This window comes from Cydia pomonella, chromosome 4 (genome assembly GCF_033807575.1).
Source record: "Cydia pomonella isolate Wapato2018A chromosome 4, ilCydPomo1, whole genome shotgun sequence".
Classification (NCBI taxonomy): domain Eukaryota; kingdom Metazoa; phylum Arthropoda; class Insecta; order Lepidoptera; family Tortricidae; genus Cydia; species Cydia pomonella.
This window is the reverse complement of record NC_084706.1, coordinates 2,318,512-2,420,851: the sequence shown is the minus strand read 5'-3', so window position 1 is coordinate 2,420,851 and position 102,340 is coordinate 2,318,512. Positions and strand designations below refer to the sequence as shown.

General features: G+C 38.4%; 4 protein-coding genes across 4 annotated transcripts; 2 read left to right on the top strand and 2 right to left on the bottom strand.

Moving 5' to 3' along the window:
* The first annotated feature begins 6,388 nt into the window (after window positions 1–6,388).
* Window positions 6,389–20,916, top strand: LOC133516842 (apoptosis inhibitor 5). The gene is made up of 8 exons (XM_061849836.1): window positions 6,389–6,659; window positions 6,737–6,898; window positions 7,530–7,874; window positions 7,968–8,165; window positions 9,237–9,431; window positions 10,372–10,635; window positions 10,753–10,917; window positions 19,563–20,916. The coding sequence occupies exons 1-8, from the start codon at window positions 6,585–6,587 to the stop codon at window positions 19,824–19,826; spliced, it is 1,668 nt and encodes a 555-aa protein (XP_061705820.1). The 5' UTR covers window positions 6,389–6,584; the 3' UTR covers window positions 19,827–20,916.
* On the bottom strand, window positions 20,911–26,331 carry LOC133516843 (mediator of RNA polymerase II transcription subunit 7). Its single transcript, XM_061849837.1, has 3 exons — window positions 25,969–26,331; window positions 24,117–24,385; window positions 20,911–23,503 (listed from the first exon to the last, which is right to left on the bottom strand). Exons 1-3 carry the CDS (start codon window positions 26,155–26,157, stop codon window positions 23,299–23,301), a joined length of 663 nt encoding a protein of 220 aa, XP_061705821.1. The 5' UTR covers window positions 26,158–26,331; the 3' UTR covers window positions 20,911–23,298.
* A 1,724-nt stretch (window positions 26,332–28,055) lies between these two features.
* LOC133516841 (tyrosine-protein kinase Btk) lies at window positions 28,056–96,044 on the top strand. Its single transcript, XM_061849835.1, has 17 exons — window positions 28,056–28,255; window positions 29,491–29,646; window positions 53,005–53,133; window positions 59,558–59,651; window positions 62,565–62,747; window positions 71,349–71,419; window positions 72,274–72,348; window positions 72,663–72,727; window positions 77,846–77,911; window positions 80,815–80,943; window positions 82,232–82,425; window positions 83,729–83,900; window positions 84,181–84,346; window positions 86,648–86,743; window positions 88,943–89,084; window positions 90,484–90,617; window positions 95,616–96,044. The coding sequence occupies exons 2-17, from the start codon at window positions 29,497–29,499 to the stop codon at window positions 95,715–95,717; spliced, it is 1,968 nt and encodes a 655-aa protein (XP_061705819.1). The 5' UTR covers window positions 28,056–28,255; window positions 29,491–29,496; the 3' UTR covers window positions 95,718–96,044.
* LOC133516839 (uncharacterized) lies at window positions 92,646–94,267 on the bottom strand. Its single transcript, XM_061849833.1, has one exon. It carries the CDS (start codon window positions 93,884–93,886, stop codon window positions 93,059–93,061), a length of 828 nt encoding a protein of 275 aa, XP_061705817.1. The 5' UTR covers window positions 93,887–94,267; the 3' UTR covers window positions 92,646–93,058.
* Window positions 96,045–102,340: the final 6,296 nt, after the last annotated feature.

Here is a 102,340-nt window from a genome sequence, read left to right as displayed (position 1 = left end):
CGTAGGTACTTACTTACCTACATTGAAAGAAGTATTTTAATACATTTGCGAAAAAATCACAATATAATTTTTAAGAAAAAAAAACCGACTTCAATGAGGGAGATTGGGTGACAGAAAGATAGATAGATAGATAGATAGAATACGCTTTATTGGCACACCTCAGTAAAAACATTCAAGAAAAATAAACAATTGATTAAAAATGATTGTTGATTTTGGATTTCATACAATGAAATTAAAAAGACAGCTACCTAAGCCTAATTATAATTATGTAGAAAAGGAGGTAAAATGTTTTTTTTTTGTCACTGCACCCACCTTGACACATTTCAAATTTGCCTTGGTTGACTGGTAAGATACCCGAATATATTTAAAATAAATTATTTCACACCATGCATGAAATAAAGCACCAGATAAATTATTAGGAAATAATAGATAGCAGTTATTTTTAAACACAAGTTCTATATAATAAATAGGATAGAAATATAAAAAAGCGGCCAAGTGCGAGTCCGACTTGCCGATAAAGGGTTCCGTACCATTTATGACGTATTAAAAAAAAACTACTTGCTAGATCTCGTTCAAACCATTTTTCGGTGAAAGTTTGCATGGTAATGTATATCATATATTTTTTTTAGTTTTATCGTTCTCTTATTTTAGAAGTTACAGGGGTGGGACACAGTTTGCCTGGAAGTGTCTCTCGCGCAAACTGTTCAGTTTAGAAAAAATGATATTAGAAACCTCACACGTATGGGTTTGATGAAAAAAAAATTTGACTTTCAGACCTAAGTATGGGGAACTCCCAAAATTTATTGTGTATTTTTTTCTATTTTTGTTTAAAAATCTTAATGCGGTTCACAGAATACATCTACTTACCAAGTTTCAACAGTATAAGTAGTTCTAATAGTTTCGGAACAAAGTGGCTGTGTCATAAACGGACAGACAGATGGACATGACAAATCCATAAAGGTTCCGTTTTTTGCCATTTGACTACGGAACCCTAAAACGTAAGTGAGTTAATTGACCGTGACGTCATTGTGAAATGTTTCATATGAATTTGTTCATATGCTTGATTTTTTTTTTTATTACAGATTTAATATTTAATCTAATATTTATATTAACTTGATTTATGCTTGATTTGTTGATGAAAATACTAAGATCACTATATACCTACACGCCTTTAACATTTGAGGAGTTACCTCGATTCCTCATGAACCCCATCATCAAAACGCGAACTATGCGTCGTAAAAAATAATAAAATAAGAAAACATAAACATAAGAATATACAAACCCCCCTCCTATGAAAAGTCCCCTAGGTCTGTTCCCTGCGGAAGAGTGCCCATAAGGCTGGCCACGTTCCCTCGTTGAATGGCGATGCCTATTCTTTGGCCTAGGAATGAGCCAGCCCTAGGGTCACCCGTGGTCTCAAGCAGTTTTTTATTTTAAATTCTTGTAAATGATATGGGCGTCGTTGCTCCACGGCCCCAAGGTCTCTACTGCAAACGCCGCAAATATGTGGTTGTTGGAGAGACCAGCATATTTGCGGCGTTTGAGAGCTTCAGCCGCTTCCGCCGCCCCGCCAGCCCTAAGTGACGTGGCGGCTAGAATGGCTAGATGGGACGGTGCTAGGGTGTCCACACATGTGGCATCCCAGATGAGCGGCAGTCCCATCAATTCAATTCAATTCAATGCATTTATTTGTAGAAAAGCAGGTAGTGTTACAAACAGGTGTTACATAGAGATAATTAAGTGCTCCACTTTTGGCCATATTATGAGGCATACAAATATTTAACGTGAGTGGCGGTGTAGCTCATCTGCCTGGGAATGAGGGTTATTCCATCGGGACTCTTGCCATCATCGCGTGCCAGGCCGGGTGGTTCCAACGCGGCCGGCACGCCCATGCTGGCAAAGTCCCGACGGATGACGTCGTTAAGGCTGCATTGGCGGGACAGACGGCCGGCACTTCTTCGGCAGGAGAGGCCGTGGGAGCCCAGACTGTCAACTTCTGTTCGTCTGTTCCGCAGGGACAGCAGTGGGGGACAACTATTTCGGCACCTAGGCGGAGGCCGACAGCCAGACTGAAAGAATTATTGTCAAGTAAAGTAGCGCAATTTTGGGAGGGGAAAGCGTGGAGCCAGAAGCCGGATTCGTGTTGAGAAGAGGCAAGAAGGCGGGCTTTTTCTGTGCTGGATTGTGCTGAATTTAGAAGCTAGTTTTGCACTTGGTGGCAGAGCCGTTCGTCCCAAAATCGCTGTTTGCATTTTCTGCTTCCGACAGGTACCTACACTACCTCGTAGTCACGCAGAGACGGAGTGAGTATTTTACCTACGAGGGATAGGGTACCATGCACGGAAGACAGAAAAGCGGGCAGTGCGACACTAGATATTTGCCTTATACCTAGGCCACCTAACCGTATAGGCAATGTGGCGTGTATAAATTGGCTATAGTTAATATTAATATTGATATTTTTTTGTATTTCCAAGCGTATAAATAATGTCATCGACCTTTTGACATAATAGGGTTGTTTCCAATTTTTCGAAACGCTTGGATCACGTTCTATATTAATTAAAAGTTGCCCTAAAATTATTAATTATTATAAAAGAATTTATTGGGATACAATTCGACCCTGAGATTTGTAGATGGAAACAACCCTAGTGTGGATATTTGAAAAGAGGACTGCATCGCATTGCGTATGTAAATTTAGGAACGAAGAGACAAAACCGAATGATAAAAAAAAACCATGTGTGAATTAATTTGGAGTAGGCGGTCCGAAAGTTCAGAAAAACGATGAATTATTGAAATTAATTACCTTCCTTATACTATTTTAGTGCTATATTCAAATAACGGTTCTGATATCTTTTAAGTCATTCATAAATAATTATGATGTCAATATTATTAACCAATTAAAACAAGCATGTGCACAATAAAAAAAGCATTAAATTGAATATGGGAAAAATTGTAGTTACTTTGAATATTAATTGGTATCCCCAACTTGATGTCATATTTTCGTATATTTTCAAATACGTCAATGGCGCCGCTCAGCATTGATTCGTTTAATATTTAATAAAAAATGGTTAAAAAATGTTGTGTGACATTTGGTCACACAACATTTGCCTTGAGGTTGTAGGAGTCACATTTATTAAATTTTACGATAAAAATGCAAGACAATATTTTCAAACTTATTACGGTGATTAAATGTTGGCACGTTATGAATCGGTCTTACAAAATTCTTATTACGTACCTACTTAATCTAAAAGTAAAATTATCTAAATAGGTCTTTATTTCGTCATGTTTAGTTTGGTCGTTTGGTGGTTTGGTTTGTATGAGAACTATTATACACCGTGTCTTTTTTTGACTTCCGTTAATTTCAAAGGTAATAAATAATTATATATAATAAATTAATTGTATATAATAAATAATTGACAAAATTTTAATCCGTTGTCCTTAATAATTTTAGACTCTGTTTGATTACTGAACGATTGATTACAGAAACGTTGCTTCAAACTAATTATTTACATATATGTAATCGATTGTATATATACTCTGTATCTTTAGGTATCTAAATAAAAGTAAACAAAATCTACCCTCAAATGGCTCCTTAAGGCAGTTATTGGAGGTAGATGAAAACATTACATGATCAAATAATGTAGGTTAAAGTCAGGTCGTTTAGTGACAGATCCAAGCGGTTTTGTATTTGACTGGTTAACCATTAAATGTTATAACTACCCGAAGATGTACAAATTGTTTGTTAACTTTTTTTTTAATACCTAATGATACAGAGTATATGTTAAGGCCGCCATACACGGACTGCTTTGAGCAGTCAGTGCCAACAGCTTCAAGCGGTCGCTGTTGGGTGATCTGCAGTTCCAATACAAAATCGTCATTCGCAATACACGAACCGCTCAAGCAGTTGCAACACTTGCAACTGCTTCGGGCGGTTGGCTGCGCGGTGAAATATCATTATGCGGTCAAGCTGCAAAAGCAGTCCGTGTATGTTGATCACTGGGTTACCGCTCGAGCAGTCCGAGTATGGCGGCTCTTAGACACACAATTCCGTCCGTAGGACAAGGCGGCAAATTTGAAAAATTTAGTGTCAATCACGAATCAACGATGACGCTTACGCTTATAGATAGCTGAATTGTGCAAAAGGGAAGCCATCGAATAGGAACATCCCATGAGTGCGTAAGAGGCAGACTACAAACGAAAAAACCACCATTTTTAAGTTCGACAGTGGCCACCAACAGCCGACATATATTCATTTTTAAACACATGTCTGGCATCGTAACAACTAAATTTTAAAATTAGAAAATTTAAATCAATCGGGAAGAAAACTATTACAAACGTATATCAGTCAAAATAGTGTCGTGCTTATTTTGGCAATTATGATATTGATAGCTATTTTGTTAAATTAGGAATAAATTGTGTATAATGTGGGTTTACACGGTTAAATATAAATTTCTACTTCGTTGTGTGCTAATATTTTATCATTTTAGTCAATAATCAAGATTACCTTTTTTGTCTAATAACCTAAATTGTTGCGCTACACTATGGCTTGAAAAAATATTTTTGTGACTTTTATCGATAATCATCAGTGATCGGATTTTCCGGTGCAACACCGTGGGATACCAAGTAGAAAACGTAATATGGATATGACCAAAATTCCCGGATTTCGTTTGAAAAAAATTATATCGATATGATAGGTATACTTAGATAGGCAGCTCAAATTACGAATATACTCGTAAACTAAATCTTCTTTACTTAAATTTAATGTAAACCTGTACAGTATTTTTAGTAGATATCCATATTATTTGGTATTATTATCACATATAACGTGGTTTATCAATACTTCAATATTAGGTTGTATACATATAACATATATCATTCGATATCTTAATGTTACTGGCCACTTATGGTACAAAGCAAGAAAACAAATAAATATTAGTGAATTGTCTAACTGACTGGATGACTGAAATTACGGAAAGTGGAGATAAGGAACGAAATCTCCATGTAGGTACCAAAAAGTGTCATCAAAAAACTAGATAGAAATAGGTGGCGCTACAATACCTAGAGTACTTGAACAAAAAAATCAAATCATAGACAGCGCAATTCACTCCGTCAATAACGCCTGGGTTCTTAGCTACTATAGCGCTACTCTGGAGAGATTTGGAACTATTATTTATAGCTGACAGCTGGACACTTTTGCAACAGTTCTACCATAAGAGATGCCACTCCTCTTAATTCCACACTCCATAGACTGAAATATGTTTAATTATGACAGAGTTTTACAACCTATCTTTTGTAATTGTTGAAAGTACATATATCGAAATTGCATAATAATAAACGCCCTGGCGGCATCCTAGGTTAGGTATTTTATAATGTGTTTGTATGCATTTTTTTATGGTTTGGTTTTTTAATATTATATGCATATTATAAAAAACCTATACCTAAGAGTTAAGATGAATAAAGAAAATACTAACGCTTATTATATGCACAATGCACATACACTTATTTTCCGCAAATATTTATTTTACGCGACAAAATGTTACTAAAATTTACGGAATGTAATGTAGCCAGTAACATTCTGGTTGTGGAATCCCGGGGTATATCCGGGGTATATTAGTATAATGTTTGAGGTCATTCATCCCATGTTGCACCGGGAAATCCGATCACTGATAATCATACAATAATTATACTAGCATAGGGACAAGACAGATAGTTTCTTGCAACCTTAAGAAAAGATCTTGGCCAAATTATACGTTCCAACTTATCGTAATATACCACATGCGTATGACTTATGCTCATCCTAATTAGAACGAGATGCAAGGCTCTAGTTTGACTTCTCATGTGGACACACTTTTTTTGGCCAGTGTACTCTATCCAGCTTATTATATAGGTCCGTGTGTGGATGTAATCGGCCCATGCCTTATCTGTGGTCCTTTCTGTCAGTGTTGCCAGTCGTACAATAATTATCTTACATGTACGATAATTTGGGCCCCGGTACGATGTGTGTATGTTCCAAAGAGCATTATCGTACGCAAAAGTACGATAATTTCAGCCATTGGACGACGTCTCCTAAAAAGTCTAGTATTTGAAGCCAAATATGACACTTTCCCTCAAAAAAAGGCTAAAATGAGCTCCGTGGTGTATGTGACAAATGTCGTAATTTCCTGTAAATCGTTTGGATCTATTTCAAAAATACACCAATGTAATTCAAAAATACACCAATGTAAAACTGATTTTTGCGCAATTTACACGAAAATTGTGCTTTCTCTGATAATATATTGGAAAAAAATATTTTGCAGTTAATTTTTTGGGGTACTGCCTTTTTGATTAGGCGTACGATTTTTTTTTTTTGCGGTACGATAATTTTATTTTGAGACTCAAATACGATAATTCTCTTTCTTCTGCTCAGTTAGTTGCTCACCTGGCAACACTGCTTTCTGTAATGGCGAATAGAGCAAGAGCATCTTCCGGATCGCGTGTTTAATTTTGAGTTACTATTTAGCTAATTCATGTTAATTAATTAATTGCCCCCAGAGTAGTTATCTCTGCCTAGGACATTTTCAATATCGTGTATTAGCTGAAGTCAAGCCATGTCGTCCGACAACATAGAAAAACTGTATCAAAATTACGGTATATTGGCCGACGCCAAAGAAGACATCTCCAAAGTAAGCCTGGTATTATTTAATAACACAAAAAGTGATATTTGAATTCTATAACTAATAAATTTTTTATATTGTTTCAGCATGAAAAAGAGTACACCGAAATTTTAGCCGCTGTGAAAGGTTCAGATAAGGAGAAAAGATTAGCGTCCCAATTCATTGCGAAATTCTTTAACAGCTTTCCTAACCTCGCAGAGCAAGCGATAGAAGCTCAATTTGACCTCTGTGAAGACGACGATGTGGCTGTGAGTAATCGCTATTAATGTAACTTAAGATTTCAAGTTGAAAATTTATTTTTTATCAACTATTTTAATGCGCGAGCTCCCAGGCTGCAAACGGTTGTTCGCAATAAATTACTTTTAGCTTTAATTAAATACTTTGGTTCAAAAAATGTTTCAATCATGTTTTGACGACCTGTCTGGCCTAGTGGGTAGTGACCCTGGACCTTGCCTGTGAAGCCTATGGTCTCAGGTTCAAATCCTGACCGTCTATGTGGTGGTGAAGCACAGTGTTGGGCAAACTTTCTTTAAGGGGGGCCAGAAAATTTAAAAAAATCCGAGGAGGGCTGGGACTGCAGAATAAATGTATTTTGAAACTGTTATGTTGCGAGCCATATATTAATTATTTCAAAGGACCGGCGGCGGGGGCCGGACGTTTTCAATATACTTATCATTGTCCAAGTAGCCTCAACACGAGCCTTATTGAGCTTACTGTGGGACTTAGTTAATTAATATTAATGTCTTATAATTTTTATTTTCATATTATTTTTAATAAACAAAGGCAATATTATTATGATTTATTAACTTTACGACTTAATATAATGTGAGACTGTACTCGTATCAAACTCATTAACATAATGCTATTAAACATTCACAGATACGTAAACAAGCCATTAAAGATTTGCCGACTCTTTGCAAAGACAATAAAGATCACACTCAAAGAATTGCCGATATCTTGGCACAACTTCTTCAGTCCGATGATGCTACGGAGATCAATATTGTCCATAATTCTTTGGTAACAATTGTGAAGAGTGACCCTAAAGGTGCCTTAGTAGGTCTCTTTTCCCAAATACACCAGAATACTGAAGCGGAGGTGGTGAATGAGATTGTCCGAGAGAGATGCATCAAATTTTTGGCCACAAAGGTCAAACAGCTTGGAAGGGAAATTATAAACAAAGAAGTTGAAGAAATTATTATTACAGAATGCAAGAAAATACTTGAGGTATGTTCGTTTCTCACTTGTACTTTTTAAATGTAAATTGGCTCTTTGAATAGATAATGTATGATTTTTTTCATTTTCTAAATCTCATTTCAGGATGTGGTGGCAGAAGAGTTTGAACACATCATGGATCTCTTGACATGGTCAAGGCTTGGTAAAACCCCAGCGGGCAAGAAGGAGCTGGTGCAAATTGTGGCAGCATTAGCTTTTTCCCCTGATGATTGGCACCCTGAAGATACAGAACATGTTGAAAGAATCATACAATGTACTCAACATGCATTGCCACTGTTTTCAGTAAGTTTTATTACATTTTCATACAAAACCTGGGGTATGTTGATAAGCTTTAGAATAGTTTAAATTTAAATCTGGTCTAATAATCTGGTAATCTGGTTGGTCTGTTGTTACCTACTAATTTATATATTTTCTCATTTTCTGTATCTTTTTTTTTATGTAGTGTGCTATAAAGAATTTTATTATTATTATGTCTGTCTCTTACATATTCTCGGGACCATGGGGTCCCGGACATTTGGCATGCGTGGGGCCGAAGCCAACACGTAGATGCCCCTTGTAATAAGACAATAGGAAATACTGCAATGTTCTGCCGCCAGAGTGCAGCACTAGCAACCTCCTAAATCATAGAGTAACTTAAACATTCTGTGCCTTTAACTGTTTTTTGACAAGTTTTCGATAATTAAATATGATATTGATTCATCAAGGCGGTTTGTTTACAAAGGACCTACGGAAACGCGAAAATTGAAATTAAGTTATCTGCTTCTTGATCACTTGAATAAGCAAGAGTGATAGAGAGGTTTGATAACTCTGACACCCGGATGGCCGGTGAAGGCAAGCCAGAGGTGAGAGTCCTGCGGCCCCTGCTCAGTGTTCACTCCAGCCGGCCAATCAAGGCAAGCCGGAGAGAGGGGCCTGACCGACTCTCGGGGGTATGGGACCCAAGGGACGTCACTTCCCATTCAGCTCGCCACAAGCTGCCCTGAGTGCTTATTATTATTATTATTAAATTTAGTAACATTGGTCTCCTGATCATTATTGAATATGATGACTGATGAGACAACCGATTTCTCAAAATTATTTTTAAAAGGAAAGGATCGGAAACCGGTATTTTTTGTATGGGAACGAAAACGGTATTTTTTCGTTCTTTGTTAATTATTTCATTTCTAATTAGGCAATCTAATAATACGAAGTAGTTATCAAAAAACACAACCGAGTCCTATATTTGTAGTATAAAATAAACCGAAATATATGTTTATTTCAAAGTTTTTCCAAAAAACCGGTTCCAATCCCTGGCTTTAAGTAATGAGCACCTAAAGTCCTACAATGTAATCCACTTTAAAATCATGTCTACAGCCTCAAGTGGATTCCACACAGTTTGTGAACTTCTTCTGTGATTATGTGCTACCGAAGTGGAAAGAAATAGCTTCACCGGAAGGAGGGTCTGACTACAAGCTGGAGCTATTGAAGATATTTGCTGAAATTACTGAACATTGTGGAGAACTGGAGAAGCCACAGGAGAAGATTGACACAGTTTATGACTTGCTTATTGTAAGTAACACTTATACAGCTTTTCCCAATAATATAAAGCTTAACCTATTCATGGCCATGAACCGCCGAGCGTAGTCAATGCGCCAGGCCCCCATACAAACCGTTTTTAGCTAAAACATATGACTCAGCTTATGGGTCTCGGGCCTGGCGCGCACGGTAAATAAATCGCCGCTTATTAAGCCGGCCAGTTAAATAACATTTTGCAACATTTTTACTAACCACCTTTTTTTTCTGCGTGTATCAAACAAATAATACAAATTATTGCAGTTTATAGGAATAAACATTTTTACTTTTTACAAGCTTTTAGAGTCAGACCAAGCTAAGTTGGCAGCGATTTTGATAGCCCAGCCTGTGCAAGTGTTAAGTAAACATCATAATTTCATAGAAGTTCTCTTGAACAAACTTCTTCTCTTCACCTGCTTCACTCGAATGAAGGTTGTTCAGGGTCCAGTTCATAGTACAGTTGGTCAGGTTCGGAGAGTTTTGGTGATCCATATATACTCACTTTGTTCGTTTCTTAAACCCACACTGTTTAAATGCCTTTCATTATGTCGCAGTGACATAAACTACTATTTTATCCTAATATACCTTATAAAAATGGTTGTAAGCTTATATGATACTTACGCTGGTAAGCTTATATGATACTTACGCTGTTACCTCAAATTACGTTTGTTTAAATCAGAATTTATTCAGGACTCACATGCGAGACACCAGCCCTGTGGAACTGTTTGAGCATGACCCATAAGTTGAGTTGCTGGCCCTGAATGGGTTAACTATAGTTAAGACTGGGTTATAACCCAACTATGGATTGTTATTTTATAAAAGCATCTCCTAAAGCTAAAGTTAACCTGTCTTTGCCATTAATTAATTACCATTTTAACATTTTTTTTTTTTACTTTAGCCAATTAACTGAAGTAATGTATTTTCTTTATATTCACAGAACTATTTACCTGAAGCTCCAGTTGAAGAAGAAAATACAGATAAATCAGAAAGTTCCGCAGCTAAACCTGAAGACAGCAAGTCTACCCCGTCACTCCAGTTCTCTCATGTGGAGTGCGCCTTGTTTGCCCTCCACTCTCTTTGCCGGAAAGCGCCAGAGGCACTCGGCGCTGATGCAGCAAGGCTAAAGGCGTTTCGCTTGCGTCTACAATATACAGCACGCCTAACTCAAGGATACATCAAAAAATTGAAGGAAGTTACTAAGGTATTAATACAAAACTCTTTAGTTAGACAGGTGATTTTTGCAATACATTTAGTGTTCGAAAAATGGCATTATTCTTTTAGTTTTTGTTATATTTGTAATTTATTTGTTGTTTTAAAGGAGAAGAAGGGGGATGACGCTAATTCTGAAGAAAACAAGCTCAAGGTTGTAGCGTTGAAGACTACGTCCAACATTAATACATTGATCCGCGACATATTCAGGTCCCCGCCAAGTTTCAAGAGCAGAGTACAACTTTCATTTTTGTCTAAAAATACTGAAAAACAGGTAAATGTAAGATAGATTGTTATCGTTTAACATGATCGCTATTTTGATCAACATATACACCGTGTTTTTTTTTCGTTTATTTCAAGGATGCATTTTTCTAATTAACTCCATTTCGGGGATAACAATAATTTATTTTTATCTTGTAAGGCCCTTACGAGCGTATACACTTGCCTGGGCTTGTTTACTGTTTTGATTATTAGCCGGGTCCACACAGAGCGAGTAGACATAGAGCACGTATGTGCGAGGCAATGTCCTCACGCACAAGACGGCCAATGTAGTCGTGCCTCGGCCGAGCGCGCCGCCTCGACTGAGGCACGTGTAAACTGCCCGTTTTGTGCGCGAGGAAATTGCCTCGCGCGTATGGTCGCTCTGTGTGGACCCGGCTATTGTTTAGTACGAGTGTATATACATTTGCTAAACTCTCGGACTATGGAAGGTAGACACAAGGAACAGAAACTCCTTAGGCAGAATTGTTGCAAAAGTGTCCAGCTGTCAGCTATAAATAATAGTTCCAGAGTAGCGCTAGAGTAGCTAAGAACCTAGGCGTTATTGACGGAGTGAAGTGCGCTGTCTATGATTAGATTTTTTTCTCAAGTATTCTAGGTATTGTAGCGCCACCTATTTATGGTTTTTTGTCGGACACTTTTTGGTATATGGAGATTTTCTTCCTTGCCTCTACCTTCTATATCTCGGACGATTGATGTTCGAAATTACGGAAGGTGGAGATAAGGAACGAAATCTCCATGTACCAAAAAGTATCATCAAAATTTTTAAATCGGTGGCGCTACAATACCTAGAGTACTTGAACAAAAAAATCAAATCATAGACAGCGCAATTCACTCCGTCAATAACGCCTAGGTTCTTAGCTACTCTAGCGCTACTCTGGAGAGATTTGGAACTATTAGTTATAGCTGACAGCTAGACACTTTTACAACAGTTCTACCATAAGAGATGCCATTCCTCTTAATTCCACACTCCATAGTTCGAAATGCCATTGATATGTCATAGTTTTCAATTGTTTGATTAATCAATTTTTATAATTGACAACATTTCATTTTTATAACACCTGAAAATATACATATGATTTCGAAGAATTTTGCTTCCTGAATACTGCAATATATTTATATAAATGTATTATCGCTTATTACAAGAAATACAAAAGATTAAAAATAAAGTTGTAATTTTACCACTTCTACGGTACAATAGGTGAAATGCCATAGCCATTCACCACAAGAACAAAATTACTGTCATAATATTGGATTTGACATTGTCAATTAAATACGACGTATTGATTGAAATTCAAAACAAAGATAAATTTATTTCCATAATTAAGTTACTATCCACTAATCGTTTTTAAAATGGACAAACCCGTGTATAGAAGCTCGGTCTCGGCATTCTCGGCCAAAAATCGAGGCAACGAGTTATCATTGGTGAATTTGAATTTTCCGCGCACGAGCGCTGGGATCTAAGTCACCCGTTGGTTGCATCGCCCGGTTACGATGTAATATATATATATATATATATATTTACAGTACATATGAGGCTACTTTATAGCACTAGTGCGAGAAGTAGCATATTACGTTACTGTGTCGAACATTTAAAGGGCCATATGTACTGTAAAACGTTGTACGATACATGTGCGAATAGGTAATTCGCAACTCGTGTCGATTTAAAACACTCCCTTCGGTCGTGTTTTAATTTATCGCCACTCGTTTCGAATTTCCTATTTTTCGCACTTGTATCCTAATGTACTAATATATAATTATATGTATATATATTGTGTAATGTAATACAGTCAACAACCCTATTGGACTTACACCCTATTCTCCCTGTTTGCTTATCCGTTGCTGTATGTACAATTTTTTTTTTGCTACAATGACTTTTTTTATATATACGCCACATACCGACAGACAGGGACATGACTAAACTATAAGGGTTGCATTTTTGCCATTTTGGCTACGGAACCCTAAAAATACTATTTAATAGCGCTACGAATTGATTACCTATGATAACTTTTTGCTGATAAATCGTCGAATTTCGATTATAAAAACATTTTAGTGAATAATTCGTCTTTTTTTTGTATTTTATAAATTTTCGGTCTCGGCCGAGAATCCCATTGAATCTCTGTGTCGGCCGAGACAAAAAAAGCGTTCTCGGTCGGACCTTGCAAATATTGTCTCGTCCGTCCTACTGCAAAAATAATTCGTGGAAGACATCGGAAATAGTATTTTATGCAACAGTTGTATAAGAAGGGTCAAAAAAGGCGAGTGGCGTGAGTTACAATGTGAGCCGGAGCCGAAGGCGTACATTGTAAAGGAATACGCCACGAGCATTTTTTGACCCACGTATACAACGTTGCATAAAATACTTTTCCTACGAGTCAACAAAAATAAATCTTAATTTAGGTAAGCAAAGCAAAAGTACATAGCTAAGATACGCGAGCATACCTTGTTACGCGCCCGGCCCGCCGCGGCCCTTTTTTTTTTTTTTTTTTTTCTTTTTTTTTTCTAGGGGGGAAAATGCATTCCGCATACCACCCGGGTGCGGGGGGCGACCCGAGTGGTTATGTGGGACTCCCGTCCAGGCTAATGAGGCCGACGGTATACCCACTAAAAACCCCCATATGTCACCTCGCCGCCTTATTGGTGGGGTTACGGGAACGCTTGCGCACTCATCCGCGACCCCACCGGCGGCAGCCGCCCGCGAGCGGCTCCCTCGCAAATGCCCGAAGGCCCTTCACGCGAGGCGCGCCAGATGGTTCGACGCGCCTTCCTCCTCGGCCTCCGTCCTGCAGTGTAGCGGACCCCCCCGAGCCCGCCACAAGGAGGCCACGGGCGCCAGAAAACTCTCAGCGCCCGGCGGCAGATGAGGTCCATGGTTCTGCCGCAAACCACAAACTCGGCTGCAGAGGACAGGGAGAACGGCACACCGTAATACCGACACTCCTCTTCCTCTGCAGTCCCACCAACGCCGCTACTGCGGAACGGCCCCGACAAGATCGCAGGGGATAGGGGCATCACGCCTCTTCCCCTGCGATCCCACCTCGGCCGTCGAGGATAGGGAGAACGGCTCACCGCAATACCGAGACTCCTCTTCCTCGACGGTCCACCTCCAGCGCGTCACAAGCGGGCTCACCAAGCCCACTTGGAGCGTCCTCCTCGGGCCAGCCCGCACCTCAAACAGGCCGGCCCTGGTTGCCTCTTCGCTTCACCGTGGGTGACCAAGCCACGGCTACTAAGCCCCTCCACCACGACAAGGTGGGCAATCCGCGGGGGGGGCCCGCCGCGGCCCGGCCGGTCGGCGACAACTTCTCTTAACTTATGAGGCCCTGGTACTTGCTCTTTGCTAAATTAAATTTTTGGACAGTTTTTTTTCTCGATTTTGGCCACAGTAGCCTATGGAGACTAACAAGCAACGCTATGCGGTCTTCGTAGTCTATGGGTGTTGCTGTATTACGGGTGTCACATGCGTGTTTCTGACTTATTAAGCAATTGATTCTACTATGCAACCAAATGAACGTTTTGTAAGTTGGCAGCAATGCACTTAAGTTTCAAACTGCATTAGGTTTGGTTTTGTTAGGTTGGTAGCCATTAATCGCAGTAACGTTATAGCTTATAAAAGCACAAGAGCTTTTATGAGGAATAGACAATATAGACTTTTCTTGAAATCTTTTATGTATGTTCTTATATTCGTGTTAATGAATGCATAAATGACAGATAACAGTAGAGGAGTAGGAAAAACATTTAATTACATTACTTATATTCGTTATTGTTTATCCGGTCTGTCGTATTCATAAGAAAGCTTGGTATCGTATTCGTGTATTAGTATCTGTTATTATATCCAAAATCGTCGTAGAAATCTGATATTTTACCAAAATTGTTTTAAAACAATAACAACAGTTTAAAACATTGACAATGACAATATCTTGTCAATGAGTTTTTTTTTTTCGATGGAGAAAGGACTAGTTTCTAGCGTAGAACTGGAGTTACGTCATTTTAGAAGAAGTACACATAAAATAATTAATAATAAATTAAATACAAGTCCTAGTGAAAAACAATAACTATCACTGTATTCCTCGTTTCAGTTAAAATGTAGAGAAGCAATAACATTACAGGGTCAGAAAAATGAAATGTTGTCAATTTATTTTTTTCTGATTAACAATGCAATTTAATTGCCTTAAACGTATTTACTAGGGCTCGCGGTCGGATCCGTGTTTCGTTTACACGTTCCGAATACCCGTTTCCGAATAATACGTAAACGGTTTTCTGGCCCGTTCCACACGTGTAATTAAGAAACGTGTAATTAAGAGCCGTTTCCACGGATAAACGGGTATTCGAAGAAACGGATCTTATTTACCCGTGGCTCCGGAAACGTCCTTGACGAGTAGCAAAGGAACGGACCGGCGTACGTAAGAGCTACAAATTATTAGACAAAAGGTTCATGACGTTTATGCCATATTTAACCTTATTCCGTGGTTCATAGAGTCGAAATTCAATAAACGGTTTATTTGCAAAACCGTTTTCTGAGCAGAGGGCCTACCGCGAACCACGTTCGACGTGTTGCCGCCCCGTCACACTTACGTAAAATTTTATAAGTGCGACAGAGAGGCAACACGACGAACGTGGTTCGCGGTAGGTCCTCTGTTAGTTTTTGCTTGCAATGTTTTAAGTTGCAATAAGTACGAGTAGAAAATTAGAAATACTGTATAGTGCTACCATAGTAGTATTTTATATAAAAGTTCAAATACTAACACTTTATTGTTTATTATATAACTTGATAGCAATAAATATAAACTGCTAGTAATAAAAAATAAAATCAATAAAGACTGTACACAATAAAATCTGCCAATTGCTTGATCTGGTATTCTTTTTACCAACTGAACATTTTAAACAGTTATATTTTTAATAATCTGGTAAAAATTCAATCAATTGTCAATCATATTACAATGTATGTATGAGTTTTCTTGAATATACATTCGGTCAATATGAAATATATATTTTTATTTTTTAACTGACGTGAGCCTGACATCTTTGTCTTATTATAGTAAACCATGTAAAAATTATTAAATAATCATTTGTATAATGATCTGCCAATAATAAATGTACTTATAAATTGTATTGTAATTAATTTTGAATTTACGAAAAGTTTTACATCTTATTATCATATAAAATGAACTTTATAAGTTTAAGTGTACAAATAAATATCAGATGGTCATTTTAGCTTAATGCAATAAATGTCAAAATCAGAGTTACCATAATGCGCAATGGTAGAGTCAATATAAATATTACTAAAAATCATAGACAACCTAACTATGGTTGTATTTTTATTACTTATGTAATTCTTGTAGTCTTTAGTAGTTTGTGTCACAAGGGAGTAAAAAGACATATTTACGGCGTGGGTGTAAATTAAATCCTAAACGAAACGAAGAATTTTACAGTAAAACTCCAAGCCTAGCGAGGGACTCTAATCAAAGTGAGGGATTGAAATGTTAACAATCAAACTGGAAAAAAAAATTCTAACATAAGACTCATACTGTTTTTCACATCGCCAATAGTCCGAGGCTGAAATGGTGCCTTTCATCTGAGTTAATTTTCACTCTCAACTCTAATTGTCATTTGGAATACAAGGAAAGTAAGATACATGTGTTTAAAAATATATAACTAAGTACATATAAACTTTTATAGTCTTTCTTGATGGTACTTACATTTAACAATTTAGGTAAATGTATCGTTATTTATAGAATAAGAAGTTAAATATCAGAATGGAAATTGTACATCAAATCCGTTTAAAATTAAAGTTTAATTGCTTATCGTAAAAAAAAACTACGAAAGACAGACGCTAGTGCAGAAACGTACATTTTCTGCACACTTCTTAGAAAAACAACGACTCACTTTCTAAGCATGAGAAATGAAAAAGCCTTTTTAGGAATAGGTAATGTTATTATTTTTTTAATAGGATCGGTCGAGTTCAGTAGGTAGATTAGATATAACAGAAGTCAAACAAAGGCTCAAAATTGACAATATTTACTAAAATTATTTACTTAATTCCATCGAATATCGTTTAAAACAATTTTTTTTTTTTTTTTTTTTATTTATTTAGGATCACCAACAGACAATACATCAGAGAAAAAATAATCTGTAGCTTACATAACATTAAGGGTAGATGTTTGTCCAATTATAGGTAACCACAGCTTATTCCAGTATCTTAGGATGAACAATATAAGTACAGTAAGACATTTAGACTTAAGCTATTAATAAATTAATAAATAAAATTTAACTAAAATTAAAATTAAAATTTAACAAACTTCAAAAGAATACTTAGCAGGAAATTATGTTAATTGAATTAATTAATCTGCATTTTGCGACAAAAAGTGACAAATTAACATATCATTAAAAACGAAAATACGAAGGAGATGAAAATACAATACAATAAAGGTTGCAGTCTAACCTAGCATGCACATTACCGTCTCTCGGAGTCCTGGGAGCTGAAATGCTTCAGCACTTTTCTTTTAAAATCTATAAAGCTGTCACCAAGTATATCTGCCTCCAAGGAGTTCGGGAGATGGTTGTAAGTTTGATAAAACCTAGATAGCGGCGAGTTGCGCCCCAAGTTAGATTTTCTTAGCCTATCTTTGAACAGCTTGTACACACCAGGGCGCGGCAATCTCGAAGGGACGGCAAAGTTAACCTTAGCAAGCAGTTCTGGGCAATCCACTCCTTTATGGTTTATTAATTTGTAAAAAAACGTAAGATCAAGCATTTTTCTCCTACTATTTAGCGTTGAAACATGAAAGAACTTAAGACGCTGTTGATACGACCGTAGTTTGTGTCCATTACGCGACACAAACCCTAAGTGTGTCAAAAAGCGTCTTTGTATTTTTTCTATACGGCTCTTATGGACTTCGTAGATAGGTGACCATATCTGTGAGCAGTACTCTAGAATGCTTCTCACCAGGGCAAAATAAAGTATTTTCCAAGTACGAACGTGCTTAAAATGTTTGGAGTTCCTTATCAGAAATCCTAACATTCGAGTTGATTTCATTATGATGCTATCATATTGAGCGTTGAATGTTAGTTTGCTATCCATAATAACACCCAAAAATGTATAAGTAAATAAACAAATGATATCAATAGATTTCGTTAAATGTAGTGTATAATCAATTAACCAATAACAAACAATAACATAAATAGTTGTATTTCAAAAATAGGTAATCTTGGGGAACGTATGTAAAAAATATAATATTTTAGAACACAAAGTTTGGAAGTTTAATAAAAAAAAAATAATCATTAGTACGACTACGAGTAGACTACTTATTTAAATGTTTACACAACAAAATTGAAATCAAAATGATATTCGTAAAAATTAAAAAATGCAATATCTTAAAACAATTATTAAAAAACAATCAAATGCTAGTATTAAGATTAATTTGAAAACAAATTACAATCAAATATATATACTTAAGTAATAACATCTTGTAGCTCTCACTCTCGTCATAGAAAAATGCCTTTTAGTGTGGTGCGGCTACAAAACAATGGGATACATTTACTTTAATTTTTGCCGCTGCATCTGTTACAATTTTAATATATGCAGATATGTTTACCTTATTACAAGGACATAAAGCTCATAATTGGTTGTGATAGTTCTGATAACTGTTTGGGAACCTATTTGTTTTGGCGATATCGTACAATAGGGTCTTCGAAAAACAATACGTTCTAAGAATCTAGTGAATGGAACGCCACCGGGCGGCAAACTGTGAAAGTGTCCCAAGTGAATATGAATGATTGCCAATTTTGAGATCTATCTTAATATATTAAACAATATAATCGAAAGGTAAGAAAGGTAGCATGAGTATTTAAGGTTATCGCGTGAAATTCTTCGTTTCGAATGCCGCTTGTGTGTGTATTTTTTTTGCATCATTGGCAGATTTGTTGTTTTCGCATAGCAGTAAATGGATAAAAATAACCACAAAGTAATTAATAATTATTTTCTTAACTGTTATTTTTAACTAATATAGGTAGTATTTGTCTGAATACATATTCTTCACGAAACTATTACACCAGTATATATAAAATGTGTTTTTCTTTCATTGAAATATAATATGTAATGATATTAGGTTAAAAACAATAATACTAAAAAAATAAGATTCTAAACTAGGGACGAATAGGTTTAAAATTAAAAATAATAGACAATATAGAATAGGGACACCTACTTCGATTTATATATTGTATAGTTGGCTAAATATGTAATATCCACCCAGTTAGAAACAATTAAAAAAAATTGTACGCCTAACAAGTTCATCTGAAGTCAACATTCAATAGTAGACCTTGTAAGCATTGGCTCAAACTGTTTCGGATCCGTTCGGGCCGGTCTTAAGTACACGTTTAAACGGAGATACGTATCTGAGAAACGTTTCTTGGGAACGGTTCTTGGAGACGGATCCGGATCCCGGCGGTTCCGTTTAAACCGTGATCTTAGCACCGCCGGGCTTAAGAACACGGGTATCCGTTTCGGCGTGTAACACGGATACCGGGAGCCCTAGTATTTACCCACATCCCGGAGTTAACAAAATTCAATAAAAACACGGTGTATTTAATTTTTTTTGAAGTAATATATGCCGATAAATGTATAATTTCTACTCGTTGCAGGAGAAACAGTCGGAAACCCCGGCAGACAAACCAGACAAACATTCACCACCCAAAAGACATAGACCCATTACGTTTGACAACGGTGAAGAAAAATCTTCACCGGAAAAGCGGGCGCGCAGCGGCGACCGCAACCAAAAGATGTACACGCCGCCCTCCGGCAAGTACAGCGCGCGCCTGCAGCGCGGCGCCGGCGCCGGCGCGCGCCCCCCGCCGCGCGGCCGCCGCGACCTGCGCGCGCCCTACCGCCGCCGCAGCCAGTACTGACGCCCGGGCTGCCCGCGCTGACCAAACATTTACGTTTAACATGCAACCCCCCCCTACCAAAATGAAGAGACAAATTCAAACTATTCATAATTAAATTTGAAAACGTAGGCATCTGCGACGTACGTTCCTGACGATTTTGGCATATAATGATTAAAATTGCCGCGTATGTTATTCGAAAAAAAACTAAGGATTTCTTGTGGCGCGTTTTCAGTTCACGCATCTGTTCGTTTAAGATGGTCTTCCTTTCTTTGTAGTTGGCAGACTTCTCTGCAGTGGCCGGGTGGCGATGCCGAGTTGGAGACGCGGCGACCGAGAGCTGTTCGTTGTTACAGGTGCATCGAGGTGTCCGGCAGGTCTTGTCTTTCATTTTGTAATGTTGTTTCAGTTCTGCTCGTACATTTTGGAGAGCGGTCAACAATCAGGATGGTATGTAATTAAAGTTCTTTAACTTTCATAATGATTATTAGATCTTCCCGATATTTATCTTAGAAAGCTCCCGTGGAGAGTATTAGAGTCATGGTGGCAACTGTATCTATGTAAGTATTATTTAAATATGCACACTTACATATATAAGCTCTGCTGGTGGTATTCAGCATTCGCACAGAATCGTAAGTACGTAACATAGTTTCATTCATATTTTGAATATCAGTTGGAATTTTACTGAATTTATTGTGTAGTTCAAAATTAAAATCAGTATATAAAATAATCGACGCTTATATTACCTCTAAAGATACCTACATAGGCTATAAAGGTTCTACAGTAAAATTGTATGTAGGTCCATACAAATAATGATGATGAATCACCTATAGAGGTATAGGCGTTTATCAGTACGCTTGTCTAGAAAGTGCCAGCGCTGTACAGCATTTAATATGACGATAAGACTTAAAGAAGTATGGACTGCTCATTATAAATTAACGAAGAAAAGTGTAGTCAAATTCCAACTCAAACCTAGTCTAAACTGTTTTCCTTAGTTTTAGAACTCTATAATGATTAAGCGACGGTGCCCGCTGCATTTTTGGGAGAACTTCTTTTGGGAAAAAGAAGTATGGCTCTTTAGGTGATTTAATTCAAAATAAAAATATACTTTTAATTTACATGTTTTATTTATCAAATTGTTTAAATCCTGTCCTATCTCGTAGAAGTATTTTTATATAGGTTAGAAACTGTAAGTACGGTCAAGGAATTTTATTTCAGTACCATTTCGTACAGAAAATATGAGTCCACACAACTTACTCAAAAATACGTCCTAACTCGCCGACATAGGAGCTATGGGACATATTTTTGAGCAACTTGTTTGCACCATGTTATTACTCTTGGCAAATACCTTGCCACAGTGACAACAGTACGAGGTCCCTAGCGATTTTCATATTGATTGTCACCGTCACAAGGTACGATATAGCACAAATTATTTTGACTACTTTTAGTAAGCTACTTATGGAAACTATTCACACAGGCATAAACTTAATGAGGGGTTGTTTTATCACACAATTCTTCTGAGAAGGCTAGGTTTCAATTACTATATCAGTTAATAGTCCCAATACATTATCAAATAAGTAAATAAATTTTTCATCACACTTGCTCGAAAAAGATCTTATTTCATGCAGGTGTACTGAAGGACAAAGGCCTATTTTGATCCCGCGGGATCCTATTTGATATTTGATTTGATCCTATTTTATAATTTTATATTTTTGTTTATGGTTAAAATTAACAGCCGTTTAAATATTTTTACATAATTTTCAATCGTGGCTGAATGCCGAATAGGTCTGTGCCCTCGATGCTAACCTGTTAAATGAAATTACAAAATGGCGGACGAATGTTTGATATGTCACCGTATTTAAGAATATTTTGTTTAATTTTTTTTTCTTCGCAAGTGTGATGAAAAACATTGTGTGTAACTCCGGGGGTAAGAATATTGCAAACTCGGGTCTTTAATTCCCACCGTCTTATCCAAAATTTCACTTACCCCCCTCGTTGCACAATGTACTATTAACGCCATTGGAAACCATGAAGTCTTTCCAGATTGACGGATAGTTTTTATGAAGAATAAAATAAAAATTGGAAGTATACTAGGTACTCTTTTTAGAACATTAAATTTCAAAACCATCTGCCAATCTCACTTTTAAAGATACCCAAGAAAGAATAAAAAGAGAAATACACTTTCAACTTCTTAAATCTCATATCATAACAATAGATACTCAAGTATAATGGTTTGCTGTGTGATGTGTGGACCTGATGCGGGCCCACACACAGCAATGCATAACAATAATAGACTTGCAATAAAAAAACGGCCTCGAGCATGTCGGGCCATGCTGCGTAGGGCTCCGTAGCTACTGTCAGAATAGGCTAAACGGAGGCTATTAGTAAGTATCATAATATACATTACACGCATAAGGGAGCACCTTCGCAGAGCTTTGTATGTCGTTTTACTAAGAAGAGAAGACTTTCTCTTCAAAACGGCTGGACCGATCATGTTCGCTATAGTTTTCTTTGAAAATATTTATTTAAGCTTTTGTGTAACGAATTTTTCATATATTTTTTACTTTCGAAGCCCTTATTTCCGAAAATTTCATTTTATCAAAAAATGGTTGCTGGAGACCCTTATTCGTTTTGAAAGACCTATCCAACGAATGCCCAACAGCGTTAGGTTTAAGCAAAAAAAAACACCAAAAACCATTTTGATGGAAAAGAGATTCTGTCGCCATGCATGATTTATGTATGTATCCATGCCTAATTGCAGCTTTCTAGCACCAGGGATCATTACCGGTAAAATATCTGACTACCGGTTTTAAATTAGGTATAACCGGTTATAGTTGTATTTCGCTATTAATATCACTAAAGCTTTGATTACCGGTATAATCAATAACGGTATTCATGTCTATTAACGATTTTGCCATTAGACAATACCTGTATTTGACATGTTACCCTTAAAAACTATTACCGGTAATACATGTCAATACACTCCTATGTTTCTTCGAATATGTTGTGCTTTGCCGTATGTATGACATACGTCGCAAATTAATTTTCTTATCCAGTACCTAATAATAGTAGACACTTTAGCCAGCTATGCAGAATGTTATCGCGTGACGTTACAATATTACACCTATTTGTTGTGATTTAGTAGTAGTGTATGATTGACATCTTACCTTTCAATTACAATGAATAGCGGTATTGAATAAAGGTATTTAATATTGTAAATAGTCTATATATAGCGGTAAAAACAAAAGCGAAATGAAAACAATATCTCTAATAGGAATTCGGGTTTTTCTTTTTATAGCGGTAATTGTTTCACAATTTTTTACGGGTATTAAATAAAACCGGTTGTACAATCCCTGTCTAGCACTAACGATCACGGAGCAAAGCCGCAGACATACGCACAGACGGACATGGAAGCGTTCTTAGTGGACTACGGAAAGCCCAAAAAATGACTTAACCTATCAGTTGTTATATTTAATCTATTCTAAAGTAACTTATACTATCTCATATTATCCACAACATTACACATAAGGCGATCAAGTTCATAACAGGGATCAGCATTTGCTCCATCAGCAGAGCTAACAGTCATTTGATCCAGAATTTCTACAGGCACTTTAAAATTGGATTCTACTTCATTCTGATTTGGCAAGCCTTGAAGAGCATTCTGTAAAATATCCTGAACCTTGTCTAAATGTTTCTGGAATCTGAAAAATAAGAATAACCATATTAAACTATATTACCATACCGAAGATTTTAAAAGTTAGGGTTCCGTAGCCAAATGGCAAAAAACGGAACCCTCATGGATTCGTCATGTCTGTCTGCCTGTCCGTCCATAAGTCACAGCCACTTTTTTTCGAAACTATTAGAACTATACTGTTATTACTTGGTAAGTAGATGTATTCTGTGAACCGCATTAAGATTTATACACAAAAATAAAAAAGATTTATTTTAGAAGTTACAGGGGAGGGGGGGGGGACACATTTTACCACTTTGGAAGTGTCTCGCGCAAACTATTCAGTTTAGAAAAAAATGATATTAGAAACCTCAATATAATTTTTGAAGACCTATCCATAGATACCCCACACGTATGGGTTTGATGAAAAAAAAATCACCTCAGAAAATTTCAACTATACTCTGATTTGCAAGGATTGCACTTTGGCTGACAAAGACTAACTTTTTTTCCTACAAAGTACTTATTATTAAAATTTCTATGAATTATTTTCGGTACCTATGCATCTCTTAAATTTGAATGTGTGAAATGTTAGGAAGACTTTTTCTAAAGAATACAGTCAGCTTTAATAATGAATTGTAATATACCTCAGTGTAGTTTCCACTCTTTGTCGTTTTTGCAGTTCCATCATAACTCTCAAAGTTTCACGAGCCTGGTGAGGTCTGAACTCATTGAGCAGGTGATGAATGTGTATGAATAACAGACTCAAGTCTTCAACCTTTTCTGCTCTCTTCGGTGAATCAGGACAATGGACCAGCAGATCTAATAAGTCCAAGAAATTCACTAACAACGAGTGGTTCAATTTTTTCAGCTCTCTTCTCCTATCAAAATGCATTGGATACAATCTTCTGAAGCCCTGAAAAGAATTAATTTAGTTTTTAATTTACTCACCAAGCTGTTATACAAGAACTAATCAAAATGGGATGATGACAAATGTAGTTGAAACTATTAAGAAGAAATGTTGGAATTATTGCTTTTTACATCAACTTCCATGATATCATGAGATCATCTTCTGATCTCACCCATTTCATGGGCGTAGGCAGGTACAGCTGGGTTCAGCTGCCCCAAATGACCCAAACCATTTCAAAAAAATATTTATTTACACCATTTTGTCTTAAATTGAGACACTTGTGTGTTTGAAAAAAGCTACTTTTGTACGTGTACTCACTCATCAACAACCCGCAAATTACTGTTGTAATGTAAAAAGTCACGGGTTCTTGCGGGTCCAACCAAGATGACATTCATTCATCAACAATCATAAACTTTTTTTTCTAGAAAAATTTCATTTTTCATACAAGCCCATATCACTGATGGTATGTTTTGTTGCAACAAGCAACTCCAAACTCAATTAGATTGTGTTGTTTTATCCCACAGTTCCTATGGCCACCTGTGTCCATCATCAGATCTGCTTGATGGAACCAAGAACCAAATATTGCATTGTCACCCAACTTATCAAATCTTCAACAACCAACTAATCAACTACTCAACTAATCAACTTATCTTATCGTATGTGAAATTTAAGCTCAATTAGGCAGGGCCACACAGAGCGAGCGAGCAAGCACGTACATGCGAGGCAATTTCCTCATGCACAAACCGGCCAGAGTAGACGTGCCTCGGCCGGTTTGTGCGTGAGGAAATAGCCTCGCGCGTATGCTCACTCTGTGTGGACCTGGCTATTGAATAATAGGAAGTGGGTTTTATTTAGCTTGCAATATTTGACCCGAACAATCATATTAAAAACAATGCTACGAAAAGTCTAATTAACTATTTCATCTTGCTCCATGTAGGCAATTGGGGGGTCAGGAGGGTTGGTTGCGCAGGACGGGGTAAGTTTCTTGTCATCAATTTATTTGTAAAAACTATGTCACTTGTCGATGTAACTGGACTTAAAGGTCGGATTTTGTGAGAAATTCCGTTGTTAAAAACGGTCAGCCACCTTTTACCAGTTACAGTTAGCAGTGGTAGAAGGTGGGAAAAAAGCGGTACTAGTTAGCATCAACTTGTTATGAGTGATTACTACTGGGAAATTTTTTCCCACCTACCACTGCTAACTGTAACAGTGGTAAACGGTGGGAATTTTTTTTCCAGTAGCTACCACTGGTAAAAGGTGGGAAAAAAAAAATCCCAGTAGTTACCATTGGTATCAATTTGGTGGTAACTAGTGGGAATAACCCATACTAAAACGAAACAAGTGCCTTTAAGTTGTTAAATGCGAAGCCGTACTAACCCGACTCCGCTGTATTTTATATAGAACCAAACCAAGAATATTTAAACACAGAATCCTAGTACCAGAACCTGCCCTTTTAAAAAGGAAAGCCACAATATGATTATCTACATCTCTACTGGTACAACAATAATTGAGTGAAAGAGTATGGATACTATAAAAGTGTGGCAAAAATTATATGGCTCTGAGAAACCAAATTGATTTTGTAAACTCACCTGACTCTCCAAGGATCTTATAATTGTATCATCGGCATTGAAGGGGTGTCCAAACATTGAGTACGAGTCATGAATAGGCCTCGGTGGTAGAGGAGCCCTATTTCGTCTCACATTGTCATCAGTGTAAAAATTAATGTATTGCATAGGGGGTAGTGGCAAAGAGCTCACTTGAGCTGTTTCTGACGACATTTTGAATTTATTTAATAAAATTAAAAGAAAGTTTTTACTTGAGACAATAAACTAAAATATAACACAATTTCTTGTGAATAAACTAAAACAAAAAACTATAAACGCAACAATCAACGCCTACAATTTATACTTTCTTCTGCATTTGACGCTTCTGAGTTCTGACAGTGACATTTGACATTATATTAAATGTAATATAACTTGCGTCGGTGGTTTGACAGTTACAGTTAAAGGGCTCTATAGATATGACAATTTATTATCTGCTGCGTACACACCAGAGAGCACACTGCGAACCACGTTCAATATGTTGCCTCCCTGTCACACGTACGAATGTACATGTGCGACCGAGAGGCAACACGTCGAACGTGGTTCGCTGTAGGCCCTTAGGGCAGTGAACGGAAATAAAACAAGGAACCCGCGTCTGAGAACATAACCGTTCAAATTCTCGAGACAATTAGCACACATACACAATAGAGTTGTTTCCAATTTTTTGAAATGCTTGTATTACGTTCTATATTAACTAAAAGTTGCCCTAAAATTAAACTTTTGTACTAAAAACGGCTTTTAATATGTTAAATTAACAAAATGTATTTTGACAGATGCTTTCGCGCTCAAAACGCTCTTTGAAAATTGTGTGACGTCACAGTTTACGGGTTGACACATAACTACATACACACGTAGAACTCGTAGAAGATACGAAATGTCAACTGACATTTGTCATTTGTTGTTTATAGCCTAACTGTCAACAGTGTCAATCCGAGAGTTGTGAAGTCATCAGAGGGTTTACCGCGAACCACGTTCGACGCGTTGCCTCCCTGTCACACTTACGTACGAATTTACAAGTGCGACAGAGAGGTAACACGTTGAACGTGGTTCGCGGTAGGCCCTCTGAATCTTCAATGACGTTTTGAGTTTGGTCACGTGACGTGTGCCAAAAGATATTTTAAATTCAATATTTACAAAAATATGGTCATTACAGGTCCCCTTAAAGTAGTTTGACATGTTCTTATAATCCAAAAGAATTTATTGGGATACAATTCTGCCCTAAGATTTGTAGATGGAAACAACCCTATTACACCTACATTTAAATAAGACGATACGTTTACAGAGCCTGTATTCAAAACTGGTAAACGAAATAATAATCATCCCTATTACGGTCAACCAATTTGATTCCTAGGCCACTATAGAACCATGTCATAATGACTTCTACGACTGCTTATTGAGTGATGGATGTCATCTATAGAGTAGTTAAAGCGACAAGGTTCTATAGTGGCCTAGGATTCAAATTGGTTGACTGTACGTGTACACAGCTAAGTGTAGATGAACTGCATATAATGCCAATAACTACCAATTAGCGACATCAATCCGCCGCTGAGAATTCGCGATTCATATTTTGATTAGATATGACCTAGACGAATAGGTTTATGTCATAATAGTTTGAAGAACCAGACAAATAATTCGATAATCCACGTATAATAATTTTGTGCAGATTAAAACATAACTGGATAAAATGTTGCTATGAAATGACAGACTAACCAAACATTAGTAATATAATATATCTAAACTAACTTATTAAAACGATGTTGGCAAGCGGCGGGACGGCATGATTCCGGTTCCTTGGAAGCTGGGACGGCCTTTAGTTTGGGACGCCATATGTGTCGATACCCTTGCGCCGTCCCACCTTCCAGGGACCTCGATCAAGGCCGGACCGGCCGCCGAAGCAGCCGAGCGTCTCAAACGGCGCAAATATGCACCCATTGATTCTGGTTGCATGTTTGAGGCTTAGTGTGTACACGGTATTCGCTAAACCTTCCACATAGAACGAACAAAGACAACTATCGTGACGTCTGTAGAGCCCATATGTTTTTATGAGTTGACAAGCCAGGCTTTATCTATGGTCATATACTGTTCTTGTTGTTCATGTCTTTCTCGTTCATGCAAAATCAAAAAGCAAAGCAAAGTTCCTAAGCAAAGCAAGTCAGGAAAGCTAAATATTATTTCTGGTGTATGACGAGGATTTAAGGAATTTCTAAAGAAAGGGCTGCTGTCTACTAAATCATTCCTTAATCATTTTCTTGGTTATGGACTTCCACTAATTTTGGTATGTTTTGATCCATTATTTGCTGGAGTAATATCGGATTTCTATCTTTCAGTATTTAAAACTAGCCGGTTTCAGTGTCTTGTATTATTCTTATTTGGAAAGGATGACATCGTTAAAGAACTAGTTATGCGTAATATATCGGAGTCTTACTCGGAGTTAGAAGTTTTAGCCTTATAATACAATTTAAGTTTTGTTATCTTTTTTGTTGATCGAACAGTTCAAAGTAATGTCGCTCTATGCTTCAACTATTCTTGTATCATATAAAGTACTGAACGTAATTCATAATTGATTTCGTACTAATAAAATTTGACGACTGGTTTGGCCTAGTGTGTAGTGACCCTGCCTATGAAGCCGATGGTCCTGGATTCGAATCCCGGTAAGGGCATTTGTTTGTGTGTCGCGTACAGATATTTGTTCCTAAGTCATGGATGTTTTATATGTATTTGTATATTATATATATCATTGTCTGAGTACCCACAACACAAGCCTTCTTGGCTTACCGAGTCAATTTGTGTAAGAATGTCCCTATAATACTTATTTCATTATTTATTTATAAAATATTCTCACTTAAAATTGAACTGAATTAAGTAGAACAAAATATGCAAACTAATTTTTATTGGGTATTGTTGCATTGTTGGCTTACACTAGTAAATATAGATTACGTAAATAGTATAGTATTTAAAAATACTGTATTTATTTCAAATTTATTAAATTTAATAAATAAATAATAAATAAAAAAGCCTTTTATTTCTGGGTGAAAATATTACAAAATACTTAACCTAGTATCTTAAACCTAATATGATTTTTGTGAGATAACACTCCATAACCCTTAAGAGATAAAGGCCTCTTCCAGAACCCTCCACTTCTTTCTGTCTTGGGCCTCCCGCATCCAGCTGGCCCCTGCCAGTTTCATTATGTCATCTGACCAGCGTATCAGTGGCCGTCCACTAGTCCTCTTACCAATGGGCCCTTTCCAGGCTGTTGCTTCAGAGGTCCATCTTCTGTCTTGTAATCTAGCTACATGGCTAGCCCATCTCCATTTTTGTTTCTGGGCCTGGCTTAGTGCGTCTATAATTTTTGTCATGTTGCTAATTTTGGAGTGCCTAATCTTCTGTACTTTTCTTAGTTTTAGCATACTCCTTTCCATTGCCTTGATGACTACGATATATTATAAGCACCTAAAAGTTGTTGATATCTATAATTTTGATGAAGATCGTTTATATTTGTTATTACAGAAAACAATGGAAAAGAATGATGAAGATGAGGTTATCTGCGAGACATTTATGGTGAAGAGATCTCAAAACAAGAAGTATTTCACTCCCGTTAACTATAAGGAGAGATGGTTGGTGCTCACTCGTCGAGCTCTTGTGTACTATGACAATGCCAATGAGGTTAGTGTGTGCCAGGATCACCATTATTTTAGACTTTATTGCCTATGATAGGGGTCAGCAACCACAGCTTGCATGCACTTTGAACATGCAATTGTGACTCTCTAAGGCACCCAAAAAATTACACTTATAGGACTTATTATTCTTTATTCATTGCATATCTTATTAATATTATGATTATTATTAGAGCTTCAATATTCCACAGAGAATTTTATCGTTTGATATGTATATTTTTAAATTGGAACAAACTACCAGAAGATGTGGTCTCAGCACTGAATGTCAATCAGTTTAAGAACAGACTAGACAAATACTTAACCAGCGCAAAGAATACATATTAAGTGAAGATCACTCAGATACAGGCAACTATCAGTTGTTTCAACTGCCTGCCTGATTAATAAATAATAATAATTTTAATATTCTGCTGTAGACCCCTGGATAAAAGCCTCCTTCCGCTGTCTCCATCTGTTTTTGTCTTTTGCTGCGCTTTGCCATTCCTCAGTAGCAACAATTTCGTCCTGCCATCTGGCTAGTGGATGTCCTCTCTTTCTAGAGCGCCCCCTGGGCTTTTTTTTGTCCATAAAGCAGTAGCATCAACTTCTGCGAGTACATGCACAACAATTGGCGATGCTGGCTCTTTGTCTGCAACCTCCGATGCATACTGCTTTATGTTTATACACTAAAAGCCGACACTTACCACACAATAAATCATTTATACAAATTAACATATTACTACATTTGCTATATAAATCAGCCTCTTGCTCTGTTTCTATGCATTTTTGTTTCCCACGGATATTTTTTAATGTTTTTTTACAAGACTTGCATTTAATGTTTTCCATTTTCCACTACAAAATGCGAAAAACAAATGCAGATAATATTATCCCATCAAAAACAATACTTGTCAAAAAAACAAAGTCTCGCAACTCAGTTGTTCTGCGGTAAAAAGTTGTGAGATCCATGTAATACCAAGTCGGTTATTAATTTATTCAGTCTCTACTTAAGCGACTTTCTGTCTTAATACGTCCAGTCTCTAAGACCACGATCGTGGTTCATAACAATTGAAAATCAATTGTGTCTGGAATCTCCGTACTCGAAGCATTAAGTTGTTACGTAATAATTAACAGCATCTTATAGTGACGCATATCAATATTAAAATTCTTTAATGTTATATATAAATATATTGAGACTTTGCCATCGCCTGAAAACACGTGTAAATTCAATCGCCTGAAAACACATGTAAATTCAATTATTTAGTGCGATGGCAAAGTCTCAATATATTTATATATAACATTAAAGAATTTTAATATTGATATGCGTCACTATAAGATGCTGTTAATTATTACGTAACAACTTAATGCTTCGAGTACGGAGATTCCAGACACAATTGATTTTCAATTGTTATGGACCACGATCGTGGTCTTAGAGACTGGACGTATTAAGACAGAAAGTCGCTTAAGTAGAGACTGAATAAATTAATAACCGACTTGGTATTACATGGATCTCACAACTTTTTACCGCAGAACAACTGAGTTGCGAGACTTGGTTTTTTTGACAAGTATTGTTTTTGATGGGATCTCATTTCTTTTTGTATTTTGTAGACAGTTCTACTTTTTTCCTTTTCGGTACCTTCTACTTATTGTATATATGTATATCTACCAGCAACGAAATAAATAAAACATCGTTACGAATAAAGCCAATATTGAAAAATTTAATAACTGAAGACTTGGCTGTATGGGCTTAATTTTCTTTGCGGTCTTTTCTAGATTTTTTAGTTTTTCCTTGATTCATACACCAAACACTACTTATATTCCAAATTTGAAGCTTCTAGGTCTGCTAGAAGTGCCTTAGAATTTTGATGATCGGTGAGTCAGTGAGTGACAAAATTAAGAAATTTGACCCGTTATAATTCTTAAAATACTGGTTCAATTGAATGAAATTTGAAATATACCGTGTCTTTACAATGCCTGCATGGTTACTGAAAATTCAGTCTTTTAGTTTTATCCACAACGAAGTTACAGGGGGTCGAAAATGGTCTGAATTGCTTCGAGAAAAGGATGGTACGGCCGTGATGCTTTTTTGCTCGACTTGGTGGGGGCACGTGTCAGATGTTATCAAAGCTGACACGTCATCGTTGATGCACTCCAAATAGGTTTATTAGAAGAGTTTGTATACCTACACACTAATCTTCAAACTGCACTGGTACTTCTATCTGTACATATAATGCCAGTGACTACTTATTGGAGAATCGTTTTTTTTGACATGAAGCACGAACATTTGTGCAAATATTTTTATATGTGTATGTAGTGGGAATTAGTGGCTACTCATGCATATTTTTTTTGGAGGTGTACCTCCGCGAAAAGTAAAAAAAAAATTGGAAGGAAAAAAATATTTTTATTTTTTGCAATGAAGTTTAAGGACAGGATGCTGGTAAAAAATATGCATTTTGTAGTTTTTTTTATTGTTATCATATATAATTTTGTTTGGTTCATGTAACTTGAATCGTTTATAAAATATGACACTTTCAATGATACCCTAATTATTTTACGTTATCCTGAATAACTCGCAAACAAAAGAGAATCGAGGTCTGATGTTAAGCATGGAGGTTCCTTAGGACCTAACAGTACACTACCAGAAATATCGACAAAATCCGTCGTTGGGGGCACTTCTTGTTCGCTTAGCCTGCTAGACCCTTTCCGTATCGGGCAATTATGTGTAATGTGGTGTATAGTCTGCACTTGGGCCCCGCAGTCGCATGCTGGTGAGTCTCGCCAACCACACTTAAACAAGTAGTCCGCACAGCATCTATGTTCGGTGCGGAGTCTGTTTAATTGGCACCATTACTTCCTAGATGCTGAAAAGCCATACGGCTTTTTGGTAGGGTCGTAGGTATTTAGGCTGGGCTTTGGCAGGTTGGATTTCCACTCATCTTTCCAAGCGTCTTTTATATTGAATCCGCCTTGCGTCAGGTTTTGAGCGGTTTGATAGGGCGAGTGTCGAGACTTCAGACGATGCTGTGGTGGTTTAAGGAATTCCTGGTGGATTGGCGAATACACCTTATGTATCCTAAATACGAAACAATTGTGTTGAGAACAGTCTTGGCGGACAGAGAAAGACGAATGACGTCAACCAACTTAAAAAAGTGGCTGTGACAGAATCGGACAGACAGACGGACATGACGAATCTATAAGGGTTCCGTTTTTTGCCATTTGGCCACGGAACCCTAAAAATGAGATCCTAATTGTTCCTGTTTAATGTTTTTAATATTTATGTTTCTCCAATATTTCAAAGATGGTCCCAGAAAGCTCTGTTTGGTGAAGTGTTGCTGCTGACATAGACCATAAACTCTTATGTGCTCATCTATGTGCTGGGTGATTAAACTTAACGGTTTTATGAAATCAGTTATTTGTTCCGTTAAAAAATATGTATATGAGCCCTGCTAACTTTTAACTTTAAGAAGTATAATCACATTGTAAATTTAATAACATAATACATTTTTCTTTATATGCTGCTCAGGAGATTTGTTAACATACTATAAGGTAAGTGTACAATACAATACAATACAAATACTCTTTATTGCACACCTCGCTAAAAAGTGATCTCTTCCAGACAACCTTTAGGTAGCGAAATTAAATAAATTTTTATCATGTCAGTAGGTGTTCCAGATGCAATAAAAGAAGTCTAGCACAGAATAAACACAAAACAAAACAATTTATCATATACAAATATGAATAAAAAAGATATATAAATACATATACATACTTATATTGTATGGTATATTGTTATAAATTACGTCGGTGGCAAACAAGCATACGGCCCGCCTGATGGTAAGCAGTCTCCGTAGCCTATGGATGCCTGCAACTCCGGAGGATGTACATGCGCGTAGCCGACCCTAACACTCCGCACCCTCATTGAGCTCTGGCAACCTTACTCACCGGCAGGAACACAACACTATGAGTAGGGTCTAGTGTTATTTGGCTGCGGTTTTCTTTAAGGTGGAGGTACTTCCTCAGTTGAGCTCTGCTTTACATCTGGAATGACACCCGCTGTGCTGTGCCCTAAATAGAGCGAGATGACATTCACAGTGGCTAATGTGTAATGAATAATGATTCATATGGAATTTGGAAAATTTTGTTTGAAAATCAACAAAACCATCAGTTTAAATGAGACAGAGAGAGATCAACTTAGGTTAGGGCAATAGAAAAGCCACAAATGAAATAAATTGTTCGTCATACATTTAGTATGAAACAAAATAAAGATCTCTGTGGGTGAGGGGCCTATATTTAGCAGTAGCAGGTGACATCTGTTGGCTGATATGAGGACGTTGATGATAAGCGGATCTTGGGTTAGTTAGAGCTATATGTTAGGACGCGTCCGGTTTGGGTGTTTAAACTGGTTTACACTTATGTGTAACTATGGACTTGAGAGGTAGAGAGAGGTAATGACGTGAATACAGAGGTGAAATCTTTTGAAAAATTAAGAGGATAATGGACGACCGCATCACCATACAAACGTAGTCCCCATTTCTTTCCTGGATTTGACTTTATGGGAAGTATTTCTACACAATTTATTGTATATTGACCATTTTTTTTACGCCCCAACGCAAAAGAGGGGTGTTATAAGGTATGTTTGGTGCCAAGCCAATGTCTGTCTGTGGCATCGTTAGCGCTGCAACGGATGGGCCGATTTCGATGCCGTGTTTACGTGAAAGCAAGTTTTCTTGCGGTGTTTCTTAGCTATGTTTCTAAAAAAATCGATCCAGCAGTTTGAAGAGTATCAGGTCTTTGTTATAAAAAGTAGGAGCGAGAAACAAATTCCATACATATTTTTAGAAGCTCATAATCTTATAATAATTAAAAAATCGAAAAAGAAACTAACGAAGGGAAGGAAAAAAAATCTTTAAAGAAACCTATCGTGTGTGGTATCGTTGGTACTCAAATTTGTAATAATGTATGCACAAAATCTAAACATGAAACACCCACGCTGACGCTCAGTGAAATTGAGAGAATAACACGAACTTACGGGGCCGTAAACTTAAATCGGTCAACAGTTCAGCCTGCTGATGATTCAAATTTTATATTTTTCCCAGGGCATTTTGCTCACGCCTATAATCGCAAAGCATCAATGTAACATTAGTCTGAGCTCTCACTAAGACGTTATCCATTTCGGGCCCAAGTTTCACTGGGTATGAACTCATAGTCAAGACGAAATGTTTTTATAATAGGCGGGCATAATACGTACTTACGCCTTCCCCAAAGGCGGTACGCTTGGCTGACTCCTGTCTGCATATTATTAACCTCAGGACAGGTAAATGTTAATCACGGACTGGTCCAACATAACATAATGAAACAAATATGGGGTGCTTTTATATACGCTTGCTTAGGTTTTTATATTTATCGTCATGATGATTGTAAGTAATCGCTTCTAAAGTATTGCAGACTATTATGTTTTTAGCCCTAGAGAAAATCCTAAAGTCAAGAGCTGAAACTCTTTCTTGGTCCAAGCGAACCAGCGTGCATAAACTCTAGATGGCAGCACAGGAGGCGCCAGATTTTTGGCGCGAGGTGTAAATGTTTATGCTTCCAATCTAGCCCACAAGATGGCAGAACTATGCATAAGAAAACGTACGAGAACGGTAGATGGCAGCACTTGCTTTGGCTTGAAGTGTCAATGTACAGTAAGTTGCAAAGAAAATTTACCCCCACTGCATACAAATTTGTAATCCTTGGGGTCGGTACCTTTTCGCCAAGCCAAAACAAGTGCTGCCATCTACCGTTCTCTTACATACATGTTTATGATTCCGATTCAGGCCACACGATGGCAGACCATCCAACGCGCACAGTGATGCCATAAGGGTAATTACTGTAATGAGCGGTACAGGAGGCAAGGAAGTGAGCGACCCAATCTTTATCTTTTTTACTGTTTAATTGTATACAAAATCGAAAGGCCTAAAATATACATTCAGCCAAAAAAATCCTCCAGAAGTTTATAAAAACTTGTCAGTGTCAAAGGGCCTACCGCGGACAACAGTCGGTTTTTCGTTATCTGTCTCTCTGTCTCTTGCATTTCCAAATGCGATTTTCTTTTTTCGCGGTAGAGCCTCTGGGGGCCAAGCCAAGACGTCAATAATTGGTAGAAAACGCCAATCGAAACTTAATGTAAATAGTCATGTGGCTGTCACGCCAAAGTCGTCGTGCGATAAATCGGCCGTATTACAATATAATACATTACACGGCCGTATTACAATGTAATACATATAATATAATAATTACAATACAATGCAAAAATCATGTGACTTTTCATAGCATCTATCATCCCGATACATTTTTTTCTTTTTGTTGACGATTGTGACGATTCAAATGTTATAGGTACATGTATGGCGCTTTTGGTAATTTTTGAAGTCGGTTTTATTTTTTGTTAAAAAGTTTTATTAAATGAATAGATAGCCGCTTTCCTTTTAAAATGCGCTTCACAATTAGTCTCTAATATAGTAATTCAGTTGCCAAATGAATAATTGGTACTTGCTTTAAAATAAACAAATGCTGTAACGGCATTAAAATACTGCTCATATTGAAATGTTTTAAGACTCCGCTTTTGTCGCCAAACTATTAATGTTAGTACTATTTATTTATTTGTATAATAATGTGAATAATGTCTTATAATATTTATTTTATTAGAGTTGTTGTACTTGTTGCGCACTTACCGTTAATTGCGGTAAGTTCGCGGTGAAATTATTAAGAATATAGGAATAGTACAAAATCTGTAATCGTATATTATCCTTACGGTATCGTGAGTAGAGGCGGCCGATGTAGGGTTAGCTGGAGGGTGGGTCGGCTGGCGCATGCGCGAGCTGGGTGTGTCGCCGTGCGCCCGGCAGTTCCGCACCGGCCACCGTGGCTACCCCGCTACCGTCCCACGCAGCTAAAACTGGTAATTACAATTACATTATCTACGCGAACATTGTCACAACACTAGGTTTAGACATTTAGACCCCTGCTTCACTGAGACGGGATCAACCAGCAGTATCGTCGGTATCCGCCAACGCCACGCCAATTTTGCCGTCTTTTAGTGGTCATTTGCCTTATTTCATTGATGCGACGATAATAAAAGTAAGTATTATTATTCTTCACAACTCATTCACTGGTAGTCATTGTATTTTTAGATGTGAATTAAGGCGGCAATGTTTATATAGACACCGCGCTTTACCTTATAAGGCGTAGAGAAATATCTCTCGTATTGATAATTGTATTTCCGATTTATTTTTCCGAAATTCTTAGTAAAGATCGGTTTCTCCATGACTGAAGTTGTTAGCCAAATGTAAAAGTGATCCACTTCAACTCTGTTTTTAAATATTAAATTGCCAATTTAAGGGAAGGGACCGTTTGTATTTTCCGAGTATGAATAGAAAATAAATACCGACTAAATCCCACACGCAGACCACGCATCTCTGTAGCATTTGCATAATGGTTCCGTAATAAAACTTGTACGATACGAGAAAGCAACATTCAAGAAACCGAACAAGCAATTCCTCGGTACTTATGCGCAACTTTATAGTTCTGGAAATCGGACGCAATTATTTCCAAATAACTCTGCTTAATCAAAAACTCCTTATATTTTTTATAAACCTTAAAAGTAATTTGACCATTAGACGAGACAACAACATACAGACACACTGACGCAAAGAAACTAAGGTAACGCAAAGCAAACAAGGTTTACATTGTATCAACCCTAGACATAAACTGAAGTGTTTATAATAACTCTACATAATGTCATTCTTTGGATACTTCCCGATGGCTTTTACGCAGTACTCACAGGCCGCGAAGTGTACACTACAATCACCCACATAGAGGGAACGGGAACTACCCTCACGGTTTAAGAGGAAAGGGGACGACCGGTTCCCCACACAATCGTAGTCCCCATTTTCCTTTCTGCATATTGACCTGATCCAAATTTTTTATTTATTAGATGTTTATTATTAATAAACATCTATTTTTTTTTGTTAGCCACTATAGTGTCCCACTGCTGGGCAAATGCCTCCCCCCGTTTTCTCCACTCGACCCTGTCGTCGGCATTTTCCCACCATTTTGGGTAGAATGCGTCCAAGTCGTGCCGCCATCTCCTTTTCGGTCTGCCTGCACCCTGTCCTGCACCTAATTTTATAAAAATATTTTAACTGGCTATGAGATAAGGCATAAGGGGCTAGTTTGTTTTTTTTTTTAGATTTTTTGATAATTATAAGATGAGCGTAAAACACATTAATTTTAAAAGCTCTTAACAGTCCTAACTCAATAATTGAAAAATCGAAAAAAAGAAATCAAATGGAAGGGTATAGCTATGGTCAATATACATTAAACTGTGTAAAAATATGTTCTAAAATATCAATATCCAGTGAGGAAACTGGGGATTACGTTTGTACGGAGAAGCGGTGGTCCACTATCGTTTTAATGTATGTGTAGTCACGGCACTGCACTCGCGCGTAAGCCGCCCCTCGTTATGCGAGCAATTTTAATGTAGGGCCCTCTGCGACTCGCGCGCTAATTGTTTCAAAAAGACTCGCTCTCTGTGGCGTTTTTCTGTTGCGGGTCTTTTGTGGATGAACCGAGGTTTCTAGTTTTTTGTTAGGTAGATATATGTTATGTCGAAAAAGCTCTTTGTAGTCTGTTTAGAGTGTGAATACAGTTTTGGAACCAAACATATTAATATTTATGGGCATTTTCAGAAAAAAACTGTACGCTGTACTTTTTGAAACCTAACAAATATTGGGCTATTTCTACTCAGAATCACGAGCACTATCGATTTAAGCAATAAAAAAAATCGGCCAAGTGCGAGTCGGACTCGCCCATGAAGGGTTCCGTACCATTTATGACGTATTAAAAAAAAAACTACTTACTAGATCTCGTTCAAACCAATTTTCGGTGGAAGTTTGCATGGTAATGTATGTCATATATTTTTTTTAGATTTTTCATTCTGTTATTTTAGAAGTTACGGGGGGGGGGGGGGCACACATTTTACCACTTTGGAAGTGTCTCTCGCACAAACTATTCAGTTTAGAAAAAAAAATATATTAGAAACCTCAATATCATTTTTAAAGACCTATCCCCACACGTATGGGTTTGATGAAAAAAGATTTTTTGAGTTTCAGTTCTAAGTATGAGGAACCCCCAAAATGTATTGTTTTTTTTTTTCTATTTTTGTGTAAAAATCTTAATGCGGTTCATAGAATACATCTACTTACCAAGTTTGGCTGTGACATAATGCATTTGTGTGTTGTTTTTCGGCGTAGTCAATATAGAGGAAGTGCATAGTGGACGCTTGTTGTTTATAACATTTTGGTACTTAAGAATAAAAAAAGTGTGAGTGTCGTAGATTAAATACAAATACAAAACTTTATTAATAACGCCAAAGTTATAGGTCAAAATGTCTTAATAATAGGTACAATAGTACTTAAAACAAACATGTCAATGTCACAGAGTAATATTTAATATAGATCTGATTCACATTAATTCTCAATTCATATAAAAAACACTCACCATAATATAAGTTAATACAACTTCTTAGTACCTTAATAAGCTATGTACACGGTAGTTTAAAAAACTCATCGACGTCATACAAAGATAAGGTTAGAAGCCACTTTCGCAGTCTACATTTAAATATATCGGTGGAGGCTGCATTTCTGACCACTGCCGGCAGTCTGTTATAAACGGACGGGCCCATAATGTATGGAGAACGCTCTGACTTCGAAAGCTTGTCTTTAGGAGTGACAAGACGGTAACTATATTTATTGCTATGAAGCGCATGACTCTGATTTGTACCGTGTTTTTTGAACAAGTGTAAGTTAGAGTGAGTGAATAGCGCCACCTGGTACACAAGTTCGCCTGGCAATGTTAAGACCCTTAGGTCCTCGAAGAGGTTTCTGCATGAGGTGTCGGTTGGTGCCTTAACAATGGCACGTAATGCTTTCTTTTGCATTCGAAATACACGCCGGGAATCAGCCCCTCGGATCATCTGACGATTCTGTACGTAAAGTGCTTGTTAAAAACCCTACGTACTCGGATCGATGCGAACGGGGAATGGGATCGGTCGGTCCAGCCTCGCCGTCACAGACGCTTCACCTCCCGCAGGGAAATCCTCTTAGCGGCCTCACTGCTCGGCTCCGTGTTTGAGTAGGCAACCTCATTACCGGCGAGTCAATATACTTTCCGATCACATCGTTGGATAGACAAGTTTCATTTTCATGTCGTCCCGTATTTTTTGCGTTTAATTTTTTTTACATTTTCTACTAAGAAAATGCTCTTGCCTGGACAGTTGCTCGATTTTTCAGTTATTCTCAAATCTATTATACTGTGTCAGCCTTAACACCGTCAAGCTTTTCACAAGTATTGACGTTGCTTAGACGTAGGTACAATTCTGGAGTACCTACCTATGACCAAAATAACACATTGTGGCTTTCAAATTCCACATATTTTATGTTTTTCTATTACAAAAAATCAAATCACAACTGTTACTATTTTTATTTTTAAATGCATGTTCGTTACCATTTTAAACCACTATCCTTACACCTTATAAAACAAAGTCCCCCGCCGCGTCTGTCTGTCTGTCTGTCTGTATGTTCGAGATAAACTAAAAACGGTTTTTGCCTATGAATAGAGTGAGTCTTGAGGAAGGTTTATGTGTATATCTTATACCTTTAAACGAGCAATTCTTGTATATATATATATATATATGTATATATATTTCTGTGATCTCGGAAACGGCTCCAACGATTTCGCTGAAATTTGGTATATGGGGGTTTTTGGGGTAATACAATCGATCTAGATTAGTCTTATGTTTGGGAAAACGCGTGATTTCGAGTTTTTATGCGTTTTTCTTTCGACGCAGAATATGGTCGCTAATTTCGTGCTGCCGTCCGTCTGGTCCAGCAGGTTAAGACGCGGACGGCTAGAAACGAGTGTTACGGGTTCGAATCTCGTCCGGTGACTAACTTTTGTTTTTTTTTAATTTATGTTTAAGTTTTTTTTTTTTAATTTTTATTGTTTTACCTAGACAAGTTTAATTTAGTAAAAAAATGTAGTTAAGATTATCACCTATACACCACCATATTACAATAAATAGTTATAACCGAGCAACGCTCGGTCGCCCAGGTACTTTGTATATTATTTGTTAAGGTTTTGTGTAATCCGAGTGAAGTCGGGGCGGATCGCTAGTATTTGTATAAAATTAGTACTCTTTGTGTTTAGGTCACAGCAAAAACACCCTTAAAATCCTTAAACCGTCGCTCTCGTTCATGCGACGAATCCAAATAAATTAAAATTCAATTAGATTCACGATTGCGACACAGGAACTCCGCTATGGGGCGGTATTTAGTAATTGATGTCATCTCATCTGTTACGAAGAGAGGCTTGCGGTTGGCGGGCGGCCAACAGTCGCTCACCTTATCATCCAAACCACACATTAAGCATGCAAGTGATACAAAACTTGTTAAATGGAGTTCAATAGAACTTGCGAATGATGTAAACAAATATGACAGATTATGTTTTATGTTAGAATTTGACATATAACCTAAAATACTTACGAAGGTTTCTTTTATACTGATAATTAAAGCAATTCGTGCAAAATTATTCCCTAACCATTCCAAAATATCAAAAATGCACAACGTTAAAGTTCAACTCCCAGAGTGCAACCCGTTGTTTTTTTTAACGGATAAGGTTGTTACGAGCAGAATTTACCGGGCTTAATAACTTAATAAGTACCTAATCCTACAGAAACAAAGTTTTACTCCTCAACGAGTGTGACCCTCGCAACCGGAACTCGGAACCTCGCAATATTATATCATCTGCATAGTTTCATCGACAGTTTTTCCTCTCAATTACCCCAGGTCTGGAACCGGCCAGATACGTCAACTACATATTCACTAACTGCTTAGTGTGCATTCAAGTTTCGGAACTCCGCCAATTTATACGCTACGCTGCAAACTCGGTGCAGCGTGAATGTTTCACGCCGACACCCGCCTGACTCATTTAAGGATTTAGACGGTCTTATTTCCGCTCGTTTTCGTTGAAATTTTTGCTATTTGAATTGGCATGTTTTCAGTTTCCAAGTTAGTAACAGAGGAGTTAACCCTTTATTGGGCAACTTTGACCTTATAATATGGCAAAAAAGACCGCCCTACATAGGGTGACCAGATGTCCCGTATTTTACGGGTTGTCCCGTATTTCAGGCACGAATATTTAACTGACCCGTTATTTGGCGAAACCAATACGGGACAGTACATTATCCTGTAGTTTTATGATTCGATGGTATTTAATGATAAAAATACCCAATAATTATATTTATTTTATTAAAAAAAGTCCGTTTCCACATTTATATTTAATAATTTACAAATTATTGTTTTATAATAATTATTACTGGTTTAAAGGTACTTATATCATTAAGAAAGTCAGAGTATGTTACTTGTAGGTTATTTAGTTGATCATTACATTACACATTTTCTTAATCATTTACAAATTTTTGTATTTATTAATATTTATTATTTTATTACGAGTATATCATTGGGAAAGTCAGAATTTGTGTGTTTATGTCACATTATGATTGCTTTAAGGGTAAGTGTATTGGGTATTTAGTTCATTATTGAGCCTTGATACGTGTATTTTTTTAAATCTTGACCGGTAACGGGTTAATGTTGTAAACACTAATTATTACGCACGTAAATACAGTCTGGTACCGGCCAGTGGTCTTTATTTAAGTAGCGTAAACTAACATAGTTCTTTAACTTAACCATGACCTTAAATTAATTATTAAACTAAAATTCAGACTATTAACTTTCTAACAAAAATTTTATTGCCAGCAATGTACAGCGCAGTAAATTGACAAGTGCCAATGACAGCACTTCATACTTTGTTTATTGCGACGTTTGTTTCAAGAGTTAGCGATACCAGTATTACTATTACACTTAAGATAACTACGGCAACCAGGGATCGGAAACCGGTATTTTTTGTATGGGAACGAAAACGGTATTTTTTCGTTCTTTGTTAATTACTTCATTTCTAATTAGGCAATCTAATAATACGAAGTCGTTATCTGAAAACACAACTGAGTCCTACATTTAGAGTATAAAATAAACCGAAATATATGGTTATTTCGATGTTTTTGAAAAAAAACCGGTTCCGATCCCTGACGGCAACAATAAAGGTACTTGTCTCATACACTTTATTACCAACCAAATGAAACTTCAATACACACCCCACATCTTAATGCTTATTTTTGTAAAAACCAAATTCAGTAACGAGTGTTATTAACAAATCACCGGGGAGTCATTTTTGCACCTTTAAAAACTTGAAGGGGTGTTTTCTATGCCTTTTTAAAAATCTTGTGCACAGTATCGTTATTACTACCGAGCAATACGAGTACTTTAGCAGTTGATGTTGGTACCTGTCTGAAGTGCTCGAGAATCCTTTTTTCAACTTGCACTGGCACGATCCCGTTCATGGCCCTTTCAAGCTGACCTGGGGCGATTTGCCTGTCCTCGCGAACTCGCTGAAGAGCCGCGGTTATCAATCGAGCATTGTGTGGGTGTCGTTAATTTGGGAAGCGTTTCCGATAAAGCCTTATGCCTTGAGCTGCATTTCCACGTGTTTTAACAAATCTCGGGCATCGTAACGTAAGCCACTCGTAAGGCATTTTAAAGAAAATCAAATACCAGTTTTGCTAATATTTTGGTTTGTCTTGACAACCCGACGTAAACACTTCAAATTGTTTTGTCAAAGTTTATTAAAAACTGTTTCTGAATTTATTACAACATGAACGCAATGATAAGGACGACAATATTTTTTTGATAGTTGTCTCAGTTTTTTACCCCCTGACCACGACACGCCTTGTACCAAGTGCATTAACGATATGAGTAATAACGATTACGTAGTACATTGCACCGTAGCGAAACGTCACAGTCAGCTCTGTGGCAAAGTATGCCGCTCTCGCATCGGTCTTTTCAGTCACCAAAAAAGATGTTTTGCGGACATTGCACCATAGATCGTCTGAAATAGACGCTAAGGCATATATGTGTATATTCATACAATATTATATTTAGTATAATAATTATATTAAGTGAATTTTAATAGGTATATACAGTGTGGGCCCTGTAACTAAAGCAAAAAATTAAAATATACACCCTTTAAATAATCAGTAATAACTTCCAAATGGTATTAATTAATTAAAATGAAAAATAAATTTATTGTTATTTTCTAACAAAATTAATCGAGCAAGTAATGTACCACAAACATTATGTCCAGTCGAAATACTTGACAGTGACGTTTACGATCGTTTCCAATAATATTACTAAACCTATAAACACATCAATTTTGTTTAAACGTATGCAGTTGAACTATCACTTGAATTTCACTTTTTTCAACGAGAGGTAACAATTTTCTCATCAAGTAGATTTACGGTGTAGGCACGAAAGGATATATTTAGGTAATAAAATTATAATTATAACGCAACTTACTCTTTATTATGAAATTCCAACAAAAAAGTGCACTAAATAAAATCACTCATAATAATTAGGTATTCAAATCTTACTGGTTATGCACTTCACAAGGTTTGTTAAGGATGTTTATTTTTCTCAGCTACAACTTCGGTGGTACGGCTTGTACTCCAATTCATTGCATTTCGTCCGATACGGCATGTGTGCACCGTTTCAATATTAGAGAGAGTTTCACCTTTTTCAATGAATTTCTGTGAAAATCGGGATGCACACCGCCACAAACAGACCAATACTTGGTAACCACACTTTCGATGCAGTGGGATGAAAGTAACGCGGCTATTAAATACTTAATGAGCCGGAGGATAATCGTTTGCAATATTTAACACAAAGCTCGATTTGTTTTCGCTCTTCTTTCATCATAGGTATTACATACCTAAATATTTTGCGTTCGTGTGTTGTAATTTATTTAATGGTCGTTTATTTGCATAACTTTGATGTATCTTATCATCTTGACGTACATTGTCAATAGGTAAATAATAAACAACAAACAACAAAAAGTTATCATTTGCAAATTGCGTGAATGTCTATGAAAGTTTATGACAAAATTATTATTAGCGTAGAGGACTGAAAGTCGAAAGATCAAATTAACTCTTTTCTCAAAACTGTCAAAATGATCGACAAATTAATGTGGCAACAGATGTACGGTTTCCTGATAAGATTTCAGGATTGATAATTCAGATAAGGAGTTCCATAGGCCGGCGCAGACGTCAGTTTTTCCCTATTCCGTTCAGTGCTGCTACCGCGAAAATAGAAATTGAAAATTCGAAACATCTTTTTCTATCGCTCTTGAGTCAAATATGCTAGAGCGATAGAGAAAGATGTTTCGAATTTTCGATGTTCTCGGTAGCAGGCCTGAAAAAATTAAGAACGTGTGCGTGAAACTTGAAGAAACGGATACATTCAGGTTTCCCGGATCCGGAAACCATACGTCTGTGGCCAGCTTTAGCATGAAGTTTGTAGGTCAATACTATCATTTGTCGTAACAACATTTACTTACAACTGCCTTTTCTCGTAAATAATAAGATTTTAAATAATTTAAATTAATTAAGGGTGCCAGACATTTCTCGAATTTTTTATTAAGGTGATAAGAATGCAACAATTTATTCTGAATAAGTACCTATTATTAAATAAATATCAAAGGTGACACACCACCGCAGAAAATAGTCTTAAACAAACTGTTTAGTAAAAGTTCATTACGGTAATTCATTCTCTCTATCATGATGCATGCCCACTTGTCTCTCAACTCTCAAGTATTTACAGCAACTTGTACTGAAAGACATAGCGATTAAAAAGCCAAGATAATGTTATCATGTTTATTAGATATTTGTAGCATAACCAACACTACAAAATAAACTAAATCGTTCCGTTGCTTGACAGAACGTGATCAGTAATACCTATCTAATGAAGCAAATTTTCTATGTGCTGACCATTTGCTGTTCTGCATGCTTCATAACGCAAGAGTGTGTTACGGTGCACACTGTCAAGATCCACTTCTCGAACTTTTTCGAACGCCTCAACAATTCTTCTCCTCAGCATCTCGACCGTGTCTACCTCTGCCGAATACACGTAATCTTTAATAGCTCCCCAAAGGAAAAAATCCAAACACGTAAGGTCGGGAGATCTTGCCGGCCATCTTCGGGGACCAAACCGACCAATCCATCTATCACCAAATATTTGAGTTAGCCTTAGTCGGACTGGCACAACAGAATGTGCAGGTGCACCATCGAGTTGAAACCACGTTTCATTTTTAATGTTCTCGGGTAAATTATTAAAGTAATCTGTGATGGTCCCGTCGATTAATTGCATAAAACGTCCCGTATTTAAGGTCCCGTCAATAAAAACTGGACCAATTATTGTGCGTCCGTGAATACCAGCCCAAACGTTTAGGGAAAAGCGGTACTGATGACCCGTTTGTCTCATAACAAAAGGGTTGTCGCTGCTCCAGTAATGTGTATTTTTTGGGTTCCATTTTCCATTATTTGTAAAAGTAGATTCATCCGTCCATATCACATTACGCACGAAGTTCAAGTTTTCTTGGTCCTGTCTCAAAAACCAGTCACAATATGCAAGTCGCACTGGGTAGTCACGTGGTAACATGGCTTGTATTTTAAGAAATTTATAAGGGTGATGATTTCTATTTTTTAGAACTTTTTGTACTATTCTGTGATTCACCCCAAACATAAGGCCTGCTTTTCTGGTGCTGGTCGTCGGTCGTTGCCGAAAATGAAGTATTATTCTTCGTTCTAATGCCAATCTTACATTAAATGCCGCACCCGGGCCCTGTGCCGGCGGCACTGCTCCAGTCACAGGCTCGTTGTCGCGTACTCGTTGCACGGCGTTGGTGATGACTCGGCCGTTGGCTGGTTGCCTTCGATTAGGAAATCGTTTACCGTACAACCTTAGAGCTCGATGTGCGTTGCCTCTAGTTTCGCCGTAAAGCAGAATCATTTCGCACAAATCGCGTGAATCATAAAGTATTCGTGGCATTTTGAATTGCTGATAATATCTGTTTTGCAAACTTGACAATGTCAACGTACCATAAAGTTACAAACATTTTTAAATCATAAAATCAAACCAATCCTTGTACAATCCTTTAAAGAGATTCGCAATAATAAATACAAATGTAGTTTTCAAAAATAATGATAATGGTCAACAAAATATTACGTACTATGTACTATGTGTAGATCTAAATAAGGACTAATTTTGTTTATTTCCTAAAATAATTTGCACTACCTACTTACACACACATGTTAGAATCTGTCAAAACGCCCGGTACCAAGATATCCTACGACTGCTAAGCGACAGTATCGCAATGTGAAATTCATTGATGGCTAATCTTAATTTTAAATGACTGTATATCCTAATTTAAAAACTTTGGAAAATTAGGACCGCTATGTAATAACTGTACATACGTTAAGAAACCTCTGGTAATTTTTTTTGCTTTAGTTACAGGGCCCACCCTGTATGTGTATATTCATACAATATTATGCTATGACTTCTAGGGAAAGATCTACAAACCAATATATAAGTACATTGGTTTTATTTATAATTTTAGGTGTTTGCTCTGTCTTAGAAAAAATATTTTGTGCAAAGTTAGGTCTTAGAATTCTCGGGTCTGTGTTTACAAAACTCAACATCATTTCGTTTTGTAACGGCATTTGAATTTCAAGATCCCTAATAATGTACTTGTTGGACAAAATGAAATTGGCAGAGGCCGCAGAGGGGCATACATTGTATAAAATTCTGTGCTCTAGGGGCAGCTCAAATTAAATATTTATAAATATACACAAAAAAACTATCAAACGTCAGTATTTTAAAAGTAAAACTCATTAATACCTACTTGAAAAAAAAAACATTATGCCCAATATGCCGATGGTTGCAATGAAATAAAAAAAGAATCTGTTACGCCCGTGGGCATACTATAACTCAATCCATCTCAGTATGCTGGCATACAATAACACCGTTTGCGAGTATGTGTGATGAAAAAACCTTTAAACATCAAACACGATCTTATTACTAACAGCCTGCGAACACTGTTTTACCTTTACATAGAACCTGGTTATCGAGAATCATTTTGATACACCCCAGTTATCGCTGGATGTGGAAATGACATTATTTCAGTGCGCCGAGCTTTTTCCGGTCGGTTGATAACATCGTTCGAAGGTATACCGTTCGCGCGCCGCTTCACTTTTATTCAATTATTGGCTGCTGTACCATGCTACCGATGTTTATTTTTTTAATACTTAAATAAATGTTTATTCAAAAAACAAACGTAAACTAAATCACAACTTTCGCCAAACCAGAGTATGGTTTGTTGGCAGATATCTGTTAGCTATCTATAGCTGTTAATATTAATAGCAATGGCAAACAAAACAATACAGCACTGTGTGCTATCTTGTTTGTCATTACTTAAGCATCACTATTACTATATCTGTTTATGCAATTTTCGTACATATATTCTGTTTATGCTATATGTATTGGAGGAATATGAATGAAAGTTTATTCACAAGAACATATGGTAAGTACGTTACATGTAGTTAAGTGTAAATTATTGACCCTTGATATGTTCGGCCTTAGGGCATGTGAAAATTATTTGTATTGACACAGTTCTTGCATGTCAAAGAAAATACGTTACATAATGTCGTGTTTACTAAAATATTATCAATTATTAAATACAAACATCAAGTTTTAAGTCTCAATTTACAGTTAGTTAGTCATTCAAATTCAGCACAGGAATTCATCAACTAGCTAAAAACTAGTAATTTACTTATTTATGTCAAAAGTTTACATGTCAAAATGAAGTATTAGTTAGAAACTTGCATTACACAATATATTTTTCAATTTAAATTTGAATCGTTATTTGGTAGTCACTTTATGGTTGCAGAAATTTACACATGTGATATGCCAACTCCGGAATTCAGGAACCAGTTCGGGTGAACTATATTAACAAAAAACATTTTTTAATGTTTCATTACAGCCGGATGACAAGAAGAAACCCCGATTGCTTTTTATGAAGTGTAAAAAGAATAACTATAATGGCAATACTATAATAACTATAATAGACTTAATATAAAATATACTTAAACGTTACGCTTTTCAAGTTTGGTTTTTTCCTTTCTACTTCCTAATTCAGAATATAACAAGTGCTGCTACAGGATCCGAAATCTTTCATTAAGGAAACTTCTTTCTGAATTGTGAATAAAATATCCAATTAGTTATACATTTTTGATTTAAAAGTTTCGCGTAGCTATTCTGGGCAAGTATAAATATATGGCTTTGCTTTATACTTCGTTTTTAGCATTAGAATATAGGTTAACAATCTAATCTTGACGTGTCTTTTTATTAAAAAAACGTTTTTTGAAAATAAGTAACTTTTACTCATGAAAGCAACCTAATTTAAATGATCGTATATAATGGATGATAATTGTTACATATAGACTTATTTTTCAAACGCGTTATTCAATAAAAAACATGTCTATATTGTCAATATTGCTCAAATTCTTTCTAATAAAAAAAAAACGAAGTCTAGCAAGTATCAAAAGTAAAAAAAATCGATGCATGCTGCTAGACCAGGGGTTCCCAATCTTTTTCAACATGCGGCGCAGTTAGAAGTTTAGTATTCTGCAACGGCGCCCTTGTAAATTTAAAATCACGGTCGAAAAAGAGTGACACGACGCTATATTATTTAACGCTGCGAGCGCTCAAATAGGTACCCGCGAATATTTGTGGTTTCGGATAATGATAGAACTCACGGCAGAGGCGTAGCGAGGGGGGGGCTAGGGGGGGCCATGGCCCCGGGCGGCACATACGAGGGGGCGGCAAAAACGGTATTTAAAAAAATATAAAATTAAGATATGAATATTTTCAAATCAAGCCACGAAATGAACTAACGCACCGCGAGAGCGAACGGCTTGGGGCGGGTGTGCGGGGGCGGTCAATCGCTACCGGAGTGCGGCGTTCCAAACCACCGACGAGTTTACTCGCTTGTCCGCTGGTTATAGGTATAACCTATAACACGCTTATAACCCTATATGACGTCACATCAAATTTAACACGGCGCCTTCTGCGCGCGATCTACAGCCGGGTGCCCTCGGCGCCATCATTCGTTCAAAAATAGTTGGGCGCAGCCCAATAAACGTGGCGCGATACGCGCGATTCAATGCCGGGCGCCTTCGGTGCCCTCATATTGAAAGAGTCGGGCGTAGCTCGACGTAAGTGTCGCGCTGCGGGTGATCGAATAACGGGCGCTTTCGGCGCCCTAATGCAAAAGCATCGGGCGTAACCTAATGCATTGGGCGCTTTGCTGCTGTACAGAAGGCGCCCGCCCAGACACAAAAATAATGTAAAATTACTTAAATAGTTATTTTCTGCCCTCCGGGCGAAAAGCGTCAAATTTGCTCCCGCTGCGCTAAACGAAGTTGCCGCTTTCCGCCTCCGCCGAGAAGTTCGTTTAGCGCAGCGAGAGAAAAGTTGACGCTTTCCGCCCGGAGGGCAGAAAATAATTAAATACGAAATTATAACCCCATAATTAAGAATTCAATGTAAGGCAGACGACTACTGAAAATCGCGCTCTAAAAAGTATGAAATAAGAAAACATTCTCACCTGAAATAATCATTTACTTTTACATGAAGAGGGAAGAATAGCTTTGCGATCCTAGCGAAACAACGGTATTTTTTTCTATGAAATTACATTTCGGGAGAAAACGTTTTCCACTAACTAAATCTTAACAAATCACTTTGATTTTGATGTCCATCGTTTCAGCATAGTTAATAAACTAGAATAATAAACTAGAATAGGTTTATAGGTTTTGCTTTTTTTAAGAATTATTTAGGTGTTTATTGTTTTCAAATTTTGAAAAAAAGGAAAACCTATAAACTTAGTTTTTTATTGTGTCAATAACATACTAAAAAATTATGGAGAATGGAAAATATTTAGAAGTGGAAAAACGTTTTCTCTTTTTGTATGGACGATCCCGTGCTATATACTTCCCTCTTAAAGCTTATGACCGTAGCACACAACCACGGCTATCCTTTGAATATTTTTGTGAATATTGAATATACACAATGGGAATCCGACAGATGTTAAAAGTGTATTCTTGATCACATGTTTAGAAACTAAAATATCATACAAAGTTTTCTAAAATCGGTCTTGTTATAAAGATAATGACAATTCTTGTGAAAATTCGTTTTTGAAATAACTCAGTGAAAAACGCCTTTATGGCTGCGACGACGCAAACACTATGTGGCCTTACTAAGAGGCATTAAAGTTTTAAAGGATACTCGCAAAATTTATCTGCAAATAAAATAAAAACTATTTATTCTTTGTAAAAAACTATTTATTGTTTGTTCGTGTGCAGAAAACACATACACTCACGTTTTTTTGCTGAATTTGATCAAAATACAAAGAATTTTTTTGCTCCTTAAAACTGGAATACGTGGTTAAAATCTGACGGGTTTCTCATTCATACAGTGTACACTGTATGAACGTAATTAAGTAAATTATGTTACATTGTATCTCTTTAGGTATTTAAAAGAAGTAAATATACAATATTTCTGTGTGATTATTTCAGATGTTTTTTTTTTCTTTTGTCATAAGTTTATGAGCCAAATTTTCAGTAGTCGAGTTTTTGAAGATATTCTTTGTATTGTACCTTTTCCAACTAACTTTGTCTGGTACTTAGTCAGGTCACAAGTTTTACAAATAAAATGTTATACAAAGCTTTTAATAAACAAAGTTTGCGATGATTTGATTTGAAAGCTTGTTTTATACTGATAAAAATGTAATTTAATTATTTTAAAATGTAAAGCTTGTTTTTATTAATTTACTACTTGTTTACTTTGGGATTGTCGTTAGACGCGAAAACACGCGAAATAAAAAATAAAATAGAATATAACTTTTTTTTCGAATATTACATATGTTTGAACCCGGATCCGTCTTTGAAAGTCATCTCGCTCTGTGTGGTAGGGCACAGCACAGCGGATATCATTCCAGATCTAGAGCAGGGCCCAACTGGGGAAGTACCTCCACCTTATAGAAAACCGCAACCAAATAACACTAGACCATACTCATAGTGTTGCCAGTGAGTAAGGTTGGCAGAGCTAAATGAGGGTGCGGAGTGTCAGGGTCGGCAACGCGCATATAACTCCTCTAGAGTTGCAGACGTACATAGACTACGGAGACTGCTTACCATCAGGCGGGCCGTATGATTGTTTGCCACCGACGTAGTATAAAAAATGTTGAACACTTAATGCAAAACTGTATCTATAACTTTTTTATCAGTAAAAATCTTTGTGACAGAACTTATGACCTGACTAAGTGATGTTGATCATAAATTAGGGCGGCAAATTTCTGATCGGCCCCGGGCGGCAAACACATACGCTACGCCGCTGACTCACGGCGCCCCTCTTTACTTTCTACGGCGCACCAGGGCGCCGCGGCGCACACTTTGGGAACCCCTGTGCTAGACTTCAGACTTTTGCCAGCGACGGCTAATAACACCAGCACAGTGTAGTTTCTTAACAATTTTCAGTAGTAAACGTAATAAATATAATTAAAGTACTTAAATCCAATTCCGGAATTTTCGATATTCAGTGGTCTTAATTCCGGAATTGTAATATCGGAAAATTTGTCCGAGATTCCGGAATTATGAAATTCATTCATTCAAAATCAAGCCTTAGCGGCCACGCTAACAAGGTTGGCCAAGAATAGAAAATACTGTGCAAAGGCCACCGACGCCCACATTCAGGGCACCAAAAGAAGATCCTTTGGATTTCTATTTTCTTGGCAGAAATATTATTCTAATATTATACTTGGACGAAGTTGGGCACCCGTTCTTGAAGTTAGTATTCCTACGGCATCTTTATAAAAAAAAAGATCTAGTTTTGCCAACCTCATAATTTATTTCTCATAAACATTAAAGAGAAATAGTTGTCAAAGCTGACTACTTACGCGTTTTTGTAAACTGTACGCAACTACATGTAGGAGAAGTTTCAGCTAACTTTTTTACCTATATGACATTAAGTACTTAGATTAGTTTCTTAATTGTTTTTAAAACGCGTGTACCTATCGATTTTGATGCAGATTTATTTTTATGAAAATCAGTTCCAAAAAATCTCATATTATTTTACGAGTAAGATTACATGTACAATTATGTCATACATATATAACTTCCGTACCTACTGTCTGAGATTGCGAGGTCATCCAGAAAATGTATTTATGACCCTGTATTGTAAATAATGGAGATTTCTTATATTTCCTTAATTGTCGATTTCACCTAGTCAGCTAAATGTTTTCATTGTGTAGCAGGATAAACACCTGTTATTTTTTTCAGAAGCGCAAAGAGCGCGGGCGAATCGAGACAGAAGCGATCCACACGGTGGAACAAGCGGAGCTGGGCGAGCTCTGCAAGCAGCTCCCCGAGAGCGACGGCGACAGCGCGCTCTTCAGGTATCCCTTCCAGGTAATACATACCTACTGGCTGAGTCGAGACGAACGCGAGCCACCCGGCGGAGCAAGCGGAGCTGGACGAGCTCTGCAAGCAGCTCCCCGAGAGCGACGGCGACAGCACGCTCTTCAGGTATCCCTTCCAGGTAATACATACCTACTGGTTGAGTCGAAACGGACGCGAGCCACACGGCGGAGCAAGCGGAGCTGGACGAGCTCTGCAACCAGCTCCCCGAGAGCGACGGCGACAGCGCGCTCTTCAGGTATCCCTTCCAGGTAATACATACCTACTGGCTGAATCGAGACGAACGCGAGCCACCCGGCGGAGCAAGCGGAGCTGGACGAGCTCTGCAACCAGCTCCCCGAGAGCGACGGCGACAGCGCGCTCTTCAGGTATCCCTTCCAGGTAATACATACCTACTGACTGAATCGAGACGAACGCGAGCCACCCGGCGGAGCAAGCGGAGCTGGACGAGCTCTGCAACCAGCTCCCCGAGAGCGACGGCGACAGCGCGCTCTTCAGGTATCCCTTCCAGGTAATACATACCTACTGGCTGAGTCGAAACGGACGCGAGCCACACGGCGGAGCAAGCGGAGCTGGGCGAGCTCTGCAAGCAGCTCCCCGAGAGCGACGGCGACAGCGCGCTCTTCAGGTATCCCTTCCAGGTAATACGTACAGTCAGCGTCAAATAGTTTGTAGCAGTCAAAGTGGCCAATTAGTTCGGTACACCATACTAAATTTATGGTGTACCGAACTAATTGGCTACTTTGGTTGCTACTAAGTATTTGACGCTGACTGTACCTAACAGGCTGAGTCGCGACGGATGCGAGCTACACGATGGAGCAAGCGAACAGCGCGATTCGATAGATTTATTCCTGGATATATTATTGTAATTATTTCATTTCGTCCGCTATTCTAGTTACTTACATAGGTAGTACCGAATATCTGATCGCCCAGGTGATGGCTAAACGAGCACTCGATGCCGTCTAAACGGTTTTAACTATGGCAACGGTGCATTAAGTCTTTAAAATTCAAGGGCCTGTCTTTACGATACTTAACTTTGTTTCGTTTTGTAACTTCGGCCCGTGAAGACACGTTAAATAGAAAATTTAATAAATAGTGATCAATATCACCTTAAACAAGTATCGTATTCTTGTACGTGTTTTTTATGAGTTCTTCCGAATATTACCTAGAATTATGCAAAACTGCGGTAGCAAATTACGATAAATTGTATTGTAATTTATTCACCATTAAATAAGCTTTTAAACGATATGCATAAATAATGAGTCTGTATAGTGTCTACCCATAACTTTTTTAATAATAAACCCCTTTGTGACAGAACTTATGACCAGACTAAGTATTGATTAGGCAAAATTATTATCCTACTTTGTATTACTGTATTATTTATATAAGAGTTTATTCATTTAAAATGTATTCGTTGAGTCTAAAGTCATTTAACTAAAAGTTGTTAATCAAATCTTGAAATCAATTAAAATCCTTAGGCCCACTCACACTAACCTGGGGTTAAGCGGTTAAACCATTAACCCAGTGTCAAATTGTACTAGTAACCATGGTAACTCCAGGTTTAACCGGTTAACTCTGGATTAGTGGGATGGTGCAAGTGGGCCTTATAGTGTTAATTTGGGTTTACATTTTGCGAACAATTTAGAAGCGTCAGGGTCAGAGTTTTCGTTCCAACCAATAAAGAGAGTCAACGTTAAAGGGTTTATGGTTTTAATTTACGTCACGTTCGATAGGATTCTCTAAAGGCTAGACGCTAATTTTACTTTTATTTTTATTAAAAGCTTATTTATCTTGCCCTGTTAGTAAGTTAGTTTGTTAGTCTGGGTGTTTCCGAATGTAACCGATCGTACATATGTAAATCAGATGACAATGCAATATTGTGATATCATAGAGCTGATCTGATGATGAAGACAGGTGGCCATGGGATCTCTGTGATAAAACAACTCAAACTAATTGTGTTTGGGGTTGTTAGAATTGTCTCGATGACTATTACTTGCCTGTGGAAATAAATATACGGTCAGCGCTAAAAGCTTGTATTACCAAAAATGTTATTTGTTTTTTTTTTGCCAAAAATTTATTAGATGAATGATTTAGGTAGGTTAAAGCTCTACTATTTTTAACTGTCGAAGATTTAAGTTTTCAGTGACCGACATCTCTAAAGAAGCCATGCTTAGTTATTAAAACTTAAGTTTTTATACAGGAAGTATTTTAGTTTTATTCACATGAGACGTTCAAAAGGTTTTTATTAGACTCTTTACAATTTCAATCAAAAAACCAACCCCAACTGTAAGCAGTCGGTACTGTCGGTAGTTTTGTAAACGCAAAAGCAATGATTTACGGGAATTCTCGTCACACTGAGTCGATTTTTAGGGTTCCGTACCTTAAAAGGAAAAAAACGGAACCCTTATGGGATCACTTTGTTGTCCGTCCGCCCGTCTGTCTGTCTGTCAAGACCCTTTTTCTCCAGGAACGCGTGTAGGTATCAAGCTGGAATTTATATCAAATACTCAGGTCTACTGTCCCTTGCAGCTGTGAAAAAATCAAACTTCTAAGCCAACCAGCTGTGTACACCGAAAATTTCCGCAAATTTTCGACACGGTATCAAAACCTACAGTGTACTTCTCGTGAACTCAGAATCTTGAAATTTGGTACGAAGCAACGTCTTATAGCACAGATAAAGGAAAAATTGCGAAAACCGTAAATTTCTAGTTAGGTACATCATATAACAATTTATATCTACAGGTTTGTACGGAACCCTCTGTGCGCGAGTCCGACTCGCACTTGGCCGTTTTTTTATATAAATCCAACTAGACTCATACAGTCCTCGAAAAATACTCATTAGATTCTACAGTATGAAGTACTTGTTCATAAAGGGTAGGTAAAATCAAACTAGCCCATGTAATGAATGTATTTTCGGATTTTATTTAGTAGCTCGCATGAAGTATTGTTTTATTTCCAATTCTCCCTCTAAAAATCAAGTAGGGTTTGTGCCAAAACTATCAAAATGTTATTAGTATGGCCGTGATAAGTAAGCTTTACAGACAAATAGACTTGGGCATTTAAATTATTGTAGCATGATATTTTTTGTCACTTTTTCGTTTGCGGTGGTTCACACTTTTCCCTAGCTTCGCTCATAAGCCTCGTCTTATAATTTTCTATTTTTAGATGTGAACGCTTATGTAGAACACGTCTAACGCTTCACATAAATTAGGTTGAGCATCAGGGAGCCCCGGCATCGTTAACGACGAAACGCTGATTCAACTGGATATTAATGAGCTTGTCGCCGTGACGGGTAATATGGCACGCCTTAAATCCAGACTTCGTTGTCTGTATACGTACTTAAGATTCGCATCACATATTGTGATTATACTTAGCTCTGTTTTGATATCTCAGGGGGCCTAGTCAAGATGACAGTCGTTGATAGAAAACGCTAATAATGAATAAATACATATTAGAGTACAAATTGACTAAGTCCCACTGACCCCACAGTAAGCTCAATCATCATTCGCTTGCCCTTATCTCATTCATTTGGGGTCGGCGCAGCATGTCCTTCCATATCTTTCTATCACCCGTCATCTCATCGTTCACTCGCGTTCGTTTCATGTCATCTCTCACACAATCCATCCACCGTTTCCTAGGTTTTCCTCTGCCGTTCCATCCCTCCACATTCATTCGTAATACCTTTCTCGTCACATGACTTTCATCCCTCCGCATCACATGCCCATACCACGCGATTCGGTCTTACTTTTTCTATTATGGGTGCAACTTTCAGACTTCCTCTTATATACTCATTCCTTATCCTATCCATTCTTGTCACACCACATATCCATCTTAACATTCTCATTTCCGCTACATGCAATCTCTTTTCATCCGTCACCTTTAGGGCCCACCACTCTGATCCATACATGACGACAGGTCTTATGATGGTTTTATAAATTTTACCCTTCATTCGGAGGGCTCAATAAGGCTTTATTATTTCCATGTTTGTTTAAAATTACAATTATTTAATTTTATTTCAGTTTTCAATTAGTATTAGGTACCTATTGCGATTCTTCCGTCCATAAATGATTAAACAAGTCCGCAGTAAGCTCGGTTTTCCATACAAACATAGTTGCGCTCTCATTTTAACACGACTAGCTAGATTACTCTGAAACTTTGTACTTACAATAGGACAAGGCCTGTAATTAGTTTATGTAGCTTCAGATACCATACTTAAAAAAATACAGCGAATTTCAGTTTTTGATACTACCTTGTTTTTCCTCTATTTCGTTTGTTTTATAAGCTGGAGCTTACTTACTTACTCCGTTGGCTCAGCGACCCAAAATGAGACTTGGCCTCCGACACAAGACAGCGCCACTTTTCTCGGTCCTATGCGACCTCTGGGCAATTGTAGACTCGAAGCTCGCGCAGATCCGCCTCCACCATGTCGCTCCAGCGATACCTAGGGCGTCCGATAGGACGTCCTCCTGCTAGGCGACCCAGGTACGCTGATAAGCTGGAGCTATATAAACTAATTACAGGCATAGATATACCTCATGTCATTGTATGTGCAAAGTTTCATTACAATCCAACCCGTAGTTTTAAAATGAGAACGAAACTCCGTTTGTATGGGAAGGTGAGATTCGGCCGAGCTTGCTGCGGACTTTTAATACACACAACCCTTCATAACTCATTTATTTAAAAAGGTTACCTCAAATGTTCGTTTTCGTAGGTAGGCACGCTTTTCACTAGTAGGTACTTCATTTTAAATTCATTTAAATTTATATTTTAAGCCGTGTCGGCTGAGTTGAAATTCGCTACACCCATCTGTACTGTAGTATCTGTCCGTCCCTAGGGTTTGAGCCAAATTTATAAAAAATTTGTTTTATTATAGCTTATAGCCGTGGTGATAAGTTAACGTAACAGATAGTCACCTGGCAACTGCTGACTATATATGACTATATATATATATATATATATCAAATTCCTGATAATGGTCGCCTTGCTTACCTAGCCACTATTTCTAATTAATTAATTTTATTTTGTTTCGAGAGTTTTATAAGTTTTATAACAATTAACCATTGAGATATAAGTAGGTAGCCCTCCATTATTGAATAACAGAACAGATAATTTTAGAGCAGCTCGCGTGCTGCTCGGCCTTAGTTCTTGCTCGAAAGTACGACTTGCTGGGATACTTTGGGTATCGGGCCCTATGCAGGGCTTTACATCCGGCCTACGCGAATGCAAGGCCGTGCATAGGGGCCCCGCTGTTTTCTTTTTATAACGGCTTTGCAGCAACTCGGCATATTTCAGGCGCCCGGACAGCCGTAGAGGAGCGCGTCCTTTGGCCTACTACGGGTTCAAAGCTGGTCATCATTAGGCATTAGCTGTAAGGTGCAATTTTTTATTTAAAATAATAAATAAATCATCCTTCCTTGCTTTTCACTAATATGTTTTTTTAACACAGTATCCTCTTTTGTTCGATTCCGAGCTCTGTTGTTTCCTGCAGCTTAGCCATGCACAAAAGTTTTGAGACACTCTGCACCTTCGGTTTTATGCTAAACTCTGCTCTTGGTTTTTGCGTAAGCCTAAAAATTATTTAAATTTGGTATCGTCATCAAGAAGAATTGACAGCATAATAACAAAAAATAATAATTGAACAATATTGTTACTGACTTACGAAACAAATACATTTTAAATAAAATGTGATAGTACGGGATCCGCGGAGTGCGAGTTCTACTTGAACTTGGCCGGTTCCGAGTGCCAAAATAGCATGGCCAGTGTCGGTGCGCGGGGCCTTTACTTAGCATATGCTTTTTCTGCTGTTCGGTTTATCCGCCACAGGTGAAACGTGTGTCGGAAGATCGGTAAATAAAGGTAACAAAATAAATCCGCGTAAGACCCGGTTATAAATATGATTTAATATAAAATCAAATACCGTTAAATAAAAATGTTTTTCCATTTCATAAGACGAGTAAACGAACTTAATTATTTCTGCTATTGACAGACGGGTTTCTTGTTAAACAAACCTACTTAGAAAACTTTATTCTTTAAAGCAAGAGTGAATAGGCTACTACTGTACCGATGAGCTCCATCTTAGCCCCTGTCTTCACTTTCCATCAGGTATGCCTAGGGCCAATCGCCGACCAGTTTATATTAAAAAAAAAATTTAGATCGCTCAATAAAATGCAATTTTTATCTCTAAAATCTCTGCTTGAAATACGTTATCGTATTTCATTTACACACGTTATTTCAGACTATTTTCAAGTAGGGAGTTAGCAGCAACGAATGATCTATACTACCTAGCTACGTTCATACCGGTCCCCGCTTTGAATTAGACGCGACGTTCGATATGCCCGTGTTCAGTCCCTTTTGTTAGACTCTGGACAGGTCCATGTGTGTTACCAGTATATGCACGTGTTGACATTGTGTGCAGGTGGGGTACACCGAGCGAGGCACCGACTATACCTTGTACCTCGTCGCCGGTAGCAACGCCGAGCGGGTGCAGTGGATTAACTCGATCAGATCAGGTAATGCAATGTTACTTTTCTACGAGCCAACGAATATGTTATAATATTAATTGTTAAATGATTAACTAAGTTAACCCTTAGTGACAACATACTTGCCAACACACTTAAAACAAAAACTCATATCTACAAGGATCACATCTTTTTAGGATATATGTGCTAGAAAGATTCTTATCATGAAAAAATCAATAACTGCTGAACGGGATGTTAGCCACAGCATAGGGAAATAATTAACGTACTCTAGGTTACTTAGCAGCGGTACTGATAAATCTCCTACTTGACTCTAGATGGCGATTACGAAAATATAGTGTGTCAAGCAAAATATGTCAGTAGCAATGTACAGCAAAGTGAAGTAGGGCAACACTCAAAAAGCAGTATTGCGTTAAGAAAAGCAGCAATGTACATAGAACCAAAAACATGTAACTACCATAACCTCAAATTTTACAAATATTTACGATCAATGACCGTGATTGTATATTGTAGGCACCTTGACTTTGCTTAAGTCCATGCACAAGCTTATTTAATATACCTATTGGTATTTAATGATGACAGCAGTAATTTCTCTTGAAATAGCTACGATTCAGAATGTAAAGAAACATGATGGCTGTCATTCTCTATCCATATTCCACAGATAAAACACAGATGACACGCGATTTGGGAATTATTCGAAAACAATGTTGCTAACCCGCGATTTTTCAAATTTGCCGCCTTTTGCTACTGACAAGATTTGCTTGACCGAGTATAATAAGCGTTTTGGTAAAAAAACCGATGTATGCAGTGAGCACTCTATGCTTACTTATTTCTCTATGGCCATAGATAGTGAATAATTTGAAGGAAAATAAAAGGGATATAGTGAAATAGGGACAAAACCCAGAAATATTTCCTTGAGGCTATTTTGGCGGGTTGTAAAGTTGTGTTTTGGTATAATTGTGTGATTTTCGGTATGGTAAGCAATAGTAAAGCATAAATAGAGTTGCGGTTGTCCTTTGAGCACGTCACTAGGTAATGGTAAACCTGAAGGCCTACCGCGAACCACGTTCGACGTGTTGTCTTTCTGTCGCACTCGTAAATTCGTACGTAAGCGTGACAGGGAGGCAACACGTCGAACGTGGTTCGCGGTGGTAGCCCTTCTGGTACGTCAATGCTTTATAGTTCCATATGTTCATCAACGGAACCTTTAATTAAACTCACTCATTCAGAACAGCGCCGCGACGCATTTTTTGATATTTAACAAATTGAACACATGATATCAGTGAAGAATAAGGATCAAAGTCAAATGGCGTTCGAATAGTTTTAATTATGTGTCGAAAGATGGCAGTAAATTTACGTCGCTACAAAGTTTTCTTTAACAATACACCTCTATTTCAAATTCTCTTTGTCTTTTTTTTTTAATACTACGTCGGTTGCAAACAAGCATACGACCTGCCTGATGGTAAGCAGTCTCCGTAGCCTATGTACGCCTGCAACTCCAGAGGAGTTACATGCGCGTTGCCGACCCTAAACCCCCCCTCCCCCTCGTTGAGCTCTGGCAACCTTACTCACCGGCAGGAACACAAGACTATGAGTAGGGTCTAGTGTTATTTGGCTACGGTTTTCTGTAAGGTGGAGGTACTTCCCCAGTTGGGCTCTGCTCTAGATCTGGAATGACATCCACTGGCTGTGCCCTACCACACAAAGCGAGATGAAATTCACAATGCCCATACCTCTCTTTTGGACGTAGTTTAAGGACGTACCCGGGTCCAAAAAGTTTGTCTATAGGTTTATACTTAAGAAACAGAATTGTAGGTATATATTTTAAAAATAAATGCTTCTGTCGCCTTGCAGAACTGCAGCCGATTCCAAAAATCCCAAATCCCAAGTAAAACGCGCTAAAGTAGAGGTTTTTATACCAAGGTTTTCTTTCTTTATTATTTATACACTACATTATTACATTTAACAATCTAATGAATAGTCACTAACAGTAATTTGTGTTACAGGTTTGTGGTCATGTTATTATTAGTATTTTAAAACCTCGTGTAAATGTGTGAGCGCCCCGCCGCGTGACGTCACTTCCTGTAGGGTTAGGGTTACTTGAAGGGGACGCTCTCATCAAATTGCTGAATAGCCAGGTATCTTACTATGCAATTCGCACCTCGGTGCTGGCAGTGAGTGTGCCGTTATTCATATTTTTTATAAACACTCGACTCTGGCACCTGTAGGAGGTGTGTCAATTTGTCTGGAATTAGCCAAGCCGATGATGGGAAGCAAGATAAGTGGGTACAGAAGAATATGAAAAATTTAAAAAATTGGAGTTGATTTTACTTTAAAGTTTAAGAGTATGAATACGTTTTACGCGGATGAAGTTGCACAAGCTATGTAGTATGTATTCATATGAAGCAAAATGTAGTATTGGTATCCAGAGGCCGTGGGTTCAAGTCTCACCCAAGACAGTAATTTTTCGACTTTTAAATTTATTCTAAGCTTAATAGCATCTTTCGCAGACGTTTCAGCTTGTTAAAAATTAATGTAGTATTGATGTTTCAAAAAAAAGGTGTTTTTTTAACCTTTTGTCATATTTTGCGCGATTAACATATATATTTATTTAGATAACATTTGGCACCAATCCCGAAATATAAATTTTGATCGATCAGATTTAGATGTTTTGAAAGGGAGAGCCAATTTTTTTTTCAGAGTTGGTTCCATAGTAAAAGTTGCTCAGTATGATGTATATGCTCACCCAGGAAATGAAATTTTGGGTAAGGGTTGAAAAAAACCCCGCATGTTTGGTCCCAAGCCCAACAGGCGCACCCTAAATTATTTGTCTACTATATATTAGCTTTAACTCTTTTCATCGCATCTACATTGTTCAAATGTGCTTTCTCTGTCTACTGACACAATAGGATTGCCGGCCTATTAATTAATGACGTGTTTCACCAGTGTGCATATCGAACGGCCGGGCGCGCGCGCGCTACCACCCGGCCGCGTGGTCGCGCAGCTGGTCGTGCTGCGACGCGGAGCGGCGGGCGGCGCCGGGCTGCGCGCTCGCCGCCGTCTGGGCGCCGGAGCCCGCACCCGACCTGCTGCAACACAAGGAGAACAGAAACACCAGTAACTTGCAACGTGAGTACCCTTTTCGTGTCCACGTTCTGCTCAAAGGTCCAGCGGTCTTCACAGTCCTGGCTGTCGCGTCCCTTAAACGCGGGAGCGCGGGATACGCTATAGTAATCGAAACCAAACTGAGAAGGTTCATATCACTAAAGTAAGGACGCTAAACACGAAGAATTTCGTACATTGACCCACCTGTTCCTATCTTTATCGCTCGCGCATAATTATATTGCAGACGCTGTCCCTCTCACACAGTGTAATTGACATTCCGTGTCGTAAACACATAGGTGCCTATTACTACCCGACCTCTATATCTACTTCGCCTGCAACCCTTCGTTTCCCGTCCTCTATAGTAATGTACTACCTATTAAAATAAAATAATAAATTATCATACAAAAATATTGCATTTAAAACTAGTCTATATTGCATGAAACCGTCTACCTTGAGTTGGTTTCCATTGACATGTATTTTCAAGTGACAACGCTACAGCCAATCACAGCGCCTCATTTTATAATAGACCAATCGTAGTTCGGGTGGTTTAAATTGACTAATCATGGTCAACGGAAGTTTCGTCGAAGAAAACAAGACCTCAACTTTGACGAGTTGCAATTGGTCCGTTATTATTATTGCGTGTTTTAATAGTGGGGCCACTTTTACGCTGATATTTTGTATGACGTTAGTCTTCTATGTTTTTTTCGTTCGCTGTCATAGATGTATTGGGAAGCTACAGTTAAAATATTTATTTCTTTGAAAAGTTCTCTTAATGATTTACGTGCTCTTAAGTTATATATAGAACGAATGGCTCTCTTTTGTAAGACAAATATAGTCTGTATGTCAGCTGCTTTGCCCCAAACCAGAATACCATATGAGATTACACTATGAAAATAACTATTATAGACAAGGCGAGCTGTCTCAATATTGGTCAATTGCCTGATTCTCCTAACAGCGTAAGCGGCCTAACTTAATTTGTTTGCTAGCGTTCTTATGTGAGGAGTGTCCCTTGGTTTTCTGTTCTGTGTCTTAAATACTTATTGAGCTAGCCTTATAAGCACGATAAGCCATTGTCTGCCCTTAATAATAATAACCTTTGTCGTATTACAATAATATTATGTCTTGTAACAATTTCATTACTTTTAACAATGTGCTAAAATCCAAGACAACCCTTATTTGATTTCAGTACACTGTTTTGTTTTTTAATCATATCTCTGTATTTAAATTACAATCGGTTTTAGTTATTAATACTCATCATTGGTCCATTTACTAACATTACATTAACGGCCTTTTAAATTGAATAGAAACCATATTAAAATATATATTACAGTACATATGGGGCTACTTTATAGCACTAGTGCGAGAAGTAGCATATTATGTTACTGTGTCGAACATTTAAAGGGCCATATGTACTGTAAAACGTTGTACGATACATGTGCGAATAGGTAATTCGCAACTCGTGTCGATTTAAAACACTCCCTTCGGTCGTGTTTTAATTTATCGCCACTCGTTTCGAATTTCCTATTTTTCGCACTTGTATCGTAATGTACTATTCTGGAAAGTATACAGGCATGACAAAAACCATGTTGTCCATATACTATGGGTAAAATGACACACCAAGCAAGGACATAATGGCATAGTAGAGTAGAGTAGAGAGCGTTTATTCGTGGCAAAATAAAATTCTAAGGGCATACTTGATATAAAATAATTGGTCTACTTTTAAACATTAGCACATGAAGCATGAGCCCAACGAGACGGAGTGACTAAGAACGAAATTAAAAGTCATTGCTATTTATATATGGACATTTGTCGTCATCCTCTGTATGAAATAGCCTATGGCGTTTTGTCCAGTGTATATGTACGAGTATGCCATTTTGCCTAAATCGATATCCTAAGTAAAAACAGAACAAAATCAGGATTTTGCAGGAGAGCGGTTCAAAGGTACAATGGAACGATTTGCTCTGGTGAAATGTCTTAGATTATTAAGTAAAATTCCATTAATGCAGGTATGCAGGTGCATTAATGGAATTTTGAATTTTATCGCAGTTATATACTCTTATATGATATAATGAATTAATGATATAAGAGTATATACTCTAGTATACGCGTATTTTTATAATTAAATTTGATTCAATGTAGAATTGTATATGACCTAATTATAACATTATTTAAATTTATCAAATAATTTATATTTTATTGTTATTATTAGTTTATTTACCACGTCGACCCAGTGAGTTGTATGTATCAGTATTATGTAACACTTTTGTTACCCTCCTCTGCGTTGACTGTACCGCGTACTGTGGTGCAAGTGACTTGCCTCAGAGTTGCATCCATATAAGTCACTTTATTTCCAACACTAATACGAATTATTTCAGCATCCAATTTCAATGGAAGGTAAATATTGGTATTTTAGTAATAAATATGTAAAAAACGCAAAATCATAAAATTTACACTTTCCTCAGTATACTTAGCAGGTATCGAAATGTAAACAAGACACATTTAAAATCATATTAAATTTAAATAACTGAATTCTAATAAAATTATTTTTAATTCAGATATTGGGCTGGCTCCAGTTTTAGTAAAAATAATCAAAAATTACTACACATAATTCTCATGTAAATTTAAGAAACCCATGTATAAAATAAACTTTTGTGGGCACCAAAAACGTTCACACTCATTACAATGTGACTGGGCTAATGCCGCTGGGCGTCTCTCAGAATTGTAAAAATAACAGCTGTGAGGTGGTGCCGTGCCGATAAACTCACGTACAGCCCGTTCATTTTGAAACAACCCTTATATGTCATTTTGTCCGTATTTAGCATTTTTTTTTATACTACGTCGGTGGAAAACAAGCGTACGACCCGCCTGATGGTAAGCAGTCTGCGTAGCCTATGGACGCCTGCAACTCCAGAAGTGCTACATGCGCATTGCCAGCCCTAACACTCCGCACCCTCGTTGAGCATTCATTGACGCAGGAAACGAGACTACGTCGATTTAAAATTAAGGCATTCTGAGATTCAGGCATTTTGACTCTATTCTATTTTGAGATCGAAAATTTTTGGTAAATGGGTTTCAACGAAATTAAGCCGTAGTGAAACCAAAGCGGACAGTATAATGTATAGATACATAACATTATTCATGTGCTCTGTAGTGACTATAGTAGTTACAGCTATCCTAGATTCTGTTCAGTCATGTCAATGCCGCGCGTTCAGTCTGTGTAGGCTAAGTTCTCAGCAACACGAGTAATCCGTGATAAGCTGCTTGGGGTGTCTTGCATTGGTTGCTTGCTTAGTTGCTTACCAGTTCTTTGTGCCGCCAGTACGTATTTACCTACGTGTTAGTCCCGACACTCAAAGTAGCATTGGCGAGAAAGCATAGCTGAAATACTTACATTTCCATCATTTATAGACCTTCTGACCTCTTATCCTGGTAAGGCCCACCATACAAACCTTGTTGTACAGTAAATCGGGACGAACTTTGTTAAAACAATAGAAATGTTTATTAAAGACTCTAATTCGATTGAAACGTACATTGTAATGCACATTATGCCTTACGAGGTTATTAAAACTCACGATATCTGTAAATACTCGTATAACATAATTACGCATAACATATTTTTCTAAAGCAAATCAGTAATCTCATTTCTCTCAAAAAAAAAAGTTCGTTTTAAGTCTTAAGCCTAGCTATTGTACCTATATGTAAAAATTCTGTTATCACCTACGGGAGAGCGGTGTCTCTTGACACAAGTGTCATGTACGCTTAAAAAGAGGCACCAGCCCAGTCAAAATCACGTTTGTTTGTGCTAACTCAATAAACATTTTATTTTATTATTATTTTATTATTTTTATTTTGGAAAAACCTTCATTTTCATTGAGATCAATCAAATGATGATATAGAAAATGTCGACATTAATGCTATTAAAAGATTTAAAAATGTTTTTTGTGTTACAACCGGGAATTCAAAAGGGAAAACATGAAACGGGAAAACGGTAATGAGGATTCTATTCAACGTTATTTGGAGTAATAGGATTAATAATTTTATTGGTTGGCTTTATGTCGATGAGTTCTTTGCTTCAAATCAAGAGCTCCTCCTCTCTCTTCATGTATTATGTATGTTACTGTAAATGTTATTTTGAGGTTACCCTTTGGACCCGGGTACGTCCTTAAACTACGTCCAAAAGAGAGGTATGGGCATTGTAAATGTCATCTGGCTTTGTGTGGTAGGGCACAGCCAGTGGATGTCATTCCAGATCTGGAGCAGAGCCCAACTGGGGAAGTACCTCCACCTTACAGAAAACAGCAGCCAAATAACACTAGACCCTACTCATAGTGTTGTGTTCCTGCCGGTGAGTAAGGTTGCCAGAGCTCATCGAGGGGGGGCGGGTTTAGGGTCGGCAACGCGCATGTAACTCCTCTGGAGTTGCAGGCGTACATAGGCTACGGAGACTGCTTACCTTCAGGCGGGCCGTATGCTTGTTTGCCACCGACGTAGTATAAAAAAAAAGGTTGTGCAATAAAGAGGATTTGTATTTGTAAAAGCCCGGTGTTTTTTTTAAACTGCGTTAACATTTCGGTATTGCTAAGTGCATATAAGGAAACTAAATGGCATAGCTAATTTTTATTTTCGCAAAAAGTTAATAATAGCATTAATGTAACACGGACATTATACTTAAATCTACCAAACAATTGAAAACTACGACATATAAATGACATTTTCGAATATAGATCGTCCGAGATAGTACTTGCGTTTAGTAGCAAATCTATAAACTCACCTAACCTAACCAATATGTAAACAGGCCCTACGGCAAGTGTACACACTCGTAGGGACTTTACCAGATAAAAATAGATCATTGATTATCTCCAAAATGGAGTTATATGGATACCGGTTTCTACGAGAAAGTTACTTAATTTAAGCTCAGAGATGCACCCTTGAAATTAACGGACTTTTAAAAAAAACACCGTGTATAACAAAATGTAATTTAAGCAACATTGTTATCTCTTAAAGTCGTCATCTTGATCGTTTGATTGTTGCATCCATAGAGACAGTTGCATTGTCGATAAAATTTATTTTGCACCCAAGGCAAACTAGTATCCGTGATCAGTGATCACGTACTTCCTTCCCTGTTGTGGGGTCCAATGGCTTGTAATACTTTATCAGGTTAGTTGTCTAAATTGCCCATCTGACAAGGAAAACATTGCACACAATTATTTATTGGTGATGTGTCTGTAGACCTCGTAGAAGGCTGTATACCATACGCTATATAGTCTGTAATATGTTATAGAGACTACTAGCCAGTCGATTAGTTGATGATGACGTATGATGACGTACGTACGTTATCTAATCCGTCTCTTTCTATCTAGTTGAGTGTAAACAAGTGAAAGCGAGACCGAGCGCCGCCTGCGCCCGCGTCGAATGGTGAATGTAGGCCGCGACCATCTTTGAAGCCTCGCTGCGTAGCTTCGACGAATATAAAGCCTCGTCTCTATTTGTTATCGATTTTCAACTTTTACTTGCATTATTGTGGGAACCGGGTATTATGTTCAACATATACCTAATGAAAAAAAAAATATTAACTCTTTTCCAGGCATAGTACGATTTATGGACCACATAGGCGCCAATAGAATTTCAACTTAAGCATTTCGATTTAAGGTTCAAATTAGATTTTACCTCCGGGAAATATGACATGTCTTCAAATGAATTATGAAAGCTGGATTTAGTGGAATATATTTGATTTTTTTGGGAAAACCTTGTAGGTTGGTGTGGCCTGGAAAAGGGAATGAAGAAGAAAGAAGTTACTTATATGTAATTGAGTGTTGATTTTTGTATTTTTGAACAGTAGTTACATTATAATGAAAATAGTAGTGTTGTCTGAGAAAGACCTTCTCTACTCACCAATCTAAAATTCCACTCTACACTAAGCGAAATTTCAATGAATCAACAACGAAATAAAATAGAATATATCGTCTGTGTAGTAAAAAAGCAGCGGACCGGCAGACATGATTAGGGTCAGTGTGACGCGCGCCTTACCGCGGATACGGTACATTGACACGTTAGTCGGCAGTCGCAGCTCGGTGTCGCGCGGACGTCCGGCCGTCGCTCCCGTCCCCATGCTGCAGAACAAGACCGAGCCAGAAGCCATGGTCACCAAGAAAAAGTCGAAGATCCCGTGCCTGTCGCTGTCGTCGTTCCTGCCCGCGCTCGAGGGTACGGATTCCGTGACCTCTATCCGACGGCCTCGCCGACTGTTGCGTTTGCGTTCACCCGTCTTGTTGCACTCACTTTCTTGTCTTGATCAGGTGTAATGTAACCAAGTTTGTGTAATTCATGCAAAAGTGTTTGTGGTTTTGAGTGTTTTCGGCTGTGTTTAATGACGTCCTCATTTATTACTCGGTTAGAGTCCAATACAATCGCTTCATAAGACTTTTTAACATATCAGTCACTTTTATTCAAAAAAAAATTGTTACTTCTACTTCAGTTTGTTCACGAATACGTGTCTGGAAAGTGCTAAAGTATTGTTGTTAATCTGTTTTTTTTTTCTATTAACGTCTGTCTGCTGCGTCACTACCTGGTAGTGTATGGTTTGTTTTTGTCTTTAATCTGTATGTATGGCTTAATATTGTTATCGTGTTCTTGCGTCATATTGATGAAATAGTCTTATTGAAGTATTTCAATCACGTATAAAAACTGTTCACCATTTTAAAACATTTTCATTTCGTTAAAGTATAGTCAAAATAACATTCAATTCACGACGACCTGTCTGGCCTAGTCGGTAATGACCCTGCATATGAAGCAGATGGTCCTGGGTTATGTTATAATCCTGGTAAGGGCACAGATTTTATTTATTTCAATGAATAGTCAGCATAACGTACATATACTTATATTATAATTATCTTTTGTTATAAAATGTAATTATATATTAGTTATATATATGTATATCGTTGTCTAAGTACTCAAAACACATGCCTTATTGAGCTTATATTTTGGTTTAAAAAAATCTCGTAACTAAAGGAACACAAATCAAGGTTAGCTATAGCAAGTATATATAATTGTTGACAAGTGCATAATGCCACAACTGCCACACGAGTATAAACCCTACTTCTCCGCCAGATGATTACACGGGAGGTATACAGATGTAGTTATATTTGAACAAATTACCATATAATCGTGTTTGTCCTAGAGCGCATAGCTGATATTTTTAGCACTGCGGCTACACAACTGGAAAATAAAATGAGTCGGAAGTCTAAATGACCGTGAAAAGTGTGTTCAATTAAAATTCACATTTTATGTCGCACGTTCATCGGCAAATACCACATTTAAGTAATGACATGCGGCGTTTCTTGTTGCTTGCGGTCAATTTAATTGTAGTAAAGATTACCATATAACCGGTGCGGTTCGGTTTATGCCACCCATTGCATCTTGATAGTTGCCGGTTCTCGTTGCACTTTTACGCATTCCGTAATCGATTCGTGGTCGTTACATAATTACCTTTCGTAAATAATATCAAATATCGTATCAGATTGTACGTATATGAAGTTTATTGGCTAAAAAAGAAAACAAATACGACTCCTATTGCAAACTAACACAATTTAAAAATATTTTGAGATAGTAAATATTCTATTAATAAATAGCTAAATACAAAGGAACTTCGCTACATAGGTTAATCGATAAAGTTAAATGTATATGTACCTGATGTATAGTTCCTAATGAAGACCTTTGATTAAAGCCTTGTTTTTAAGGTATGAAATTGAAACCTTGTGTTGGCTTTTGCCATTTGTGACTGTTAATATTGATATGCACCAAGCAGAGGTATCCGATAGATTTTTTCTATCGATTACTGATAAGGAAATTAACTTTAAACTTAGTCAAGCGCTTAAGTAATTGATATTGAGAGTTGACTTTCCAAAATAATTGAATGATCAAATTTCTATTCGCATCCCAAATACTTTTTTTTTACAGCTCCCGTCCCATTTTTTAAAAATCCGGTGTGTATTGGTGAACCCATGTTTTAAACTTTTGTTTCAAGGCAACGCAAAGAATTGCTTCAATTCTCTGAAAATCGTCCAAACCGGCTTATCGAATCTGTACGAATCGTCGACGATCCCAAACTCACAAGCGGTATTGAACCTTTAAGTGTAAGGAGAGACTTTGCCTCCTTATGTGTGTTCTACCGCTTGTACAATGGGCTGTGCTCTGAAGAATTGTTTGACATGATGCCCACGGCTACTTTTATTTTATATATTAAGAAAGATACAAGATCCATACTTTTGTTTTATGTAAGATAAAAAAAGAACAGCAGGGCAGAACTTATGACCTGACTAAGTTCTTCTAAATGACTGCAAGCCAAATCTTCCTCCTGTTCCGGCTTTTTGGCACGGCTCACGGGAACCTGGATTCCGCTTGGCAGCTAATCCCAAGAATTGGCACAGCCACTTGTTTTAACGAAATTGACTGACATCTGACTTTCCAACCCGGAGGGGAAACTATTATTGCGATAAGACCGGTTTCCTCACTATGTAAATAAATAAAGCAAACCTATAAAAATTCGCACTCAAATGTTTTTTTCTTTTAATAGCTAAGGTAACTACTTTCTATGATGAACCTAAGCATGTGTTTTTATATTTGCAGCGGTGACTGCAGCGGTCACCATGCCCGGGGGAGGCGGCGCGCCTCCCGGCACTCCGTCAGCTAAACTTAAAGTGAGTTATCTCAAGTCTCTTCCAACCAATGAAAACCACCATCATTCAAATAACTACAAAGTGGAGTTCAATTGAAATTGTAAATAATGTAAACAAACCAATTTACTTCACTACTTCGTTATCCCGCACTTTTTAAGGAAAATCGGGATCTTATCAACAGTTCATACTTAGTTAAATCTTTTGTTTATATCAAAAGGTCTAGCCGTGTATATTTCAACAACCCTAAAAAAATATATATCTCTAAAACTTGTAGCATTATATTAGGGCTTCGTAGTCACCTAGAAACCCTTATAGTTTCGCCATGTCCATCTGTCCTTTCGTCCTTCGGCTGCAATTTGGCATGGATACATAAATCATGCCTGGCGACAGAACGGTAAAATAAAAAATTCAACAATTTTTTTTTTTGTTTTATCTTATACTAAATGATATTTTTTGATATTTTTTTCCCCTTGACCCAATAGTGTGGGATAAGTCTTTTGAAACAAGGTTACGGGTCACCAACAACCATTTTTTGATAAAGTTCTTTTAGGAAACAATCGCTCTGAAAGAAAGAAAAAATATGAAAAAAATCGTGAAAAAAATCTTCATAAATACTTTTAATAAAACTATAGCGAACATGATCGGTCTAGCCGTTTTTGAGTTATTGCAAAAATCTACGGGTCGCGTATTTTTCTTTAACAGGGAGAAAGCTGTTTTAAGCGAAGGGAGACAACATTGCCGATTTTAATAATTGTACTATTACTGTATGCAAAATGTTTACTCGGAAGGCTGAAAATACACGAACACAGATGTAGTATTACATAATAGGTGTTAGATATTGTGAACGTTACTTATTATACTTATGTTTGTTTTAGGAAAAACAAAGAAAAGTTGTGGTTGCCCTTTACCCGTTTAAGGCAATCGAAAGTGGAGACCTCTCCTTAGAAAAGGTAAATAAAATATTATTTGTGTAATCAGACGAACAGTTAATGCCAATGGTATTTTATCGACTATCCATAAATGGCGCAACACTATATATACAAATATTTATGAGTGGCATTTTGTATATTCTGGTTTTCTAGTTTAAATAACCTGCGTTAGAAAACTACGTAAAATTACACAATCCTATTTTTAACGTACCTGTTATGTACTTAATAATAAACTCTATGAAATATAGTTAAAATGTACATTTTTTATAAGAGAAAATCCACCAAGGGGGAAAATTATCACTATTAATATATTTGTAAAGTATTTTTTTTTATAGGGAGCGGAGTATGAAGTTATCGACGACTCGCAAGAACATTGGTGGAAAGTCAAAGACGAAAATGGGTAAGTCTTTTTTTTTTTAATACTACGTCGGTGGCAAACAAGCATACGGCCCGCCTGATGGTAAGCAGTCTCCGTAGCCTATGTACGCCTGCGACTCCAGAAGAGTTACATGCGCGTTGCCGACCCTAAACCAACCCCCCTTCGTTGAGCTACAGCTTCGTTGAGTCAAAATAAATCTACCTTATGTAAATCAAATTGTGACATGTACCATGTAATAATATTATAAAGAAATTAGTACATAAATATGATATAATAATATAATATAGCTATTTATTCCTAATATACCGAATGTTACAATATACAATATTTAATCGACATTAAAATTATGATTATAATAACATGACGAAAGCTTGATTCATGTAGTGTTTGTATTTATACATAGTTTGATTTCAGTTGAATTCATTAATTATGTAATGTTCAAATCATCATCATTGTTCATAATATTTTCTTAAACCTTAGACTGTCCATTTCTTGACATAGGCCCCCCTCCAACTTAACCTGTGTGTGATACACATCGAATGTTTACAGGGTCACTACCTACTAGGTCAGACCGGTCGTCAAAAAAAACCATATACACCGTGTTTTTTTTTTTCAGTTAATTTCAAGGGTGCATCCCTGAGCTTAAATTAAGTAACTTTCTCAAAGACACCGTTATTCTAATTAACTCCATTTCGGAGATAATCAATATTTAATTTTTATCTTATAAAGCCCTTACGAGCGTATACACTTGGCTTAGGTCCTGTTTACATATTGATTAGTGTTAAGTATGAGTTAATACATTTGCTACTAAACTTAACTACTATCTCGGACGATTGATGTTCAAAATGACATTGATATGTCACAGTTTTCAATTGTTTTGTTGAGTTAAATGAAATGCCTGTGTTACAACAACGCTATATGCAACATGTAATAACTTTTTATAAAAATAAATATCATTGAAAAATTAAAATTAAAAGTTTTTTTTTATGCTATGTCATATAGTTTCCTTAAACGTACGTAGCGATACCCCGAAGTTAACGGAATTCAATAAAAACACGGTGTATAAAATATAGGGACCGTGCGCGTTGGAGGGTCTGCCATCTTGTGGCCTGAATCGGAACTATAAACCTGTACATTTACACGTCACGTGTTTTCTTGTGCATAGTAGGTTCTGCCATCTTGTGGGCTACATCGGAACAAAAAACATCACATTTACACGTCGCGCCAAAATTCTGACGTCTTCTGTGCTGCCTCCTACAGTTCATGCACGCTCCCTATAACAATTAATCATAAAGTAAAATTCAAATGTTTATAGCAGATTGTACAACTAGAAAGTAAACCCATTTTAGAGAGCGAATTTTAGGATTTTATTCGAGGATAAAATGGCTACAATACTATATAATTCATTCTCCTTTTCACTTGGATTATGAGGAAAATGCACAGTAATATCATCATTTTAAGCGTAATTTATGGAACAATTGAATATACCAAATAAAAAAGATATCTTTCAGACTCTTCTCAGGACAGATTTTCACATTAATTCTGTGCCTCCAGTGTAAAAGGGTTAAACTCAAAAAATGCAATTTTTCAGTATAGCCAAAAAACGTTTTAAGCCGGAGTTTCTCTGCATTGTTTACAAAAAAATTAGGTTTTTAATTTTAGTTTAGATAGTATAAGTGATGAATTATAACTTGACATTAAAATAAACCTGGCTTTTCTGAAAATAACGGAAATATGGGCTTTCAAAAAAAACTTTAATCCCTTTTCACCAATGTAATGAATGTGTCAAAAGGTTTAACTACACTTTGTCTAGTGCTTCTGAGATCTTATTGAACTATTGCAATGTGTTAATGAAACAATTTTGGGAACTAAAATAATATTGTATTTTCATATGATTAGGATAAAAATAAAACAAACCAGTATGAATAATATCAATGTATTGAAAACAATATCAAAACAAATATTGTACTGAATTTTCATTCATTTTCGTTTTAATTGATCTTGTAAATCGGGATGAATAGCAGGTAGATTAGAATCAGCCTGTAAACTGGAATAGAATTCCTGTGCTGATTGATCACTGTAACCAAACAGTGACTTGATATCTTTTAATTTTTCTGCTGAAATCGCTAACGGTTCAGTGTAACAGGGCGTCAGTTGTACTGGCTGGTTATAAGTTTTTCTTCTCCATTTTGCATAATCAACTGTTATATTGAGTGATATTGAGTTTCTTCCAAGTAGCCTATGGAATTGGTACATTTCACCTAACATGAAATGAGGTAGTTCTGTTTTTTAATATGTTGGTACCTAGTAATGAAATGGTAATAACAAATCCAAGTTTTCCACCTCGAAAACCCTTGGGATCATTGTAAAGTACATGAAAATCCATTAAATTTTAGGATTTTTTTCAGTTTTTGTAAAAAATTTCCACTAAGAACCGGGTTAAGGTAAGTAAGGTAAAAGTCACAATGCACATTTATAAGAAAATGATATTTGCAATTAATTGACTATAAATTAGTCTTAGTAAGCCAAATAGTTTCTAAAATACGGCTTTTCAAAGGTTTGCAAAATTTAAAACTAACTAACTGTAACTGCAAAAAAGGTTGTACCAGCAGTTGTGGTTGCAGGCAAGCAGGACTCAAATGCTCAGCTGTTTGCAACTACAGCAATGGTCAATCCTGCGAGAATATACAGGACCGGAGATGTGTGCCGACACTGAAAAACCATTCATTGATAATCCACCATCAAATGACAATTTCGACCGGCCTGTCCAGGTTGACGAAGAAATACTACCACACACGCTGGCCCCAAAAGGAGTACTGTGGGTTCAGAGGACCAGCCTGATTCATCAAAGATATACAAGAGATACAAGTTATAACAATTTCTCTCGCTGTACTGTATATTAAACACACAATGATCCGAAGGGCTTTCGAGGTGGAAAAGGTAGGAGGTATATATAAAAAACAGAACTACCTCATTTGATGTAAGGCAAAACCTCTTTTTTGGTATGATTTCTGTGTGTTAAATTGTCTTTTTTTGTGCAGGACTTTTGGGAACAGATATTCTTAGTATTTAAATTCACTGACCTCATTAAACAAAAACTTTTCTTTTTTTTCGTTTACTTTTCGCGCAATAAATTCAGTTTTCAAAAGCATACTGAAATTATAAAAGCTGGCATGCGTCATTTCTATTACTTGTATAGAATTGTTTTTCGAAACTGATCGAACTAGTTGATACCAGTCGCGAGGAACATGTATATCTGCAGTTGTGTTACGTTTGGCTTTTTCGATCAAAGCATGATCTGAGTCCCAGTCAAGGTGAGTATGACCTGGTACTAAAAATTTGTGCTCAATACTTATTGAGTTAATGGAACCTTTAATTGCTGTCAAAAACATTGCAATAATATGGTTATTTTTAAGCCATTTGTGTAAAATGGTCAAACTCACCGTTGCGAACGAAAGTCGCTCTGCAGCACAGAACAATACCACACGGGTACACCTGCAAGCGCGGGGAATGCCGATTGCTGACGTCATGGGACTATCGGGACGCGGGCGGGAGTCGCGCGGCGTATGCGTCGCCGACCCCTCTTCCGCACCCCGCGCATCCTATCAACTTCTACCGTTTTGCACAACATCATTTATATGATAACTCTACTTTTGCCAATGCGAACGAAAAATATATTTAATAACATTGTGAAAAGTGGGCAAAATGTACTTTATTTTGCGTTAACCAACTAGAAGTTAAATATGAAAAGGAATCTATGTGGACTTTAACCATCATCATTAAGTCGGTTTAGCTAATCTTGATTGTGAAAAACGGTCGAAGTCAAATTATACACTTTTACACATCATCACATCCTAAAAAATTTTTGTGAATAACAAAAAAACTAAAATTTTACCGTGATGCACAAACTAGACTCGTTACTTTAAATTGACCTAAGTCAATTTTGATTTCTTTACACCGAATGTTCATTTGAAATGGAGTTTATTCACTAAGATTAAACTTTACTTTAACCATTGTTTGTAACACGATTTTTAAATACCAATTTTCTAAAGGAGATTATATAAAAATAAATCGTTTTGAACATAATAGTTAAGATTTTTGACATACTTTAACCCTTTTGCACAATCGATATCTCTGCAATTAGTGGTCGCAGGGCTATGAGTGTCGAAACAAACGATGTAGTTTCAGGAAATAAATAATAAACTGGCAAAATTTGTAATTTGGACTAACTCGACTTAAACCCTTTTACACTGGAGGCACAGAATTAGTCCATTGCAATTATGATTATACACGGTGTTTTTTCACTACGGGGTATAGCTAAGTGCATTTAAGAAATTTGGTAGTTAATTTTAATAAAAAAAAAAAACATTTTTTTTCGCTTGAAAAGTAATTACTAGCGTTGTTATAACACGGATATTATATTTTAATCCACCAAACAATTGAAAACTATGACATCAATGAAATACGAACACGAACTATAGTAGCAAATGTATAAACTCATACTAAACACTAACCAATATGTAAACAAGCCCTAAGGCAAGTGTACACGCTCGTAAGGACCTTACCAGATAAAAATAGATCATTGATTATCTCCAAAATTCAGTAATTAGAATACCGGTTTCTTTGAGTAAGTTACTAAATTTAAGTTCAGGAATGCACCCTTGAAATTAACGGACTTTAAGAAAATACACCGTGTATTAAGGATATTGAGTTAAGAGAGGAAATGCAAAATTCTACATTAAATTGTTACAAGTCTTAATCAAGATTTAATGCCATGAACACCTTCATACGGAAACTAGATTATATTTGCAAGGGAAGACTGAGAAAAACCTTATTAGGTTACGAGTTGCTCGATAGAAAAGAAAAACACGAAAATGCCAATTTTTATTTAGTTCAATGGTATATAGTTGCTCTAAATTGCAGTATAACATTAGTTATAAAATAGCTAATAGTGATATAGCCGAGGACGTCACTAACTAAATTTTCAATAAAATTCATTCTTTGGGGAAATTGAGGAGGAGAAACGTTAAAAACCTTTTTAATCCGCGCGATAGCCGAATATATGTATACTTAGTTACATTCTAATTACCTTTTTTTCTGGCTTTACGCCCCGTCTAAGAGATATTTATTTTATTTCAGGTCCGTTGGATTCATCCCTAGCAATTACGTGAAAGAAAAGGAAACATTAGGACTCCAGAAGTACGAGTAAGTATTTCTTTTTGCTAACTTACATCATATAGTTATAAGTCCGCTATCCGATATGTACTGTACAGTGTGCAACTGTGCAGAGAAGCGAAATAGGTAACAATATTTAGATTATCGCACAGGAAAAACCACAAATATCACATAACATAACGCATAAATATAGTTTGAATAGATAATTCATTATTGAAGTGTGTGCCCGTCCCTAGAGTTCAGTCAGCGTCAAATAGGTAGTGACGGCCAAAGTGGCCAAATATATCTTAACACCATGATTAATATAGAAATAAGTATGTTTATTCTGACCATATTACATGTAGGCGTACCAGTAGGTAGAGGACGTCGGTTGACTAAGCAACATGCCACTTCTGATGCTGGCGGCCGGCGCGCCCTACCGGCCGAGTACCACTTACTTTATAAATAAATGAAAAAAAGTTTTCTATATATTTAAGTATTTTATATAATTATATATATCATTGCCTGAGTACCCACAACACAAGCCTTCTTGAGCGTACTGTGGGGTGTAGTCAATTTGTGTAAGAATGTCCAATATTTATTTATCACTTATTTTCCTTAAATAAAAAATATTTATTTTATTTATATATAACTCGGGCATAATTGTATTTACAGTACATATGGTGCTACTTTACCGCACTAGTGCGAAAATTAGCATATTACGTTACTGTGTCGAACATTTAAAGGGCCATATGTACTGTAAAACGTTGTACGATACATGTGCGAATAGGTAATTCGCAACTCGTGTCGATTTAAAACACTCCCTTCAGTCGTGTTTTAATTTATCGCCACTCGTTTAGAATTTCCTATTTTTCGCACTTGTATCGTAATGTACTATTACAGTACATATGGTGCTACTTTACCGCACTAGTGCGAAAATTAGCATATTACGTTACTGTGTCGAACATTTAAAGGGACATATGTACTGTAAAACGTTGTACGATACATATGCGAATATGTAATTCGCAACTCGTGTCGATTTAAAACACTCCCTTCGGTCGTGTTTTAATATATCTCCACTCGTTTCGAATTTCCTATTTTCCGCACTTGAATCGTAATGTAATATTGTCGCTTTATGCCCTAATTGTGTAATCTACTATTATTGTTTTGTTTTGTTGGACTACTTTATATGAGATTTTATTAAATTAATCAAATACTCGTAAAGTATTCGATTGTAAAAAATATCTTCAAGTAAGATAGGTAGCGTTTTGTTTTTCTCGAAAACGTTCCTAGTTTAGTTATGCATTTCGAAGCTGGATTGACTGTAAAATGCTCTACGTCTTTTTAACGGGTTTCTCTTCGAAATTGGGGGCATAATATGAGTCATGTTAATTGGCAAAAGTGAATGATTAAACTGCTTCTGCATGAATCATTAGTAAAAGTGCTCGTATGGCCCATTTACATAATAAAGCCCATTATTAGTATTGATGACAGAAACTGGGATTTGCCCTAATTATGGCTACTTCATTTTACCATTTTAGTAGTAGAAGTAATCACTTTATTGTACACAACAAAGGTTAACAAAAATAAATTACAGTAATGGAGGTACAAAGGCAAACTTATCTCTATAAGGGATCTCTTCCAGCTGACCAATCAATCAGTCATTAAAATTGTACAATTAAATAGTCCAGGATCCCTTTACCGATATCACAAAATAAATCATTAAAATTGTAAATTTAAATAGTCCAACATCCTTTTCCCGATATCACAAAATGAAACCATTAACTGTATTACTCTCGATACAATTTGGTATCTCACAATTATCCTGAAATTTGGTTGCATTTACGACACGATAAGCAGCTTTTTTTGTATTACCAAAATGTTGTTCGACCAAAAATTAAATTGAAATATGCCAACATTGCTTTTGAATGGTGCCCTACTTCGAGAGAACTTTTGTGTTACTGGACTGGAAGTACTTTCTTGTTTAAACTCCAACCCCGGCTTTCCGGAAATTCTTGTACAGTCAACTGCAGAGATATTTGACCCCCTCCCCTGCTAAGAAACTGCTATGCAGGGCCGTCATTTGATGCGTTGAACATCGTAAGAAGACTGGACTAATCCTAATAAGACGTAGTTTTACATCTGGGTTGAAAGGTCAGACGGCAGCCACTTTCGTAAAAATGTAAACCTTTTTATTTCATTTTCAAATTCATGGGATTAGGTCGCTGAGCGAATTCAAGGCAGGCCAAGTAACCCGTGGCAAGTGCTGGTGACGTCATTATGACGGTAAACATGAAAAAGCGATACGAGTAACATTTTTTTTTGGGTAATGACTAATTCTAATCTAATGTAATTCAAACGAAAAAATATTGTTCCTCGTGTAAATAAAACAACACAACAAAATGTTCCTCTGAATGACGAAGTTTTTCTTCATATTTAGATATATACTTACATTTCACACGTATTCAGGGCTAAATAATTCTTGAACCTCTCGCCAGTTAACAAAATTGGCGTCTCACTGGTCATAATTCCTATAACCACACCTGAAGCAAATGTAATGTTGTTGACGGTCAACCATTCTTCATTTAAATCAATTTCTTTTGATGGGAATAACGCATATACGGCTGCATAGACTCCATTGCGACTTCAACAATATTTCGGTTATATTTTACTAATAAAAAAATAAGTAAACAGAAATCGGTTGTCATTTCCAACAATCTTGTTTTTAACATGACAAAGACAGTTATGTTTTTATACGTCGCCAGTTCGTATAAAAACTCTCAACTCAAGTTTCAATATCAGTAAACTAAAGAGGCCAATAAGTTGTTATTTGATTAAGTATCTATAATCTAGATAACAACACTGTATTTGGCTTGACGTCATACGTATGTCACCGGCACCCAAGTTTCGGTCTCTGGGTATTGTATAGGTATTAATAGACCTTGTGTTCGCAGATGGTACGTGGGCGAGATGTCGCGGCAGCGGGCGGAGTCGCTTCTCAAGCAGGAGGACAAGGAGGGCTGCTTCGTGGTGCGCAACTCCTCCACCAAGGGCATGTACACGCTCTCGCTCTTCACCAAAGTGTAAGTTGCTGGCACGATATACCGACGACCGCCGCAACTGCCGAGGCGAACCTTCTTATGCTTAAACTCTTACTGGGTTGAACAGAACGAGGGACTTTTATGCAAACGAGGCATTGTTCAGGCTTCTTGCTTTATTTTTCACCAGATAACTACGTTAATATTTCCAACCATTTGTGAGATACAGTTTGCTAAAAATTTGTGCAAAAATTTGCATGTTTCAACTTTCAACCCTAGCAAGTAGACCCGATGACGTCATCAAGACTAAGTAAGTATTTCTTAGTTATCTAAATAATACCTGTTTTCAGAATTTATTTTGCTTTAATTTAACTTACTTTTATTATTTTACAATTAAAACTTGATATACTTTAACGTTTGATGGAAAGATGCGCTAATTATTTAAACAAGAAAAGAAAAATGTCTATGTCATATGTCTACGGCGTTTTTGGCTATTAAATATATTATTAATTTAAATTTATTAATTTATTGATAGTCATCATTGTTTACTAACCATTTTTCTACATGTGTAACTACTAACAAAAATATGGATTTGAAAAAGTCTGAAATAAAATAAATTCATTCATTCATTCATAAATATTAGGGGACATATATCATATTGTGCTTGCGTTTTTAGTTTTAGTATAGGAAGGACCTCAGCCTTGACTTCAACATTGGTTTAGAGAGTTTATTCTGTTTTAATACACTAATTGTATTAAAGGTTCTCGCCACTATATATTTTGACATTCTTTCGCCATAGTAGTAATTTGCCCTCGGTTGTACTAATCTTTTCCCTCTTACGCTTCTTATGTTATATTTATTTGTATTATCCCATTATCCCTTCAGCCTAGTCCATAGAAGTGTTCCACCCTGTATATCTTAAAAGTTTTACTCTTTCGTAAGCAACGGCATGAACAGAAGCCGATGGAGGCACATAAGTGCATCTGCATGATCATGTAACCTCTTGATCACCTTACGTCATAGGGGCGACTGAATTAGAGTTACTAATGATAATTTTAACATTATGCACCTTAATAGACTGAAATGTTATGTAACAAGCACTAGGAGGCCACCTGCCTTAAATCATGATTCCGTACAAAATTAACATATATTAGAGAACCGCACCTCACGTGCCACTCCATTTTATACTACGTCGATAGCAAACAAGAATACGTCCCGCCTGATGGTAAGCCTATGGACGCCTGCAACTCCAGAGGTGTTACATATAGGCGTGAGCTGTAGGGGGCAAAATCATTTTTATATGTACCTACTATTTTTCATTACTCCATTTCAGAAACCACGCGCAAACAAAACACTACCACATAAAGCAGAACAGCCGCGGCGAATTCTACTTGTCCGACAAGCACTGCTGCGCCTCCATCCCCGAGCTCATCAACTACCACAAGCACAACAGCGGCGGGCTGTGCTCGCGGCTCAAGGCCACGCCCTGCGACCGGCCCGCGCCGCCCACCGCCGGCCTCAGCCACGGTCAGTGACATCACTTACAGGAGGACGAGCACTGCCGCCTCCATCCCCGAGCTCATCAACTACCACAAGCACAACAGCGGCGGGCTGTGCTCGCGGCTCAAGGCCACGCCCTGCGACCGGCCCGCGCCGCCCACCGCCGGCCTCAGCCACGGTCAGTGACATCACTTACAGGAGGACGAGCACTGCCGCCTCCATCCCCGAGCTCATCAACTACCACAAGCACAACAGCGGCGGGCTGTGCTCGCGGCTCAAGGCCACGCCCTGCGACCGGCCCGCGCCGCCCACCGCCGGCCTCAGCCACGGTCAGTGACATCACTTACAGGAGGACGAGCACTGCCGCCTCCATCCCCGAGCTCATCAACTACCACAAGCACAACAGCGGCGGGCTGTGCTCGCGGCTCAAGGCCACGCCCTGCGACCGGCCCGCGCCGCCCACCGCCGGCCTCAGCCACGGTCAGTGACATCACTTACAGGAGGACGAGCACTGCCGCCTCCATCCCCGAGCTCATCAACTACCACAAGCACAACAGCGGCGGGCTGTGCTCGCGGCTCAAGGCCACGCCCTGCGACCGGCCCGCGCCGCCCACCGCCGGCCTCAGCCACGGTCAGTGACATCACTTACAGGAGGACGAGCACTGCCGCCTCCATCCCCGAGCTCATCAACTACCACAAGCACAACAGCGGCGGGCTGTGCTCGCGGCTCAAGGCCACGCCCTGCGACCGGCCCGCGCCGCCCACCGCCGGCCTCAGCCACGGTCAGTGACATCACTTACAGGAGGACGAGCACTGCCGCCTCCATCCCCGAGCTCATCAACTACCACAAGCACAACAGCGGCGGGCTGTGCTCGCGGCTCAAGGCCACGCCCTGCGACCGGCCCGCGCCGCCCACCGCCGGCCTCAGCCACGGTCAGTGACATCACTTACAGGAGGACGAGCACTGCCGCCTCCATCCCCGAGCTCATCAACTACCACAAGCACAACAGCGGCGGGCTGTGCTCGCGGCTCAAGGCCACGCCCTGCGACCGGCCCGCGCCGCTAGGGATTGCAATCTGGATATCCGGATAACCGTTTTGTTTGGATATCCGTTCAATTTACCATCCAGATAGTTTTGTAAGATTTGACCGATGTACATGTATGAGCAGTTTCTCTATTTTCATAATTTTGAACTTGTCGTCTAGACTATTTAAGACAAAAATTCACAGTTGGAAAGAAAAAGCTAAAACAGAATACAAATCTGACCGATCGCCATGAAACACGTAAAATATTTGTTATCGTTCGTTGAAGGTGTGGGTTGACGTTACAGACAAATGGGAGATCGACCCGTCGGAGCTGGTGCTGCTGGAGGAGCTGGGCGCGGGGCAGTTCGGCGTGGTGCGGCGCGGCAAGTGGCGCGGCCGCATCGACACCGCCGTCAAGATGATGAAGGAGGGCACCATGTCCGAGGACGACTTCATCGAGGAGGCCAAGGTCATGACGTGAGTTGAACCTGCGCACTCCTTTTTACTACCTACGACTGCCAATCCCTGTCGCGGCGATAGATGGTCCCTATGACAGTTCCTTCAAGTCTTTATTTTCGGACCGCCGCAGCCGCCTTCCCCCCTTCCTTTTTGGGGAGTAGCCAATAGTTGATCTCGTGGCTAGGGCATTACATTAGCTTAGTTTGAGCTACGCTACAATCGTGACAAGCGGCATCGCCGGTGGCAAAAGTGCATAAAGCTCTATACATTACTCCGCTTACTCATTTTTGTTCCGCAGCAAACTTCAACATCAGAACCTGGTGCAGCTATACGGGGTGTGCTCCAAACGGCGGCCCATCTACATCGTGACGGAGTACATGCGGCACGGCTCGCTGTTCAACTACCTGCGCCGCACCGCGCCAGACCAGCTGCCCGCCGCCGTGCTGCTCGACATGTGCATACAGGTGGGCACGTGTCTACATACATCTACACCGTGACGGAGTACATGCGGCACGGCTCGCTGTTCAACTACCTGCGCCGCACCGCGCCAGACCAGCTGCCCGCCGCCGTGCTGCTCGACATGTGCATACAGGTGGGCACGTGTCTACATACATCTACACCGTGACGGAGTACATGCGGCACGGCTCGCTGTTCAACTACCTGCGCCGCACCGCGCCAGACCAGCTGCCCGCCGCCGTGCTGCTCGACATGTGCATACAGGTGGGCACGTGTCTACATACATCTACACCGTGACGGAGTACATGCGGCACGGCTCGCTGTTCAACTACCTGCGCCGCACCGCGCCAGACCAGCTGCCCGCCGCCGTGCTGCTCGACATGTGCATACAGGTGGGCACGTGTCTACATACATCTACACCGTGACGGAGTACATGCGGCACGGCTCGCTGTTCAACTACCTGCGCCGCACCGCGCCAGACCAGCTGCCCGCCGCCGTGCTGCTCGACATGTGCATACAGGTGGGCACGTGTCTACATACATCTACACCGTGACGGAGTACATGCGGCACGGCTCGCTGTTCAACTACCTGCGCCGCACCGCGCCAGACCAGCTGCCCGCCGCCGTGCTGCTCGACATGTGCATACAGGTGGGCACGTGTCTACATACATCTACACCGTGACGGAGTACATGCGGCACGGCTCGCTGTTCAACTACCTGCGCCGCACCGCGCCAGACCAGCTGCCCGCCGCCGTGCTGCTCGACATGTGCATACAGGTGGGCACGTGTCTACATACATCTACACCGTGACGGAGTACATGCGGCACGGCTCGCTGTTCAACTACCTGCGCCGCACCGCGCCAGACCAGCTGCCCGCCGCCGTGCTGCTCGACATGTGCATACAGGTGGGCACGTGTCTACATACATCTACACCGTGACGGAGTACATGCGGCACGGCTCGCGGTTCAACTACCTGCGCCGCACCGCGCCAGACCAGCTGCCCGCCGCCGTGCTGCTCGACATGTGCATACAGGTGGGCACGTGTCTACATACATCTACACCGTGACGGAGTACATGCGGCACGGCTCGCTGTTCAACTACCTGCGCCGCACCGCGCCAGACCAGCTGCCCGCCGCCGTGCTGCTCGACATGTGCATACAGGTGGGCACGTGTCTACATACATCTACACCGTGACGGAGTACATGCGGCACGGCTCGCTGTTCAACTACCTGCGCCGCACCGCGCCAGACCAGCTGCCCGCCGCCGTGCTGCTCGACATGTGCATACAGGTGGGCACGTGTCTACATACATCTACACCGTGACGGAGTACATGCGGCACGGCTCGCTGTTCAACTACCTGCGCCGCACCGCGCCAGACCAGCTGCCCGCCGCCGTGCTGCTCGACATGTGCATACAGGTGGGCACGTGTCTACATACATCTACACCGTGACGGAGTACATGCGGCACGGCTCGCTGTTCAACTACCTGCCTACAATTATAGGTATTTCATTTTCATATGAGGCCTCCTCTAAAAAGTTAAATTTTTCTCTATCTGAAGCTATTTATGGCCTTCAGCTACACCACGAGGTAGGGTATATAAGAACAAACCTAAAATTACATAAGTAATACCTTTTAGTACGATTATATAATATTATTATTATTTTCTTAATTTTCAAACGCTGAAACTTTTATACCGGTCATTCGCGGATGGTCTAGAACGCAAAATGACTACTGTAATATTTTGTCTATATTGCTATTAGTCTACATCGCAAATGGTCTAGAACGCAAAATGACCACAACATTTTATAAAGGTAGGTTAGGTTCGTTAGGTATCTTCAAATGGCCGAAGGCCAAACAGTACAGAATAGGAGGCTCCGTCGACATCGCTATAAAGTTAAGATAAAACGGAAAAAATTATGTGGGCATTTTGCTTTCTAGACCATTTGCGATGTAGACTAATAGCAATATAGACAAAATATTACCGATGTAGGTAAAATATTACACTAGTCATTTTGCGTTCTAGACCGTCCGCGAATAACCCTTTTATACTTGCATGACATAGGCGGACATACATTTATTTTATATTAATTATTATTCTCAGTTCATATTTCTGAGAATAACGGCCGCCGATATATTTTTCAATGGTTTTATCTTGCCTTTAAAAGTTTTGCTTTCGGCCGAAACTGAGTCAAAACTGAACAATCCGGCAAATTTCGGCAAAAGTCCTGGTGTCGGTCGAACACAAATAAAAACCCGACCACCAAATACCTAGTACATACAATAATACATGTCCTGTTTGTATATTTTCAGGTGTGCAAAGGAATGGCGTATTTGGAGAGGCATAACTACATCCATCGAGATTTAGCTGCTAGAAATTGCTTAGTAGGAGATGAAAATGTAGTAAAAGTAAGTTGAAATGTGAAGAAACGTCAAAATAGTTCGCCTTAACGCGGCTACATTTTTGTACCAAAGTTGTAACGAAGTATTTTTTTAAAGTCTCAATTAAATATTTTTGGGCTAATTCACAATTAGTGATGTGCCGTCCCTGGGAAAATTCTTTATGTGGGAATTGTCCTGGAAACGTTCCGGGGAATTTCCTAATGGGAAGGGAAATTAGGGGTATTTTAAAATTTAATATGTATACATCTTGTATTATCAGATATCCCTTCAAAAGATGGTCTTATGGAGGGATTTCTGTCTTAAACTTAATCTTTTTACAACGCCATTAAAGATTGTAAATTCCCTTTTCCCGGAAAATTTCCCATTGATCCTTGGATATTTCCCATAGTTACCAGGAATAATCCCTGGCCAAAAAAAAAAATAGTACTTTTTTAATCATCAACAACAATAAAAATTATCATAGTTTAATTGGCACATTGAATTTATATACAAATTACACAGATTACAACTAGTTTAAACAGTAAATATTTATTAAAAAAAATATAATTGTACTTCTTTAATCTACAATAAAAATAACTACAGTTTAATTTGTACATCGAGCGCTCGTAAAAATAAGATTAAAATTGGTATACACTGTTATATATATATATATATATATATTGGAAATTCTCAGAGTCAGATAAACCTAATTTGGCAACGACTTTAGATAACCTAGCCTGTGTACTTGCAGTAAACTTCGTAAACGTCATAATTTAATAGATGTTTGACGTTTTAAATAACACTTCCGCTGTCTGGGCTATAAAAATCGCTGCCAACTTATCTTGATCTGACTAAGGTCCACAGTAAGCTTAAGAAGGTTTGTGTTGTGTGTATTCAGACAACGATAAATGTCATATATAAATACTTAAATACATAGAAAACACCCATTACTCAGCAACAAGTATCCATGCTCATAACACGAATAAATGCCCTTACCGGGATTCGAATGCAGGACTATCGGCTTCATAGGCAGGGTTGCTACCCACTAGGCCAGACCGGTCGTCAAACATAGTTTTATTTCATTACTGTTTTTATTTTGTCATATTCCTGGGATCGAGGGAAAGTTCCCGGGAATTTCCCATAAGCGAATTTTCCTGTTCTCGGTAATTTTCCCACGGCACATCACTTATTCACAATTGAATATAAAAAAAAATTCTCATTTTCTCGTTTCAATGATTTTAAAGGTGTCCCAAACAAGCCTTATATATTATATTATATATATTATAATCTTTAATTCAGACCAAGGATCCATATTTTGTTAGTAATGTACATAAAAACATAAAAAAAAAACATAGAAACTAGTGTTAGTGTATAACATAGAAATATAGTTGCATTTCTGTGCATAATCTGTTGCATTTCGACGGTCATTCCCACTAGTTACCACTAACTTGTTACCAGTGGTAACTACTAGAAAAAAAAACCACCTATTACCGCTGGTAACTACTGGGAAAAAATCCTAGTAGTTACCACCAAACCGAGTTACCCAGTAGTTACCACTGGTAAAAGGAGGGATTTTATTTCCCAGTAGTTACCACCAAAATATTGTTAGAGTTGAATACTAATAAATCAGTAGAAATGGTATATTATAAATATTTACCGGTGCAAGTGCAAAAAATAAATAGTTCAGGAGAAATTTTAGGATGAAATTTATCTTATTAATTGTAAATTGAATGAATTTAGACGTTATGAGGTAGAGAGGGCGCTTACGCCGCACTGCGTAGCGCAGCGTTGTATTTATATAGGAGCATCGTTGATAATGGCATAAGCGTCATCGACAACAAATAACGTAAGGAACAAACAAATCAGTCAAATATCTACTATTTTTGATCACTTTTAAGACAGTTTACTGAAACAGTAATCGACTTATTAACTTATAATTAGTGTGACTTTTAATTAATTATTGATTAAAGCACTCTATATTTATACACTTTTTATTAGTATTAAACGCTAACAAAATTTTGGTGGTCGCTGACAAAAAATTCTCAACTTTTACCAGTGGTAACTACTGGGAAGAAAAATCCCAGTAGTTACCACCAAACGTTACCACTGGTAAAAGTTGGGAATTTTTTCCCAGTTTCCCAGTTACCAGTGGGAAAGCCCCATTCCGATGCACTTTTTGATGCTTATCTGTGTCTGGGTTGTCATATAATTGTTGTACCCGCGCAGGTGGCGGACTTCGGGCTGGCGCGGTACGTGCTGGACGACCAGTACACGAGCTCGGGCGGCACCAAGTTCCCCATCAAGTGGGCGCCGCCGGAGGTGCTCAACTACACGCGCTTCTCCTCCAAGTCCGACGTCTGGGCCTTCGGTGAGTCTGCGACTATCGCCCCGCACGTGTACTGTCCCGTACGGGTCTCGGCTGACGTCGGAGGTGCTCAACTGCACGCGCTTCTCCTCCAAGTCCGACGTCTGGGCCTTCGGTGAGTCTGCGACTACCGCCCCGCACGTGTACTGTCCCGTACGGGTCTCGGCTGACGTCGGAGGTGCTCAACTGCACGCGCTTCTCCTCCAAGTCCGACGTCTGGGCCTTCGGTGAGTCTGCGACTACCGCCCCGCACGTGTACTGTCCCGTACGGGTCTCGGCTGACGTCGGAGGTGCTCAACTGCACGCGCTTCTCCAAGTCCGACGTCTGGGCCTTCGGTGAGTCTGCGACTACCGCCCCGCACGTGTACTGTCCCGTACGGGTCCCGGCTGACGTCGGAGGTGCTCAACTGCACGCGCTTCTCCTCCAAGTCCGACGTCTGGGCCTTCGGTGAGTCTGCGACTACCGCCCCGCACGTGTACTGTCCCGTACGGGTCCCGGCTGACGTCGGAGGTGCTCAACTGCACGCGCTTCTCCTCCAAGTCCGACGTCTGGGCCTTCGGTGAGTCTGCGACTACCGCCCCGCACGTGTACTGTCCCGTACGGGTCCCGGCTGACGTCGGAGGTGCTCAACTGCACGCGCTTCTCCTCCAAGTCCGACGTCTGGGCCTTCGGTGAGTCTGCGACTACCGCCCCGCACGTGTACTGTCCCGTACGGGTCCCGGCTGACGTCGGAGGTGCTCAACTACACGCGCTTCTCCTCCAAGTCCGACGTCTGGGCCTTCGGTGAGTCTGCGACTACCGCCCCGCACATGTACTGTCCCGTACGGGTCCCGGTTGACATCGGCATCTCTACGCCACTGAGGTACTAGATGCCTCTGCTGACGTAATGGCCGGCGTCTAGACGTCGCTCACGTCGTTTATACCGACGTCAAGCATGCAGCGTTAGCTCGGCTCGCCACTCTATATACCAGCGGTGTACAACCTTACGCGCGTAAGACCGCGCGCCTGCGCGTTGCGCCACCGTCGTTACCACCACAAAAAAAGGATGCTTTACAGTCCTAGATGTGTAAGGCAGTATGAAATTCCTTTACATATCATCTTCAAAATATTTTCATTAAGGAAACTGTAAGTCTAGTTTTAAGAAAAGTTCCTGTGCTATATATAACTATAAAAGACTGTTTGTTTCTTAAATAAATAAATTAAATTAAATTAAAAATCTTCACTCATTGCACCCGATATGTAGTATTTCCGGACCTAATTTGACGTAAGTCATGTCATCATTTCATAGCAAGTATGAGAAAAAATATTTCCCGTAAAGTCAATATCTATGCGAGGAAAATGGGGACTACGTTTGTATGGACTTGTCGCCCACTGTCTTCATAATATGCACCGTCTTTGCAGGTGTTCTGATGTGGGAAGTGTTCACGTGCGGCCAAGTGCCGTACGGGCGGATGAAGAACACGCAAGTCGTAGAGATGGTGCAAAGAGGACATCTGCTGGAGAAACCTGACGGCTGTTCACCCGTCATTTATAATGTGAGTATTCTGCCTTTTGTATTTTGGTAAATATGTACCAATGATTGTATTAGATGAGTAAAGTTTGAGACTAATTCGTGCTTCGTATTTGACAGCTAATGTAGATGCTGCTATACGCCGTATAGCCATTTTCTGTAAAAATCTGGGCTTGATTTTTGTTTAGGCACTGAGCAAAGAGATATTTTGGTAAGATACATATAGGGACTGCTATGCGTTGTCAGCATTCCGCGCGGCTACGGAAGGCCCGACGCATAGCTCGCTCCTCAGTTGTCTCCCGGTCGTGATTGGTGAAATACACGTATTAATTAGTACTGCCGCATTTCTTATTATATACTCCCAGATATCCTACGACACCATAACCATCTTACGTGACGTTCGTACACCTGGATGACTTAAATTATGAACACTTTTGAAAACATCGCGACGAAATTGCTCAGGAATGTACGGTCTCGCATTACCTGTAGATAATTCACAGTAAACAGTATAAGTGCAATTAGGCAACATTATCTCTTTAAATTGTAATTTATCATTTTGCAATAAAGTTTTTAACTCGTCATCATTTTTCTGTGCCTTCGATAACATGAAATAATCGATCGCAATATTTTGAAGAGCAACAGTCTCTATTCTAGATAATGCATCGGCAACTACGTTGTCCTTACCCTGTATATGTCTTATATCAGTAGTAAACTCACTTATGAAAAGTAACTGTCTTGTTCGTCTAGGAATCTCTTTGTTACTGTCGCTATTCAATTTACTAAAAGCATATATCAAAGGTTTATGATCTGTAAATATAATTAGTTCTCTGCCTTCATGCAGATACCTAAAATGTTGTACAGACAAATAAATAGCTAGTAGTTCTTTATCGTAAGTACTGTATTTCATTTGTGCAGAAGTTAGCTTCTTAGAAAAATAAGCTAAGGGTTTCCAATTACCGTCAACATATTGTTGTATAACAGAACCAACGCACGTGTTGCTAGAGTCTGCAAATAAAGAAATAGGTACCGTGGCAAGTGGGTATGCTAGCATAGCAGCATTCTCTAAGCTAATCTTACATTGTCGGAACGCTTCGTCAGCTTCCTGTGTCCACACTATAGGTGTTTTGTCGTTGCGTTTAGCTTTGTGAATGTACCTAAGTAATAATTCTTGATGTTGTACAGCGTGTGGCAAATGTGGTCTATAAAAGTTAATCATGCCTAAAAATGTTCGCAACTGATTAACTGTTTGCGGTTTAGGATAGTTTTTAATAGCTTGAACCTTACTTTCCAGTGGTCTAAAACCTTCAGTTGATATCTCGTAACCTAGGAATTCTAATTTCTTCTCTTTAAACGTACATTTCTGTAGATTGATGGTGATACCAAATTCGCTAAGCCTTTTAAATAATTGTTCGAGATGACCGTCGTGTTCTTCCTCTGAGAGAGAAGCAACAAGTATGTCATCTAAATAACAATACACAAAATCAAAATCTCTTAAAACGGTGTTATTCATAAAACGCTGGAAAGTCTGGCAAGCGTTTCTTAGGCCGAAACTCATTCTAGGAAACTCGTACAACCCAAACGGAGTCGTAATGGCCGTCTTCTCCACGTCTTCAGGATGTACCATGATGTTATGATAAGCTCTACGAATATCTACACAAGAAAATATGGACTTACCTGCTAGTAGATAGGTGAAGTCGTGTACTCTCGCAATAGGGTAACGATCCGGTTTCGTGACCGCGTTCAGAGCTCTGTAATCGCCACACGGACGAATCTCTCCATCTTTTTTAGGAACAATATGCAAAGGACTAGACCACGGACTCTTAGATGGCCTGCAAATGCCCATCTCCACCATTGTTTGAAATTCCTTTTTTGCTTTTTCGTACCTATCAGGAGGCAGCGGTCTAGTTCTTTGATGTATCGGAGGCCCTGTCGTCTCTATATGATGATAAATATTGTGTTTAGGTGCCTCGATAAACGACAACGGCTTTAAAAGTTCTGGGTACTTGTGCAACAAATGATATGCCTTATTATCCGTACTAATTAAATTAATTGATGAGTCAGTATGGTTTATGATCGTACCAATTACATAAATACTTGTCAAATTATCAACTAACTTTTTGCCATACAAATCCACAATGAGTCTATAATTATGCAAAAAATCTGCTCCAATAATAGGTTGTTTAACATCACATACAATAAAATTCCACTTAAAAGTACGTCTCAAATTCAAATTTAACGTTAATGTGACGTATCCATATGACTTAATCTCGGTGTTATTCGCGGCGTATAACTTGCAATTTTTAACGGATTGTAAAGAGTCTTTCGCAAATTTAAAGTTTTTTGGAATCACACTCACATTTGCGCCTGTATCGACCAAAAATTTAAAACCAGAGTTTCTATCTATTACACTAAGGCGATAATTATTTACCAAGGTGCAGGGTTCCGCCGAAAACGTCTGCACGGTGTCTAGTTTCCCGTCGGCGACTGTCCTTTCCAGCTGCATGGCTGCACGCACTTATTGGCCTTGGTCTTGTATCGGTAATGGTAGAAACACAACCAATCAGGGCTGTTAGGGGTCCTCCCAGAGCGGCTGTTGTTGCGTGAGCGACTACGTGCTCGTCCCTGGCTGCGGTTCCTCCTTCGGCTCCTACCTCGTCCACTAGAGCTGGCTAATTCACTGATGCGGCTGTTAATCTTCGCTAATTCCGCCGTTATAAAATCATTCGATGAACTTTGGCGCGATGTTGTCTGAATTGAGGCGACTTCATTCGGTTTAAACGTCTCCATGACCTTGTCGGCAATACTTGCAAGGCTTTCTAAGTTTTTTGAATCTGCTGACGCTACGACTGCCCTTACCGATGGTGGTAGATGACCTTGCCAAAAATAGATTAAAGTGTCGTCCGGAATTTTATCACGCGCAAGGTCACGCATTCTCCTCATTAGCTGAGATGGTCGTTGCTCACCCAATTCCATGTCTGACATCAATTGCTGTAACCTCTTCGCTTCTGTCTCCTCGTAAACACTAAGCAATCTGGCCTTCAGAGTATCGAATTTGTTCTCACTAGGCGGCTTCTCAAGGATATCCGCAACTTGCTGAATTGCTTGCTTTCCTAATTTTGCGATGACCATATTGTAGTTTGATTGATCACCTGCCTTCTGTTGTGCTAAAATAGCTTCCACCTGCAAAAACCATAGTCGCGGCTGGTCCTGCCAAAAATCAGGTATCTTTGCAGCTAATGATATAGCGGATAATTCAATAGTTGTTGTTTGTGGGGTTGGTGGTGTCGGAGACATTCTGCTACACCTCTTAAATTTGGTTCCGATGACCCTGGAGCCGGGGAGTTGTCTGCCCGATAGCACACGCAAACACACGCGCACTCAAGACGATTACGAATTTAACTCAACCAGATCCCCATAAAATAATTATTACTTAAGTCTGTATGCAAAATAATATTATAATTCACTGCCGTAAAAGTTCAAGGTGCACTCAATTAATGTTCATTCGGGGTCACCACTATAGGTATCTGGGAGTATATAATATGAAATGCGAAAGTACTTAATTAAGACGTGTATTTCACCAATCACGACCGGGAGACAACTGAGGAGCGAGCTATGCGTCGGGCCTTCCGTAGCCGCGCGGAATGCTGACAACGCATAGCAGTCCCTATAATACAATTGTGCCCTCGTGTTTGACAGTTGATTTCAACTGTCAACATCTATTTAGATGGCGCTATACGGCTCCATATGTTTAGTGTTAACTGAATTGTTAATGTCAACAAGGTCAACAACCAGAGATACCGCTTATAGTATGGGGCCGTACAGCGATATCTACTTCTGCTGTGAGACACGAATTTTTCTTAGATTTTAAATTTGTTTTACTATAAATGATATACATATAAAGTATGAATATTACACTTCGTTGTGTATTAATCGAGGGGTGAGCGGTTAACACTCAGCGCCATAGAACAAACGGTTTTTTTTCCACGGCAGGCCATGTGGGCTGCCGGCCGCCCCAACGTTGATATTTAGTAACTTTACCAGCAGGCCACGTGGGTCGCCGGCGTACCAAAAGCAGAAACTCATAGTCATGAGCAATTTTTCAATCTTGTCAAGTCAACATTTTTACTCTGCAGGCCAATATTTCTATCAGCCAATGTTTGGAACCCGAAGTTCAAAAATTGGTTACGCGCCTACAACACGTGAACCAACGCCATTTTCGTAGTAGATTTATTGAACCTACATTGTAAATTCGCGTGTGTTTATGCAGAATTTAAATAAAAACATACTTTCTTGTGCTTCCCGCACCAGCTCGTATCATTTGAAGTGTGAAGCCAGTGCGTCATCGATACTCAATTTAAATATAGAAAACGAAAATACAATAAGGCGCTAAATTCTAATTTTCTTCGGAAGGACAACCCTTCACGCCTACATTTTTTTTAAAGACGCTTTTTCTACTGACGGAAACGGCTTGTCTACTATCACGCAACTAGTTAGCAATTCGGCCCAGAAAAAACTAGCGCGTATAAAATTGAAAGGGGCCTCAAATTAATGTTTATAATTCGATTATAATGGCATACCATAACCAAGGTTACTAAAAGAACTATTGTATCAAAGAAAAGTAACGCACAGTAAGTAAATATTTCTTTCACGCCCATGCGACGTGACAGTTGCCTCATGGCCAAGCCAAAATTTTGACTAAGGTGTAGAGTTTGTGAAGTTAGGGTATGTAGAACTAAAACTGCTGATTAATAGCACGTTTATGAATGACGCGAATGCCATCATACTCGTAGAAAATCCCCGCTCAGAGAAAATAGAAATTTGGTTATCTGTCTCTCTATCACCCTTGTATATTCGAGCTCGTTTGTTGTCGGGAGAACTGGGCTATAACTGCGAAAATCAAACTTCGTCAATTGCGGGAATTTTTCTCTGTCCCTCTAATTACGTCTAAGTGAGAGAGAAAGGGAAAGATCCCCGCAATTAGCGAATGTCGGTGTCCCTTGTGACCGGCGCGGTGTGGCCGCAGGTGATGCGCGCGTGCTGGCGGGCGGCGCCGGACGAGCGGCCGTCGTTCCGCGCGCTGAAGGAGGAGCTGGCGGGCGTGGCGCAGGCCGTGCTGGCCGACTGACTGCGCCTGCTGCTCGCGCTGCTGCGCCCGCCCGCGCCCGCGCCCGCCGCCTCCCCCGCCGCCGCCCCCGCCTGCCCCTCCTCGCACACGCTGCCGCGCGCCGCGCGCGAACACGCCGCCGTCTGACACTGCCACGTATCGTATTTGGTATCCGAACCCGGCGAATCTAAAGAGCGTCTGTGAATTTCTTAAATTCGCTCGCCGGATATTCCGGTGGTCGTTTTTGTTCAGAACCGTCAGCTTTTTGTTTCATATCTTTTGTCTTCCGCCGGACCGAAGTACCCGTTGATATAGTTTCAGAACCATTATAATATTTCGTTCATAAAAAAACCGAAAAAGTGTTTTCAAAGTTTCCATCACGCGAACTAAAAAAAAATATCTCCTTACCGATACGAAAAGAACGAAATATTATATATTCGGGAGGAGCGATGTAATACTGGTTAAACTCGGACGTTTGAATGCAACACCTCGTTCTATCTTCATTCTATATTTTCCATTCAAGCGGTTAATTTCGTTCCACAAAAACGAAAGACGAACGAATTTTCCGCAAAATGGTATCTAAATAGAACAGTTCTTTAACCGGTAACCGTTCGGTTTCGTTATTTCACCCGGGAACGAAACCTTTTTCGTTCCCAGGTGAAAGAACGAAAAATAAACCAATTTCCGAACTCTCCTTCCCACAATACTCACGTAAAATACAAATACAATATACAATACAAATACTTCCCAAAATACATTTTTAAAAGTTGACGGTCCGGGACAAAAATATAACAGAATATTTGACTCGACCGTTCTAAACTTGTCGTGGTTCCATTAACAATACATATTTGAATTTTCACTGTATACAGTCTAAATATCAAAACACCGATCGGCGCATATATTGTTATTATACGCACCCGTACGCTTATATACTTCACGAGCCCGCTGACGTTCATGTTTACGTTCTGCAATACTTCTGATCTCACAAGCCGAGGCGCCCCTAGAAGTATAACGTTAGGTAGACAGTAGAAACAGGCGACAGCGAACGAAGACAATAAACTCAGGATCTGTTACGGGGAACGGGAGGAATTTACATGATTACAGAATTGTCAATTTTTTAAGTTTTAGCGCCGTCCACTGCCAATGCGAGTCTCGCCCGCACCCGACCCCCACTAAACTAACAAGGAAAGGTACCCAATTGTCCGGTTCCGATTTGATTTATATTTATATATGTTGTAGAGTAGTCTAAAAAAACGGACACGTATTTTTTTTAGCTGCCCAAACTCAACCTATTGGGAGAAATTGTCCTCCAAAGTACTAAAAAGTTACTAAATTTTCTAACTCCTATAGAAAGTGATGCTCCAGCAACTTGCTAGTTAATGGCTGGTTTGAGTATATGTTTGAAAGCAGGAAAAAATAATGTACACGTGTTTTGTTATATCTGCTTAAACTCAAGTTTTCCTAAAAAAACACCCGTCTTTATGTGTAACTTTAGCGATAGAACTTCGAATGTCGATTTTTTTTGCTCTCAAAAACAAGCCATTAACTAGCAAGTTGCTCGAGCATCACTTTCTATAGGAGTTAGAAGATTTAGTGACTTTTTAGTACTTTGGAGGACAATTTCTCCCAATAGGTTGAGTTTGGTCAGCTAAAAAAAAAAATACGTGTCCATTATTTTCGACTACTCTATAACATATAAATATAAATCAAATCGGAACTGGACAGTTGGGTACCGTTCCTTGTAAGCTGCGATTATTCTTTTGCGTACTCATCAATTTTATCATATCATTGTTAGTTAATAATCTAATGTAAATAAAAAGACTATTATACACGTATTTAAGTTAGTTTGTAGATAATATAGTGACATTTTGTACGTGTAGTCATTATTTTACGCGTAAACCAGTATTTATGATTATCTTAGTGTCTATATGTTCCAGCGTCATTTAACTTCTAAGGCCGTGAATAGTATAAATTAATGGGACGTTCTTTTGTGTATTTAAATAGTATACGGTACGTAGGAAATACGTTCTTAAACTAGATAAGGCCTTGTGGGGTAAGAGATACGTGGTTCATTTTGCTCGGGGCTAGCGAAACAGTATGAGAATTCCCTGCAAATGTTTTTCTTGCTCCAGTGTTTCTCTCACCCCATCTAACCTTACTTATTTTAGATAAACGTATAAAAATAGTTTTGTGATATATATTATTGGCAGTTTGAGTGAAGTTCGGCTATCGAATCGTGATGTTCTTTTGAATCTTGGAGTCTGTTTCTTTTCCAAAACATAAAAAAATGATCTCAAAAATCCGGTACATTAGAAAAATGCGCCTTACTTTATTTATTTATAAGATTGTAGATTTACACATGTCATTGTTGTCAACTAACTTACATCCTTCTTAAATTGTTTTTTTTTTTGTTCGTGGAGACATTGTTGTACTTAAGTAGTAAAGGATATCTTTTATACAATACATCGTCAATACGTCATTTACCTTTCGTCTTGTGAGATAAAGCCTGACATTATTTTTAACTTTCACTAAACAAGACATGGTTCCAAATTCAAAAACAAAACATCGCTTCTGGGATCCAGGAGGATAAGATCACGCGCCATATTGCGGAATTTCATTGAAACTATTTTTCCATTCAAAATTTAACTGTCACCATACATGAGAATAACAGCGCCCTCTTGACAATGATCATATATTTCTGGTCGGGCTTTAATAACCTACGAGGATATGCTGGAAATATTTTAAGCCTAGTTAGTGGAGACTAGCTACTTTTTTTTATTTTGTGACAAAACAAACGTTTCCATGGCCAGACTGTAACTCAGGCTTGCTTCCACAACCGAATATGATACTGTAGTTGATTAGATGTTTTTATTACAGTGTACACTCTATATAGCGACACTCAAGGGACCGGAAACTTTTTCACGTTATAGTCTAACGAAAACTGTTAGAGAGAAATTAATATTAAAGTAAATAGACTAGAGCAAAAAATGACGATTTTATAGGAAGTGAATCGTTATATCGAGTAACGTTGTAGGGAGTTTACACTGTACTTTACTTTACAAATTTGATTTTTGTAAATAATTGCCTGTACGTACATCAAAAGACGTCGCCAAACATTCCATGGTGTGTTGTAAATGTTGTAATGAAAGATTTGACAATTAAACTGACCAAAATTGTGGAAATTCAATGATTATTACATGAACTAGTCAAAAAAAGCAAACAAAGCGCAAACAAACATGTGATAACTTGTCTGTAAACATTTATTAAACAGAACCCCTAGTGTAATTTTTTTCGATAGCGTGACGTGACGTATGCGTTTGCGTTAAGTCTCATTTTGTATGGGATTTAGAAACAGCGCGCCAAGCGGGACGTTTTGGAAACTCAAAATCGCCATACAAAATGAGACTTAACGCAAACGCGTACGTCACGTCACGCTATCGAATAAATTTACACTAGGGGTACTGATGTACCATCCTTCATTACGTAAACTGTCACTTCGTTAACTTGATTGCAAAGACAAGGTCTGCTGCTGAGCAGTGTTGCTGTTATAGTTGATCAAACAATCGCTGCACGCGAATACGTAGTGTGCTCTCTGTCACACCTACCTGCGGCCGGCGGCGTCCTGTCTCTTTTTTACTTGCTTCTCGTGCAGCGAGTTTTTACCTCAACTATATACCTAATTTCAGGGAGACTTGTTTCTTGTCCATTGAAGGTACTACCACTTCTACAGTTCTCTACATACCTAAACAATAAAACGACTCGATTTTAACCAATTCTAAACATTGTGCCAATATTATTGTTACATTTATTACTTTTAGGAACATTACAAAGTACAGGTACATGTGAGACTTAAAATTTGATATAAACATTATTGTAGGCTCAAAGTTTAATGTTGTTTATGAGAAGGATTGAAAAGCGCTATACCCTCATAGAAGAAATGTCTCGGGCTTTTTACCACATTCATATCACCTATAAATTGTGTTCGTAGGTTCCTTTATATTCTGGAAATGATATGATAGTGCTGTCGATTGCCGATGAATATTATTGCACATGATTTTACAACGAAGCTTTCAAAACAAATTTAACAGTACAATACAATTGTTTGTGCAACATTAATGGCTCCATTTAGTGGTTATTCGCTTCGGATTGTACAGTGATTAATTTGTATAACTGTTTTGTAATATGTATTATTAGAAAGTGAAATAAAATAATTGAAATCATACTGAGTACTTTTTATTGGCTTAGTCAGAAGTATTATATACTTTTCTTTCGTATAAATGAGCGATTGAACGGTCGAGATTTATAAAGCATTCACGATTTAAATCCTAAAAATTCTGCATAAGAAAAATATATAAACTTTTTATGACTTCCCCTACTAACATTATTCCAAACCGTCAGAAAGGAGGAAATACGATATCATTTTTGGTGAGTCAAAATGGTGGGTACCTAAGTAAAAGTAAAAAAAAGCTTACCATATTTTTATACCTAATTTGTACTATTTAAGTACCTCTATTAAAAAATCCATAGATCGTCTGAAATAGACGCTAAGGCCAGTAAGTAAGTAATTAAAAAAATGTACCTCACGGTACTTAAAGTCATCACCAAAAAATAAGTACACCCGCCATTCTGACAGTCAAGTGAGGTCCATGCAAGCTCTCGAACACGGCATTTCTATAAACCTACTGGCTCAAAACTTTGTGACGTCAACAAAAAACGATCAACATTTTAAGGTACGTACTTGCTTTATTGGTATTAATGTATAAATAGTATTTTACTTATAGAGTAGGTAGTTTAATCTCAATTAAAAAGGAATGTCACTGTTAAAACAATAAACATACTTTAAAATATATTTGCAGAAACAAGTGGAACAACCAGATATTGGACGCAACACATACTTAATCAACATAAAGTGCTAAGTTATAATAATAAAGACCCATCCAGACGGGATGTGCAATTTGACAATTTGATCAGCAAAAAAAATATGGCGTCAATCTCATCTAGCGTCCTCGCGTACGTACAACTTCTCAGTGGAATCGGCGACCCATATTTCCTTCTATAGCTGGGTCCACACAGAGCGAGCGAGCGAGCACGTACGTGCAAGGCAATTTCCTCACGCGAATGCTCGCTCTGTGTGGACCCACCCGGCTAATTTCATTATTGCGTCCACAACGCCTGATTGAATAGAAAATTTAATGAGATTGGCGAAACTATGTCCCCTCTGGATTGGCCTTAAACTAAAATTACTGGATGCATTCAGCATTCTTAGTTTCAGTAGGTACAAATATGGATTCGCACTGCATTTAATCATTGACGGTACAGGATGAGTACAGACTAAGACAAATTCTTGCAAATGTAGATGGCGCTGTACGGCTTCGTAAATAGGGTTGTTTCCATCTACAAATCTTAGGGCAGAATTGAATCTCAATAAATTCTTATGGATTATAAGAATATGTTTAAACTACCTTTAGGGGCCTCTAATGAGCATATTTTCGTAAATATTGAATTTAAATAAAATATCTTTTAACACACGTCACGTGACCCAAGTCAAAACGCATTGAAGATTCTGATGACGTCACAACTCTCGGTTTGGCACTGTTGACAGGTGGTTGACAGTTCTTAGGCGATCACCCGAGGCCCCTCCGTCGTCTATTCTCAGTACAAAATTTAATACTCAAGCCGTATCCAGCTTGCCCACCACCTAAATGGCTACGGCTTGAGTATCAAATTTTGTTCTTTATGTCCATAGTTGTGTCAAACCGTAAACTGTGACGTCACACAATTTTCAAAGAGCGTTTGGGCGCGAAAGCATCTTTAAAAATATATTTTGTTAATTTAACATATTTAAAGCCGTTTTAAGGGTAAAAGTTGAATTTTAGGGCAACGTTTGGTTAATATAGAACGTAATACAAAGGTTTAAAAAAATTGGAAACAACCCTAATAGGGTTGTTTCCAATTTTTTGCATTAATTCTAGTAGTCAAAAGTTGACGTTTGACAATAGGGGGTATTACTGCAATGTTCTGCCACCAGAGTGCAGCACTAGCACTTATTCTAAACCATAAAGTAACTTATACATACTGTGCTTTAAGAGAGAAGTATACCACGTGGTCGTACAAAACAATACAAAAAAAGAAAATGTTTTTCCAACCCAAAAAATACTGTTATTTGCTTATGATCGCAAAGCTATTCTTCCCTCTTAAATAGTTTTTGACAAGTTTTCACAGATAATTTCTTACGAATAAATATGACATTGATACATCAAGGCGGTTTGTTTTCAGAGGGCCTGTCGCGAAACCCGATAATTCGTCATCTGCCACTCTATCGCTCGAATATGCAAGAGTGGTAGAGAGGCAGATAGTGGCAATCAGAGGCGGCGTTAGGCGTGGGCGACGTGGGCCACCGCCTACGGCCTCGCGGCCCGAGGGGCCTCGCGCCTCAAACAAGTATATTTCGAACACAACGTAAAAATGATCGTTATTTCTTATGCCACCAGAGGGCCTCGCTAATTGTACTCAAGGTAGTACAATTAGCGAGGCCCTCTGGTGGCACATAAATTTTGGTCTTGCCCCGCCACTGGTGGCAATCAAAGTGTCATTTTAGTTCTGGGTTATATGTAAATTACAAGGTTTATGTTAAGGAATTCAGA

What these genes read in the sequence shown, in the direction of transcription:
- LOC133516842 (XM_061849836.1), top strand. Translation starts at nt 6,585, where the DNA reads ATGTCGTCCGACAACATAGAAAAACTGTATCAAAATTACGGTATATTG. An exon ending in CCAAAGAAGACATCTCCAAA is followed by an intron (nt 6,660 to 6,736) that starts GTAAGCCTGGTA and finishes ATATTGTTTCAG; the next exon opens with CATGAAAAAGAGTACACCGA. An exon ending in CAGTTTATGACTTGCTTATT is followed by an intron (nt 9,432 to 10,371) that starts GTAAGTAACACT and finishes TTATATTCACAG; the next exon opens with AACTATTTACCTGAAGCTCC.
- LOC133516843 (XM_061849837.1), bottom strand. Translation starts at nt 26,157, where the DNA reads ATGTCGTCAGAAACAGCTCAAGTGAGCTCTTTGCCACTACCCCCTATG. An exon ending in TAAGATCCTTGGAGAGTCAG is followed by an intron (nt 24,386 to 25,968) that starts GTGAGTTTACAA and finishes AATTCTTTTCAG; the next exon opens with GGCTTCAGAAGATTGTATCC. An exon ending in AGAGTGGAAACTACACTGAG is followed by an intron (nt 23,504 to 24,116) that starts GTATATTACAAT and finishes CTTATTTTTCAG; the next exon opens with ATTCCAGAAACATTTAGACA.
- LOC133516841 (XM_061849835.1), top strand. Translation starts at nt 29,497, where the DNA reads ATGGAAAAGAATGATGAAGATGAGGTTATCTGCGAGACATTTATGGTG. An exon ending in GAGACCTCTCCTTAGAAAAG is followed by an intron (nt 72,349 to 72,662) that starts GTAAATAAAATA and finishes TTTTTTTTATAG; the next exon opens with GGAGCGGAGTATGAAGTTAT. An exon ending in CACCGCCGGCCTCAGCCACG is followed by an intron (nt 82,426 to 83,728) that starts GTCAGTGACATC and finishes TTGACGTTACAG; the next exon opens with ACAAATGGGAGATCGACCCG.
- LOC133516839 (XM_061849833.1), bottom strand. Translation starts at nt 93,886, where the DNA reads ATGTCTCCGACACCACCAACCCCACAAACAACAACTATTGAATTATCC.